The sequence below is a fragment of the Megalops cyprinoides genome, chromosome 13, assembly GCF_013368585.1.
Source record: "Megalops cyprinoides isolate fMegCyp1 chromosome 13, fMegCyp1.pri, whole genome shotgun sequence".
In the NCBI taxonomy this organism is placed as follows: Eukaryota; Metazoa; Chordata; class Actinopteri; order Elopiformes; family Megalopidae; genus Megalops; species Megalops cyprinoides.
The window spans coordinates 17,277,072-17,396,612 of NC_050595.1; the positions used below are offsets into that span (position 1 = coordinate 17,277,072).

Below are 119,541 nucleotides of genomic sequence, written 5' to 3' on the forward strand. Positions count from 1 at the left end.
AATGCGTAAATTAACGCACCCAACTGAGTAACATCACCACAGCATCCGAGTCTGAGGGTGCTTTCACACCTGCAGCCGTTAGTCCGTTTGAATCGAACCGTAGTGCGTCTGACCCCTTGGTTCGGTTCGTTTGCGTAGGTCACAACGCAGTAATCGCACTCAGGTCCACACCAAAATAATCGGCCCGAGACCCCCAGAGAGAGGTGGTCTCGATCCGCATCATGCACGAAATGCATCAACATTATTTTCGAAAGAAAGTCTAGATTCACGTTCAAAGTGAATGTGATACTCGTACTGATAACAGTGGTATAACAGCCAGAGAATCGCGACAACTGCAATGATTAGCTTGTGAGTTTGCTCCATTTTCGATGCGTTGTTCCCGTGTTTTTCTTTTCAGAAGATAGTGATGAAATTCCCGCACGACAATTCTGAACAATGAGGGAACAGTTTTCTCGTGCATGGCGTTTGTTTAACAATTTGGGTCCGTTTTTAAATATTGCCGTGTGAAAACAAACCGAACCAGGGTGCGAGTGCAACACTGCAACAAATTAGTCCCTGATTCGGAACATAGCAAACGAACTATAGAAAACGTCCTGACATCTATGCGATACACTTCTGCACTGTTGAATAAACCTGTAATTTCAAATTAAAATTCCTTGGCTAATTAACACCTCATAATTGTACTGTTGTAAAATTCGGACGATTGTGGCATGTCAGATCAATCCTTTTTAAATAATAGGATCTCCAGTGATCTCCAGTTCAATGTTTGAAAGAGATACAAAACACAAGCCTTAATTGTACCAGCATTCTGTCTATATGAGCAGACATTTCGTTAATGAGGGCACCATCAGCTCAATTATATAATCAGCCAATTAAGTAAGCCCAGCTGTTAATGTTATGGTATACCTTGTGGAGGCATAAAAGACAGGTTGCGAGTTAAAAATTTTCCATAGCCCGGCCCAACACCCAAACGAAGCCAATCAATAGTGCTGTTAAAAAAATCTGTGTTATATGAGAAATTTCGAATTGTAGAAGTAAATGAAAATGCTGTGGCCAATTTAATCATATGTAAATTAAATTGGTACAAATATTTAAAAATAGTAATGCAACTACAAGAAACAAGTCATTTTACCGCCACACACAACCTCACAAGGCTGCTGGTAATCACTTTCAGTACAATATGGTACAGGAAATCTGACACTATGCATAGACACAACCAACAATTATCATTACACTACACTGCAATGCATACTTGGCATCATATCTATACAATTCAACAGAAGTTTAAATAAAATACAATACAAAACAAGACATAACTACAATACAAGATGGGTGGGACTAGCACTCTCCTGCTTGCAGTAGGGAGGAAGCTGTTGAAGCATGCAGTTTTGGTAGACTGAAATAAGTAGTGGGTTGGTTGGGAGTGAGGAGATCAGAGGTGATCTTGTTTGCATACATGCATCCCATTATGCTGGATGTATATGGAATCAACAAGGGAAGATCACAGATTACAGAAATTTTTGAAAAAATCCACTGCAGTTTTGTGTATGTGATTGTCTGTGTTCCTGTACCAGACAGTGATGGATGATGGATTATGGATGTATAGAACTGAACCAGGAGATGCAGTTTAACCCTAGATGCCTTTAGCTGTCTGAGGATGGTCAGTGTTGATGTTCCATGCCGATGGTGAGATATTAGTTTGTTCACCTTGAATGTCTGTAGTCTATTTCTCAGGAGGTCCAGGACCCAGTGGCCCATGGGTGGGTTGATTGATGTTCATGTTTGTTGAATAGTTTGAAAGGGTTGATGGTATTGAAGGCCTCGCCGTTGATGAATGAGATGCTGGCATAGGTGTTACATGACTCCAGATGTAACAATATGTAACGGAGTGCTAGGTTGATGGCATCTTCCACTAACTGGTGGGCTGAGTAGGCAAACCGGACTGAGTCCATCAGTGAGGAAGTGCAGGGTGTGAAAATAGGCACTCACATGTTTTCATGGCTACGGACATGAGGGCAATGAGACTAACACCATTAGACAGGATGTCTTGGAGAACTTAAAAGCAGAGGGCTGACAGATGATTCTTTGAAGCACTGTGGGATTTTGCAGTGGTACGAAACAGGTGTTAAAGATGTCAACGAACACTGAGGCCAGTTGTATGGCACAGTGGCAGAGCACAGCAGGGCTAAGCTACTCTGGCCCTGCTGCTTTCCTTTTATTTTGTTTTTTGAAAACAGTTCTCACTTCACTCTCATAGGGAATTGTGGCAAGGGGGAGGGGGGAGGAATACAGAAGATAAGTGATGCTGTGCTAGAATTTTCAAAAGGTTCAAAAATTATTTTATCTTATCCAGAAGATTAGGGTCATCATCTGATAGAGGGGAGGGGGTGTTTTTTGTAGTTAGTCATCACCTACAGGCTTTTCTCCAGACTGATCTGGAGTCATTAGCTGTGAATTGCTGTTCCAGTTTCTTTGTGTAATTTGTCTTGTCTTTCCTTATTGCTGAGCACAGTTCATATTTGGCTGATTTATACTGTTCCCTACCACCACTGATGTAGGCAGAAATAAGTTTTTTTTTTCACAGTAGCTGTAACTCTCTGAAAAAAAACAGGGTTTGCTGTTGACTTCATTTTTGGTGGGAATCACATTTCCACATTGCACTTTGTTAGTGTATTTGTTTTGGGTATCGCAGGCTTCACTTAAGATGTTTCAATTAGTGTATTCAAAACACATTCACAGTGTTTGTATGACATTTGTGGACCATGATTTAACAGATTTGGATTCTGGCCTCTGTTTACATGTTGTAATGAGGAGTAACATCGCATGGTTGGACTTTACCAGCAGGCCTCTTGAGAAGGCATGGTAAGCACCGATTTTTGAAACATAACAGCGATCCAATGTGTTATTTTCTCTGCAGGGACAGAGAAAACTTCCTGGTGAAGTTAGAGAGTTCATGGGACAGATTTGTATGGTTGACATCACCCACAACTATGATAGAGGAGGCAGGGCAAGACCTTTCCATGTGGTGTGCTAATTCACAGATGGCTACAGTAGCATTCACATGTGATGGGATTAAACACCAATTAGCACGACTGATGCAAACTCTCTGGGAAGATGAAAAGGTCTACAGTTTATACGTAGGAATTTGAGATCAAATGGAGAATTGATGTAATACTATGAAGTTGTTACATCAGCACTGGTTGATCATAAAGCGAAAACCACCAACTTTAGATTTCAAAGAATTTAGCTGACCTGTCTGAGCTATAGATAGCAAAACCTGGAAGGGATACAGCCAGTCCAGAACCTACTGGTTCAGCCAAGTATCAGTCAGACAGATGTCAGAGCATTCCCCTTAATCCTTAATTTGGATCAAAAGCAGGAATTTTATTTTACTCCTGAGTGACTGAACATAATACAGCAACAGCGTCAGTAGTGGAGGCCGGCAGGGCCGTCGGCTGAACTTGGAGAGAGCACCAGCTTGCTGTCTTCTTGGTACAGTTATGCTCTTACCAGTAGGTGGTGGGTTCCCACGTTTGCCATTAGTGGCTAATTCCTAAAATGAAAGGAACTGATAAGAGATTACTAATGGTCATTATAACATTTTAGAATAGTTTATTACAATTAAGTCTTAATGCATACTGTTAACACTAGAACTACCAGGGAGTCACACAAATCTTTATGGTATTGTCTAAATGCACTCTGCAAAATTATTTCTTGAAAAATGGACCTTTTATTGTTTATATGTTTCGGAATTACTTTTAAAACATAGTATAGACGATGGCATTTAAAAATCAGGATGTCAATAGTTTAAATGTACCTACTCTTTCCAGTGTCTCTGGCAGTTTTGTTTCCCCCTCTGAGATCTTTTCATGAAGACCGCTTGCAATACACAATGCAAACCGCTAGATGACACTATTAAGCAAGTCCTGTTTTTTTCCGTGTCTAACGGATAGGCTTTTCTAAAACAATGTAGGTAGCCCATTCCAGATGAATTCAAATGAATGAAATCATGTGATCTCTGAGCAAAGTAAACTTGGCTGCCAGCTTGGCTAACAGAAAACAATAAATAATATAAAATTCACAAACAGTAAGTAAATTCACATTAGGTTTATTGTGTAACATAATCATTATGTTTATCATTAAAATGGAAGCATTCTGCCATCGGTCATGTGTGGATGTGTTCTCAACTTGCCATTCCTGGCAAAATATCCAGTGAGGAAGCCCTGTCTCTGACTTCAACTCAAAACTTTTCCAGCCACACAAATATCAGTGAATTTTTTTTTAAATGACATCTGTACCAAGTGTATCACAGGCTCCAAGTTATGTGTGTGATTCATTGCTCGGGCACACACGAAGTGGACAAAATCTTGAAGGCTTTCATTAACAAATCTTGCAAATTGGAAATACCCCCCACAGCATAAATATGACCAAAACATGAAGCAATTCCACACAGTCTTTCCCAGAGGACTCAGTACAGACAGGTGACAGAATGAATCCCACACTCATGTTCTCACCCATTCAAACTGCTTCACCAGCACAGTCTGACACTATGGGTGAGTATTCAGTCTATTTCCATTTTGAAACAAATGCAATCAAATTCTATATTAAAACAAGTACAAAAAACAAAAAACCAAACACATACTGCTTGCTTAACTTGGTTCTCAAGTTAAATAAAGGACAAAGCATACTGAAGGTTAGTCTGAATTGCCCCTGGCCATGCCAGTCAGTCCTGGTCAGTAGTTTCTTGGATGGAGGGAGGCCATTTTGGTGAACTGCTCATAGTATATGCGTCCATCTGGCCCCACGTTAACCTCACGGAACAGCTCGTCCACTGTCGGGGGGTCAGACATTTATTGATTAGGGATGCAAATTATGGCAAATGATTCCCAATTTCTTCTCAGCTTCTTCAACTTCCTTCAGCTTACTTCCACCACTTTTGTACAACTGTCTGTGCCACAAATTAAAGCCACATGCACATTTCTGTTTGACAGTTGCCCTGTTCTTTCCCAGTGCTCTGTGAGGACCACTAGACTGTGCGTTGTAAGATGATGCAAGAATGCAGCTTCATGAATCCTAAAATGAGTGGCGCTACTGTGTGTTCTCAAGGGTTAATTGGTTTAAATGAATCATAGTGTTTTGCAATGGAAAGGTTCTTGGTTCACAAGAGTCAGGAGTCAGTGATTGACAGCACATGGTGGCTCCACCCATTATGGGGCTCATGAAGCCTCCCTCTCCCATGGCACCAGTAAAGGGCTCCCTTACCTTCCTGATCAGTGAGCTTCTCCCCCAGGCCTGTGAGTTTGGCTCGCAGTTCAGAGGCCATGATGTAACCCTTTTTTTGCTTGTCGGTCATAGCCAGGGCCTCCATGATCTCAACCTTGGGGTCCTCCTGTTGCATCTGTCTGTGCATCATGGTTAGAAATGTGGAGAAGTCCAGCTCCCCATTCTTACCTGCACAGGTTGCAATACCATTTAATCTAAAGGTATAAAGGTATCAAATCAAGCCATCTTCCCTGGTAAGAATAAGTATCCACATACAAGTATAGATGTTTATGTGTAGCAATTGATTTTGACCTGAACGGCACTACAGTTTGACCTGAAATAACAGCACATCTTCGAGGCAGAAGATAGGCAGGGGATACTCGCCGTTAGGTGAGGTGAACCTGGTTTGATCGGGAGCTGTGAACTGGAAAGCACTGTCATCTTACTTAAATCCTTTGAGAACCATTTGGACCAAACAGCATCCAAGGAACAGGAGCAGAACTGTGAGAACCTGTGAGCTTGGGAGGACTGCAGAAAAGGGCCTTTTACTGACTTCCCACCACAGCCCAGGCTAGGTTTAGGTCCATACCTATCTTGTGGATCTGTAGGTGTCGGTCCACTTCACTGAAGGTTGGACTAGTGCCCAAACAGCGCATGACAGTGATCAGGTCTTTCGCCTCAATCTTGCCCTTTCTCTTCTTGTCATACAGAGAGAAGCACTCCTTGAACTCTGCAGCAGGGGGGGACACTTTATATGAGAATCATTACACTCATTTACTTGCTTATTACCATCCTCACATTTAACGTTTCAGGGAGTCCTCTGATAGTATCTGTGGAGGTACCTATAAAGGGTGTCGCTACACTGTTTCTTTTTTTTTTTTGTCTGTCGTTTTCCTCTCTATGGTCCAACTGCATCCACTCTTCTTTAAAAACAATTTCAATTTTGTTTCCTAAAACTTACCTGGAGATAAACACAATGTTGAGATGGAAATAAAGAGATAGCACTGTCAGTGAAGAGTGTTTTCCCTGGGCACTACACCCTCTCCTACCCCTTTACTATTGGCACTACAGAACTCCCTCCTCAGGCCGCTCGCAACACTTCCATGACAATGTCCTGCTTAATATTCATTATATATGAGGCAGTAGCTAGAATGGCTTTTAGATAAACATACAGGCTTTCCCAATAGGTGTTAACTTTTATTCATGCATAGCTAAAGAAGCTAGCACACTGGATGAGAATGGGGCATTAAAGTTAAATGTAGTCAGAGATGGTAGATTATCTTGCCTTCAAACTCACTGGAGGAAAGAACAAATAGGCCTACTTTTAATTAGAGTTACTTTGTCTCTGAAATAGTCGCTGTCGCCTCGCACAGGCACTTCGGATCATAGGAAATGACACCTTAAACGTTGCAGTTTCAACCGACGGTTTTCTTGTTGGAAAAAATTTACACTTGTCGACGTCTGTCGATGTTTCTAATTTATAAAATCGGTGAATTCGTCAATGAAGATTTAATGTAAGCAGACGTTCCTAAAACAGCTACCAAAACTCTCCCGAAACTTGACAAACCTCGAATTAATGAGAATTATGTTCCACACTACAATTCCGTAGCAGGTTAATAACGACGCCTTACCGTTTATTTGAGCTTGGGTCAAGAATTTAGCCTGTGAGAGAATGAGCAGAGAATAAACACTTTGTTATTAAATTACTGCTACTTTACTAAACTACAACTACAGAATTTATTCATATATGAAAGAAAGAACCTCGCTTACCATGTTTATCGTGTCTTTCGCAGCGTATGTCTCCTCTTAGTAATGTCACTCCTCTCTCACCTGTCTCATGTTCCGAAATCTACGATGGTACTGAGGTAATCAATATGCCCGTTGCTAAGGGAACGTACATATATGATTACATGTGTCACTTTATCCTCGCCTGTCTGCTCAGTAGATACAGATGATGCAACGGGATTGTCGCGCTGACAATGTCGCGCCCCGGCGTGATCAGGCCCAATTTAACCACCCCAACTGCATTCGAGTAAGCCAACTAACGTTAACTTGAGTGCAGCCTTTCTAGTCCATATTATTAGAACCTGGAAGACGTGACAAATATATACAAGGATACCAAATGCAAAATGTATTTACTTATGTTGTAATTATCGCTCAGGGATTTTGTGATAACCAACTCCAACATAAATGATTCATCAGTATGCTTGTTAGCTAGAGTCAGATTAAATAGCGTTTTTAAAATGAAACCCTTAGTAGAACATTTTTGGGACTTCATTACGTTACTGAATATTTTAAGCAGATATTTACTACTCGTTAAGTGATGCAAAAATGAAGAATTTAGCTTAAATGCAGAAAATGTACATTATGTTATAGTATACCATTAAATATACACATATTGAACCACAGTTCTTTGAATAATGGATACAAACAATATACATGAAAACAATGAATTTATTATATTTGTAAAGCCATTCCAGCCCTCTTCCAAGTACAGAACACAGAAAAGTCATATTCATATCAAATGGTGATCGCTAATACTCAGAACTTCACTTAGATAAACAGCCACAGCACTGATCTTACTCTTGTGATGATTAACTTTTTTATTGCAAAAAAGTTAAAGGGTAATACATTGGATCTGGAATGAATCCTGCTTCCAAAATGTTTGCAAAGATGAAAAGGAACATATTATTTGACACTATGGGTACAGGGATTCAAAGAGAGAGAACTTACTGTAATAAGGGAGATGACTTTTGAATAAGTTGCGCACTTTGAGAAAGCAGATCTTTTTTGAAAAATAAAAAAGACTCTTCTGTATTTTAGGACAGATCAAAGGAAGGCTTTTGATATTACATCCAAAGAGTCATTACAAGAGACCTCATTGATTTGGTGAAGTTACTGTACATGAAAACCACACTTCAAGTGAATATTTGAGACCCCATTCTGAAATCTGAAGAAGTGACATACACTCATCATCGTACATTACCGCAGGAGTGTACGTTTGCTGATCAACAGACTGAAAGAGGAAAGGCCCAGAGCTGGGCATGCATGCATGGAATGCATGGCTTCTTGAGCAGGAAATGTAACTATTTTTAACACTGTTGTATGTAACACAAAAGGGAATTAGAAATTATTTAGAAGTCATATTTGTGGCCATACAAATAAGGGTTAATCACACAAGGATTACGTTGATGAAAGTCAGATGCACTGGAGTGCTTTTACTGTATACAGTAAGTAGCTCTCAATCAGAGCATCTACTAAAATGTAAACCTAAACAGGAAGAAACACTGCCAATTCAAGTAATACAATTAATACTGTTATCAAAGCCACAAAAATGTAGCTTTAGGGAGTGGTAACAATACTTTATAAGAACTGGATAGAATTTGAAGAAGGGGTAGAAAAGGGAAATGCGATATACTACCTGCAAACCCATAATTAGCACGTATATGTGAAACATGAACATGTAAAATTGTATGTACTTCCCAGATACATCTTCCCTGATTCCTTGCTATGCAAAATAAAAACATCATACTGTAAATTAAAAACACAGGTAAACCGGTGGTAGGTCACAAAGCCAGAAGACTTGAGAGTAGAGAGCATTCTGGAACAACCTGGACTGCACTGCCACTCTGTGTCCCAGTCACTGGCAAAGCCCGCTACTGATGGCAGTGCCCAGTCTGGGTACCACACCCACATGGCAGGATGTGTTCAGGATGCAAGAGGGGCTTAGAATTACAGCAATAACTGCTCAACCAATCAAAATATGAACTGGAAAAGTCACAGTCGGGTTCAAAGGGTCAGAGGTCACTCCAGAATTGGAAAAGCTGCTTGATGTCTGGAACTTCTGTAAAGAGCACAGTTAATTGTCTGTCGTTTGTTGTTGCAGACAATGGCAGCAGCTCCCCCCCCTCTCTCACTCCATATAGCACATGCTGCTGTGTTCAACTGTGATTGGCTGCAGGCTTCCTCTGAAGTGCAGGGTGTCTGTGATTGGCTACAGCCTGTCTCTGAGGTGCAGGGTGTAAAAGGCCCAGGGTTCTGGTACATAGATGATCCCTGGATACTTTCTGCGCAGGACGGGGTCGTCCCACAGCCAGGCCACCCACACAGCCACCAGAGCCAGCGTGATGCCAAAGCTGTAGAGCAGGAAGAGGCCATTGCTGTCGGGGGCAAAGCCCTTCCGCTTCTGCTGCATCACCGTGGCTACCATGACCACCAGCGTGACAAAGAAGAGGATGAAGATCTGGCCCTCTGTCACAAGGTACCTAAACGAGAGAGAGAGGAGACTGAAGTCATGCTGTCTGTCACACTCACACTCACACACACAAACATACATCCACACTAACACATGCCTATATACATACACTCACACATACGTTTACACATACATAAAGATTTGCACACAACCCAGCAGCATCCATACTCATGGAGACACAGAATATGAGAACTGATCTTACTAAAGGCTCAGCTATAACAGCGTCACATACTGACCAGTAGTAGACAGCACTGGGCCCCAGCAGCAGCCAGGCAGAGCGGGGCATCCGCTTCTCCTCATGGGCGTGTGTGAAGCAGCCGGTGAAGAAAAGGAAGAAGATGAGAAAGAAGGGAACATACCTGCAGAAAAGGGAGGAGTGGAGGAGGGGCACACAGTCAGATCCCAGACTGTTACCCGGTTCCCTAAATCCTTTTTATATGACAATGCACGTGTTATGCACCCATTATTTTTGCTTATGGAAGTAACTGTTTGGTTCAGCTCTGTGGTGAAAAATGTCCGCTATTCATCAACTGGGTGAACCTATGGGCAGTGGTTGAGAAGAGTTAGCCCCCTCTCCTTCACTATAAACCACTGTGAGGTCTTAAAAGGGGTTGAAAATAATATAGACAGTTACAGTTATGCAAAGTTATACAGTTCAACGTTAAGGTTAACACTTACCACATTGTATGGCCGAGGTTTTCATCATAGTAGTACAAAAGTTCAAATGAGTCAATCTGTTGAAGAGCAAACTTTCAGTCAATTTACACCATCTATATACACCATGCACTGGAGAACAGCTTTTTGGTGTCTGCCTTTTGTAGTAACACTTCCCCTACACACAAACTTCTCCTAAATTACATCACACCGGGTATGTGCTTCTCAGCCATATCCAGGGCAACTTACAGAGCTCACATTTTACGCAATGTCCCCTTCAAAGAACCACTGCAGAGCACTCTGGTCTACAGTAGGAGAGTGCTGTAGCCCAGGGTTCAAACCTGCTACGTTCTCCCTACAAAATGTGTTTCCTCACTACAATGGCTTTTTGATTTTTGGTTATGCAGTGTGTGCATGACTGGAGGGGTGCCCACAGCATAGTGTAGACAGGTGTGGTGCAGGTGTAGTTGAGGTGTAGTGTTGTTACAGTGCTGGTGCAGTGCTAGTGTAGCACAGGTGTGGTAGTGATGCGCTGTACCAGCGTGGCAGGCTGCAGGTTCTTGATGATGGGGTTCTCTCTGACAGACAGGTGCAGCTGGTAGCCGCTCAGGATGAGACGGTGGTTGATGGAATCTCCCACCAGGTGGATGCTGGCGCCCATGACGAAGGTGATGATGCACAGGTAGACTGCCGAGCGAGACAGCGCCCGGGGGCTTCGCTCGATCAGCTGACCGCAGAGAGACACGCATGTTACACTTATCACAGGAGCAATAACAGCATGCTGATGCTACTGAACAGCCAGAACCACAGTACAAATGCATTCAGCTGATGAATAGCTGAAATAACGCAACCTGTAAGGACACAGTGTCCAATAACTACCCCTTATGAGGGACACGTGTCACTGTGGAGTAGTATGACTCCATTACAGATAAGTGAGAGGATGATGGGGGATGCCTCACCTTGAGCAGCAGAAAGGGGGTGATGACATTGTAGGCCATGTGGAAGTAGTCTCCAGCACTGGGCTTGTTGAGGGGAAACCATTCCAGAGGGAGGGCAATCTGGAGCCGCAGGGAGAAAGATGTCGCAGATGTTTGCCTCTGTTATTTAGGCAATAAAACCAAGAAGCTCAACAGACATTTCCATTCACTTGGGTTCCATCCCAGCTGTGCCATCATTTGATGATGACCTGGAGGCCACAGCAGTGGAAGGGCCAGGGTCCTCTCACATCAATGCTCTCAGGCAACCAGCGATTAGTTTGGCACTTGAAAGTTCCTTGGTTAATATCAACAGAGTAGCACCCATCCTCCAACGAGCACCCACTCTGCTGTACACCAAAAATTTGCAGGGCTGCATGCAAGTATATTGAAAAATGGCATTCATTTATTCTTAGCTCTGCTTAATTTACAAGTACAGCTTCAAGATGCCATCCTCAGAGACTTCACAAAGACACCTCTGAACCCCCCATCACTGCTTGAATGAAACCAGGTCATCAATTAATAAATAGCCAGCAAACTCAATTTTCAACCTGGATAAAAAGTAAACATTTGGGTACAGTTACAGATCAGCCGATCACCTTCCTGTAATTCTGCGTTTCCAGGACAGCCATGTTGCCATCTTGGCTTGTTCAAACAAAAAAGAAAAGAAATCAGCATCACATTTTTTCTTTTCCTTTGCACCAGAGATTTAGGACCATAAATAGACACAGGAAGACAGAGATGGAGAGAAAGAGACAAGGAGAGTGAGAGTGAGAGAGAGAGGCAGAGAGAGAGAGGAGGGTGGGGGATACAGTTAGCCAACAACACGCTTTTAGGCATGCAAGCATGCATACACATACAGACACACAGTTGTGTTTCTTCTATACACAGTCCAATAAACTCTCACCATGACAATGGGTCTCCCAAAGTCCAGCACCCAGTTCTGCACAGTGAAGCAGAACCAGAGGTCCAGGTGAAATGAGGAATTCTTCAATGATGAGTCTTTTTCACTGGAGTCATTTTGGCTAGAGGCACAAACACACAATGCGTTCTTCATTACCTCCACACACTCCTGATCACAAGGGCATGAGACCTCCATGGTTCCACAGTCTCTGCATGCAGTAAAGCCAAGTGTAAAGGTGGCGTAAAGTTCCACAGCAGTGAGGCTTGTGGAACAGTGAAACCCAGCCTCTTTAAGCTTCACACTTGTGTACCACATTCCAGTGTTCACTGTGTGAATGTCCTGTCATTGAAAGCATACATCTGTTAGAATAAAAACAATGGTTGATTAACCATCTGCTCTCCTTTTACGGGTCTTTATTCAATGCAGTGCATAATGACTAAGTACACTAAAGGCTCTTCAATATATAGAGTGAACACCTGAGAATTGAAGTGGCATAGAGTAGTGAAAGAGTCACAGTACCCCCTGCTGGTTGGTATAGTACAATGCATAAATCCAACAACCTTTCTCCTACTTCAATCCCCTTCTTGGCTATGTTGTTGTAGAGCAGCATTTCCCAAACCTCTCCTGGAGGACCCCTTGTCCTGACCTGCATGTTTTAGATCCATTTAATGCATTAGAACACTCTAATCAAACTACAGTGGAGGATGGACAATTCACTGTGATCAGTATGACCATAATTCACTGACCATCTAGTACAATATAATGTAGGGAATGGTGGCATTCCATCACATGGGATACAATCCCTAAGATTAAGACCCGGGACTTTCGCTCTGCCTGCATGAGGTGATAAAACACATTGATGTGGCGTAAAATGCATCGGGTATTTAAACATGCGGTCATGTAAATGAACTTTTCTCTCAGACCTCGTGATGTCAGCGGATGGCTGAATTGAGTTCTGTCGCTTCCGAACTGTTGGCTGCATGACTGCTCCCCTGCACCTCAGCCGCCTGCGTCCTGCATGCAAGCAAAGTTCTCATAAGACAACACATTACTGCCAATGCGATGGTGCTGCTCGTTAACTCAGTTAAATGGTTGCATACCTAACCAAATAATTTAGAGCAAAACTTATTGGCTCGCTTCGTACTCGGCTGTAGCAACACGCGTAGTCTACACCTCAATTTGCTTTTAAGCAGACTCCAACTAGCGGCATCTGGGATAAACCTTATTTGATAGCAGCCTGCAACAATACTGACCTTACACCACTGCTTAACTTCCTCTTCTGATGTCACTTGCTACCAGGAGTTATCCAGGAAGCAGTAACCTGATTTTGTTGGATTTTGAGTTAAGTGATCCTGTAAAAATCTGTATCGCAGCCCGGTCCAACACGATGACACACAAATTCTTCCCCAAAATGTATCGGACTGTCAGCCGAAGGCAGGCAGTGGGTTATGTTGTTTACCGCCAGCACCACAACATATTGAATCCGCGTGGTTTTAGGTTTTAACACTTCTCTTTGTTTATCCACTTTTTGCCAGGGATACTTGTGTGGTAAGGTTATTAGCTAAAGTATCAAACTACTCAAATTCAAACCCAAGAGTGTAAAATGGTGCCAATAAAACTACGCCCGTGAAACAGTACTCTGATGAGTATTGAATAAAAACAGAATAAAACTGGTGTATCCTTTTGGCTACAGACAATCCTTGCTCATACCTATTGCTGAGGAATACTTTGAATTCAGCAGTTTCGTACACGGAGGTGTTCATCAGTGGCGGGATTACTTCCTGTACACACTGACAATTCATTGACATGCACAACTACCCGGTGACAGTTATTGGCTCAGCCGTATTGCATGACAGCCGCCACAGCAAATAGGCGTCTTGGACTCCACAGGCCTCGTCCACAATGTCACACTGCAGGTTTTATGTAAAAAGGAAGAATCGGTAAAATTACAGGTTGACTGTCAAACATTATGGAAATAAGAGGGTTTTTGTTTGTTTGTTTTTAGAAGGAGACAATAATAACGTGAAGGATGTTTGTTAAAACCAACGATGACACAGATGAGTCAGCACGTTAGCCTCTGATTAGCCAAACATACAATATTACAGTCAGATTAGCCAGCGCTTTCGTCTCTGATTGGTCGGCTGCACGACGTGAACACATATTTTAATTCCAAGCCGTTGTAGGGAGTCCCTACAACGGAATTTCAGGAACAAAATGTATCCCTTTAAACCAACGTTTCCCAAACCTTTCCTGGAGGACCCCTTGTCCTGCATGTTTTAGATCTCTCCCTGCTCCAACAGAGCTGATTCGACAAGGGGTCCTCCAGGAGAGGTTTGGGAAATGCTAATGTAGATGATAGATTACAATTGGATTGGAATAGAAAATGTAGATTGAGGTATGTAAAGGTAAACATATATGGAAGGCATATTAGAGATGTATTTTAAGTGACACTGAAAAATAACTACTTAAACTGTGAAAGGCTAAATATAAAAGATGAAAACTGATTCAAAGGGAAGATAAAACTGAAAAATAAACACATGCAAGAATATGACAACACTGAATGTTTCATTTGACTTTTTTTTTTCCTTTTTATGTCTTCACTCTTCTTTAGTGCCATCTTATTTTTTGTCAATCCCATTTTATTGTTCAGTTCTTCCTAGATCAAGTCAAGTTTGGCTTCTTTACAATAATTGTAAAATCAGGCATTCTACAGATTTTTTTTTACTCATATTCTATGGCATTTGGTTCTGTGAATACTTATGGCTAGCCTGACTATTGTAAGATGTATTGGTTTTACAGCAGTGTGCCCCATTATCATTGATATCGAGAGAATACCCACTCATTATAGTGTTACAAAAGTATTGAAAATGGTATAATTTAAAGAAATGTGATTTGCTATTAAGTAATAAAGTCAGTTCTTAATTGCAGAAAATCTTTAGTGAACTTTAAGATTTTTATCTCAGCAATCAAGAAAATGGTTGGGGCCTTTCATTGAAATTCAGTACTTGGTACTAAATATTTATCATAATATCATACAAACTATAACTGATCAAATAAAATACATAACATTATCATTTAACTCTTCCTTTTGTCCTAAAAACTTGCATTCTTCCCAGGACAGCCTGTGGTTGAGACAGCTTCCTGGGCCCAAGACGCCATATTGGAGTGGCCGCAGTGCGGGAGCACCATTGCCGGTCTAAAAATATACACGTCATTGGCTTTACATCCTGGGCACAGTGGCAAAGGTGAAAGGTGTCCTACAGTCGCAAGAGAAAAACATCAATAAAAAGACGGCCACACTGCCATTCTTCTGTGAACACTTATATTGGCTGTTAAACTAGCTTAGACTAAAATATTGTACTTGGCTAGATAGTATGAGCTACGTGAAGTCTGAGCATGCGTTTGCGAACGTTATCTCTGTTTTTCAAATCTTGTTTAGCTAGCTGCTAAACACTCTAGCTACGTTAGCCAACTAGCTAACGTTACTCGATTTAGCTAGCTAGCTGCTAACTAGTTGTGTATCAAGCTAGCGAAACAAACTCCGTGGGTTTCAGCGAAACGAGTATTTCTAGTTTGCTGCCAAACGAAATCGCGAAGCGGACTAAAAAGAAACTAGATATCCCGGCCAGAGTAACAAGCTGTAACAACTTCTCTGGCTTGCTAGGTTCTAGCAAACCCGCAGAGATGTTTTTTGCGTGAAAGCCGGGGTTTCTGTTGGTATTTTAATGGGAGGCGGGCTGCGTTGTGGCGAAGCTCGTCGGCGTTTTTTGCGAAGGAAACGGAGGTGCCGCCGTCCAGGTTGGCCTGAATGGAGACGCTTGCCGACTATGTGTACAAGGCGGCCAGCGAGGGCCGAGTCCTGACATTGGCCGCCCTGCTGCTCAACCATTCGGAGGCCGACACATACCATCTGCTAAGTTATGTGACCCAGCATGCCGGCCAGCGCTCGACTCCTCTCATCATCGCCGCCCGGAACGGGCACGCCAAGGTTGTGAGGCTGCTGCTAGACCACTACCGAGTTGACACCGAGCAGACGGGCACCGTACGATTCGACGGGTTAGTTCATTGTAACACTTTACGTGTCCAGTTTAGACTGTGTTTTCTGTCCTTTATGTAATGTCTTTGTATTGAACTTTATTGATTTTGTATTGATCTTTATTGAACTTTATAGGACCTTTGTTATTTGATAAAAGATTGTCACCTAATTGATCAGACAGGAGTGCGTATAATGTTGTGTAAGACATGCTTTAGCGTCTAGGAAACTTTCTAGGCTTTTCACTCTACTTCCAAGCTTTGTACTACTTTTGAGTATTTTTTAGAAAATACAGCCAGTGTGCACTCTTTTGTCTGGATTAGTACATAATGTGTGACGACTACTTTGAAGTGAATCGGTTGTTTTCCAGTTTCAACAGCCGTATTGTAGCTCTCTTATACCTCGCACTGTGTCATTACATTACATTACATTGAATGAAATGAATGAATGTAGTGTCATGTCCAAAAATTCAATATGGTTAATTAGCATTACCTTAAAATACATTATTGCCCAAGCAAAGGTTTTGGAATGAATGGCTTTTAATAATCACTATAAGTAAAATGAACCTTTGTGAAACTCTCTCTCAGATATGTTATTGACGGTGCCACAGCGTTGTGGTGTGCAGCTGGAGCGGGGCACTTTGAGGTGGTGCGCCTGCTGGTGCTGCACAACGCCAACGTGAACCACACCACGGTCACCAACTCCACCCCGCTGAGGGCGGCCTGCTTCGACGGCCGCCTGGATATCGTGCGCTTCCTGGTGGACCACCAGGCCGACATCAGCATCGCCAACAAGTACGACAACACCTGCCTGATGATCGCCGCCTACAAGGGCCACACGGACGTGGTGCGCTTCCTGATGCAGCGGGGCGCCGACCCGGACGCCCGGGCGCACTGCGGCGCCACCGCCCTGCACTTCGCCGCCGAGGCCGGCCACCTGGACATCGTCAAGGAGCTGGTGCGCTGCCAGGCCGCCATGGCGACCAACGGGCACGGCATGACGCCGCTGAAGGTGGCGGCGGAGAGCTGCAAGGCCGACGTGGTGGAGCTGCTGCTGTCGCACGCCGACTGCGACCCCAAGAGCCGCATCGAGGCCCTGGAGCTGCTGGGCGCCTCCTTTGCCAACGACCGCGAGAACTACGACGTCCTCAAGACCTACCACTACCTGTACCTGGCCATGCTGGAGCGGCACCGGGACCTGGCCAACGTCATCGTCAAGGAGACGCTGCCGCCCATCGAGGCGTACGGCGGGCGGCGGGAGTGCCGCACGCCGCAGGAGCTGGAGGCCATCCGGCAGGACCGCGACGCGCTGCACATGGAGGGCCTGATCGTGCGCGAGCGCATCCTGGGCTCCGACAACATCGACGTCTCGCACCCCATCATCTACCGCGGCGCCGTCTACGCCGACAACATGGAGTTCGACCGCTGCATCCGCCTCTGGCTGCACGCGCTGCTGCTGCGGCAGAAGGGCAACCGCAACACGCACAAGGACCTGCTGCGCTTCGCCCAGGTCTTCTCGCAGATGATCCACCTGAGCGAGCCGGTGCGGGCGCGCGACGTGGAGCGCGTGCTGCGCTGCAGCGTGCTGGAGATCGAGCGCAGCATGTCGCGCGTGGCCGCCGCGCAGGAGCCCGACCTGCACACCGCCATGGACAACTACGAGTCCAACCTCTTCACCTTCCTCTACCTGGTGTGCATCTCCACCAAGACGCAGTGCGGCGAGGAGGAGCGGGCGCTGGTCAACAAGCAGATCTACAACCTGCTGCAGCTGGACCCGCGCTCCCGCGACGGCTCCTCCCTGCTGCACCTAGCCATCAGCTCCAGCACGCCCGTCGACGACTTCCACACCAATGACGTGTGCAGCTTCCCCAACGCACAGGTCACCAAGCTGCTGCTGGACTGCGGCGCCCGCGTCAACGCCGTGGACCACGAGGGCAACAGCCCGCTGCACGTCATCGTGCAGTACAACCGGCCCATCAGCGACTTCCTCACGCTGCACGCCATCATCATCAGCCTGGTGGAGGCGGGCGCGCACACGGACATGACCAACAAGCAGAAGAAGACGCCGCTGGACAAGAGCACCACCGGCGTCTCGGAGATCCTGCTCAAGACGCAGATGAAGATGAGCCTCAAGTGCCTGGCGGCGCGCGCCGTGCGGCTCCACCAGATCTCCTACCGCAACCAGATCCCCCGGACCCTCGAGGAGTTCGTGGAACTTCATTAATGGGGCGAACACTGCTTTTTCTGAAACTTTTTGTTTTCGAATAAATCAAATGGTGCTGGGGATAATAGCTTTTGAAAAAGCCTGGACGGTTCAACACGTTTTATGTTTATAATAGTTCCTTTTATTTTCTGTTCAGAGCGTCCTGTGTGAGTACCTGCAGTCTGTAATGCCATGTTAATCTCAGTGCTGATGCACTAAACCATCTACGTTAGGAGTGAGAGGAATGAGATGGAGCTTTGGAATGGAGCAGCCCTGACGAAAGGGCATGAAAAGCTTTAACACCCGAGTGGTGACAGCCATGCTCTGACACAGCCCACCACCAGGGTGGCGCCCCTCCAGGCTTCCACTTCAGCACAGAATGTTTCCACTGGGGGCCAAATTTTCAAACAAGAAGTTGTAGCTAGTCAACCATATGTTTTTTTTTTTGCCTTCTCGCCTTTTTGTTTGTGCCACTGAACAGCCAATTCCGCTCTCTGTTAGTGCAGAGATGACAGCCAGAGACTGCGCTTGTGCGCATGTGTGTGTGTGTGTGTGTGTGTGTGTGTGTGTGTGTGTGTGTGTGTGTGTGTGTTAGAGGGATTCAACTCAGTAAAGGTGACGAGTGTGTTAGTTTGAGCTCAGTAGAGATGGTGTGTGTGTGTGTATGTGTGCATTAGAGCGGTTGAGCTCAGTAGAGATGAGCTGCATGTGTGTTATAGAGATTGAGATGGTATATATGTGTGTGTGTGTGAGGGACAGAGAGCATGAGCATTCTGGAAAGACACACAGGTGAATGTGTAGGGGGGAGAGTGTACGTCAGTCACAGGGTACCATTTATAACCTCATTAGAACTGTCATTACCCCTCTGTCTTACACATGCTTCTTTCATTTATTTCCAAGGTGACATTAGAGCGAATGATTTTTAAACTTCTTACTATGGATTTTGGTAAGCTCTAATGACATTTTACATATCAAATATTTAAGATTTAATTGGAAAACTACTTTTTGTTTGTGTAAATTGTTTCCCACCTCAACAGAATGACAGGAGAATTCAGCATTGAGCAAAATGTTGGATGTGGGCCATTGGGGAATACAAACAGACCTCTTCAGAATGGGATGAACAATATTACTGGACTGCACTTTCCCCTGGAGTTTTTTTTATTATAGCATTATAACAGATATTTTTTAATGTTTATTTAAAGCAGAGTTGATTGAAAATATATTTTTGAAAACTTTATTCACTCTTGAGATACAGAAAATGTCTCTGTTGCAAGACATTCTTCTTTTATATGAGTGAGATGTGCCTGGTGCCGGGGTTTATGAATTTTCTTTCAAAATGAATCTTTTTAATTTTTTTTTCTCGTTTCCTTTAACCCAAGTCTCTGAACGCATGAGGATTGTGGAATGCAGTGATGTCATAACCTGGTTTCATCTAAGAGTAGCTCTCGAGCATGCGGGATTCCAGCGAGGGCGTGGCCTCACTGCGGACAGTGCTGCGCGGTGCCGGTCTCCTGCCGGGTCTCCGGAGCCGGCGCAGCGTTCGGTACCAAACGCACAACCATTTGCTGCGGTAGCCTCACATGAATGTACACGCTTGGGGATGGTGTCCTGTGTGTCATTCACTGTCATTGAGTGTGTAACCAGCCCTCCCCTCTCCCCCCTCCCCCCGAGTTAATGATGAGATTAAAGGTGAAAGTGAAGTTGTGTTCTGGGTGTTTTGGCTGAAAAAGGTTTCCTGCTGGGTTCTTCACTTTAACTGATGCACCAGACTAGCCAGTAGAGCAGTATTTTCAGTGTTGAATTCATTGAAAGAGTTAAGCTAATCATGACTAACATCAGATTGATCATAATGCACGTCTGTAGTTTTTATGGTACTATCATGACTTCACAGCTCACAAGTCAAAACTTGCGTGTCCTTCATGCAGTCTCAATATTAGTGACAACTCAGACACTGCAGTTTTGTGCTTTCTGAACTGTAAACTTTCTTTGCTCCCAAATTTACAGTAAATGTAGCATTACACATTTTTATTCTAAATCAGTAATATTAATATTTACACACTTTTGGCAAGACATGGAAAAATAGGGTAGCAAGGCTTTGAATGTGTCCCTTCCATGCACTGAAGACTTTTAATAGGGAATGATGTGAAAACAACGGACTATAAGTTGGGCTGTTGCAGCATCCCACAGGTCCTGGGTCAGCCTTTTCCAAAGGCAAAGTTGGGCTGTTCCAGTCTCCCATAGGTCCCAGGTCAGTCTTATCTAAAGGCAGAGGAGGGCTGTTCCAGTCTCCCACAGGTCCTGGGTCAGTGATTCCCAAAAGTAGAATAAGTAGAGCTGGCAGCCAGAGTTGTGCAGTGTGCATACCCCTTAGCCAAGGCTACTGAGGTGCAAAGCATGTCAGAGCACAGACTTGAGTCTATCAGAGGTTAAACTTTCCATGTTGCTGTAGTTACAGGTAATGCCATCATACTGACCAGGGGTATGAATCTTTCTTTAGCTGAATATAAAAGGCACTTGGCTATTTACAACATTCAGGTTGTCTTTATATATAAAAAGTGCATCAAAATTGTGTGATCTACATTTAAACCTGAATCAGGTTGGAGATCTCTGGGAAAATCCACAATAAAAATCGGATGCCTTCACAAAGATGTTAGGCAAACTGGATATGGAAAGCAGGAGGGGATGAGAGTGAGGGAAATTCAGGCCATTTCCTGCGTACTCCAAAGAGAGGCTGTACCTCTTCCTGGCACTGTTGAAGGACCCGAGCTGTCCAGTTCACTGCCTGTCTTCAACCACTGAGATGCAGCTAGCACCTGTTGTGGTCACTTGCCTCCAGACATAAGGAATATTGCACAGCATCTCCGTGAGGCACTTAGGATAACGGAAAGATACTTGTGTGTGACATGGTTTTGTAAAGTTTGTTTTTTTTTTATAGAAGGAGGAAAATGAGTGAAGAGGACAGTTGTAGTGAAGGCCTGTTTTCACAGCAGGAGGCTGTTGGTGGAAGAGCACGTAAAAGTAACTCCTCCGAAGGTGGAAACATTAAACACAAGCCTCCCCCTGCCCTGCACAAAGTGGCAGTATAGCAGGGAGACAGCTGATTGGTCCTGAGGTGATGTGTGGGCGGGCTCGGCAGCACAGGGCTGGTTTTGATTGGCAGTTCTCTCACTGTCTCTGAGCCATCATTGGTCTCCGGGCCAGTCCCTGAGCCTGTGGCCTGCTGTGTTTTCTGCCTGTGTTATCGCTCCTCTGCCACCTTCCCGTTGGCCTCCTGTCCCGCCTCCCTACGCCGCTGTCTCTGGAAGAATCCCAGCTGCAGAAAGTGAGAGGACATGGAGTGAATCCACTGCAGTGACAGTAGTCATCCAGCAGGGGGCAGCATGATTCTCTATGAGACCAGCAGGGGGCATGATAAGAAAGCTGTGAGCAGTGAGAAAGCTGCTCTGTTAGACCAGCAGGGGGCAGGATGTTAAACACAAACAGGACAGCCTGGCAGCGGTAGACTGACAGTGCTTCAGTGTAGCAGGGTGATAATGGCCACTCGTGGACACAGGTAAACTTACCTTCCACAGAGCCAGGATGAGCAGGGCCAGCAGCAGCAGGCCCCCCAGTGTGCTGCCAATGATAATCCAGATGGGAATCCTGTAGTCTTCCTCCTTCCTAATCTCCAGGATTATCTATAGAAATGCAATAAATTAACAGGGAGTGGGGCATGGCGGCAAATTGTCATCTGTCTACAGCATGGGCATGCAACAGAAGAAACACCATATTATCATTGAAATAATATTTTTCATTTCGTGACGCTTTCTTTACTTAAGAGAAGAATGTGTTTCATATTTGATGGAACAGCGCAGTCAGAGCCTTCAAGATGGTAGTTACAAGAAACTAAGAGGTCTGGAAGCAAACTAAGCGGAAAAAAATGTTCTGGAGCGAAAGTCAATTTCTCTGCGTGACATTTAAAGCCTCCTAGTTAAGGATCATTCTCAGATTTGCAGAAATTCCACAAATTATGCCTTTAAATCAGCACTGAGTTCATTTTCCGTGTGAGTCATTTCCCTGCATCTTGGTGCAGAATTCAGTTCTGTAATGTGGCTCCCTGCCAGCAGGTGGCAGTAATGCCCTGTGTATCTGAACACTTAGGGCAACACTCTGCTGGTCCGCTTGGTCCTTAAGCTCAACTGTCTGTGCTGTGCACTCTGGTACCTGAGTACAGGGAGGTTCAGCACAGCCTGGGAGGGTAGCCACCTCTCAGCTGATTCTGCTCAGCCCAGTGCTGACCTGTCAGGTGGCTTTACAGGCTATTTTGTGCTGGACTGGAGGGGGCTCTGTGTGACTCACTCGTCTCACTGGCCGGTCCTCATGCAGGAACATAGGGCTGGAGGGATCCAGCTCGATCCACGCGGTTGTCACCAGCTCCACCGTCTTGAACTTCACCTGGGTTAAAGAAAGTATTGATCTGACTCAATTACAGAGACAGAGAGACTGAAGGAGGAAGGTGTGATGGAGAGAGAAAGAGAGGTATACTGTAAAAGAGAAGGGGAATTGTGATACACTGAGAGAGAAGTATATTATGAGAGAGAGGGAGAGGTGGGATAGACTGAGAGGTATACTAAGAGAGAGAGGGGGAGGTGGGATACACAGAGAGAGGTATACTAAGGGAGATAGGGAGAGGTGGGATAGACAGAGAGGTATACTATGAGAGAGGGGGAGGTGGGATACACAGAGAGAGGTATACTAAGGGAGATAAGGAGAGGTGGGATAGACAGAGAGGTATACTATGAGAGAGGGAGAGATGGGACAGACAGAGAGGTATACTATGAGAGAGGGAGAGGTGGGATACACAGAGAGAGGTATACTAAGAGAGAGGGAGAGATGGGATAGACTGAGAGAGATATACTATGAAAGAGGGGAGCACGCAGAGCACTCACAGCATGCAGGGCCTGCAGCTGCAGGGAGCCGCTGATCCGGACGCTCACGTCCCTGTGGGATGGCAGCACCACACTGCACCGGATCAGAACCGTCAAAGTGTTGGACTGATTCTGCACACAGCCACATACAGCCACACACAGCACAGGAGAGGACACACAGCAGCAAATTACCAGGAATATATAGACAGCAGCTAAACATTAGATCAAATCTATGAAAGTAGAGGGCAACTGATGCAGACAGACAGGTTACCAGGTGGGTGAAAGGAGCAAGGTCCTCAGGAGAAGCCAAGCTCTGTGCAACATGGGGGGGAGGCGCCTCGCAGCGAGAGCCGTCTGTCTGATGAGAACCAGTACTGAGTCAGAACACACACACACACACGTCACATATTGTACACATGCAAACACACACACAGTGTACAAAAACATATACACACATATTTTCACATGCACTGTACACATACACACGTCACACACACAAGTCACACACACTGTACACAAACATATATACACAAACCTTCACATGCACTGTACACACACACATCCCTTACATACATCTTAACACATACTGCATTCACATACACACCTGCACGCACATTCACAGGCATATGCACTTACAAAGAACCCCAGCCACAGCAGTAATAACAATGCTGACTAGCTTACTTACAGTCCAATCAATACATCAGTATAAAGCACACTGCTTCTGCAGCATGTACATCTCTCACCTGATCAATATAGTAGTCTGCAATCTGCAAAAACTGGTTCCCGTTCTTTGTCACTTCTGGAATTTCAATATTCAGTTGCAGGTCCTTGACTGGGAAAAAGCCCAGATTCTGGATCTGCCCGTTACACAGGAAGATATACACAACGCCATTGTTAATCAGTCAATTTAAAATCCCTCGAGGGAAGCAGGCATGGGCCTCACACATCCCCCCTCGACACCACACTGCAGACAGGCATGCGGGAATGCCAGGAGTCCCTGTTACTTTGCAGGACAGGTGTGTCTCACCTGGAAGGTAAAGTTGAAAGGAGGGCCTGTGGTGTCCTGCCCCTCCAGGGAGGGGTCTGCTTTGATCTCACAGCGAGATGGGCTTGATTCCCTGCAGGTGTTGGGGGAGGAGCATGTTCACATAAGCACGCTGGTTCAATCATCTCAATCTGGACTGAAAGTGCATCTTCATGTGACAGCAGGGGTTAACTTTCCCTGCAATCTGCCTTTACAGAGATTATAGGAGTGAGCTCACCTGGTGAACAGAAGGTCAGCCTCATATTTCAGCTGATGATAAATGTCATTGGAGTTGTCTGCTGTATTGACTTCCTCCCCTTCACTGTAGAGAATAATGAGCCATTAAGGGTATTTCAGCAATATGGAGAAAGCATTTCAAAGCTAGATATGGTGACGACATTCGGAAGCGGTTCCCGGCTGGATTAGCGTAAATTAAACAGGTGGAATATCAGACCTTTGGCAACAGAAACATTGGCATTGTCTTTCCAATCTCATTCATTATCTTATCTAACCAATCTTACTCTCCAATCTCATCCATTATTCTCTGATTTACAGTCATATGCATCTATGCTTTCCAACCAGAGACACTGTGCTCTCACCTGCTGGCTTCTAAGATGACCCGCACTTGATCCAGGTACACTGAGCGGATGAACTCAAATTCAAGACGGAAGGACACCTACAAGCAGGAGAAGAGAGGAGCACAGACCTTAACACATCTGCACATGGAGTTCATCAAACACAGATACCGTCAGACACAGCAGCCTGAGGGGGATGCTGGGAAGGTGGAAGAGTCTGACAGAGTGAAGCCACCCTATCCAAAGGCTGCTCCCAGCTCTGAGCTCCCTGGTTCAGGTTCCAGCAGTAATAGCAACTGATTTACTCCTGGCTTACAGGGTAAAGACAGCAATAACCTGCATTAAGCCCCTGGCACTGAATGCAGCCGTGTCCTCCAAACCAAGCAGCCAGGAGCACTGTGGATGGAGTTTTGACCTAGCACTCCTCACTTTGTGGAGAAGAATAAAGACAAACTGAGCTCAACAATATAGCAGCAAGACACATACACACAGATACACATTCCTATCAAAAACACACACACCACCACACAGACAGATCACTCACACACTGCCATAATGATAGACACATCAATGCACTCACTACCATAGAGATAGATACACCAATGCACTCTCACACTACCACAGAGATACATATACTGATGCTCACAGACATTACCATAGAGACAGATACACCTATGCACAGGCATATTACCATAGGGACAGGTATACTGATACACACAAACAATACCATAGAGATGGATACACCAGCGCACTCCCACACTACCAGAGAAAGGGATATATCAATGCAAACACACAGTACCACAGAGACAGATATATAGACACTCACAGAGACTACCATAAATATGGATACATCAATGCACACACACTAACATAGAGATATTTATACCAGTGCATTTATACGTTACCATAGAGATAGATACACCAATGCTCACAGACACACATTCTGCATGGCCACAGGAGGCAGCGAGGGGTCACCCTGTTCTCTCAGGGTGACCCCCATATGTGCCTGCTGGGTGCACAGGAATTTCGATTGAACACGGGTTGCTTATTTCAGACAGAGCCCAGATCCGCTGAGATACAAAGCTACTGCATGTTGAATGCTTTCAGTTTTAAACGAATTGCTGCTCATATAGCTGGCATTACATATTTCAGAGGAATGCTAGCTGTGTGTACGCCTGACCAAAATGGTATGCGTAAGAGCGCTGGGTGGGTTTATGTGAGGTCATTGGGGGAGGGTTAGCGGTAACAGCCTGTTCTGGGTTAAGTGGCAGAGACTTGGAAAACATCGCATCACAAAGAGTGGGGAAGAGCACCGTCTCCTTTAGGGCTGCCAAACACAACATATCTAATGATCAAAACACGCTCCTAATGCGCTCCTCTTTCACACACTCAAACACCCTCCTAATATGCTTCTAACACGCTCCTATCCCATTCTAATACGCTCCTAACTCACTTTCACACACTCCTAACACACTGTAACACACTCCCTAACATGCTCCTACCAACTCTCCTAGTATATTCCTCACCCCTCAGAGCACAACCCTTACAGTACAGAGCATTTCATAGAGCCTGCAGGTAGCTGCCTCTCTTTCTGCGGGTGGTTGCCTCTCTGTCTGCAGGTAGCTGCCTCCCACACTGTTTTCTCTCTGGGGAGAGGGTGTTTGGCGCTCCCCCCGGTTATGTGACAGCTTTAACTCACCTGTGCCTGTGATCTCATGAAGGGTGAGCTGACGTTGCAGGTTCTCAGTCTCTGCCTGTCTTTGCTCCAGCACTCAATCTTGATGTCTGACTTGTCCTGCCGGGGGAAAGAGCGAGGCGTTCACAGTGACTCTGGCTGCCAGCTACAGACTTTGCCTGTGCCACTGCAGCCTGCTGCAGCTGGGGAAACGCGCCTTGCTCTGAGAAATCAATGGTAAGAGGGGGCGATGTGGAAGAGCGGCTATGGAATCTGACTGCAACCAGCAGGGTGCAGGTTTAAATTCCAGGACCAACTTTCAATTACACCTCCGAGTAAAGTAGTTAACACGCTTCAGTAAAAAACTGAGCTCCATAAATGGATTCATCCGTGTATAAAATGTAAGCCCTGTAAATTGTCTTGCAGCGACGATTCCTGGCAAACAAATAAGTTCTGTAATGTAAGAGAGTGTCCCTCCCGCACTGTCCAGATGGAAAAACAATATGGCCTAATGCCATTTGCGAAGTACATTTTGATACATGTGACAGCGCAACATTTTACAGTACATACGTGTCCAGTTTCATATTTGGCTGCGGCACAGAACTGTACAATTCAGAGACCTTGACTGTCGGGCCCTCATGACCCTGTGAGGGTGCCTTACCTTGACTATGAGACTAGAGAAACGTAGGTTGGGGCTGTAGGAGATGTTGAGACGAGCGCTGTAGGCATTCTCTCCGCGGTTCTCCAAGCGTGTGTCCACCACCATCCTCCTCCGTGACCCCTCAATCACTCTCTCTGAGCCCTCTGCTGCCCCCTGCTGTCGGCACAGTGCCCAGCGGGAGCGCGCAGGCTGCCCACAGAACTGCCTGCAGCAAGAAGGTAAAGGCTGCTGATTAAACTGCAAAGGCATTTTATAATCTATAAAGCCGTGTGTGTGTGTGTGTGTGTGTGTGTGTTAGTAGACATACCTGCGGTCCAGGAGGTCAGTGTGACTCTGCAGGACCAGGTTAGGGCGGCAGTGGTCATCTTCATCACAGCCATTCCAGAAAGGCAGCTACCAAGTGAAGGAGAGACAGTGAGAGAGAGAGAGACAGAGAGAGAGAGCTCTGTACAGACACTCACATCACTACAGGAGCACAGGGAAAGCTGGAGCACAGGACCTCTCCTGCTTTTTTATTTTCAGAAACCCTTCAGCTACATCAAAAGAAGTTTAAACATCCTTTAAACAGAGGGTGCCTCACTTTTGAATTAACAGTATAAGTGCATGTTTCCTCTTAGGGCTTGGCTTTGCGAGTGGTGTGTGGGTGGGGCAGGGCGGGGCAGAGAACCGCTCACCTCGGTCCTGAATGTGGTGGGCCAGCTGTCGTCCAGCGTGGGACCGTGATCAGGGTCCTGCAGGCCTGTTTCCACAGCAAACACTATGGGCCGGCTGTAGTCTGTAAAGTCCTGGAGAGAGATGCACAGTTACCAAACATAACGACCACACTTTCCAACACGATGGAATACACAACCGAAACTCAACATAATCATATGACAGCACAAAGCACAACACTGCACTACGCAACACAACAACAATAATAATGTGCGTGACATCACAGGTGAAGTGCAGGCAGAGTTCTGCAGCAGTACACGGTGACGCTCACCAGGACGTGGAAGTACACGTGCTCGCAGGCTGACTCGGAGGGCAGCAGGGTGAGGTTTCGGGGCTGCTGGCGGTCGCCCTCCTCCAGAACAGCTCGCGGGGTGTAGCGGCGCTCCTCAATAAAAGCACTGTACCTCAGGGCTGGGGGATATTACAATGAAACTATTTACGCAATTATTGTGGTCTTTGTGTCTGTCATTGTCAAGTTTGGTGCTGTTGAGTTGATGGGAAAATCACACACGTTCCCCCTGAAGCCCGGGGAAACAACAGAATGAAATCTGACTGATTCTAGTAAATCCAGTGTGGGACACTGCTGTTACACCACGAGCTACACTCCATGAGTGACTCCAGTTAGGATGCATCTGTTTAGGAGACAGTCTATGTGTTGTAAGTTTCCTGGAGAGGTGTCTACAGAGTAAATAATAATGATAGTAAATGTACAGCTGTATCTGGACTGATCATATCTGCATGTCTGTGCTGAGTCTGGTGCAGAGACTCCCTGTGGCGAGCGCTCCTTAAATAACCTCCCCTTATTTATGTCCGACTCTTCACTGCCTGACTGCGTTTGGGAAGGACTAGGCTGAAAGTGGCGAGAGAACAAAAGAGAAACATTTTGGGGACGTTGCATCATGTCTGTGCACTTTCCCTTTAATCTAAAAAAGAAATCTGGGCAGTCAGTACTAATGCCTAAAATTCGACCCTGAGGTCAATGAGAAGAGAGTAATATGAGACGAGAGTTAGGTCTGCTGTGAGCTGATAGGAACCAGACAAGCAGAGGACTTGCACCCTTCAGACAGTATTGTATTCAGCAGCGCCAGATAAAACTGCAGTAAGAGCATCTGAGACTGACACACTATAAAGAGTTCTCCAGGCTCGAGCGTCTGAGCGCTGATCGCTGCGGCTGACCCAGCACATCTGAGGAGAATTACAGACAGACACGACATCGGGAATAGGAAATAAATTTGGTACAGTTGTTTACTGTCAGTTCAGGCTATCCATCACCTGACACCACACACATACACACATACAAACACATACACAAACCCACAGACTCACATACCGCATACATGCGCATGCAGTCTTACTCACACATACACATACAGACGCACACACACACACACTGAAGCTGTAAAGATCCCTGGAACGTACCCACTTGCTGTTTTGGGGGCATGGAGGTCCTGGCGGTGACGTTGAGGCATACGATGGCAGACATGCAGGTGACATCCTTGCCCCCCCGCCGGCAGTCCTTGTTGAAGATGTTGATCTTGCTCGGCTCAAACTCGATGCTGGCGTGAATGCGGACGACACTGCGGGACCTGCACACAGTCAAACAGAGCACACGCTGTCATCTTTGCTAGTAAGACGCAATTATTATTAAAGACAGACAGGCATTCTCAGGCATTTCTCAGCCTGAGCTGTGCAGACTTGTCATGGGTGTAGTTGGGGGGGGGGGGGGGTAAATGTGGGGGTGTGCATGTGTGAGTGTGCGTGTCTATGTGTGTGTATAGGGAAGAGTTGTACCCACCACAGTAATACTGCTGCACCCAGCGAACCGACTGCCAAGTCCACCAGCCCATCTCCATTCATGTCCATCTGCCCATGGATACTGCAGCCAAAATACTGCAAACTTGAGGAGAGATCTATTGCTCCAATCCTCTGAGAGGGAGAGGGAGAGGGAGAGAGGGGGAGAGGGAGAGAGAGGGGGAGATGAAAAGTTGATAAGGCAGAGAGACAGAAAGAGAGAGATAATATAAGAGTTATGCTTTCACTTATTAATGGATAATGTGTTATTTGTAGTCATAACACACTGCGAACCTGTTTGTACTTGCGCAGTATCCTGTTGGGCTGGCTGTAGAAAATGTAGATCGCTCCCCGATGGTCGTCCTCCAGTGGCGCGCCCACTACCACCTCGCTGTAGCTGTCGCCGTTGAGATCTGGGACGGAAGCAATGGACGAGCCGAAACGAGAGTTCTGCCCCCGGTCAGATATCTCTAGCGCCCCCTCCAGGACAAAGCGATTCTGAACGGAGAGAAAAAGGTGAATAAACACCAGAACAGGTCAGTGGAGAATGATCAGTGTAAGTGTGAAGTGTGAAGATTATAGAGGCACTCCAGTGCGCATTTAAAATGAATGCAAATCTGAGTACCTGTAACCTCCTCTTCTGGCTGATGATGCAAACTGGCCCTAATACCAGCCAGGGCTGTTGAAAAAGTTGCTCTTTTTCTGACCACACAGTAAACACACTAAAAATCGCATTGATATCACTGGGCTGCAAATACACAAACACATACACACATACACAAGCACAAGCACTCACCTCCCCCAAAAATGGTGTCATTAACTTTTCCAGTTGTTTGTCCAGTATATGAATTATTTAAAACGTATTTAGTCTGTTAAAATAAAAACGTTCAAAACTAAATATTAAATGAAGAAGGATGGAGTACCCTGAAATAAGGCTACAGTCCTCATCTGCTTCCCAGCTCAGACCAAACCTTCCATTATCCAATTTATTTTCCTCTGGCCCCACACCCCTGGGGATGTGGGATTCAGAAACTTTGTCAACATGAAGAATGTCTGTTTCATGGCAGAGTAAAATGATCAAAAGGAAAAGTTCTGAACGTCTCAGGAGAGATTTGCCATCAAATATCTAGTTAGGTGAAGTCACTAGGAAAACATTTATATCCTCAAATACAATAACTCTCCATTTCTGGAAAGTTTGAAAGAAATGTATAATTCTTCGGAATTATGCAACAAGGCAAAGGTGCCAGCCAAGTATTTTAAAATGGAACTAGTCATACTCATCTCTTTTTCTCTGATCCCATCTATCTCTCCCTCTCTCTCCCTCTTGATTTAATTAAATTAAATTTAAAATCCTTTGTTTGGACAATACACAATTGGTCCACATTTTCAAAGCCTGAACAGCAATCCCTAAATAACAAGATTTCAAAAGAGTCATACCACGAAATAATACAAAGGCCTATTACACCACCTCGTACCCCTCTCAGTTCAAATCATATTGCAGTGCATTATTGTTGCTGAAGAAAAGGAGACTTTCCCTCTATCTCTGTTTGTCTCTCTCTCCCACCTTCCTCCCTTTATCTCCGGCTGTATGTCATACTGGAAGTAGGTGAGATCATATGTTTTCCCAGAGCGCCTGAGGGATTAGTCCATACTGTGCCCCATGCACGGCGCCCAACCCCAGGATTCAAAGCCTGCATAAATTCATTAGAGAAATGGAAATAAAGTATAAAAAGGAACTTCATGTGAAACACATGGCGGGGCTTTGAGCCACCCCATCATCCTACATTCAGCACCCGTTTCCCCTCCACTGTCCTGCTCAGACACCCCCAAAACTCGGCACTCCTGACAGGGTGAGACTTGCCATCATCTACACATACACACAGAAAACTGTGCAGTGCTGGTGTACTGGTTTATAAAACTAACACACAGACACAGAGGTAGCTGTGCAGTGAGTTACAAAATTACTGAAGGGATTCATAAAAGATATTCATAAAAACTGCCACACAGACACACAGAGAGCTGAGCAGTGCTGGTTAAGAGATTTATAAACTTGCCACACAGACACACAGAGAGCTGTGCAGTGCTGGTGAAGGGATTAATAAAACCAGCCAGTGGAGATTTTCCAAGACCAGGCCGCTCTGCCTCATAACCTCCAGGAATTTGGGGAGGGGGGACATTTCTACAGCAATTTCCAGCTATTAGGAGCTTTAATCCAGGACCTGCTGGTAATGATGTTTGAAGGAGTGAATGTTTTCCTTCTGAGTTCACCCTGAAATAGTATTCTCACCCTGAGCAGGTTCTAATGAGGCTGAGCTGCTCAGGGAAGTGAGATTACCCTTTTCACTGCATGCTGTTACAGGGCCATGTGTGTGTGTGTGTGTGTGTGTGTGTGTGTGCTCTTACCTGCTCTGTTACTCTGTAGATGTACACCTTCCCCTTCTCCCAGCCCCCACTGAAGAGCATGGGTGCTGCGACCAGGAGGTTGTCTGTCACTCCATCTCCATCGATGTCCACTGGCGCAATCACACTGCCATAGTACGAGCCAATCTGCAGACCACACGCAGGGTGTGAGGACTACACCCTTTCCAGGAGCTCTAGGTTCCAGTTCAAATCACTAAACTTTACTTTGGCTCTCTGATGTCACCACACCTCCCAGACACTCAAGCTCACTGCTACACTGCTATTGCTACAGTGCTACTGCTATACTGTAACACTGCTATACTGCTATTGCTATACTGCTACTGCTACACCGCTATACTATTACACTGCTACTGCTATACTGTTACACTGTTATACTGCTATACCGCTACTGCTACACTGCTATACTATTACACTGCTACTGCTATACTGTTATACTGCTACACCGCTACTGCTACATTGCGATACTATTACACTGCTACTGCTATGCTGCTGCTGCTACACTGCTATTGCTACACTGTTAATGCTGTACTGCTATACTGCCACAGCTACACTGCTACTGCTACATTGTGTAAGTGCTACTGCCATTGTTATACTGCTATGCTGCTATACTGCTTCAGCCACATTGCTGCTATGGAGCCTTCCAGAAGGCGTGCTAACGTGCTAACATGCTAACATCCCTAAAAGAATGTTCTGATTCAGTTTCAGAGTGTTGTTATTGTGTTTGACACAGCTGAGTGTGGGGCCCGGCTCTGATTGTGGGATGCAGATGAGGAGCACATGGGCTCAGTGTTGGAAACAGAGTTGTGGGGGCAGGGGGAAAGGGGGTGGGAGTGTGGAGTCTAGACTGGAGCCTGCTCTCATACCATCTCTCATGTGTCATGCATATGTGAACTTACACCCGTTCATCTCACAACAACCCCCAGCGGAGAGGGGCGAAACTCTGCGGCTCTGAATGCTGCCGCTGTACCACTTATTCACATTCGGCACGGCAATGTGTGTCAGTTGGTATGTGTGTTAGTGTGTTAATTTGTGCGCGTATGTGTCTGTGTGTGTAATTGGGTATATTTGTGAGTGTATTAGCATTTATGATTGTGTGTGTGCGTGTGTAAATGTGTGTGTTCATGAGCATGTTAGCATATTTGATTATACGTGTTTATGTGTGTGTGTTAGTGTATTTGTGTGTGAGTACATTAGTAAGTTAGTATGAGTTAGTGGGTGTGTGTGTAGCAGTAGTACCTGCTGTCCCCTCAGTGAGTGTAGGACGGTCAGGTTGCCGCTGTTGGTCAGAGTGAAGATGATGACCTTTCCCGTGTGGTTGAATCGCGGAGCCCCGGCCACATACAACCGGCCGTTTTTCGCAGAAACCACTGATGTCACCGTGTAACCTGTGAGCACAGACACAGAGTCACAGACAGAGTCACTGACACAGAGTCACAGACACAGATTCAAAGATTCACACAGTCACAGAAAAAGACACGGTTCCTAGGCCTAGGAATTTCAGAGATGATCATTGTAAACAGAAAAGTAGTTTAGCTTGCAAATGCACACACACACACACACACACACACAAACACACAAATGCAGCCGCACCATTCCCAAGTGAATAGAACTCTCTGAACTTGTGTCATTAACTTGCGGAAAGTCAATTCTAGGATTTTCTGCGGAATCCTTGGCCACCTACTGTCAAACAGTCCCCAGGGGTCCATGGACCACAGCTGAGAACCACTGCATTATACAACCACTGGGAAGACAGTCAGCTCGGCTTTACTGCAGGTGCTGAAATCACCTTTTCAATGTACCGGAAAGTCAAATCATTACATGCCGAAGGTAAAGAACAGCCATTTGTTCCATAAAGAAGACCACAGCAGTTAGCGTGACTCCCTCCGTGACTCCACACTATAGCCCAGAGTCACTCCAGACCTCAGAGCTGAGATATGTTTGTCATCATTGAGCTGGGATCAGTCAGTCACCCTCCCACTGAAGGCTGGCATGACCTTCTGATACTTATTAAACAGCTCTCATTTTACACATTTTCCATTTACACAGCTGAAAAAAGTTAATGAATTAATGCAAGTTAAGTTCCATGCACAATGCTACCACAGCACTGACCCTGCTAGAGATTTAAACCTCTCTCTCTGTTTCTCCCTAACCCTCTCTCCGTCTTTTCCTCTCTCTCCCTCCCCCTCCCTCTCTCCCACTCAGAGCATTTTCTGCAGGCTGTAATGAGGCTGGGATGGCTTCCATCCGCCGCTCTGATGGGAAAAGCAGGGCTCAGGAGAGAGATGTGGTGGGAACCAGTGGAGCAGTTTACAGAGGGGGCCCGCAGTGGTGATGGCGTTAAAACCACACAGCCCCATCACCCCAGCTGCGCACTTCCAGAGACAGAGGGGGGAAAGAGAGGCAGAGAGGGGGAGAGAGAGAGAGAGAGGGGAGGAAAGAGATGGGGGGGAAGGGAAGAGAAGAATGAGGAAAGAGAGGGGGAGAGAGGGAAGGAATAATGAGGAGAGGGGAAGTGGTAGAAGAGAAAAAGAAAGAGAAAAGAGTAGGGAAAAAGAGGGGAGGGGGAAGAGAGGGAGAACAGGAAGGAGAGTAGGGGAGGCATGAAGGGACAGAGAGGAGGGAAAGGGGGGGTGAGTGAGACCCCCTGTAGATCTCCCTACATATGATATATGAATATACGTGTTTATTTTAGTCTACATAGGTCTACTTACATTTAATATAGTCTATTACAGCTTTGGCAACACTATTTTGTTTGTCCTGCCAAAAAATTCCACTGAATTGAATTGAGACAGACAAATACAGAGAGAGAGAGACACAGAGAGAGCCCCAATACCAGCCCAACATGTGGCCTCATGTCAGTGACAGTGAGCACCGACTGCTGCAGGAATGGGGTATGGGATGTGCTGAACAATTCAACTGTATCACTATTATTGCATCATATTGGTAGCTAATATTAATCAATATCAATCTATAGTTTTAGAATTTTATTAAACGTATACTATTAGTTTGGGTTTTTTCTTGATGTTACCATGCTGTGATATGTTTGCGTGACGTTTTGTGTTCATTCATCATCACTGTGCAACTGTCAGATCAGCTAAGACAGAGTGGGATGGGTGTGTCTGGAGAGTGAGGGGGACAAGTAGGGAGGTGTAGGGAGGGTGAGGGGTGTGTGGGGAGGGTCAGGGGCTCTTTACCCAGGTACGCGCCGTGATTCTTCAGCTCCTCCGGGAACTCCTGCAGGTAGGAGGATTTTGGCGGGACGACTTTTCCCATGCGAGTCTCTTTCAGCACCGCCCCATTCCAGTCATACGCTCCAACCGCACCTACCAGGATACCGTCCTGAAGAGAGGGAGACAGACTCGGTAAGAGGGCTGTGTGTGTGTGTGTGTGTGTGTGTGTGTGTGCATGCGCGTTTGCACATGAGCGAGCATGAATGCTGAGGGACACATCTGGCGAATGTGGCACATGGTTTAGAGTGTGGGTGCTGAAACAGGAGTGTGGAACACCTCTGCCCTGACATCACCCTAAAACTCCGCTCAGTCAGGAAACAGGCATCTCTCACATCACTCTTAAAAAGACATTTCTGCTCATACACTCTGCCAACACCGCTTCATAAAAGAAACAAAAATAAATAGAGAGAAGCTCTAATCTTTTCAACATGCTTCTCTCTCCAAATGCCGTTTGAAGCCTCAGGGACATTGATGGATAATGAAAAGGGCATTCGTGGACTTTCCTAATTGCCTCAGAATGTGGAATACAGGCATACAGAGACACACACAATTACATACATAGTTACATGCACACATAGACAGGCACACACACAGACACATATGCATAAAATGCACAGACACACATGCACAAACACAGACATACACACACACATGCGTGCGCACACAGGCAGATATGCACATGGCTGTAAGTCCTCCTAACTGAAGCCCTCTCTCCTTGCCTCCCGCACCACAGATGAGTGATGTGCTGCCTTCAGAGACCATGGAGAGACTGTAGTGCTATAGCTGAGCCCCGCTGTGTGCAGCTCCATCCTCAGTGTTCAGCACAGACAGGATCTTTCCAAACAACACGCTGCTTTAAGGCCTGGACCTGTTTCAAACAGTACAGCACCGGACCATGCTGATCTGAGCTTTCATTCAAAGACAGAACCAACTGCAGGAGGCTGTCCTGTTTGTTTGGATCTGCTTCCATGCAGGGATATGCTGAACAAGCCGGGTAAGATATGCAGCTACTCTTTATGAGCAGCAAAGAGGGTTAATCAATCTGTACCATCTTCAGCACATTCTAGTTTTTCTCAGTTGTTTACAAACTGCATGCACATAAATGTCAAAAGTTCAAGCCCATGTGTCAAAACTCTGAACCACGGCAAATTTTACTTGTATTCACTCATATTTCGATTCCAGTTCACGCTATTACAGAACGACTCACACGCAGCTCTGTCTCACAGCACGGCTCATAGTGAAATCCCCTGCGTTCATGTGGGAAACATGACTGCAGAAATATGAAAATACTTCACCTGTACAAACCCAAATTGCATATTTCTGTTCAATTATCTGTCAGAGATTTAGACTGAATAGAAGAAGTTGCAGGTGAACGCTTCATAGTTGAAGAACAACATAACCAAATGGGGCAAAAAGGTGAGAGGAAGAGCGAGGGAAGGAGGCAGAGTTCACAAAGTTATCAAGATGATGGTAAAGCTTTTTCCAATGATGTCTGTTCAAAGCTAGTTGATCATTTCACCAACCATGGGTTGAGTATGAGGGAGGCTGAACAGTAGGCACAGCCCAATTTGAGTCATTTCACTGTTGCCTTTTATAATTTGGACATTTAGAAATGAGAATAGGTAAGGGGACATTATGTTCTGCTGTGTTAATATTTATTTGAAACTCAGACTCAGAAGGAGAATTTACAAACAATCCCTATGTGATAAAACAAACCTTGACAACCCGGCTCATCCGTGACTATAGACATCTCTCCTATCTCCTTTCTGTGTCTGCTGTTCACAGCACCCTTTCTCCACCCCATCTCCCCCTCTCATTTCCTTGGTTATGATGTCCACACGGGGGGTTTAACAACTTTGGCCCACAGCCAGGTGCAATCCCTTTGTCAGACTCCAAACCAAATAAACCACAGCTATAACCACATCAAAGGCAACATTCACGCTTTGATTGCATGGAAATTCATATCTACTGAATTTACTCTTACGTGCAGTGTCATACAATCTGCAATACAGCATGTGAGTTACTACAGAAAAGTGAATACCTGAAATGAAGCAAGGATATATATTTTATATACTGATATATAGATGTGTATAAAATGGAACGAGGATGAAATGGTCTGCTCTGTTTTTTGTTTTGAAAATGTATCATTTCATACATAGTTCACACAAGTTCATACATAATGAGGTACGATCAAGCCAGAAACACATATAAATCCTGATGGCAGTGTGTATGATATGTGTGTATTATTTTGATGCAAATATTTGATTTTGAGAGGTGTTAACATATTTTTGAGGGCAGTATTTCACTTTGCACAGGATTTATGAAGTTTTGCTGAGTCAATAAACTGTTTTAAGCACTGTGCCGATAGTTTTGAGAGCATGAGATACTACTTCAAGAAATGTGTGTAAACAATTAAGAAAAACTCAAACAAACAAGAGGCTTGACAGGCTTGTGACTGCTTAGCTACATCAGTAAAACACTGTTTAATTAGACGTATTGGGATGGGGGGTCTCTATACTGGCCCGATATGCCTTGCAGAATATGCAGCACTCAGATATTAAAATACTGACATCATACACCACACTATAAAGGGTTTTTAAAGCAGTAACTGATCTACCACAAATTTAAAGACTTTAAAACAGCCACTTAAAAGAAGCCTGAAATTCCATTCAAAAGGCACAGAAAACCTTCCCTGGAATTCTGAACCACCACCAGTAAAACAGCTTGAGATTGAAGTGCAGTCAACACTACACACACATGTGAGTGGTGTGAGAAAGAGTGTGTGTGCGTGTGTGTGTGTACATGTGTGAGTGCTTGAATGTGTGTGTTTATGTATGTGTGTGTGTGTGATATACACAGTCTTTGAAGCTGAAAAATCTTGCATTCAACAAAACCATCTGCTCTTTCATGACTGCTTTTCCCCTTAAAGTCCTGAAATACTTTCCAGAACACTATCCTCCTCTCCGCACCCGCCTTGCCTTTGTGCTGGCCCTGGAATTCACCGTCTGGGCTATGAAATTTCCAGTCACGCCAGTCACCATCAGCATTATATTTATTTTCAATTAGGAGGTGGGGGTTGGGGGGCACATATACAGATAGATATTCTTCCCTGGGCAGGTTGCACTTGGATTGTTTGGTGGAACTGCAGTATCAGCTGCCACGAATGGGAGACAGACAGGAAGAGGCTGCACCGAGGAGCACAGCTGGAGACGGTGCTGCTGGTGACCTTCAGATCTGTCAGCTCAGCTGTCTGTGCCTCCCACAGCCAAAAGCTGTGATTACTCATCAGCTGAAACTGGAGGGACACAGTACATTCACCTCAATATTGGAGAGGAGAGAGGATGCATCCTACATACAGACGTAGTCAGCTTCCAGAACTACTCTCACGATGCACGATGATGTCATCACAGGCAAAAGAGAAAACTCACAGTGCACCACATCACAATCAAACAGGGGAAAGAAACCTCACAGCGCAGCACTTGACAACCATGGGCGAGAGAGGGTAAACCCACAGTGAGACTGACCTCCACAATGTGAGAGGAGAAGCCTGCCTGAGACATCTGCAGGCCGAATGCTGTCCCGTTCTTACTGGTGCCTGTGGAGACAGAGGAGAGGAGTTTAGGAGAGGGCCTTACTGTGCAGTGCAATGCATCGGCGGTGTGATTCTATATCCAGAGCGCAGAGCCTTGCAGCTAGACCCACTACCTTCCAGGCTGAAGATCCTGTCTCCCAGAGCGTCCACAATGTCTTTCAGCGCCGATTCATCCGTCACGTTGAAGAAATGCTTGTCGTCAGGGTCACTGGCAATATACCTAATCTCATTTAGGAAGGCCTCAGGGTTGATCCCACGCCGGTTGTAGTAGCCCAGGACCTAAGGACACCAAAGCTCTGTCGGTCCTCAGGGATGCTGCACATCGCCCCCTACTGGCCACCCTACACAGAGCGCTCCAGTTCTATCACTCACAGTCAAATATTCCAGAGACCTCACCGCTGCTCTAGATGGAGACTAAACTGGTCATTAAAAGCTGTAAAGAACCAATGACAGATGGGCTCCACTCAGGCAACCACCTCTTGGCACGCCTGGTGACCAGGTCAACAGGCACGGAGCGGCAGAGCCAGACACACCCCAGCCACACTGCCACACTGACACACAGTGACTCAGTCTTACCACAGCAAAGCAGCAGCACAGCACCGTGCCAGCACCCGGGGATTAGAGACAGAGACAGAGAGAGAGCCGGAGAGCAAGGGAGGGAGCACGCCAGGGAGAGAGGGAGGGAGACAGATAGAGAGAAAGACTGAAGGGGGAGACAGAGGAAGACAGAGAGTGAGGGAGGGAGAGGGAGGGAGACAGAGTGAGAGAAGGAAGGATACAGGCAGCCAGGGAGAGAGGGAGAGAGACAGAGACAGAGAGCAATGGAGAGAAAGAGACGGAGAGGGAGGAAGAAGGACTCACTGCAATGGCGTAGCGGGTGATGCCATCTTTCTCGCTGTCCTCGATGACCTGCTGCAGGTCTTGGTTGTCATGTGACTCCCCGTCTGTGATGACGATCATCACCTTCTTGGCTCCGCGCCGACCCCCCCTCTTAAAGGCCTGAGACCTGAGTGAATGCACACAGCCAATGGCATCTCCAGCACTCCCCAAGGGCACACCCTCTGAGTCTGCCTCCAGATTCCACACATCAAACCGCCAGGAAACTGCAGGCCAGCTCAGGCCATGTCCTGGAGGAACACAGTGTCTGCAAGGTTTCGGTAACGTCCTGACTGATCTGACGTAGCTTCTCCCCCCAGTTCTGTGGTTGTTCGTGCTTTAGAAAGCTGGAATCCAGCTGAGCTACAAGCTGAGGGGAGTGGACTTTAGCAGCACTGGTGAATCTGATTTTTCAAGGCTTTTGAGGAGAGAGACTGGCAGTAGAGAAGGTGCAGTGAGTATGCACTGAGTATGCACTGTAGCACGGTGGGCGGAGCTGTCTGAGTGTACGCTATGGCGTGGTGGGCGGAGCTGACGTACCGCGCCACATTAATGCCGAGCGCTGTGTTTGTCTCCTCCCCGCCACGCTGCTCGATCTTCCGCGCGGCCTTCACCACCTCCTCCACAGAGCGGAAGTCATTCAGGTGAAATTCATGGACCACCTTCTCCCCATACTGCAACACGCCAACCTGAGCAACAAACCCCACAACATGAGAACAAATTCTGCAACATGAGCAACAATTACTGCAACACAAGCAAGAAATACATTAACAACAGCATCTACAATACAAGCAGCAAACACTGTAACATGAGCAACAAATACTGCCACATGGGCAACAAATCCAACAATTTGAGGAACAATCATGACACTACTGCATCACTCAGACCTGAGAACTGAAGTAGCTTAACCTTGGGCATATGGAGGCACACGCCTAGAGTCCTGCACATACAGCCCTCGACCTGTACGGCATCCATACAGAAGCACAGAGCACAGAAAGGTATACAGAGAGGCCTACATTTATGTAAGAGTGTGCTTAGAATCCTCCCAGCTGCCCCAAAATGGACCCAGAGCCCACACACCTGGATCTGGCCTGGCCCAATGTAGAACTTCTGCAGGATGTTAATGAGGAAGTCCTGAACCTCGTACCACGGGTAGATGGAGTTGGATCCATCCAGAACAATCACAATGTCCATGTAGGTCTCACATCCTGTCAGAAACAAAAACACATCTGTATCTTTCGCAACATGGCTGCTCTCCATGAGGAACTCATAAGGGACAGGAAAGCTCTCCCAGTATAAACTCATTCATCCTGCCATGCTAACCACAGAGACAGTTAGAGGACATGTGAAGCTTGGGATGTTGCCGAGGATAGAGGAGTGTGTCTTTACTCTGAAAGGCTGGGGCGATGGTGCGCGAGAACTTGAAGCTGGCGTTCACTCTGGAGCAGATGCCTGTGCTGTAGTACGAGCTGCCACATTCGTAGGACCATAAAGGCCCGCAGGCCTGAAACACAGCAGAGACAGCACTCAACATGGTAACACACACACACACACACACACACACACACACACACACTCAACATGGTCACATACACACCCAGCCTGATGACACACAAACACAGACACACCATGGTCCCACACACATCCAACATGGTGACATACAAGAACACACACACACCATGGCACACTCACACCATGATCACACGTACACAGCATAGTCCCACACACAGACATACACAGACACACGCATGCAATCAGTATAATGTAGGGGACATCTGTTCTTGTGACCTGCTCTTGTGTTGCTCGGAATTCTAAAGCTTTTACAGCTGGCAAAACAATCCTAATGACCGTGAGTCTTACAGCAATCCAAATGACTATAACTCATATTACAGTCTTAATGAGCGTGACTCGTATGACATTGCTAATGATTTGATTGATTGGCCTTGCATGCCATACATTATGTCACTTCGGAGCACACGTGTCACGTCCGGGAAGCGGCAGGTGAGCGAGGGCAGCGAGGAGTAGGACTAGAGCGCTTGCGGGTAATGCAGCACATCTGCAGCTCTAGGAGACGTTGTTAGAGCGTTAACAGGACGTTCCCATTGCAACTCTGTACTCACCACAAAGCTGTTATCCTTGGGGTTGGAGGCCAGGGTCATTCCCAGCCGCATCTTATCCTTGCGCTCAGACACATTGGTCAACGATATCCTGCCTTAAGGACAAAGCAGCAAAGCAAGAACACATCTTTATTAGCCTCTGAATTCAATCAGAATAACCCTGACCGAATCATCAAATGGACTGACTCCTGCATTCAATCAGAGCTGACAAGTCAGTCAAAACAGCCCTCACCAAATAATTCAATACACTGACCCCTGGTTTCAATCACAACTGCCAAGTCACAGCTGCTGTTCAACGAAAACAGCTCTCACCAAGTCCTCCAATACACCGATCCCTGGATTCAATCAGAACAGCCGAGTCATCATGAAGGAAAAACCTCATTTGTGTAAATACGGAACAGACCAATCTGTCTGAAATCCTCTTCTTTTTACGATGACTCAGCTGTTTTGACTGAATATAAGAGTCAGTGCTGTGTAAGGGGAAAAAAGAGTTAAGACAGTCGGAGCAGCACACGGGGCCCCATCCTGGCCCCTCTGCTCTGCTGAACGGGGATCCCCGATGCAGCAGCCCTGGAGAGTGGCAGGAATGTAGCCGGAGTTTGGGGGCTCCCTCAGGAATGTGGGTTTCTGTTTTACAGACAGCATTCAGAGCTTCTCCGCCACGCACTCCTCCCAAAGCTCCAGGCTGACGTGCTCGAATCTAACTCGCTCTTTTCTCCAAAATGTCAAACTGTTTACTTCTAAAACAACCACAAACATCACGCCACCGATGTTGAGACAAGCATGTCATGTTCAGCGCCGAGCCGTGACGTCAGGCTGGAGGCATTCGCCGCCAGCTTCGCCCACGTGTTGCGTCTACCCGATGCAGATGTCTCCCATCTGAGAGGGGGGATGGGGGGAGGGTAGGGGGATGCGCACGACCTGGAGACGGCAGGATTCATGGGTTTGGCACAAACTCAACCCCACACTCACGAGCTGAGCACTGAGCAGAGAATGAAAGAGCTTTTACGATTCACAGGTGACTGCACACGTGGTGCCCGGAGTGAGAGAGCGCTGAGAGAGGCCGAGTCACACGCATTGAGAGAGGATGAGACTGAATCGCAGGAAGGTACCTAAGTTGAGCTTTGCACAGTTGCCGTTGGCTCTCCGGTTCATTGGGCACTTGTAGATGTCCCCGGTCTGGTATGGGCCATTAGTCTCAAAGGGGGCTCCCACCAGTAACCTAGAAAGAGAAAGTTCAAGAGTCAGGATTCATAATTCTGTGGATTTATGCACTAAGAAAGAGAGGAATTCTTTTGTTTGCAGTCCACTGCTTTCCTGGAGTTCAGGGGATGTTTTTCCACAGTTTCCCCAATGGACTTGACTTTGCTGCCTCTTTGGTTCCCCCTGGAAAACACATTCTGTCTAGCTCTTTGTGACAAAGGGATCATAAAAATGGTCTGATTAAAAGAAAGAAGGGAAGAGAAGGAAAAGAGAGGGACTCAAACCCTGAGAAAGATTCAAAATGTGCAGCTCAGCTGCACTGTGTGACAGTGTTTATGGGCTATATGTCGGCAAACTGACCCCAGCCTGTCCAACACATACACACACACACACACACACACATCAAAACGCACACATACACACAGCACAGTTATACACAAACAAACTATCGCATAGACGTGGCAGTGTGAATCATGCTGAGTCTAGTTGTTTGGGCCGGAGGATAGAACAGAGAGAATGAGACAATTACACATGCAGACATTCACACACACTTACACACACACACAAATACACACACCAGCAGATGTGCTCCAGCCGTATCGGCCACACGGAGCCGCGAGGTGGCAGGGGGATTGGGTCAGCACCACGGGCCCGGTGCCTGAAACACAAGACTAACGGGAGCTGCTCCTTTCTCATGTATTTATCGTGAGGGAAAATTCTTGCAGCATAACAGAATCCTCAGAGGAGGCAGGGTCAGGTCAGGGCGATCGCTTAAAGGCCTGTAAAAATTTAAATAAGTTTATAATGTTGTACAAAATGCGAGGGCTTCCTATTCTCTTGCGACAGGCTTTAGCGCAGAGCCCTATAAAAAGAGATATGTAAACCTGTAGCTTAGAGTCACAGGTGATGACATTTTGGGTAATATACTGAAACAGAAACCTTTGCTGTGCATAAGACATATTTGCTGAAATGTTAATATGAAAAGATTAATTTGAATGAAACAGACAGTATTACATAATAAGTTGCATTTGACCTTTCATTGTTTTCTGAAACATTAAGTTTAAGAACTACAACCACATGGTTTGGATTATCACATTACTAAGGTATTTTAATGATCAACACCTATCAGAGAACCACCTTTATAGAGAACCTCCTATATGGAGAACCTGCCTTTATGCAGTGCACACATTTCTACATTAATAGATGACAATTCAGCGCTACTAAAAGACAACTTCAGTTATGACCTCCACATTACAGACATTCGAACCCTACACTGTATTAGCCGCCTCCATAACCACAGCCCTGCATCTGGACACTCATTATTAAAGACAGTCACAAGCATGCATCCACTGTCTGTGGAGCAGGACCTAAACCGGGGGTCATAGGAGTCAACAGAGTGCATGCACATGCAGGACTTGAATTTGCGTGTATATAAAGCATACCATTCCCATTCCTCATTATCCTGATAGATATGCCATGTAATCAGAAAGTTGTGCATATTTATGCACAAATGAATGGCTGCCATTGGGGGACATCAGAGCATTTTGAGGACTCTATTCATTTTTAGTCATTGATGTCTGAACCAGACACTGCACACATGGTTCCAAATATATCCAGTGCGAATAAGCTTCAGCAGACAGGAGCGCCAGAACCAGAGAGCTGCCTAAGTCTTGGAGCAGCACCTACTGCCGCACACAAGACTTGTCAGGTTCAGATCCAGAGGACAGCGCCGAACCTGAATTACCTCAGCAACACAACCAACTGTATAAACATGTGTAATGGGAAAAAGGACTCACTCTGGATGAGAACACCTGCTCAGCAAATTAATAATGCAACGCGGCTGGATTCTGAGACATTACCGCACAAATTACTTCACACCGTCCAGATATGATAACTAACACCTTCTAGTCAATTAACACCCTTAAACATCTACAGTATTAATATGATAACATTGTTACACTACATCGCATCCAGAACCAATTTCTTTCTTCTGTGTGTCGCCAGCAAATGACAGTGGACTCCACCGAAGGATCAGGCTGCAGGAAAATGGAAACAGGAAGTGCTGGATCAGTATTCTCCGGGCTGGTGTACAAGTCTGACTGTCACCGGGAGTCATTCTCAGTGAGACAGCTCCAGCAGGGTGTATATTTCCACTACTATTAATATCAGCATTATTGCTGCTTTTATGAGTGTCTGTGACACGGTGAGAGCAGGCGGGGGCTCGGTTCAGGCCGGGACACTGCTACCTGGGAGAAAGGCGGCCATTGTTCGCTCGCAGCAGAGGTCACCTCCCCGTTCCAGGCCATTTCAGGAGGAGCTGCAAAAACAATCAGGGTCCAGCTCATTAAAGCGGAGCCCCGGTCGCTGGCCCTCGTTGCGGATGCGGGAATGGCGTTAAATGAAAGAACCGAAGCAACATGAGTCCCCGGCACGTTTTCCCACAGAACGGGAGCATGCTGGGACCGCGGCAGAGGGAAAACCAAACACAATCACAGCTCACAATGCGCTGATCTATTTCACACTCCCAGCTCAGCAAAGAGACCTGCGCTGTCAAACCACAGCCCAAGCCCACGCCTGACACATCAGAGGGTGTGAGAGTGTGTGTGTGTGTGGGTGTGAGAGTGTGTGTGTGTGTGTGTGTGTGTGGGTGGGGGTGTGTGTGTGCGTGCGTGTGTGTGTGTGTGTGTGTGGGAGTGAGAGTGTGTGTGTGTGTGTGTGTGGGTGGGGGTGTGTGTGTGTGTGCGTGTTTGTGTGAACGTGTGCATGGGTGTGTGTGACCCTCAGAATGTCAATTACCTCCTAACACCCTAGACACTATGTAGCTTTCTTGTACACACTCACTAAGCCCACAAGCCCCTTATATGATTTGAATGTCCTCAGAATAGTAATGTACCATCAGAGGGCAATTGGCATGGACCTAACAGGTGTCTCTGAGTGCTGAAACAGCTTTGGCTGGAAGTATGTGGATGGGTCTGCTTGTTTTGTTAACATTGGTCGTCCTTTCAGCTTAGATACTGGTTCTGGTTTCATCAGAGAGTGAGCTGTATTTAAGGGCTTTTTAATTAGGGGCTGCCATTTTCCAGCACTGCTGTATTAAAGGGCCACTATGTGTAAGGACTGCTGTATCTAAGGGCTGCTGTGTTTAAGGGCTACTGTGTGTAAGGGCTGCTGTATCTAAGGGCCACTGTGTGTAAGGGCTGTTGTTTTTAAAAGCTGTGTTTAAAAGTTGCTGTGTTTAAAGCTGCGTTCTATTTTGGCGCTTCTTGGCTGCTGCTGCTGCTGCTGCTGCTGCTATCATGGCATTCCATGACTCATGTGCAGGTCAAGGGTCAGATGCGAAGGAAAGAGAAGAGAAGCAGCAGTGAAAATAAACAGGCCGTGGGACGAGAGCGAGGGATGCGTGAGGGACGGGTGGAGATGTGTCCCAGCTGGAGCACGTCCTCAGCTGCCTCTCACCCAGACAGGACCCTGTAACCTGCCTGTAATGACAGGTCGAACTGAATGTTCTAATGCTGGTCCTCATACTGCATTACTTGCCTCATTACTTGCCTGCAAGTAAGCCCTGACAGCGCGTCTGATGGAAACCTCAAAGAAGAAAATGTCTGCATAAAAGCTAGGCCGTCAAGTCCAGTGGATTTTCACCTGCCTTTTCAGTATGCAGTAGACATTTCAAATTATATACAGGACAAGAGGGCAAAAAGTGATGGTCCTCCCTGCAAGACATGCATATTTATCTCAGTTAAGCACGCAGATGTCAGCAGTCACATGCGAGGATGAACGAGACTCTGACTCATAAAGCACGCAAATTCTCCTCCTGTGTTCACACTCTCAGAGACTGCAGCTTCAGGCTGTCAGCCGGCCTCTCTGCCTCTCCGCACTTCGTATCCACTCCTGGTCTTTGTGCTTTTCACAGTCCCGGCACACACAGAGGGAGCTTGTGAACTGGCACGGTGCAGCGCAGGCCTGGGACAGCTCTACAGAGCACCGATATTTGGCACAAGCACAAGACTGTCAGCCAGCTGTCTGCTCTTGCTGCCAGTGTCAGTAATTACTCACATTTAAATGCTTCACTTCAAATTCCCCCAAGTACATTTCCTTGGAGATACTGATTTACTGCAATTCCCATTTATATTTTAAATTATTGTGACATAAGATGGGTTATACAGGCTGTAATATACATTCTTGAAATTAGAGTACCATTTCAACCCTAGCCCAATTAAGTGTGTGATGAACCAATATACAGAGAAATAGTGCTCCTGGGGATTTTGTTTTGCAAATTCTGACTGCATTTATCTAACAGCGTTTTCAATTGAGCATTTGAGTTAAAAATTAAAACGAGAGAAACAATCAGTAGAATGCATACTTCTACCACCCTCAGAAGTTCTCAGCAGCCCTAAAATACAAAAATTACTTTCACTGAGTTTCATACAAATCTGTCCCTAACTTATTCAGGTATACTTCTGGCAGAGAGACAGACACACAGTGGTGATCACACTGATGCATTTGCCAGTGGCTGTGATCAGATAAGATGGAAGGGGTGGGAGGGGTGTGGCCCACCTCGCACTGTCTCCCAGGTGACCACAGCGATGCCCTGACCCTTGGGTGCAGGATGCTGACCAGAGGAGACCACTTTCCTGTGGCATCAGAGGACAAACCCACTCACAATCCTCTCTGTGGCCTGATTTCACTGATAATCTCTTCTGTGTACAGCCCCTTCCCCTCACTGCAAGCATACCTAGGTCTGTAAAGAAATCTGTACTTAGGACAAATGTGTGACATGGAGATGCAGGGGAATTATCTCTTTTCCTTGGCATTGACATTATACTAAACTGGAGTTTCTTATGCCCATGTTTCTGAAAGGGAGGACTGTTCCCCCTCATTTGTCTGGAATAAACTTGACTTTGTGCGCAGGTAGGGATAGAAGTGATCGAGAGAGAGAAGAATAGAGAAGAAAATAGAGTTTGACTTTGAACCTCACTTTATTGGGATATCACATCACTCCACATTGCATTCATTATCAAAGGTGACACAATTCATTCAGATTTTTTTCAAAAATGTCCAGCTCATGCCGAACAATGAAAAATCCTGTCAGGGGAAGGACCAACAGCCCCACTAACTGCTTAGTACCTTTCAGCCTGCCATGGCCTGTGGGACAGATGACTGTAGCCATTAATCAATTTATAACCAAACTATTTAATGATTACATACTTTCATTTGATTAGATTTATAGGCATTTTATTTGTTATTTGTTCCCTGTTTTCATGTATTACATCACATGCCTTGGCAACACTTACACAATGTCTTCCATTCCAATAAAGCAAATGTGATTTGGATGTGAGGAAGAGAGAGGGAGGGTGTGATAAAGACAGGGAGGGTGAGAGCCTGCACACTCCCCTCCGGTCCTGGGACTCCCTGACTTCCAAAACCGCAGCTGCCTGCTCAGCCTATCCCCCTCCTCCCCCGTTACACACTGTGAGCTCAGGCTTGCCTCACCGACAGGCTGAGCACTGCTCATTAACACGATCTGATAAAGAGGCTATGACTGCATCATACTCTTCTCTGCCTATAACCTCTCCCACACAGGCACACACACACACACACACACAAACGGAAACATAATGTAAAATCAAAATTCAAACTGACTAATTATAATCACGTTTCAGATGAAAGCTAAGAGCTTTATGGTTTACGAGCAAAAAGTACACTTTTTCTGCATTTGATAGCGATTTTTGGAATAAATAGTTCGGGAAACCATTGCATAAATTAGGCTCACGGGTAAAAATGACCTCAGTGAAAAGAATGAAGAAAAAATACAAAACAAATAAACCACAAACCAAATTTTTCAGACATGAGAATCCATTTGGCTGGAACAGCAGAAATCCCAGCACTGCTCATTAATCTGTCTGTGAGACAACGTCCCACTCCTCACCAGCATCCCCGGTCCTCCTGGCAGGAGTGACTGAGGATGCGACCCCACTGCACCAGGACACTAATCCGGTATGCAAATCATTCCTACTATGGCAGTGCAGGTCTGTACACTGACAGAGGAGACAGTCACTTTCACTAGAACATTCCAGGCCTGTCAGCAGATAGTGTACTGCTTTTTTACTCAGAAAGTCAGAAAGAGTGAGACACTGAGGCAGCATGAGGAAGGACAGTGATGCACTGAGACACAGGGACACTGAGACCCTGAGATACAGGGACACTGAGACACTGAGACACTGGGACACTGAGATACAGGGACACTGGGACACTGAGACACTGAGACACGGGGACACTGAGACACTGAGACACTGAGACACGGGGACACTGAGACACTGAGACACTGACACACAGGGACACTGAGACACTGGGACACTGAGACACTGGGACACAGGGACACTGAGACACTGGGACACTGAGACACATGGACACTGAGACACTGAGATACAGGGACACTGGGACACTGAGACACTTGAACACTGAGACACTGAGACACTGGGACACTGAGATACGGAGACCCAGGGACACTGAGACCCTGAGATACAGGGACACTGAGACACTGAGACACTGGGACACTGAGATACGGAGACCCAGGGACACTGAGACCCTGAGATACAGGGACACTGAGACACTGAGACACTGGGACACTGAGATACAGGGACACTGAGACACGGGGACAGTGAGACACTGACACACAGGGACACTGAGACACTGGGACACAGGGACACTGAGACACTGAGATACAGGGACACTGAGACACTGAGATACAGGGACACTGGGACACTGAGACACTGGGACACTGAGACACACGGACACTGAGACACTGAGATACAGGGACACTGAGACACAGGGACACTGAGACACTGGGACACTGAGACACTGGGACACAGGGACACTGAGACACTGGGACACTGAGACACACGGACACTGAGACACTGAGATACAGGGACACTGAGACACTGAGATACAGGGACACTGGGACACTGAGATACAGGGACACTGGGACACTGAGACACTTGAACACTGAGACACTGAGATACAGGGACACTGAGACACTGAGACACTGGGACACTGAGATACAGGGACACTGGGACACTGAGACACTGAGACACGGGGACACTGAGACACTGAGACACTGAGACACGGGGACACTGAGACACTGAGACACTGACACACAGGGACACTGAGACACTGGGACACTGAGACACTGGGACACAGGGACACTGAGACACTGGGACACTGAGACACTGAGATACAGGGACACTGAGACACAGGGACACTGAGACACTGGGACACTGAGACACTGGGACACAGGGACACTGAGACACTGGGACACTGAGACACACGGACACTGAGACACTGAGATACAGGGACACTGAGACACTGAGATACAGGGACACTGGGACACTGAGATACAGGGACACTGGGACACTGAGACACTTGAACACTGAGACACTGGCACACTGAGATACGGAGACCCGGGGACACTGAGACACTGAGATACTGGCACACTGAGGTATGGAGACCCGGGGACACTGAGATACTGAGACACTGGGACAGCATGTGCTGCAGGGAGGAGCAGCGGTGAGGTAAGATGATGTATGGCTCCTTTCACAGCTCACTGCTGGAAAGCCCTGTTACTGAGCACGGATCATAAAACATTACCCTCCCGCCTGTGGGATAAATAGAGGAATCCTGGAGATGAAATGGGAAAATCCCTCCCTCTTCTGAGACACCCGAGCCGCCATGGAGGAGTGCTTTCACTGCTGTGCCTTGGTGACAGGTAGGCATGGGGAATCCATCACCTTAATTAGCAAGAGGACACTATGGAGCCAGTCAACCATTCATCCTGTCAAATTGCAAAAACTCAGTCCACTTAAAATCTATAGTCTCACTTCTATTCTGTGAGCATCAGTACAACTATGCAGCGGAAACAATCCACAACTTATTCCTCCAATATAAATCAGTGATGGGATGAAAACAGGGTCCCAGCTCAACATCTGCACACTCCACTGGAGGTGTCACTGGCCCTGGGCTGAGTGCAGTCTTACAGTGGGCTGGCGTGGTGTCATCTCAAACAGAGAAAACACACACCATTCCCTCTGCCCTTACGCCTCGTTTAAAGTCTTTCCTAAAAGACTTTCCTTCGCAATTATCTGTCAGACTTTTATGAGTAAAAGGAGCCACAGGTGAACTCTTCATTATTTAAGAACAACGAAACCAAATGGAGCAGAGAGTTGGGAGAGGTAGGGAAAGAGTTCAGCCAAGGAGACAGTAGAACGTTTCCAATGATATTCAAGCAACACTGGTTGATCATTTCACCAACCATGGACTGAGCATGAGGGAGGCTGGACACTGGGTACAGTCCAATGTGAGACATTTCAGTGGGGCCTTCACACATTTATAAATGAGAATAGGCAAATGAACATTATTCAGTGCACTGCTGTGCTACGTATTGTTCTCTAATGTGCAGTATCATACAATATGAAATACAACGTATCAGTGAACACAAAAAAGTGAAGCATAGATTTATTTTATATGTGTATAAAACTGGAAATTGCAGAGCTGAAAGAAGACCCTCTGCTGGTGGGTCTCTTCACTGTACAGGAAACGACCACAATAGCAAACATTGTGTTTGCAAATGCCATTAGACTGATATTAAAAAACTAATCAAGAGGACAACGATATGGTCCTCAGAATAAACACTGTTAGAATCTTTTCCATTGATTTCATCAGAAGAGGAACAGAATGAGGACGAAATGAGGATTTTTTGTTGTTGTTGTGTTTTTTAAAATGCTATGGTTGTATTTGTGTGCATTTTGCAATTGAAAATCTATGAAGATCCCCCATACTAAGGTGTGACTAGGTCAAAAACACATATACAAACCAAAAATCTATCGAGCAGTGTGAAATTGATGTTCAGTGACAGCTGTTCATATGAGCATATGTATTGCTTTGATGCAAAGGTTTGATTTTGAGGGGGAGTTTTTCTCCATCTTAAATGCATTTCCTGAAACACTACCTACATTCTCGAAACAGTGATGCAAAACTCTCAGCACCAAAGCATTTCCCAGAACACAATACAAGTCCTGATTGCTTTCACACAAAATGCAAATGTAAGCAAACTTTTTGCAAAACAGTACACACAAATCTCTGCAATAGACAGAGAAACCAAAGAAAAACTGTATTATAATTAACACCTGTAGCATTAGTATAGAGGACAGGTGCAGCACAGAGCGAGGGTCGGGGGGGGTCTCTCACCACTTCTGTCCTGCTGCTGCATGCTGCTGCACTGTGTAGCCAAAATGCGCCTCTTTGGACCCCCGCATGATCCGCGGCCTCCTGGTGTCCACATTGAAGCTGTGACAGAGCCCTGGGAACACACACAAACAGTCAGACACAGATCAGCTACAGAGGCAGGCTGTGACATTGAACACACATCAACAACAGAGGCAGGCCTTGAAATCAAACACAGAACAAACACAACAGCAGGCTGTGCAGTCAAACACAGATAAACAACAGACAGGCTGGGAAAGCTGCTTCTGAAAGCAAACCCTGCTGGCAGCTCAGGACAAGGTGAAAACACAGAGTTCTGATCATCAGTGATTCACACTTTAGTCAATTGCGAGGGAAAGTCACACAAACCCTAGTGCTAAAGTCTGACTTCAAACATAGGTAACAAAGATATAAAATAGGGGTGTGCAAAAATATCGTTTTTTCGATTAATCGTTTTTTAAAATTCGTCCGATTCGATATCAATCTGTAAAATTTTTGGATCGATTTTTTAGGCTAATATGCATTTTTTCCCGTTTTCTAGGCTCATTTCCGCAGTGGTTAAACATAGCCAGAGAATTAAATAGACGGACTCTGACATAGCCTAACTGTCATATTAAAGGCAATTACTAGTCCCCCCCATTAGATGTCACTCTCTCATTTAACCTTTAACATTTAACAACCTGCAAACACATAGAGGAAAACTTGTTTCATCCATTTTTTTACTGTGATGCGACCTCTCAGTGTTCACCATGGCTAACCCGGATGACAAGTGGCCGTTGCAAAGCCAACTAGGTGGGGCTAAAATAGACTAGACTCACGGTCTTTTTTATGTGATGCGACACGGTGACTACCAACGGGAGTGAAGGCAGCGTGACGGACGTTGCTGAAACCATTGATTAAACATTTTTGTTCAAGTCAAACATGGAGGAGAAGCTTATTGTGGCAGTGTCGGTTTTCCCCATACTCTACAATTTGTCTCTTGATACGTAGATATAAATTTTAAAAAATGATGCATGGAGAAGGGTGTCCACCGTGTCCGAAATCGTGGAGATGCCTGGTATACATATTCATATATATGTGCACTGCAGTCACAGCCCAGCTAACACAGTCACGTGGAAAGTGAAAGGTGCCATTTCGTTTTTCAGAACGGAGCTACCACTGCTACGGACACAGCCCTGTCCAAACTGCTGTCCCCAGAGAGCCACAGGTACTAAAGCCCAGAGTTTCACACGCAAAAGCCAAGCATTGTACACACTAAAGCTCAGTGTTGCACACACTAAAGCCCAGCATCGCACACTCACTAAAGCCTGGCACTGCACACACACTAGCTCCCAGTGTTTCACACATGGTAAAGACCAGCCTGTGATACACACTGAGGGAGGTATTCCAACAGCCAGAGCTCACCCCCGCATTCCCACAAAATAACATTAACGCTGTAAACCTACCACAGGTGTGGAAAGCACACACATGCGTATGCGTGACCCAGATGTATTTGTTTCTGATAGGAAATGCTGCTAATGAGTGTGGAATCCAGATTGAAAGCATGTGGCTCTGTTAAAAGCAAAATGCACTTTTGCATGAAATAGAGAGGAAGAATGCAAAACAATCCCTGTGGAAATGCACACGGCGTCAGACAGCAGCTCTTGGGTGGCTTAGTCATGAGCAGGCAATGTACTGTAGCTGGGAGCAGTGTCTCACTGACTGAGAAGTCTCAGCAGCGCCTGAGCAATGAGGGAACAGTGAATGAGCTGAGCATTCATTGAGAATTACATACAGAGTGGTGTGTGATCAGTGAGGAAGCAGTGACCATACAGTAGCTACTGATGGGAGCTGGCTGCTTCCCCCAGCTGTCTCCTTCCATGAGCTCATGTCAGGGAAACGGACCAAATCGTCAGTGACACGCCTTGTCAGGAAGCGCAACTTTAAAAGTAGCCGCACTTACTTAGATTAAGAGTCAAACTGGTCTGTCAGCAGTAGTGTAGTACTAAATACACACAGACACACACATACACACACAAACACATATATACATCCTCTCATCCAGGAGTCCTTAAGAAGGACAATCGATCCTGTTCAGGGGAGCAGACCCAGCCAAACGCCCCCCTCCCTCACCTAAACCCAGTCCCACAGAGTAGGGTTTATTCCTGCCCCCTGACACCCCCCTCCCCCATGCTCTCTCTCAAAGGCAGTCTGTGAGTCTGGGGTCCTGCACCCCATCTCTCGTTTGATGTAAGCACAGCACTCAGACAGAAAGAGCCGTGGTTCAAACAGAGGAATGCTTGTGTGCAGCCTGGAGAGGCTGAGCTTTGATACAGCTGTCAGATCCTCAGCAATGACACGTGTCAACGCTGCCAGCACTCTCATCAGGCCAGCTGATTTGCAGCGGGTGAGGGTGGAAGTGCTACAGTACTACAGCGCTGTTGTCTGAAGCATTTGGCTCAATGGAGACACCTCAGCAGAAGCCAAGCACTGTACCTGGAACAGACTGGAGGCCATGGCTTCAGTCCCGCTTACAGAAAGAACATGAAGAGCAGCTGGTCTGAGTTCAGCTTTTTAGGAACAGCTGGCGTTTATTCTGGTGAATTTATTACACAGTAATAAATCCTTTTACGCTATCCTCAGATATCACTCCAGCTTCCATTTTCTTTACAAACTGACTTCATATTCTGTACACAGTGTGTGTGCATGTGTGTGTGTGTGTGTGTGTGTGTGTGTTTGTGTGTGCGTGTAAATATGTGTGAACGTACCTTGCAACAACTGTGTTGTCCTTTTATTTTAACATACTGGTCCCTATTAACATACAGTTGCCTCTCAAGTTGTTTTAACTCATTACAATGATAAAAACATTGATGCTGTTGTATAACATGGTGATCTGTCTCTGAATTCATGCACTCAGGAGAGAATGACACTTACATTTAGTCACTGTGGCTTACATATAAATACAGTCAGTGTGACCTGCACTACTTTGAACCAGAATCCAGTCTGAACCAGATTAAAATACATGTACAGAGTGCTCATTTTGGCCATCAGCTATTTTTAAGTGTTTCTAACTACCTCCTGGGGGAAATCTGTATCCTTCTGCAAATCATTTCCAAACTCACAAATCCATTCCTGTAGCATGAGACAAATACCAGCACTTGTTTAGGGATAAACATTTGCATATTCCCAAAATTGTTAATTTCCTGTGGCGTGAATGGTTCACATTTTCAGACACTCTTTCAACTTTTTTTCTAAATATTGTCTTGAAGACAAGGCTGTCTGCTCTTCCAAGGGAAACGCAGAAAGAGTTTACTGCTGATAGATGTTGCCTCACACTGAGATAATCCAACAGTCGCTTTAACTGATATCAAATGCTCTCAATGTGTTTCTGTCTTTTTCTCGAGTGCTGACATCAGCACGCAAGGGACTCTCCGGACAACCCACTGAAGGTTCAGATCTCTAAATGCCACATGCGGATGGAGAAAAGCTCAGATTTTACCCTAAAAATGAAAGCATAAATAAAGGAGGGAAAAAGAAACTAAGGCAAGAGTCGAGTGTGGAGATGATTGAGTTTCCATTTAAAAGCCGAACGTGGCAGAGAGATTTAATACTCCCAGCAATATCAGCAGCTCCTGAAGCCGGTGGAGTCTTGCCGGGTTTCCTGTATAAGGATCCGTCTGCCCAGATAAATAAACCTCAGCCTGGCTGCTGCTGCTGAGGAGCTGTGGTCAGAACCGGGCCAAGATGCTCTTGGCCCAGCTTTAAGCTGCGGGAGCTTCGCTATGGCAACGCTGACAGAGCACAGTCTTCTGCTGAGCCAGGGAAAAGGGTAGTGCCAGCTACCACCCATTGCGTACCTGCATCACTAACCTGTCCATTAAGTACCTGGGCATTACCAATCTGGTCATTACCTATACCCCTAATACATACACACACACACACACACACACACACGCACATATATACATATATACATATACATATATATATATATATATATATATATATATATATAACATATATTACACTATTATGCTATAAGTATCTGAATCACACTTCTTGTCTAACCTCTTCACCAGATGCTCACACATAAATTTTCTATACATACAGTAAATCCTATGCAGACTTCTTATGGCACCATGACCTAATAAATAGCAAATTAATGGCGCCATGGGGAGACAGTCATATTCCCCAAGAGGGGTTTTGCTATAATTCTCCAAGGCCATGAGGGCCTGGAGCCATCGTTGGGTCAACATAAGACAAGTTGGGTGTGTGTGGGGGGGGGATATCTGAGAATTAAGGGCCTCTGCAGTCAGTGAGGTAGACTTGTGGTCCACACCTCAGAAAATATGTTCTATGTTCTAATAAACCTTGGTTGCTGATTGCAGCTCTGTCTCTGGCTGGTTCCTGACTCTCCTATCACTCAACTATCCTTTACAAACCTGTACCTCACAAACGATCATAAATTGTTCATCGCCATCCCATCCATTTGTTTGCTTCCATTCTGAGCCCTACCCATCCAGGACCAGCCTGTAACTTACCTGCCCATATGTGACCTGCCCATCACTAACCTGTCCATCAGGCACCTTTCTGTCACCAAGCTGCCCATGAGTTATTTGTTTATCAGGTACCCATCCAGGTGAAGTGGCAGCAAAGCACGTCTTCTACCTACTTGTCCATTGCAGCCTCATTTCTACATCCTTTGGAAGTCTTTCCATGTGAGAGTGCACACATTAGCAAGAAATCTCCACCGAGGAGGAGTTTGCACAAAGAGGATGACTTGTAATAACCACCACAAACGCCTTAAGACAAATGAGACACATGTCACTGTAAACAGCTACCAAGCTACAGTGCTGAAAATCAGCTAGACTGTATACCTACACATGTACTGAGAAGTAATAGACTTTGCAGCGCCCGCACCTGAGAAGAGACTCAGTGATTGAGCATCGCTCAGACCACGCACTCCTTCTCCGTCCTCTCACCTCACACGCACCCTGAGCCAAAGCTGCCGAACAGCATGGTCCATGCCATGTCAGCCTGCATATGAAGCTCTCACCACTGCACTGAGTCTTCCTTGCCAAAACTACCTCTGTGACATCACAAAGAACCAGTATACACTGCTGCAGCAGACATGTGAGGGAGACAGAGCCTGCCTCTGACTAATCCAGGCACTGTATACAGACCCAAGGATTTGGTGCTGATTCATCCATCCATTCAAGCCCAAACAAACATTTACTGCATTGATTGTTGGGGGAAAACTCCTGCACCTGGAGGAAGTTCACACGGACAGTGGCAGGACTTACAAAATTCACCACACGCAGGGCTACAGGCCCCACAATGTCACCCTATATGATGCTTCTTTCTGTCACAAATACTGCAACCACTGCAAGGGCTGCCTCCCAGACTGCTGTCCTGATCCTCCTAGACCTCTTGATGGCCTTTGATACAGTAAACCATCATGTGTATCTTGGCAGTGATGGACATCTCAAGCACTGTTCTGCACTTGATATTGATCAGGGTGCATCTGTCAGGTGTCCTGGAGAGGTGCCATTTCAAACACTTGGAGCCTCTCTACAGGAGCCCCTAAGAGTTTGGTCTTGTTCTGTTTTCATTGTACACAAGGTCACTTTACTCCAGAGTTTCTGAGGTCAATGTTATGCTTACTGTTATGCTCCCTCTGAACTCATTAACTGAGACTCAATTTGGTCAATTTGGACTGAGCTTCTGCTTATCTCCCCCTTCCAGGACGTGACCTTCACTGTGGAAGATACTGTCATTTCAGCCTCCCAGACTGTCAAGAACCTCGGGATGACACTTGACAGTGGACTGATACATGGATCACACAGCAGTGGTCCATAGGGCCTACAGGCACAGCATCAGGGGAATTCCTTCCTCACTACCAACTCAGCCCAAGTCTTGGTTCAAGCCCTGGTTCTCTCCCACCTGGGCCATCGTAACTCCCTGCTCTCTGTCCTCCCTGCATGTGCAATCACATGGCTGCTGCTGCTGCTCAGCTGGTTCACAACGTCTCAAAATTCTGTCAGGTAGCACCCATCCTGATCTCCCTCCACTGGCTACCAGTGATAACTCGTCTTCTATCTGCCTCGGCCGATATGTGGTGGAACCAGCTTCCTGTATCATTCAGAACAGTAAAGTCCCTGGATACCTTCTGTCACAGACTGAAGACTCATTGCCTCAGACTGATACCTCAGTCCCCTTACTGTGGGACTTCATAATTTTCCATTCCACTTACATGTAATTTTATATATGGTAATTTTACTAAAGTGTATGTGGTAGCTTGTTGTTTGGAATGGTGTAGTTATGTCATAAAACATAATAATGTAGATATTTCCTTGTACTTTCACATTGAACCAAGTACATACTTGTGAACACTGTGTTTGGCACTGACAGATGTGCGAATATGTTCTGTTTGTACAACCTGACACATTATTAGATGTACTTTGTATTCACACTTTCTAAGTTGGTCTGGATAACAGCAACTGGTAAATAATGAAGATGCAAATATAAACATTCTGAAGCCACATGTGTCCATATTCTTTCAGGACAAGCACTCTCTGCTCCGCCTGTCCCAGATTGGGGCTTTAATCTCAGCCACAGCACTGACACAGCACATGAAGAACAGGGCCTGCCTCTCTCTCTCTCGCGCACACACACACAAACACACACACACAGCGCACCCTCTGCTCTTCTTGATTAATGGAGCTTTTTCTCCCATCTGAGCCGACAGTGTTCCATCTGTAGTCAGCCCCTCCTCTCTTCCATATAAAAACATCTTTCCTAGGAACTCTGCTCTGGCACTGAATTCCACTCACAAAGTAAATATTTAAATATGTATATTTCCTATGCTTGACCTTCTGGCTGTGCAACTCCCACTGAAGCCCAGAAGTTCAGACTCTCAGACCAAAATCTAGGTTAAACTGCACTCTTAAACATGCATCAGATAGCAGATTTCTGATTTCCTGTTCTGTCTCCTGACTCATGATTCCATTCCACTGCCACAGCAAGTAAAGTTTATATCTAAGGTGGTTTGCGTGTTGTACAGGTACTGTACCGTGTCTCAAAGGGAGGCAGTGTCTACACTGTGCCCATGCAGTCAAGAACACAATGATGATACAGACATGCAGGTCTTTACCTGACCAAAATGGCAAAAGCTTCTCCCTTATTGTGCTTGAATTTTCAGCTATGTTTCATACTCTAGCATCCTGTTGCCATGACATGACCAATGTGCGCTGCTTCCTTCCCTTACAGTCATTCTGACCCATCATGCATTTCTGTAGCGTGATTCTGATCTCAGCATATCTCTGCTGCGCTGTGTCCCAGCTGGAATGGGGCTGATAGCTGACACCTGATGATAACTTTGAGCATTTCATTCGAGGGTGGTAATGTCATCTCCAGTGCACTTAAGAGCTCCAAATCAGTGATATCCACTGAGTAAGAAGGAGGGGAGGCAGAGAACTCACCCGTTTTTTCATGATGAACATGACTGAGCATGGCAGTTTCAGTAAGTATCAGCCAGTAATAGCCGATTCCTTTGTACTTAATCGCATCTAAATTGAGCAATCTGCCTTTCTGTACTCCACATGACATTCCAGTTATAACAAAAAAATTCTCATTAGTCAGAACTGAATGTGGTGACAGAATCTCTTTGTTTGGACTGAAGTAATTTAATGGGAGATGCACATGGCAATACTCCTTGGCAAACAGTAAAAGTGAGAAGGAATCTGCTGGCGAACCTTGGTAATGCTGACAGGTTTGCAACTAAAGAGCAGTTTCAGCATCATGAAAAGTTTAAAGGTAAGGTCTCTCCCTCCCTTTTTTGCAGCTAAGCAGCATTCACAGCTTTAAATGAGAGACAATATTTTGTCCATCTGTGTGAAGGAGCACAGCCAACCTTTCAGTCTCATCCCTCAGCTCAGCATCCCCATCATCACAATCTCAGCACACAAGACCCAGAGAGAGTTACAATGACAAGCCTGAGTGCTGCCACACTTTCCCCTACATTAGAAGACAGTGTATATCTAAGGCTGTATGCCGGACATATGTACACTGTCAGATATATCTTCTTTCCACAGTAACACTTCCTCTCAGAGTTTAATCTGTCATTTCTGTTTGCCAGAGACAAGCTTTGTTTCAACACAGCCAGCAGAATAATCAGAAACTGATGGTCACTGGCCTCACAGCCTGTCTGAAGGCACCGTTCAGACTGCCACCCATCTCAGCATACACACACACACACAGTGAGACAGATACACACATGCAGACAAAAAGACGGACACACACACAGGCTCTCACCGAGCAGCAGGCTGCAGCTCCACAGTAGCAGGGTGCAGTAGTACTCCATGTGTTACAGACTGGAGCAGCTCTCACAGTGCTGAGTATATCAGAGAGAAGTAGGAGGAGACTCGAGAAGTTAGAGAGGAGAGAGGAGGGCCCAGCGCACTCTCTTCAGTTTAACTCAGACACGCAAACACACACACACGCAGTCACACTGTCACAAACTCACACATATATAGATGTACACACACATAGACATAACACAAACCACATACACGCGTACACGCACACACACTGGTATGTGCTCACACATACATGGATACACATACACACAGCACAAATGTATATACGCTAACACAGACTCACACACACATAAACGCAAACACACACACATGCACAGACACACACTGCATACCCACATAAAAACACACACAGGCATGCATACACAATGTCACTCACTCATGCATACATACACACAACACATACACACTACACATATGCAAGCACACTAACAGGTACTCATACACACATAGATGCACTGACCCACACAGCATAAGTGCACAGACACACACCCAGCACACACACTGACACACACACACACACACACCGTACACAGCACTTTCTCCCTGATGTACAGACTTTCTCAAACTTCCTTTTAAACAGCTCCTCCATTCTGCTCTGCTGAGGTTTCCATATGAGGCAACCAGAGTGTGAGCAGAGCATTCGAGCATCAGAGCATTTAATGCTCTCTCTTTAATGTCATCAGAGTGCAGTTCTGACTCTTCACAGTCATGGAGAGCAGTTCTGACTCTTCACAGCCATCAGAGTGCAGTTCTGACTCTTCACAGTCATGGAGTGCAGTTCTGACTCTTCACAGTCATGGAGAGCAGTTCTGACTCTTCACAGTCATCGGAGTGCAGTTCTGACTCTTCACAGTCATCAGAGTGCAGTTCTGACTCTTCACAGTCATCGGAGTGCAGTTCTGACTCTTCACAGTCATGGAGAGCAGTTCTGACTCTTCACAGTCATTGGAGTATAATTCTGACTCTTCATCGGACTGCAATTCTCACTCAGTCAGCTTTCCTAGTGCCAACAGTGTGGTACCCTAACAGTGCATATTACTGTTCTATTGCTCTTCAGCAGCAAAGAGAGCATCGATCTGTCGATTTCAGTCACAGAAAAGCACTGCACGACTGCAGTCATTCTTTCTGCAAGCATGCCACTCTTCATGAAGAAAATTACAATGATTGTTAAAATTTGAGAAATTCAGGTGTGATACACTTTTGGAGTAAACTGAAACAAACAAAAAACACAGACAGGTCAAAAGGCAAATAACATTCAATGGCCCCCGCCTGCAGTGCATTAAAGACAGCAGCAGGCACCAAAGTTGACAGATATTAATCATTATAATAATATATGATCACTTATTAATAGCTAACAATTAGCTAACAATAAGCAGTTTTTAACAATTTTAAAAATTAACAATTTTATTGGAATTTTTAAAAAAATTGATTAGAAAATGAAGGTGCTAGCATGTGCCTTATTGCTGGAATGTGAGGCTGATGTTTTTCTCGGGGGTTAGATAAAGCACACCGGAATAAGGGACTCTCAGTAGCAGCACATCTGAAACACATACTGCCCACAGCAGCCCGCTGCACTGACCTGCCCTGCAAAAGGCTAACGTAGAATAATATTGTCACAGCAAGACTCTGTTTGAAGAGATATCTGCCAGGAGACACAGGCGCTCTCTGTTCAATGAATCAAAGCAAGAAGTGAAATATGATATCGGGAACTGTGTTGTCTTTTACACGAAAACAATCCTCTAAAATATGTGTCTTTAACGTGTTAAGAGCATGACTATTTTCTCCAATGTCTCTATTTTTCTTTTGAGTATTTAATATGGGCAAATAGCAGATGAATGAGAGGAAAATGCACTGTGTACAAGCTTCTCTCTCAAGAGCCCAACAAAAACACCGTAATGACTAAAGCATGTGAATGAATTTCCCCCAGACGGGACTAACCAACCCACCTCAAGACTACTGGCTAATCAGTATAGCCTGCTGGCCCCACAAATGGAGTTTCTCCCAACAAAAGGATACAAATTGCCAGGAAGACAGGGAAGGGGGTTTGGTAACTACTACCAGACTACATACAGTGGTTTAAACCAATATTCTGGGGTCCTAGCTCATAGCCTAAGAATCTTGCAGTGTTGGTTTTAGAGAGGACAAGACTGAGACAGAATGAAAAATTTCAGAGAAACCTACAATTAGCATTAAGGTCTTTTTCTGTGAATAGAGGCAGAGGGCCAGGGCAGTGCAGTGCAGCGCCTCCGTCAGTCTTTCCAGCAAGAGGGGGGCTGTTCCCCGAGACGCTGTTCTGCTGACCAAAATTGGCACGCTGATATTTCACTCGCTGTAGGATGCGGAACGGAGGAAGGGGCAAGCCTCTGGGGTGTGGGGGTGTGCTCCCTCGCCTTCCAGCAGCACCGAGGCTTAAAGCACTCCGAAAGGCTGACATCCAGACCAAGCCTCCCAACAGCACTCTTTCATATGGTTCATCCAGGCCTGCATCATCAAACCACCAGTGGGCAGAGTTGTGGAGATGCTCCATCTGTTGGGGAGGTTTGGAGATTATCTAGGTGCAGTCTGTTCTGACATAGGATTCTGTCCATCCTCCTACCCTTCCCATCTAAACCACACCAGAGGGAAAAGCTCATGGTCCACTATCCACCTCACTATCCATCTAATCTCTCTCCATCTCCCTCTCTCTTTTTCTCCTCCCCTTCTTTCTCTCATGCTTCCTCTCATTTCCTCCTCTCTCCCCTATTGCCTCTGGGAGTGTAATGCTCCTTTTGGCTGTAGACAGATCCTGGCAATTTGAAGTCAAAGCGATTTCAGCGACAGCTTCCTTTCCTCTATGTCAGAGAGTGGAACACTGATTAAAAACCACCGGTGTGCACACAGAGCCAGGAAACTGGAGGACCACACATATCCCATCATTCCACAGAGCAGACAGCTAAATTCATAAGCAACTGAGATATGTAAACTACTGTTCAAAAAACTATTTGGAAGGAAGGAAAACAGAGAATAACTCAAAGCACTAACTTGAAAATGTTCTTTCAGGCCAAGTTCTATCAAACAATTGTATACAATATGAATGCAATAAACTATTGAATTTTCTCCTACAAATAACTGTCAGGAACCACATGGTTGGAATACACAGAAAATGGTTTATGAAGCGTTGCGTAAATAAGGCTTTCCAAGACAACACAAGAATTCACTCAGATAACGTAACTCACTTTTTTTTCACTTAAGCTGCCCGTGGACTCAGACCATTGATTTTCATTAAACCACACAGAGGCCCATTCAGCCCTTGGCTCATGTTTCATTATTAATTATTACCAATTAAATTGATGGAAGTCTTTAATTTCGCTCTCAGCATGCGCCTGCAAAATCTCTTTGAGGTTGCTGAAGGCAAACACAGTACACAAACACCAGATTACAATGCATTCCAGACCCTGTGTCTCTCACAGATGTTGCACACTGTGTGTCCGTGGCTCAGCACACAAACCCCAGGGATCTCCGCTCCAGCAGGGACCATACATAACCTTCATCCACTGCAATGCATCATGGGACCGGTTCTCTCCAACATCTGCACAACACAGGTCTGTTATTGCTGTCATGATCATCTCTATTTTTAATGACACACAATACACAATGAACACACAACACCTCTCATAACTGCAGCCTATGTGTCTTGCAATAAAGCTCATTAATGCGGTTGTGAAATGGAATCTCCCTGTTCCTTCATGAAAGAGCAAACGCCTGACTCCAATGACCCAGAGTCACACTCACTTGGGGTCATTACAAATGCTGCACTCAGCCCCTGAACAAACATCTCCACTAATGAACACCTGCTTTTCCATTGAGAAACGGAGTACCAACAGGAGGCGAATGGCAGTAAAAACCTCAAAGGTCCTCCTTCTAGGAGTCTCTTCTGCACTCTCAGGCAGTCCTGGCTGCTGCACGGTGCTTCACTGCTTACAGGTGACATGGACGCTGCTGCATGGCATCCTCCTGCTTACAGATGAGAATTTGCCTTGTTTTACATGTGTAACAAACACCACGGATTCTCTGAAGTTCTGAAAATCCAGACAGTTTGTGGGCATGCCGGTTTCATTCCCCATGTAACCACCATACATTCTTGGGTACCAAACATTCCTGGAGCTGCTGTAGAGTAAATCACAGTGTAGTCTATGATAAAGCCACTGCAGTGTAAATCTCAGTGTAGTGTATATTAGCACTACTGTAGTGTCAATCCTTGCGGTTTTTCAGGGCTGTACATTTGCTTAGAGACAGACTCATATGAGGCACTTGTTGGTCCACGGTAAATAGTAACACCGGCACTGTGATGATTATCTTAACAAGACTTGCCCATCTTGTAGGTCCTGTATCAGGGTCCTGGTCAGCAGGGCTATGGTAGTTCTCTTAAGTTCTGTCATTCATGGTTACTATGGACACACCCTGTTGCCCCAGGCGGGGCTAGCGACTGCGTTTAAACAATTCCCGTCCGCTCTGACCACACTCTGTGTCTGCAGTCCCTTCAGTGGCTGCAGGTCACCCGGTGTTTATAAGAGGCTGCAGACTCCACTGCAGCTGCCCAGAGCTGGACAGCAGCCATCGTAACACGAGGAATGAAAAGATATCCTTTGAAGATAGAGGGAGAGATTGTGTAACAACTTTGGGGTTAGCAGAGGACAAGCTTACATTTCTGTTGCGAAAGTGGGTCTTAATAATAACCGAGGTTGAGAATTGAAGAACGTTAAAGAGCCTTGAATTGAATGAGCGGGTCAGAAGTTCAATGCGAGAGTAGGAACTGACGAGCAGGAGTCAGCTGTGTTTTCCTGAATGCAGACTAGTGGTATTCCAGCAATTTCCCCTCCGAGACTATGCAGGACTGGATGGACCACAGTGTGAGAGTCTCCATGTGCTGTTACCTTACAGTGAAGAAGTCTTTCTGACATCACACCGACACCAAACTCAGTATAACTGAACTGAAATATCCACTAAAATAAACACAAATCCATTGATTGACAGCTGGATATTTGCTGAAGCTATTCAGTTTCAGTGATCAACATAGGATTCAGATCTACAGCCCTCTGGTCAAATCCTCTCTCAACAACCACGCAGTCATACAGCAGAGGCTCAGATACTCAGGATCCTGCAGGAGGGATTTCACAAAAAGCCATTAACCTGCCCATCTTCAAGAGCACTCACAAAAGAGCCTCAGTCACTTCATGTGTCTATTTAATGCAGTAGCTTGCACAAAGAGTGGTGGTAATCATGCTTTTTGTTTCTCTTCTTGCAAGAGCACCAGGGGAAAACTTCACTGCTATGTAGAAAGAGTGGAGGAGTGAAAGATAAATTGGAGTAGACAGTGCACCCTAACAACAGCACACCATGTATCAACAACAGCACGCACTGACACCACACCCTAACAACAGCAAACACCATACATACACTAACAACAGCAAACATTACAAACTAACAACAGCAAATACCACACAGGCATGACAGTGCACAGCACACACTAAACGTGAGTGCACATTAACCACACTGGACACCACATATTAACAAGAGCTCGCACTAATAAGATCAAACACCACACGCGAAAGAGATTGCACTAAACATTAACAGTTTTTCTTATAAGTCTATGTATTGCAGCTGGCTGGAGCTGAGGAGCTCTCATTCCTGGACTGATTCCACCAGCTCTGCGGCTGTAGGTCATAGGTTCTGTGCTGCCTACTTCGGTCCAGATGTGGTTTTGAGTCGAGCCGAGTTCCTGCGTCATGTCCTAAAGAAGGGAACATGCTCTTGTTTCATTGAGCTTGCAGTTATGCGCTTTTGGAGACATGTGGAAAAAATGTAAGAGCAAAAAAATATATATATATTTTAAACGCAAGTTTTTCCTCCAAGATCTTTATGGAAAACTTAGAGCCGCTGTGATTTTCTGCATGTAATTGTTAGGTTTGGAGAGACTTAAGCATAATTATTTATTTCAGGTTGACCACGGAAACACCAAGACAGGCCCCACTAGAGGGGCTCTGAAATGCGTTCCATATGACGGCATATCAGGAGATAATGCATCATATCGTGTGGTGGAGCCTTCTGGGAAGCCGAGCAACACGGCGTGATTTTGTGGCGTTCCGTCTAGGACGGCTACCGTTTGGAGCTCAGGGTGGCTCTCTGTTTGTTTTTACACCAGTCCTGGCGCTGTCTGCAGGACATTGATCCTCATCTTTGTCTGGGATCAATCTGAGCTTGTTTGGTTTAAGCCATGACCAGAACTGGGCCCAGGAGGCGCAGCACGGTGTTGCAATTTGCCATTTCACATCGGATTCCGATTGCAAGTTATTTGCTTATATGATATTCAGGCCTCCCACAGCCAATCAGGGACGTTGCGGCCATGTGAGGTACCAACTGCATGTATATATGGGGTTATTTTCTATATTAAGTACTGGCAGTCTTCCATGAAGGGATGTGTTTTGAGTCTGCCTTTTAATTCTGCGAAAAAAGACAAATGTTTGGACAGCTGTTTTTCGAAGAGAATCGCCAAGTCTAATGCTTGGCAAGAGACTGAACATCATTTTGGAATTAGTGCTAATTGAATTTGTCCCTCTACTAGTTAGAAATAAAAGGATTCAGCCCTGGACTAATTCTGAAAATCAGTGATACTGTTCAGGACTCCAAGTGTGCTCAGACTGTGTGGGAGGACCACCGAGACTGTACAGGTAGATAAAATATGTCCGCCATGAATGATGCTACAATGCTAATGTGCTCTAGAAAACACATCCACTGAGTTTCCTCTCAATGGCTTGACGTTCTACAGCTCTTAGGCTAAATATACCCCTCGCTGTGTCCCGCTGTCCCTTCACCAACAGGAAACCACGTTTTCCAAACCCTGTTTTTACAAACGTTATTTAAAACAAGCCATGGCCTCTACACACATGCCACTCAATGAGCTTACAGGAGCCATAAGTCCATCCAAGTCTATGCAGCTCTACGGTCCGCAGTGAAAAATGAGCCAGTAGCATCACAGACTCCCAGAGCGTGTTAGTCATCAGCGCAAACAGAGATGAGAGGCTTGTCACAATGCCATACTGCAGTACATTATTCTGACTTTTACACATGCTAAAAGTACAGCGTTCATACAGAGATCAGTTTATCATATTCAAGGACTTTCGAGCACTTTTTCAAGCACTAATTTTTATTTTCAAGGACCTCATACAACCATTTTTGTGAGGGCATGTGCCGTAACTGCCTTGTCATTGACGCTCTAGACATGCTTGTTTCATGGAAGAAAAGAAATGAAATTGCACAGAATGCTGGAATAGATTTATTCAAATTTATAGATAATCCTTAATTCTAATTCTTCAGGTACTTCTAAAGGGGCGTGATTCATATATCGCCCAATTTTCCAGGTATTCCAGTACTTGAATTTTTAGTCACCAGATTCAAGTACTTTAAGGACCTTGTATGAACCCTCAGTATTCAAAGGTATGGATAACGCCTAAACATGCAAGAAACCAGCGGAATAACATTGAAACTCCTGAGTAATTAATGGGTAACGATGATGTTTTGATGTATAAACAAAGGAATATGAAACCATGACTTTGCCATTTTACAGGTTATCTGAAGAACCCTTAAATGCCAAGAATATGCCACACCCAAACCTCAGTTTTACCCTCTCTCCAAATCAAAGCATAACCTGACCACAACCATAAACCTGACCATGAAACCAGCCTTAATCTTTTATGCCAGTACACCAGTTTTGGATTTGCGTATGTAAACAACACTTACATGCAGTTATGTGGAACTTGCTGAACTGTAATTGCACTGCGTTGGTGATTCATTCAAGTCACATGAAGCTTAACCCAAAGTGAGCAGCAGTGCGACAGCAGTCAGTATCACTGAAACGCAGTGACATCAGCTGGAGCCCCTCATAGGTGAGCGAGGGCCTGCGGAGTCCAGGAATGCGGGAAACGTTGACTATGACAGAGTACTGGACACAAGCCACAGGTACTACTGCAACGGCAAATATGGGACATTAAATCACACTAAAAATAACCCCAATAAAGGTCACCCGGGTTTCCTCTTCTAAAAACAGTACTTGGAGCAAAATGACAGGCACATTTACAAAGGGCCGTGAAACGCTCTGCTCTTATAGAGCCGCTGCTATCCCAGCCTGCTCTGCCAAACAGCTGCTGGGCTGGAATGGGATTGTTTAGCTGGAAATACCAATTCAGATGCTAAAACTCCCAGACCGACCCTGCTGTACTGTGATTTAGGAGAAGGAGAGCACCAGGGGCCAGGTCTGGAAGTGCCCTCCCCAATGAGTGCACACACACACACACACACATACACACACACACTCACACACTCACACACACACACACACACACACACACACACACACACACAGACAGATACCCACCCGCGCACACACACACACACACACACACACACACACACACACACAGACAGATACCCACTCGCACACACACACACACACACACACACACAAACACACACACACGCACACACACACACACACAGATACACATACACACACACTCGCACACACACACACACACACACACACACACACACACACACACACACAGATACACATACACACACACATATACGCACACATGCATATCTGCACACATTCATAAAGAATAAATCATAGCATTTGTTGCTTTATTGTTGCTGAATTGTTAGGAACACGAAAGGAGATGCTATGAAAGGAGAAGCTTCTTTAAAGGCCTTTTAAAGCACTGGGTGCAGTTATCGCTGCATGTCTATATCTTCTAAACTTGACACCTTATATTTTATTTATTGTAACTCCCTGTTCTGTCACTTTCTCTTGTTGCCCTGGTGACTGCACTATGTATTTTGCCATTATGGCTATGAAAATGGCTCTGTATCAGAGTGTCTGCCAGGTAAATGAAGCATAAATTCATCTGTATTTATCATGTGTCAGCTGTCCACTGCAAATGCAGAGGGTGCTACAGGTGAGATGAACTGAAAAGTACAATTGGTAATTGTGCAATTGGTAATTTCGAAGACAGACTGAAAAAGAGAGGAAAAAAAATGTAAAAAATTAAATAAACAACTGCAAGGATGCTGCGTTCCTCAGCCCCCAGGTCTGAATTGCCCTCTTTGTGAGTGATGTGTAAATACAGGTCTTTCTGCTGGAGGCACATCGGCTCATGTGTAGGTGTGAGCACAGAGTGGAGGAGGATGTAGAGACGCACAAAGACCTGCCTGACGGTCTGTCCCCACTCAAACGCCTCTGCACACAGCACTGTGAGAGCAGTTCACATTTCAGCAGCTCGCTAGCAGACAGCTCTGAGCTCAGCTGAATCCAGGTGAAGGAATTCACGAGTTTAGAACCTCGGCAGTTCCCATGGTAATGGGATCCCAGCCAGGGCCCACAGATTTCACAGGGAGGCCAAGACCTAGACAGACTTAAGTGGTCATCAGTCTTCGCAAGTTTAGTCTTGGGCTGAACCCCAAGCATCCCACTCCAGCAGATTTTCTAAGTGCTTTGCCCTCAGCTTCAGGCCACTGTTGTTGACTGCAGTCTCAGTGCTGGCTCTCGGGCTCTAAGGCCTGATCCTGCATGGTCCCGCTCAGTGCCTCCACCCCAGCCCTGCTCCATACGCACTGACAGTCCGACTCACAATCAACAGCGTGAGAGGTGTGAGAGAGGGACAGCGAGAGAGAAATGAGCGGGACCATGCTGGTGTGAGAGGGAGTCTACCTGTGTCACAGGAGTACCTGTCAAATTAAGAACCCATGATGCTGAAGTGTTCAGCTGCACTAGTAAATAAGTGAAATAAGACCAGAATGGGAGTGAACAATCCTGCTCCGTGAGGATCAAGGGATTGGAAGAAGATTCACAAGGGCCATGGCTGCTGATTGGTGTCTCTCACACGCACATGCACAAACACACACTCACTCTCTCATACACACAACCACACATTCACTTCCTCACACACACACTCACATTCTCACCACACACCACTCTACTGCTGTGTTAGCCTTTTGAGCAAGAGCTGCAGTGTTCATTTGGTGGAGCATAGAACAAGACTCCTTCCCAACAAAGCACATGTGCATCATGTTTTGCAGTAAGTATTATTTCACAGATCTTCAGGTAAATCAATCTACTGTGCAAGATCTAGTCCTGCATCACCTCTGGTGAAATGTGCAGTATCTCAGTCTGTCAAAAAGGCCTGCTCAGAGTGAGATAGAGCTAGTGCTGGACTTTGTGCTGAAAGTTAGAGGCTCAGTTAACCCACATTCATGTGCTTTTTTTCCCCTTAATTTTTGCAACAGGAAGAAATGTTTCATAACTGCTTGCACATGTGCATCTTTGTGTTACGATTTGTTAAAATGATTGCGTTTCCAGATTAGCGTGTGTGTGTGTGTGTTTGAGTGTGTGTGTGTTTGTGTGCATGTCAGCTCTTTTTGGCAGCTCTACTGCAACAGAAAATGTAATATTTTGATGATAACATGAATAAAATTCACCATTTCACAAATGGTCATTTGCTAAATCAAAAGGTAAAACAATGGAATGCACAGCTGTGACATCAAATGAAACTTGTGGCCATTACCTGCTATGAAGAGGTGAAAGATCTAATTGGTTATTCTAGCTGAGAAAACCTTCACACAGGCGCAGTGGAAGGAGGTCAGAATGTAGCTACCTTTTCATTGTGATGTATATCGTTAAAACTGGCTTTACGGGCCTACCCTGGGTCAGGCTCACAACCCCAGAGCAGGGGTCACAGTCAATCATACCCCATCCCCACTCGAAACACCGCCATCCTGATGCTGGCCTCCCATGGGGGTCACTGTGGCACGGAGGGTTTCACTTCTAGAGGGGGGTCTGCGACACAGTTCCAGCAGTAAAGGGTTTATGAGAGGAAAATGCCACATGTGGAATGCAACACTGCCTGTTTCACAGTGAGGGCCCCCCTCCCCATTCGATAGTGGAGATAGAGTCACAGAGGGGCTCTTATGGCAGCCACCCACATAAATCTGCCACTATATCACAGGCAGGTGAAATAACAGAGCAGCGAATGAGAGAGCTCTGGGGTAGGAAGGGGGTTTAACAGGAGCTGAAGTGAGAGTGCAATAGGGGAGAGAAGTGGAAAAAGTGTAAGAGGGGAAGAGGAGTGGAAAAGCAGCAGTCAGAGCATTTGGGATGACTTTCTCCCAGCACTGCCCTGAACAGGGGCAGCTCTCACACTGAAGCACACATACACTCCATTCAATTCTGTTTAGTCAGTTTCAGTTTCAACACAGTTATCGCACATGGGGTGTCTCAAATCTGCGAAATTCACAGGGAAAATTGTTGAGGTTCACCACTGAATACTTCCCTTATGTGTTCAGCAGTGGGGAGGGGAGAGCTGATTTAGGGGCCTAGCAGTAAAGCGCTCTTCACTCCGAATCTGCTCCTCTCTGTCATTCCTTCTGTGGTCTCTTTCTCTCTCTCCATCTCACGCTGTTTATCTGTCCCGTATTTCTCTCTCCATCTCACATTGTCTGTCTCTCCAGGCCTCTCTCTGTCCGTCTCGCATTGTCTGTCTCTCTAGGCTTCTCCCTGGTTGGGGCAGGGGTCTGGGCCAGACTGTGGCGAGCTGGAACACTGCGTCGTGTGCTAGGGAAGTCGTAACCGGAGACCAGCGCATTAAATGTTCCACCAGAGTAACGGTTTCTGTGAGGAGGGATTTTGTGGTAAAGCAGGGTTAGGGTAGGGGGGACTGGATGGGGAGAGCCATGTGCGTGTGTTTATACAGGAAACCCCAGATGGAGAGAATGCGAAAGAGCCTTGAGAGCACCCCCTGCTGCTGGAATCCGGGTACAGCAAAAGCACTTTCCACCCCTAACCAAGCGAGTGAAAAGGTGAATTTTTATAGCGGTTCATTTAAACCCCGTAATCTCTTTTTTCTGCTTGAAAGCATACTGTGCTTTTGCTGTGGTATGTGGATGACGGCCATGTGCGTTTATACTTTCAAAATACTCATTCCACACTTGAACTCACTAAGGACACATCTTTAAGAGCTTACCTGCAAAGCATGATGATATCCTTAAATACGAGGCATGTAAATAAAACATAGATAATTGCATGGGGTGCAATGGTAAAAGGAGCCCAGATGGCTCTGCTGTAATCTGAGATAAATTCCCCAGTGCAGCAGGACTTCAAAGGGTAGCTCTCTGAGACCTCTCAGTCATCCCTGCCATTCCAGTGAATGGGGCCTAAATTAAATTGTGAGCCTGGATGTAAACCAGCTCTGTATCTCCTAAATGATGTTGTGGCTCTGAGTGTACTGCAGTGAGGGTCTGTACACAGCAGAGAAAGTACAAAAGCAGAGAAAAATATTTAGCTCCTAGTCTTACACACAATGGTAGGTGATCCAAAGCAGAAAATGTTCAACTTCCCTACCACACAAACAACAAACACTGAATTTAAAAACCAGTCAAGACGCAAAAATCCCACACACATGTATGCCCTATATACTGATGCTGACAGTGTACCTGTGCCCTCATGACTGTGCCAGCCCTCAGCCCTACAGGCAGATGGGTTCCCCCATTGAGGTGGGCTCTGCTCAATTTTTTCCTTGCAGTTTTTCCTCGCCACTGTCATGGCAAGCTTACTCTTGAGGCTTTAGATCTGGGATACTTGTAAAGCTGCTCTGTGACAAATTTCCTACACAAATTAAATGTAATTTAATTAAATTGAATTCTGTTACCAACATCGCACATTAGGGAAAACAGAGGGAAAGCCATGAGTGCAATTCAACAAGCAGCCACATGATGGCGGTAAATCACAAGGTAGATATAAGACTGGAGCATCCTGGGGAAGAGCTCAGGTTAAAGATCAAATAGACTCACCCAGACCCAGACTGACAGCAATCTCCCAGCTCTACTAATGCATTTGAGCAGAACATTTTTAGATTCATATGATATATCATATGTTTTTACAAAGTCTACAGGCAGGAAAATGTCATATCAGAAGCTCACTGTTTTGACTGAAGTCTGAATGCACCATCCCAAGGTCTGCTCAGAATGAACAAAAGCAACAGAATGAATACACAGGGGAATATTACATTACACCTGTTCACCTGTTATAGCACACAAAGGTGTTCCAGTCATTACAACCTGTAAAAATAAATGTGGAGCAAAGCGCAAACAACGAGTTTCAAATCTTCATAATATATAACAAAACATCCTCTTCCGCTTCCAGCAGTAAAAACCCAGCTACACCTTCAGCAGTACAGATCCTGTTTTACCATTAGCTGTAAAGATACTGTTCCAGGATTAGCAGTAAATATCCTGTTCTACCTTCAGCAGCAAAGATCCTGTTCCACATTTAGCTGTATAGATTCTGTTCCAGCTTTTCAGGAGATTACATTCGAGGCCCCATACAGGACATCTGAACGACACAAAGGTGGACTGCTATTCCACCCCAGGCAGTGCTCAGACACATTCCAAACGTTTACAAAGGAATGCTTTTTCCCTTCAATGCCCTCAGCCAATTAACAGCTCAATCAAACCCAATTAACTGTTAAACGAGTGGAAAACACCACAACATACACTTTACCCCCAGAACCAGGGCTGGGAAATGCAGAGGATCCCATACTTCACTGCCCCAGGTGTCGTTCTACAGAAGTCTCCTGATCTTATCTCCTGAATTTATAGCAAACACCACATTAATGCCATCCCAAACAGTGATGCAAAAACTGATGCAAACAGCATAAACCTCCAATATATGCATACACACACAACATACAGTATGGCTAGGCAGGCTGAAGAAGTATTCCCTGACCATACATATCATTTTAAATGGCTGAGTAACAAAATACAAGAATTATACTAATATTAAACAGCTTCTCTTGAGTTAACTAAGACATTTAACACCGGGTGCAGGACTAATGTTCAGCCACTAGGTGGAGCCGTCAAATCATCACACATAATGACAACGCAGCACCCTGAGCTCATCCTCTCAAAATTCTTCCTCAATATAATGATCCTTTTTTGTTCAAACAATGGCATGTGTTACTGTAACATAGTTTTTGGATCATCTCTACAGTGTTTACGGTGGCAGTGCTTCACAGCACCACTGAGCTGCTGCTAGAACTCTTGGTTTAAAATATCCACAAGAGAGTTAATTTCATATCTTCACGCTCCTTAGCCGTTCTACCATAAGGCAAAGCTTGATGCACAACCACAGATTTAAACTTGCATTTATATATTCATATATTAATAAGTTTGATACAGCTATGTAATTTGATATACACTATGTAAGTGTCAAAGTCTTCCTACATCAGAGGGAAGTGGCCAAAAAGAGCAGTACCACTGACTAAGTTTAAGGATTCTAAATGTGAGACATTCCCCAGAATGCACCAGGCTTCCCTTTATGCTGGACACAGCCAGTAAACAGGCAGGAAGCACTTCACATCTCTCTGGACTGAACGCATGCCACACTGGCCATCACATCGGCTCTTCACTGTGCATCAGAGGCAGAATGCATGAGAAAGGAGTTCAGATGAAACAGTGATTGAAAATAGAATACACAGGCAAAATTGTTTCTATTTCTGTACAGCCTTACATGATCTCCATGTGCCTTATACAGTATGTGCTTCTGAACTGCATGTCATACAGGAAAATGGGGAGTGAAGTTTGACGTTTGATCAGCAATACAGCAGTCCAGGTGCTGAAAAGGGATGTGCATTGTGGGGACTATAGTGTGAATAAAAGTGCATAGTGGGAGCTGTGGTGTGAATAGACCTAGGGACTACAATGAGAATAGATGTGCAAAATGGTAAATGTAGTGCGAATAGATAATGGGACTATAATGAGAATAGAAGCGCACAGCATGCACTACAGTGTGAATAGAAGTGCATAGAGGAGACTATAGTGTGAACAGAGGTGTAAAGTGGGGACTACAGTGTGAATAATGTGCATAGTGAGGTACACTGTGAGGACTGTTGCTGTAGTGGTGTACAGTAGGGACTATGCTGTGAATAAAGGTGCACAGCAGGCTCGATCCAAAGGGAAGCTCCTGATTTTATTTGAGGGGAGGATCTGACTGCGCACCATCTAGTACCATTTCAGAGGCTGGAAGCTGACAGTGAGACAGGATAGTGACCACTGCTTTATTCTTTCTGCCACATATGCATGCACACAAAATTACACACACAGACAAAACAGGCCCACACACACACACAGTTGAGCACTCTCTCTCCTGTCATTCTCTCTATATCCGTCTCCGAGCTCTGTCAGTGGCGGTAGTGATGAGCCCGGGGAACTGGGGGGAGGAGTCCACACCACCGCTCTGTAACACCACGCGCCGGTGACTCTTACTGTAGCACACGCCCACAGCAGCAGCTGCTGATGCCTCCTTCCACTCAGCAAGAAGCTAAACCCTCCCTCTCTCTTCCTCTCCCTCAGCGGCCGAGCCACATTCGATTTGCACTGCAACTTCCAGGCTCTGCGCTGAGGAGACACCAGCTGGCTCCTCATACATGGCGTCTGCATGACTGTCACAAAGGTGAGGAGGCTGGGCTTTTCATGGCTGGTTTTAGCTGGGCTGCTGTAGGCTGGGTTGGTTGGGGCTGCAGCGGGCTGGTTGGGGTTATGGTGTGGGCTGCTTTGGGCTATGTTCTGGTGCAGGACCGTTGATGGGTGGTGTTGTGGTGTGGTGCAGTACCAGCGGGGCTTATAGATGGAGAGGTTGCATTACAGGGCTAAACCCCTAAGTTTGCTTGCCACTGAGGACTCTTTCAGAATTACAGGCTGCATTACAGATGGCCTGTCCTATGGCCAACTTCTGCTTCTGCGGCAGAGCCACAGGTGTGTGTGTCGGTGATGAGTAAGAGACGAAGGGTTTTAGTCTACTAATGCAAGTGTGTGTATGTGTGTGTGTGTGTGTGTGTGTGGGTGGGTGGTTGGGGGGACATATCTCTGTGGGACATGGATGGCTAAGTTACTCAGGTGTGGAGGGGGCTCCCTATGTGCAGCAGAGAAATTCAGCTATATAGCTGTTATTTACATTGTGTGTGTTTGCATTTTTGTTTAGCATATGCGTCTGAATACATGTATATGGAGTACATATATGTTTGTGCCTGTGTGAATGCGTGTGTGAGAGACAAGCAGACTATGAAAGCATTCTCACTCACATTTCAATCACAGGCAGGTGGGTCATATTTAACTCCTGCAGGGACAGGCCATGGAGCAGGAGTGAACCCTCTGTCAGTCCTCTGAAGCACTCACACGTGTGTCTGTGTGGACGTGACAGTGCGACTCCAGGGAAGTATAGACAGACACACGAAACAGACAGACAGGACATCCTGTGTTACAATGGGACAATGGGAGGAAAAGCGGGGTTGAGAGGGTGGTCTCACCCCTCAGAAAGCCAGGCTCAGGATCTCCACCTGCATCACAAGCCTAGTAACAAGAAAGACCCCTCAAACAAATCAGAATATTTACACAGCAGAGCCAGGCTCAGACTAATGACAGATTAAAAGAAGAGGCAGGAAAGCAACAATGAGACCTGACAAAACAAGAGCTAAACTCACTGTCTGCCTGAGCCCTGGATAACAGTGCTCTGCGTGTGTATGCACACGTATGCTTATAAAGTACACGTGTATATCCATGCCTGTCCAAATGTGTGTGTGTCCACAAATATTTTATATACCGTTTATATTTTCATACACTTATGGTACCCGAAGTGCCACTTGTTAGAAAATTGCAGATGGGATGCACTTTACCATGGACAGCTTATCCCATTAAATAATCTGAAAAAATATTGAAGTTTTGTTGTAATGGAATTTGCAGCGTATTGACCCTGTGCAGTAAAAGAGGTTTACGAAAGGCCCTCTAGTACATAATGCATTCAGTTCCTCTGTACCAGCGTTTGCAGGGCTTCATGGGTCCAGCACACAGAAAAGAGAGGAGATCTATACTGCTCATGGGAATGCTACATTCACGTCTGAGCGTTGCAACACAGCGTGTCACAGTTCCCGACAACAACTCAGTATAGAGAGCAATAACACAGCGTAGATGCCTGTTTCTCCAGCACAATGAGAGCAGTGTTTCTCTGGACCTTTGGGAGCTGGTCATTAACATGTCGCTGGCCCAGGGTGAGAAAGCAGAAACATCCCGTTTGTTAACGATCATGAATATTTATCTGGAGAGAAAATGAATCATTGTGTGCAGGATGACACTGAAATGGATATGTATGTTATGATACCAAAATGACTGCCCCACAAAATGCATCGAAAATAAATCAAAACATCCACGTCTCCATAGACATTACTATTGAGTCAAGCTGAAAACATTAATGTTAACAATAACTACAACAATAAAAGATCACTCATGTTCAAATCCTATTGGCCATATACACAATGATATGGTAAAAATTACTGAAACAATAGCTATAGTTGGGATCACTTTCAAAGAGATTGTTCACACAGTATACCAATAATAAAATGTGTATAAAAAAAGGATGCCGGTGATGTAACAGACACAGAGTACATGATAGGAATTGATTGACAGGAGTTTTTAAGGAAAAGACATACTGTTATGGTTTATAGTTTATAGTTACGATTACACTGTATAATCATTATGGTTTGTAGTTATGAGTATGAATTATGGCTATGATTACAGCTATGCATTATGGTTATGATTATAGCTCATAATCACTGCTATCACTCCCAGTGTGACTCAAATACTGTCTGGTCCTCTCCTCCCTGCCTGTCTAAATATGATTACATCACTTAAACATGTTATTATTTAATAGTAGCTTTATCCAATGATGAATTATGATATACACATTGGGATCATACCTGCAGACAGATGATATGAACCTGAGCTTGGTGGAGCCTCGTCAGCTCTCTGATTAGAAACACATTTTCATCCGGTTTTTCCTAATCCTGAACAGGCTCTAAATTTGGCAGAGCAGCCACCACAAAGCCTGAGTAATCTGTGAGGTTGTTTGATATAAAGATTAAGAGACTTTGCAGAAAGTGACTTCACAGAAAGGAAGAAAGAGGCCACATCTGGGCTGCAATGCTGCATCCCGACTGCCGTGTGAGGCTTTTGCCCTTTCCTAGTTCTCCTGTTTCTGATCCAAAGGGAAGAATAACAATGTCTGGGCTGAAACCTGCAGAGAGCTGCCACATGAGACCCCAGTGGGTTTAGATAATATTTCAGAATTCCCTGGATCATTACTGCTGCTGGTGTGGGCATGTCTGCAGGAGGTAGCTCAGTTATTTGTTAATGAATGAAAGTGAAGGGGACAGATCAGTCAGGGGAGAAAGCCTAATGCCCTTCTAATAAAGGGGTATAATAAGCCAGCCTAGTTCCAGCTCTTCAGTGGAAAAGGAGTGTAATGAGCTACCTTCATTCCAGCTCTTCAGTGGAAAAGGAGTATAATGAGCTACATTCATTCCAGCTCTACAGTGGAAAAGGGGTATAATAAGCCAGCCTAGTTCCAGCTCTTCAGTGGAAAAGGGGTATAATGAGCCAGCCTGGTTCCAGCTCTACAGTGGAAAAGGGGTATAATGAGCCAGCCTGGTTCCAGCTCTACAGTGGAAAAGGGGTATAATGAGCCAGCCTGGTTACACATGTTAAGAGCAGCTCTGAACACAAACTTTTACGTGTCAGTGGTCTGTTTCTCTGTTTAGTCGTGGGTTCACGCTTCATAGTGCGCAACACACCATTACATACAGAGACCTTTTTCAGAACACTTAAACATCAGGCTCTTTTTGACCCAAGAGGGAAAAAAACCATGGTACAACAAATTAAAAGTAGGTCAGACTCAAAGTGTAATCAGCTTTGTTACGCGGTAGGAATATAGCCTTAGGAAATGCACCCAAATTACAACAATGTGTGGGTGACGAACAGCTTCTTCTTGACAGTGAGAACAGAGCTGCCCTTGTGGTGGTCCACTCATGTGAGATACTAGAACTTTGGTTACTTTACCGACACACGTCATGCTACCGTCATCCTTTCGTCCTCAAATATGTTAGGTCCTTTTACTACCACTGTAGTCACATTGCAGTCAGACAGTGCTAGGGAGCCTGTGCTTTCTGTGCTGTAACAGCAGCATGTGGAGCTCAAGGACTGATCTCATTAAAGAGCACAGGGCCTTTCGGCCTCCAGCCTGCGTGTGTGAAGTGGGAAAGGGTTACAGCTCATTACCAGCCAGCAGAGTTTTAGAGCAGATAGGGCAGAACTATTGGGTCTCCTCCCATTCAGTACCCTCACAAACTCTTCTGTGATTTCGCCTGGACAAACAGGAATACATACACTGCTTAGGTCTCAACGCTGCACCTTTAAGGGAAAGTGTTCACAAACAATCTACTCTATAGTTAACTGAAAAGGGCCATTTTTGGCAGTTGATTTCCATGCTCTGAAATGCCACCTCCTCAGGCTGGCTGTCCTCCCAGCACACTGTCTGTGTGGAAAGGGTGAGGAGGCTGGCCACGCCAGAACCCACAGCGCTCTCTCCTCTTCATGGTATTCTCTCTTTCTCCCTTCCTCTTGGTATTTTCCTTCTCTCTTCCTTCTCCACATGACATTCTCTGTCTCTCTCTTTCCTCTTGGCCTCGCCTGCTCCTTTACAGCAAAGTACCCAGCTGCTCTAGCCACACCCAGTGAGCATTACTAATTCATACGAGCAGCTGCAGTCTGGTCACCCCCTCCTGCTGACCCCTCCTTCCCCATCACTGCAGAACTCAGGGGAGCAGTGTGAGAACTGCCTCTCCTTAGATCCCTGAGTCATGCCAGGGAACACCGCAAAGGCTACCCTCTGTCCACATCTTTTGTCCCTCATGCATGCGCAGCTTCATTCCCGCTTAGACACAATGTGTGCCTGGTTCGCTCCACTTCAGACACAGTGTGTGCCTGCACAATGAAATTAGAAAAGTACAGCCTAAAGCTCCACAGGTTTGCTCTTTATTGCTAATGTTTTGACTGTCCTCATTTCTGCTTCATGCAGCCATTTGTAAAAAAAAAAAAAACAGCCATAGTCACAAAACTACTTTTTCCCAAGATGCACCAGCACCCATCTATCAGCGGTGTGCCTTTGACCCAAATTTCAGAGGCTGCAGAGCTGGTTAAAGAAGGTTCTGGGTAAAACTGCAGCTCCAGTCATAATGTACTATATTATGCAGGCAGTACATTTAGGAAAGATATCTGGCTGAGTTCAAGGCTGCTATCATCTATATTTAGCAGCTGGCAACCTTGGAGAAAGGCTGTGAAAAGCTGAGGCTGTGTGAATCTGGTGGGTGCTGTGTCTGCACAGCTTGGCCATTTGCAAGGAGTGGAGTCAGTCTCAGGTCTGCGGCGCTCCCCAGGGCTGCAGTGGTGCAGTGCTGCCTTCCCAAATCAACACACAGATAAGGGCCACTCACAAGCAACAATAAGCGTCCCTCTGCAATCACAGACTTCAGCAAGTTCAGATGGGGCATTTGGGTTTGAGAAGGATGGAGAGCAGGAGAGCCTTTAACATTAGAATAAGAGAGGGAGGGAGAGAGGGAGAGAGGGATGGAGTCTGCCAGAAAAACCCCTTGTAATTCAAAAGAACATGCTGTGCAACCAGTGTAACCACTGGCAGACGTTGAGCTGTTGGATCAATTCCTTCTCTCCTGTCCCTAATACTTCCCCGTTAGGAAGATCCTTTTCCTCAAATTCAACAAATGTCTTAACCAATTCTCACTCCTGCATAGTGCATACCATAAAAATGGTGAAAATCCATTACAAAATGCAGAAACTGGAGAAGGCAGCTCATTCTGTCATTGTGTGACAGGAGAAAATAATCAGAGCAACTAATTAATTCACAGAGTACTTTGGGGATAGGGAGCAGGGATAATTTTCAGTTTAAGTCTTCTTCATGTTCTATTGTTGTCCTTTGTATACCGTCTGTGTCCACAGCCTTCGCAACACAAGCTAACTCCCCACGCAAATAAGGCATTATTGAATTTGAATTGGAGAGAGAGAGGGAGAGAGGGAGAGGGAGTCAGAGAGAGCGAGAGAGCGAATGAGAGAGACGGCGTGAGACACACAGTGAGGGAGAAGGTGCTGGTGCAGTCCACAGCTGCAGGAGGTCTGACAGACAGAGGGATAAGGAGGAGGAGGAAAGCACGAGCACAGAGGAAGAGAGACACAGACCAGAGGAGTTAGCTCACGTCAGAGTGCTGAATCCGAGGGAAAGAAAAACTCAACGCCACAGCAGTAAGGTAAGATACTGCTCTCAGTGGGGGAATGGGAGGGATACTGACCAGACATCGCTTTCACGGCACCGGTATGGTCACTGAGAGAGCAGGCCCAGCCTTTAGATCCAGTGGACCATACAAGATGTGGAGTTCGGGGCAAACCTGCAGCATGCTCTGGGACACAAGGCCATGCTTTTCTTACAAACAGAGCACAATCGGTCCTGTTGTGCTGGACACAGAAAACAAACAAATCCAATGTCCTTGTGAAAGGAAGCCAAAGCCAGCGTTGTCTGTTGCCCAAGGCTACCCTGTGTAGACTAGCGGGGACCGTGCACCTTACAGAGGGACCACACGATAGGAGGGAGTGAGACAGAGCTGAATGAGATATTATGACACAGGAGCAATCACTATGCCACCGAATATGCAAAGACAGGCTTTGAGAGTTACAGCTCAGTGGGCAATGACCCCATGCTGCTCTTCTCTGCTTACAGAAACAGAGCGACCTGCCTGCCCTGAGGCCGGGCACAAAGCAGCCATTCAGGCTCCACCGCCTGGCTGATGAACACATCAGGCGTGCATTTGCATGTCCAAAAACATCCCTAACAAGGCCTAAAAGTCCTGAGTGATGTCACCCCTCAAGTGCGCCCAAACAGATTACTCTGAGTGATGTTATCCCTCAAGTGCAGCCCGTCTGACTGCTTGAATGTTCCTTCCTCCCACTTCCTCTTTTTCTATCTGCTCTCTCTCGCTTTCTCTCTCTTTCCTTTCTGATCCTGATCAGCCAGTTCGACTGTTTGAAGCATTGCCTTATTCCCACTTTACAGTGTACATTTCTGGGTGAGAGATCTAAGACAGAATAAAGCAGAGAGTGGTGTTTTGGAGTTTCACTGAATCATGCTCTCTATCAAATCAATTACAGGATGAAGTGTTTATTGACAGGACTATAACTAAGCCCCTCCCCCTCATTCAGAGGACCCAGTCAGGAAACTGGGCTCCTATAACGCCATCCATCTCTTATGTTTCTTCAAAACATGATTTGAACAATCAAATTCACTGTGGATGATGGGGTATAGGTTGTGGAGACATTATTAAACAGGACAACTGACTTTAGATCAGTGCAGAACATTGCTCAGGGTTTTTCCACTCAAAACACCTTTTCCAGCCCTCTTGGGTTAAGACGTCCTAGCAGGTCTGAGGCTGTTCTCACAGAGCCATTTCCTCCAGCTGTGGAGCAGCCCACAGTGTCCAGTGCTCATAAACTACACATGTTCCTGCTCTTTGGAGAAAAACTATGGTGAATCAATGGAGCACAAAGGCTATTAAACTATTCAGCCTCAGAGGCATATTAATTCCCCCATGTTCTGAACCAGAGAGAAAGACAACCAGCTCCCAAAGATCTCATCCAGTGCCCTGTGCTCTGTAAACACAACAGCTCAGCAACCACATGGCCATTTCAGCACCACACCACTCTTAACCCAGAGCTTTCTGATGCTGTGTCCTGTCCCCAGATGTCATGGCGCCCAACATACAGAGGCTCCAAGTTTCGAAACGTCTACGGCAAGGCGGGCAGCAGGGAGCAATGCTTCGACGGCATTCCCATCACCAAGAACGTCCATGACAACCACTTCTGCGCTGTCAATGCCAAGTTCCTGGCCATCGTCACTGAGAGTGCAGGAGGAGGGTCTTTCCTTGTCATCCCTGTCACCAAGGTAATGCCTACAGCAGTCTGCTCACAGCATGCCACCCACAAACTCTCTGGCAGTTCTCTGACACACACACACACACACACACACACACGCACACTCTACATAGCTCTACAACACAATGTACACACACACACACAAGTACACACGGACACTCACACATTCTCTGAGCAGCAGTCATCTCCAACACAGTGCACATATACACATGCGTATACAAGACAGGGAGATCAAAATCTCTGATACAGAATAACTCTCATCTAATTACAGCTCTCACCTACTATTATAAAGCAGACTACATAAATGAGCTGTTCCAAAAACAATTTTGCTATGATTCCACAATCACAAAAAAGCTGAAAACATGGTGTAGCCTCATGGCCATGAACTCATTCAGGAATAATTTGCATCACATTTTGAATGTGATTCTGAAGCGGTCATGTGACTCATTCTGGAGTTTGCATGTGTTGTTCAGTGTGTGAGAAGGAACGGAAGAGAGATCCCTGGCCTCTGTCTCCTACTGCATCTGGGAGAAATCCCAGAATTCAGTGGAACACCCCCTGTGATTTAAACTGGTTTAACTCCATGTCTCAAAGACAAAGTTATACCTGAAGGTGGCAGAGTGTGACTAGTCATCATTACACAGATACCATGGGACAAAGGGGAACATGAAATGTGTGAGAAACTGAGAAACAGAGTGTGACACACACAGCCACACTGCTTCTCAAAGGCGGACGTGTCCATGTTGGTATCTGTGGCAGGACTAAAAGTGACAAATTCTTCCCACAGCTGACTTGTTAAAAATGCAGAATGCATTATGCATGATACCACCTGGGGAAATTCCCTCTGCCCCCTTTTTTTTCTTTGTTTTTGTGGGTTTTTCTTTATTTGGAAATTTCAAGGTCATCCCTACCTGTGCAGGGGTTTTGCTTGCTCTCTTCGCGGTCATCTCGAGGCTGGAGTTCAGCAGTTAGCAGAGTCCCTGTAGCAGTCCCCTGCTGAGAACGCTGCTGTTGGTCCACGTGTAGGTATACACACAGTATATGGGTGTATGGGTCTACGGGATTACAAGCAGCTACATGTTAGGAAAAGGTGCTTCCCTCAAATTGAGATTAGAATTTTAAGGGTAGCTGTCATGCCAAATCCTGGTGTTGTCAAGACTAGCCAGACTCAGGAGGTGCATCCCCCATAGCTGTGGAGGAATAAGCCGTACTGCGGTTGCATAGTGAAACACAGGCCCTGTTAAGAGATACACTGGTAAATGTCACTGTCAGAATTTTATTTCAATTCCTCGTGTAATTCACAAAATACCACAGCGGTACGTTTTTCAGGTGTACTCATCTTGGAGACAGATGTTAAGAAAGTAAGATTAAGCGATTAAAATTTTAGTCGTGCTAAGCACCCAGCGCACGTTAGTTACAGTTAACCAGATGTGAGTTTACTGTAAAAAAAAATAGTGTATATGGTTAGCGCTTCATTTGGCGACATGTTGTTTTAACTGACAGAATTAACATTTAGATTATTTTCTATTATTTTCTTAATGTGTCGAAATTTCTTCAAGTATAAGAATAATTGCGCACCTGTCCAGTGCTGTTATTTGGAGTCGCAGTTTGCCGCCAGTCTTCTACTAAACTTGCCTCTTCGGTAGAAACCACTGACTGCGACGAGAACCCAACTCATTCTAATGACCACAGTTTGACCGAGCTATAAAAAATGGAAGGTGAAACAGTTTTTCCAACCGAACTTTATAGCAACAGAGTGTGCTCTGCTAGCGTTTGTGTACGTGAATGTGTGAACAGAGAAACGAACGGAAGACAAACACCACAAAACAAACGCTACACTACTGCACACACGCGCAGTAGGTTTGAAAAGTAACGTTAGTATGGAGAGATACCTTTACACATATTTAGACACAACTTTCTATTTGCTTGGAATTTTTTTTTTTTTTTTGCAGTTTCATATATTTACCTTCCGAGGCCGACCGAGGTGGTGAGAACCAACCGGTATGCCAGCGCGTTCAGAGGAAGGCGGTTAATGAACTGAAGTGAACAACATTAACAGTTTTGAAATAGAGTCTGCATATCACTTTCGTTCTAAATACATGACGGAAGAAAAATTTTTAGTTGTCAGTTAAGGATTTTACAGATTATCTCCATTGTTTACTTGTTGAAATAGTGTAATGTAATGTAATGAAATGGTTTATGTCGGGAAAGTTACAAGTATTGACACGATGGCACGGTGACTGCTGGACTGAGCTGGGTATTGGATCATTACAGTCTTATTGGGACTTTTTAGTCACATGAAAAATTAGTCACTGTATCAACAGCCCTTTACAGATGGGATGGTAAGTGATTCTGGAGTTTTGACAGTTGAATGTTCTACTCCTTTGGAGCCAGTGAGAATAAAAAGTGAGTTCATTATGCCCCACTGGGAAGCAAGACCCCCGCTGACCCAGGTTGTTGAGTGCATGGTTCATGCAGGCATCTAAGGCCTAACAATGGAATTAAGTCAGGGAGGTCACGACAGCCTTGTAGGCTGGCGCCAGGGTCTTGTACCACCAGTGGTTCTTTATAATTCTTGACAACTTGAGGTGCTCTAATCTCCAGCCACATGGTCTGGACGGGAGCAGAGATGCAAGGAGACAGTGTCCTGTTCAGAGGGCATCTCTCTCCGCCGACCCCCAGTTTCAGACAGTCAGGAAAGCACCCTCCCCTTCAACACCCCTGCATGCCAGACATGACGTCACGGTATTCCAGGGAGGAAATGACAGACAGAAGAGTGGATTCCCACTGAAACCCTTGTATTGGAGCCACATCCTGTCTCCCACAGTCACTGTGCCGTGTCCTGTTTACACAGATGCAGGGGCGACTCCTCTGCTGTTGCATTGTGGGCAGGAACACTGGTGGTAACAACAGGAGGAGAAACAAAGAGTGACTATGACCATATAGGATGTGAAGTAATGCAAGCTGTAATAATAGAATAATAGTAATTATTTATTTTATTTATGTAACGCATTCATTTCAGATCAAAATCTCAAAATTCTTCATAGGCAAGGAAATAAGAAAAGGAAGACGCACATTTATAAAGAAACAGAAAGATGTGCACACGTGTACAATGTTGTTACTTTGCTGAAGGCAAGACCCTAGGGGTGCCCTGGTTCCCTAGGATGTAAGGAAATAGGATGAAATGGACAGTGAAACTGGACAGTGGAACATTCACACAGGACTACACTAGTGCATGTGGGTCAGCACATACAGTAGCGACCACAAGAAAGGCCTGTGTGAACTGGGCTGTGGAATCCAATGCACAGGAGTGAGAAAGCTCCTCTGGTTCTAGCCTGGAGTTGTCTGGAGATGTACATTGTCAGGTAGGAGGTGTTCGTGGAAATGAGGGTTTGTTTGCTGAGGTGTTAGCTGTAAGGGGTTCTGCTAGATGGAAGACCTCTATATTGGGAAGGGCTTATTTTACCATTACTAGATGAGACCACAAGACTCAGTTTTTGTGTTGAATGCTTGAGGTGAGTGAACATGCAGGGGAGAATTCAGAGCCGAGTGGTGCAGTCAGGTTTTATTTGCTTCTTTGTAAAGTGCTTTTTGACTAAGAGAAAATACAGAATAAGACTAAGGTGGTTGAGAAAAATAGGGACTTAGAAGGAGCCAGTGGTCAGTGCAGGCCTGAACCAATGCTCCAGTGAGATATTCCACAGATCCTTGGTAGCATTTGGAGGAGTTTGTGTTGCTACCTGATAGTTTGTTGTATTGCCATACAGATCAGAGCTCAGTCACTTCATTTACATTGTGATGAACAGAACTCAATATTGTCTCAGTGCCTCAGCACACTCCAGCTGGGCACAGCGTTGTCTCAGTGTGTTGACACACTCTGGTAGAATTCAGCACTGTGCACTGTTCAAGTGTAACCAGTGTCCCCTGGCTCGTACATCCAGGAAGGAGGTCATTAGAGGAAGGCGGCAGCAAATGTTCATGACATCATGGCCAACACCCTAAGAGCTCACATCCTTGCCTGTGCCTGTATGCAGTGATCCAGTGCCACACAGTGGACAAAGTGTCTCAACACAGCAACATATTTCTAAACATTCAGTTTGTCTGCTGACACAAACACAATTTTTAACTTTCATTTTTATTTACATTTATATCAATTGCTTTGTTTCTTTTGAATATTCATTTTTGTTCTATTAGTGCCTTTTCACTCTTAAGGAAATTTGGTTCATTTCAGTCCATCATAGTGGTCATCATAGTCCATCTGTGGATAAGCTGTGTCATGCGCCATGGAGTCCCTGAGATACTACTGACTGCCTGTTTATGTTTATGCATGTGTGTATGTGTTTTTCTGCATCATTTATTCTTATCTGCATATTTTTTACTGTGTGTTCAAATGTTCTCATATTGAGTATGTGTGTCAATATATGTCACTAGCTGAGACTGTGCATGTTTGCATAGATGTGCAATCTTGTGTTCTGGTGTATGTATGCCAGAGAACAATTGCACTGAAAGTGAAACTGCATCAACAGTTACTTTTCTCCCTTTTGACCTCTTGCCCTGCACCCGTCTCTCCTTCAGTCCGGCCGAATTGACCCCCATCATCCCAAGGTGTGTGGTCACCAGGGCAACGTGCTGGACATCAAATGGAACCCCTTTATGGATGACATCATTGCTTCGTGTTCAGAGGACTGTTCTGTGAGTGGCTGACAGTCACATTGCATTGCCTGAAATATGAACACACAACCCCTCTGGATCCAGGATCCAGAAAGTGAACCACTACAACTTATAGTCTCCAGCTGAACTACAGTCCACACCTTAATTTTAAAACTATTCTAATACCTTATATAGCCTAACAAATGCTTCCAAACACTATCACTCCAGGTGTTGTTGGTGATTCTTCTGTGTTGCCATAGCATCACCCTTTACAAGTCATATCTGTTTTAACTCAGTCTTTATATTAAATACACTCTGTAAAGTGTTCTGTGATGATTCTCTAGGTAAGAACACTTAATCAGATAAAATGTGATTGATTTGTTGGTTAACTTATTGACTGACTTCCCAGCTGTTCACTCTGTTCTTATTACTGAATAATTATGATACATCATTTTGGCATGGGGAATTACACTCTTACACACACACACACGTTTACAAACACTTACACACATACACAGATGATGCCTGTCATGGAAAATACTCTTGTTAATGTACTTTAAGTTTAAATTTGGTTTCATTTCACTGCAGCAACCTAATAATCCATCTTCCTTTCATCCTCAGTAAATCCTGTCACACTTCAAACAGGAATAACTGGGTGGGGGTGGGGGGTATCATTTCAACAGTTTTTCATTTAAAAAATGCCAAAAATGATAAATGTTTAGATGATTTTGAGGATGTGTGCATCCATGGCGTGCTGTAACGTAGCACTCGGTGAGGTGAGTGACCCGCGGGGGCGCTGTGTGTTCCAGGTGCGGATATGGCAGATCCCGGAGGGCGGGCTGAGGCGTCACATGAAGGAGGCAGTGCTGGAGCTGTATGGACACAGCCGGCGCGTGGGCCTCATCGAGTGGCACCCCACCTGCAGCGGAATCCTCTTCAGCGCCGGATACGACTACAGGGTGATGAGACTCGCAACTTCCCCTTTCGGTACTGCCACTGCTTCACTGAATGGGGTTAATGTCTCTCTCTCTCTTCTCTGCCATTCTCACAGATCCTAATCTGGAACCTGGAGATGGGTGAGGCAGTAAAGATGATTGACTGTCACCCAGATGTTGTCCTCTGCATGTCCTTCAATATGGATGGCAGCCTGTTGGCCACCAGCTGCAAGGACAAGAAGCTACGTATTATTGAGCCGAGATCTGGTAGAGTGCTGCAGGTGTGTATCATACACACATCCACTAGGCGGCGCTCTCGCACCACAGGTCCACATTCACATTCTGTAAAACACACAGATGTATTTCCTGCTTGGTAATGCCCTGCCATCCATGTAAGTCTGAGTATTGAATGTATGGAGTAAAATCACTTCATATCCTCAATCCCCAAACACTACAAGTAAAACACAGAGACACCAGAAAACAGAAAGGCTTCACTGAACTGTAAAATGAACCTTAGTTCACTGTGCACTGAAAGATGTATGTTTAATCCTAATAGGAAGCAAACTGTAAGAAGCACAAGGTGAACAAAGTTGTGTTCCTGGGAAACACAAAGCGTCTGTTGACAACAGGTGTATCACAATGGAACACCAGACAGATTGCATTATGGGATCAGGTGAGCACTGTGTGTGAGTGCGTGTGTCAGTGTGAGTGTGCATGTGTGAATGTGTGTGTGTATAAGTGTGAGCATGTGAGTTCAGTTCAGTCTGTTTCTCTTTACAGGAGGATCTTTCCTTGCCCATCATGGAGGAAGAGATTGATGGCTTGTCTGGGTTGCTCTTCCCTTTCTATGATGCAGACACACACATGCTCTACCTGGCTGGGAAGGTAAGGATCAACAGTCCACTGAGGTACACTGCCCTGAGCCCAATTCATTCGGTCAGGTGATGGTTGAAGTTTCAAATAACTGAATTTGTTTCTTGTACTCACCGAGTCTGTTAGAGTGTGGGAACAGAGACAGTCCACCTGGCCATGTGTCCCAGCATCCACGCTGTCCATGTGTGTCAGAGTCAAACTGTGTTACTGTAGGAGTTTTGCATTTTGTGTGTGTTACTGTAGAAGTGTGTCACTGTGGGGGGACTGAGGTGTGCTGGTTTTCTCACAGGGTGATGGGAATATCAGGTATTATGAGGTCATCCCAGAGAAGCCCTACCTGCAGTATCTGATGGAGTTCAGGTCCCCCGACCCACAGAAGGGACTCGGTGAGGAGTTGCTCTTCCTACTATCCTGCCACTCTCACTTTCTCTCTCAGCTTTACTGTCTCATCACTCTCAGCTGCTTCATCTTTTCTGGTAAAAAAGCTCCAGTGATAGTGGGTCTAATCAGCACCCTGTCCACCACCGATATGTAATGAAACTCCATCAGTGAAGTCATATGAAATGTTGTGCTGGTCTGCTGTGTGCACAGAGTCTCCCTCCTCTGTTGTGTAGACACTTCAATAAACCCCCAGCAAGGCAACAGGAGTGTACTCCCTGTATGGGGAATTATTGAGGAGAAGGGGATTGAGCAGGTGGAAGTTAACTTGGGTCATTGCTTGGGAGAAAAACTCACCCACTTTCCAGCTAGAAACCCTGACACTGAATGATGCCCCCCCCCCCCCCCCAGGTGTGATGCCGAAGCGGGGGCTTGATGTGGGTGCCTGCGAGGTCTTTCGCTTCTACAAGTTGGTGACTCAGCGGAGCCTGGTCGAGCCCATCTCCATGATCGTGCCAAGGAGGGTGAGTAAACCATGCTCAGACCGCATCTTAGGATGGGGCTTCACCTGAGACTTACCAAGAGGTGGGGTTTCACCCCTGAATGGCACACTGAACTAAAGCCACCCACAGCGAAGGTGTGCTTTACAACAGCATCCAGCCTTTCTGAGTCAGATACCAAACTCACCCATCCACTCCCTAGAAAGTCACCGGTGCAAACAGAAACCAGGCTATTTACATAAACAATGGCTACGTTTGGGAGAGCAAACAGGTATGGATCAGAAGCAGTCACAGCTGAATGAGCTAGATGCTAATGCAAGAATCCCTTTCTTTTTTTGTGTCCTCATTCTGATACTGTGAGGAAATTGTTCAGTCTTCTGAAACCTCTGCATTGCTGCTCTTCACCTCATAGATATGACACATTTAGAAGGTCCACTGACAGTGTAATGCTGCTCGATCTAGTTCAGCAGAGGACATCACAAGGAACACAGAAATGATGACAGCAACCTTCCATGCTCTAATCAATGAATATTCAACAATGCAGAATGTCTCCATCTTCAGGGAACTAGTTTATGTCTAAATCTAGCTCCTTCAAAACCAGATGATTTCAGAGATCAAAAATGAACATTCTGCATTGCTGTCTCCAGGGTGGGCTGTTTTCCTGTGTGAAGGAAAAATGAATCCTCACTAACAGGTTTCTGCCCTGATATCCCACCTCACTGTCTGCATTTTGAAATTCTGGGATTTTCGAACACTCATTTGTCATTCTGCACGATCACAAAACACACTCTGTGGTATAAGCATGTAGTCTGCACATAAATACACATGTCAAGTACAAATGTTGGGGGCATAAAGGAAAAGTAAGTAAAACATTTTTATGTTTTTATCTTTTCATGAATACAAAACATTCCAAGGGCACGATTCTACAGGAATCCAGTGCTACAGGAATCCATCCTACACAATTCAAATAACCCTCCAGATATGTCAGATCTAAACAGGTAGTCAGTTCACACCATAATTGATCCTCATTTATTGCCTCTGAGAGGAAAAAAATCAACACAAAAAGTTGGTCTCCAAAAAGCAGCATACATAGTGGCTCCCCAAAGTTTGGCCACATTGCTCAAAATATACACATCATCATTATCAGCATCATAAATTTATACAGTGAGGCTCTGAGGCTGTGGAGTTGCATTGATTAGTGCGGTGATAGCTCACTGTGAGTTTGCATTGATTAGTGTGGTGATAGCTCACTGTGAGTTTGCATTGATTAGTGTGGTGATAGTTCACTGTGAGTTTGCATTGATTAGTGTGGTGATAGTTCACTGTGAGTTTGCATTGATTAGTGCAGTGATAGTTCACTGTGAGTTTGCATTGATTAGTGCAGTGATAGTTCACTGTGAGTTTGCATTGATTAGTGTGGTGATAGTTCACTGTGAGTTTGCATTGATTAGTGCAGTGATGGTTCACTGTGAGTTTGCATTGATTAGTGCAGTGATGGTTCACTGTGAGTTTGCATTGATTAGTGCAGTGCTTCACGCTGCTGTTTTGCAGTCAGAGACGTACCAGGAGGACATCTACCCCCTGACCCCTGGGACACAGCCTGCTGTCACTGCAGAGGAGTGGCTCAGTGGAATAAACAGAGGTACAGAGTACTCCATCCTTACTCTGTACCAGTACTCATCATGTTACAGTGTTTTTATTAACTTGCATGAATGAATGTGTTTGTGTGTAGATCCTGTTCTCATGTCCCTGAAGGAGGGCTACCAGCGGCGGACTCCACTGGTGTTCAAGGCCCCGGTGAAAGAGAGGAAGAGTGTGATGGTGAAGGGTATTGACCTCCTGGAGAATGTGCCTCCCAGGACAGAGAACGAGGTGCATCCCCTGAGTAATGCACATCACAACAGCAGCAGCATTATTAGCAAAGCTACCTACAGAGATCAGCAGAAAAGAATTGTGAATTTATCAATGGTTTCGCAGGACTGTGTGAGCGTGATGCTGTGTGCAATTCTGTGCGACATCATGTTGTGTTGTTGCCGTGGCAGCTGCTGCGGATGTTCTTTCGACAGCAGGACGAGCTGAGGAGGCTGAGGGAGGAGCTCACGCAGAAGGACATCAGAATCCGGCAGCTGGAGCTGCAGCTCAACAACCTGAGGAACAGCCCCAACAACATCATCTGACCTTTAACCCACGAGGAACACCCCTAACACATCTTACCCCTGACCCCCAACACTCTAACCCCACCGTGCCTCTCCCACTCCACACACCTGAGCAGTGTCCTGCCACCCAGCCCTGTGGGAAACACAAGCAGTGACAGGACTGAACCACAGAGCTGAGCAGCTAGATGGTGTTTAGATTACTTTCATAAACTATACAGTTTCTGCTCTCAGCATTATGGTGCATCATAAGAGCTTTTCCCATTGACTAAATGAGGAGATTAGGGCTGCTTATTATTATTATGAATTATTAAACTGTCATTGGATCCTGAAGGTAACAGCAGGGTGTTAATTTCTACCTCTTAATATTCATGAGTACAAACAAAACCCAATAAATTTGATGCGGTCATCGCAATGGACACTTCCCAGAACATCACCAGCGTGTCGCTGCTAAGGGAGAAGGGAAGCATTTCCAGGCAGAGCCACCTACCTGTTGAAATGAAACACCTCTTTCCCCATCCCTCTGCTCAGATGTGTGGTGTAATATTCACATTCTCTGGAATTTTAAGACACTACAATAACCGCCACTGTTTTCTAATTCTGCTCCCTTCGGTGAGGGTGAAATGGGTGGGTGTGGCCTGATGGACAGCTGTGGTCTGGTAGGGGGCGTGGTCTGGCAGAGGGAGGCAGCAAGTGCTGGAGGGTGAGAGAATGTGTGAATCCCACAAAGGCACAGCGTCAGTAATTTCACAGGTCAATGATCTCAGTCCCATTTAACCGTTTAACAATGTTGTTTCCAAGATTGCTGACTTATTCACAGAAGCTTTCTGCATTAATATACCACATACATACATGTGCCTCTTTCTGATGGATGACGCTGTGCTTCCAGATTAAGGAAATTTGAGGAAGTTAGAAATATGTTCTAACATTAGTGAAGGTAAATGTACCCAGCTAACATGGAGGACATTATGTGAAGAGTTTAAATGCTGTTATTCTTCTTGACGTTTTCAGAGATGTCCTGCACAACAGTGGACTGTTTCTCTCCCAGCAGGCCCACAGGGAGGCCCAGAGCTTGCAGGGTAGGGGTTTGAGAAGGCCCTGGTGTTTGGGGTTTGGCGTTACATTCAGTGGGAGTGGGGATCTACTCCAGTGCTTTCCCTTCATAAGCTCTGAAGAACATTAAGCTTCCCTGTTGTATCCCAGCAGCCACTGCACTGTCTGGCAACAGACTGACTGTAAGGGGAAGGAGGGGTGCCCCTCCTGATGCCACACCAGGACTGACCACCAGTGGGTGCTGTGGGACTCATTCACTCCAGCAACCAATCACCACAGTGACATCATCTTAAAAGAAAGAAAACCACCGAAGTAATAAGAAACTGTCTACTACAGTGTACTAAGCTGGACGTGGACAGCAGGGTGAGAGTATTGCATGACAGCACAGGGGCTGGACAGGAGTGTACTTCTCTAGAGGGGGGCAAGTGGGCCTCTGACACCAGAGGGCACAGCTTTGGTCAAGTCAATTCGAGACTATTGTGACCAAAACAGAATGGAAGGAACTGAATAAGAAAACCAATTTTAAGAAGTAGGTGCCATTATGTGTCAAGAAAACGAAGGCACTCTTTACATGATTTCATGTTTGGAGGCATACATAGCACCTCTATGAGCATGGCCACTTCCCCACTATATAGAGCTATAAGCAACGCTGTACGCTGTACTCCATGAAGGCCCGCACAGTGACATACCGTGTTCTCACGTGCACATTATGTGTTTTTCCACAGAACACGCTGTATCAGTTGTTTCTGAAGGCTGTGTAAAGCAGCAGCTCCGTGCTCATGAAGGTATTATGCTTGCTTTATGAAGGCCTTATGAAGTCACGCTTTTAACGAATAAAAAACGATATACAAACAAGACTGAGACCAGACACAATGAGACAAATACCAAACCTATTTTGCAAAAACAGGACTGACACCAGAACTCGGCTCCTCACAGGGTGTTAGTACTGCAACGACCCAGCTGCCTGCGTTATTTAACCTTTGACTCAATAAAACCAGGTTTTTAAGTAAAATGTACAATTGAAATAATTCAAGCCAACATAAGTTGGTGAACAGTAGTTTGGATTTTCCTCCTTAGTTCCATTTTCTGCTTGGTTAAGTCAAGAACCGCATCCTACAGACAGTTGCACATTTGCTCTCTGTCAATCCAGCATGCAATACAAGGGGCTGCTGAATCAAAACCATCTTTACTGTCCCTCCAATCAAGTTCCAAATTTGCCAGAGCAAGCTGAAACCAATCAAATTAGGCCAATTTCAATGATGACGATTTGAACCAAGGGCAATCAAGCTAGGAAGAGACTATTTTGGAACCCAGTTAATGCCTTGTTTTTGTGTTAAACTTTCTGTACATCTGGGGGGTTTAATATCCCCATTATGAGCATGAAAACATGCCAAATTTGCCACTGTCCAATTTTTCTGATATAGAACACAAACAATACACAGGAAGCCCTGCATCCCTTACACAATGACTTTACTGATGACGATTCAACTTGTTAAAATCATGAATTTAAAATCATGTTGTCAGCCAGAATCTTGAAAATGTGTTCAGTAGATAGGTTGTCAGCAACCAAACTGTAGAATCCAAGTAGCTGTGTTGATAAGTGTCTAGCGCACTGCATATACCCTGGGCACACATGAACCAAAATCTCAACATCTCTTATGATGCATCTCCATCATTCCAAACAAAGCATTCTCACTCACATAAGGCACAGACACATTTTAAAAAATGAAAATTTATTGAAATTGTTGAATGAGAAAAGAGGAAGAAGTCTGGCTCTTAAGGGAAAGTTCTGCCAGTGTTAGCCTGTATGGTTGATGTGGACTTGGGAAAAACTGGTGACCCCAGTGTTCAGATGGGAAAAGGAAACTATGCAATTATGACCTTTATAGCCATTGGCTGACTGCAAGGGTATGAAAATACCATTCTGAATTAGGAATATAGCATTGAATGTAGGAAAGCCAAGCCTAAATATCAGGCCCTGCTCTATAAGCATTTGTATTCTGAAAATAAACCAAGAGATTCACAGATTCCGAATACTGTAGATTACTGCAGTTACAGGTCAAGCTCATACACGGACATTCTCAGCTACATTTCATTCATTATTACAGTTACTCAACACAACTGAAAATAATCAAGAAAATGTCTGCCATTACCAAAAAGGTATAGAAAAATTATTTGGTCACTATTTACAAAGACATGTAATATCCAAACTAGCCTGGTAAAGGGGAAAGCATCAATTTTGTGATAATGGCAGACACTCCTCACAGAATACACACAAAACAAACCAAGATCTGATTTCTGCATGTTCCTCCTGATCGCATTAAAGGTGATATAATTTCCATGCCTAAAGGCATATTCAACATAGAGATGACATCAGAGGGATATTCTACAGTCAAAATGGAAGAAAACCAATTAAGTTATATATGCACAGTGGACTTAATCTACTAGTCAACCAGACACATGCACACTCCAGGTGTCTCAGTCTCCTTGAACTGTGCCATGACATGAAAAATGTTAAAAGTGAACACACATAGCACCAGGTACACCTGGAGTACACACCTGTGCTAGACTTGGATAAGCAGCACAGTTGTGACTGACAGCCTAGAATGTGTTTTAGTAGCTGCATTTCTGTTTAAAAGTGGTGCTATTGAACTGTTGCCTTGGAATCTGTTCTCTGCAGACGCTCTGCAGTTACTTTCCAAACCGGTGAGAGATGCGAGATACGTTATAAGTCAGCAACTAGATTTCTTTAAAAACTGATCTGCCATTCATGGCATGTCTCTCACTACCTCATGGGGCTGTGTAAGATACAAGTGCTGAAATCTAATGTCAAACAAGTGTCTGGGAGAAAAAAAGCAACAAAAACAATGCACCATTTCCAAGTCCCAACACAAATTCATATTATCTAAAAAGACCCTCCGAGGCTTTTTTTTGGTGGGCTGTTTTGTCTGTCTTTGAATGCACCGGTCATCTGCACACTGAATGCGCATTTAGGCATGACTACCTGTACAAGGGGGAAAAACCTTTACAATGGGTGTACATTTTAACATGTTGAAATTACTATTGTCACTCCTGCAGTTTAAAACAATTACTGACAGACAAATGGAAATAATAATAATAAAAATAAAACTAAGTAAGCTTCCAATCCCCCTTCCCTCCCTCCCGCACCATCCCACTCCCACGGCACCATGACAAACACAGGAAAATGAAGGGTTGCAACATTTTGGGAGCAGGGTCTAATCCTCTTCATCTTCGCCATCCTCTTCCAAGTCTCGCTTCCGCTTCTGACCCCGTTCTTCCTCTTCAGGGAAAAAATAAATTACCACCTTTTAGTTTTCAGTTTAAGTTTTTACTAGGTGGAACACTAACCTATTCTACACAAATGCAAACCATCACTTCTTGTCTAAGCACAACCACTATAAAGCTGGAACCAGGCAAAGGAGTATAACGAGGCACCTTGGCTCCTGGGCTATAGAGGAAAAGGGGTATAATGACCCAGTCGGGTTCCAGCTCTACAGTGAGAGGTATGACACAGCCCCATCATAGTCTCCTCCAGGCCAAAAGCTAACTCAAATCCTCCTTTGTAGTCATCTGACCATCTGCAAATTTCTTCATACAACCACTAAAGGATGCTTTACATGTCTCACTTACCATAGTCTTCCTCATCGTCATCACCCTCTTCGTCATTAAAGTCCTCCTCCTCCTCCTCTTCCTCCTAAAGCATCAATTACTTAGTCAGATATAACACCCTTTGACCCCACCTTTCAACGCCAAACAAGTCCAACTCCTATTGTCCAGAACTGTAACGCTCTGGCTAGTTTCTATGGTTCAGCGTAGGTTAGTCTGCAGCCTGGCCCTGCTCCATCACGTTTGGGGGAAGAGGTGTGGGTGGCTATAGGGCAAAGTGCCAAATGCAGCCAGGTGCTTAGGTTATCCCAAATGTGGACAAAGTTCCCCTGGTGGTCCTGCGGCAGACAGGACTCTCATCTTTTGATGGAGCCTGCATGCATGCATCACCCCTATCCTCAAAACACTACCACAGATTTGACAGCTGTGTCTGGAATCAACACACTGTCACCACACTGTGTATGGACAAAAGTGAATAACTTGCATTATAATGACCTTTATGAATAACAGTACAGCTTTATCCCCACGTTTCCAGATGTTTATCACAACAGTCTTTTGCAAGAGGTCTGTGAGTAATTTTTTTTTCCAGGTTTTAGCCATTCAGTCCTACCTGGGGTTTTTCAGTTTTTCTGCCTCCCTCTGTAAGTAGTATGCTGTAACTATCTGATAATTTGATTGCGAAGAGTGCGATACCAAACGAAAGTTAATTACCTGATGTGCAATTAAATGTCATTCAGGGCAATGCACAATCTCTGCTGTAATCATAAGGCAGCGAGAATGTGCAAGCTCATTTCCCTTTTTCCCTGTGTTTGTTATCATTACATGCATTAACCTGGGTTTGAACAGAAGCATCTTTATTACTGAGAGGATAATACAGAGCTTCAATTAATGACATTTGGCAGCTGGATAACATCTCAGTTCCAGTGCTGTCTTCAATCATTTTGATCAGCAGAGAAGTGCATTACAGGCACTGTGACAGGACTGTACAGTCAGCACCCATTTCCAGCGTCCCACATCACCTATCCCAGACTCACCTCTCCACTCAATTCCTCCTCCTCTTCTCCTTCCTCATCATCGTCACCAGGAGCTGGCTCTTCGTCATCATCCTCCTCTTCCTCATCTAACTCTGCAGAGGAGAAAAAAAAAAACACTAAGACTAAAATCAATTAAAACCTAAACCTGTAATCACTGTACCCTGTAAGGATGTGCACTCTGATCTGAATATTCAAATAAAACGAGGCCTTTCCTGTCCCCAGACAGTTTGAAAGTCCCCCATTTCTGAGTGAATACTGACTCACAGCAAGGACATCTGCATTCACTCGAACATTCAGGGAGAAAAGACATTAATGAATTATTTTACTGTATGCAGGGCTCTGAAGGCTGTATTCATGAATATTGATGAGAAAGATTTAAACTGGATTTTTATTCACTTCAGTGAATTAACAACCACTTGAATACTGATCCCAGATGGACTGGTGACCTCCTGGTCCAGCATTTGATTAGTCATCCCTAGTACCCAGTCCCACCTCCGATTCACATTTATACGCACAATTCAAGCCTAAATGCAGGGATCTTGTTTTATCTTCCAAAACACAACTACTTAGATGGCTTTAAAGTGATTTACGCAGAAATCGACTATTATCAATCATATCCCTACATCACAAATGCGCGGGTATTCTCTGTGGAGCCATCAAGCCTAACGCACCTTCCTCGTCTTCGCCATCATCATCGTCCAGGCCCTCCGCGTACCCCTCAGCGTCGGAGTCTGGCGCCTCCTTGTCCTCTTTGTCATAGCCATCCAGGTAAGTCAGCTGAGGGAGCTGCTTGAACACGTTCTCTCTGTAGTCATTCAGATTTGTCACCTCACAGTTGAACAAGTCTAAACTTTTTAGACCTTCCAACTTTTTCTGCAAACAAAACAACCAAAATCATCAGTCAATTATTCTCACAGACACACACCAATAGTAATGGTTGGTGAGCTACAAATACAGGAGTCCAAAGCTGTTATCACAACATTACATGTACATTTAATCATTTAGTAAACACTCCTATCCAGATTGACTTGCAAAGACAACAATCAAAGTGCTTCTAATAATGCAGCATGAAAGTCAGTAAATACAGGACAAATGAGTCCATACCCTAACATGCATCATCATTTACAGTGCTGTGACAACTAGCTCATACTTCCATCTCAAATCTACCACAATTATATTACTTACAGGAAGCCAGCTGTTTTAATATTTTATGACAAGCACACAATGGCAAAGCTACCACATTAAACTCAATGAAATAACAAACCAGTTGCTGTTGCACGATTGTAAGCATAACTGGAAAGCTGGCTCAGAGGCATTTAAGTTCTGTGACCCTCTTGTTTGCAACACTAACACAGAGTAAATGCTCACCAGAGGCTCCACTGTGCTGAGGTCTTTGATCTTGTTGCCGCTCAGGTTGAGGTGTGTGAGGTTTGGGCATTTTTCCGACAGAATTTCTAGCCCCCCTGAGATTCGGTTATCACTCAGCTCCAGCTGCAGAGCGAAAGGACAAAACTCAAACTCACAATCTGTAACATCAGACATTAAAGAAAAACGATTACAACCAAGTGTGTGGTTTTTGGCCAAAGAAAAACCAACCTTCTTGAGCTTGTTTAACTTTGGCAAATCCGCAACTGTTGTGAGGCCTACATTGATTGTGCTCAAAAATTCCAGTTCTTCAAATTCATCTGTGAGGCCCTCGATCTTGCCCTCATTGGAGCGACAGTTGTCCAGAACAAGCTCCTTAACCTGAAATAGAAGGTGCGTGTCAGCGAACATCTGTACATACAAATACATACACACATCCACATTAAATATAAAATACAGAATAAGTGTAACAGTCTGACTCAGAGCTTGCCCCTAAGTGCAGAGGCTGCTGGTGTAAGTCAGACTGTAGTTCACTGTAGCAAGCTCAAATTGAGTCAAATCACTGCCGTTTCCAGCTTTAGACACAGAGTGTAGCTTGCACTGTATGGCACAGATTCACATGGTACCTGAGCAAGAGGCCTCTGGAAAGAGCAAACAGTGCTAGCACAAACAAAGTGAACACTGTGCTCTCACTGCCTTCGGACTGAGAAAAGGCCCAATATTTCAGCTGCAGCTTATGTCCTGCATCATTTCATAAGAAAGCCAAATCTAATTAGACAGCTGATTAAACTTTACACCGGCAATGGCCTACATGCAGCGCTGAAGTGCAAACAGACTCAGAAACACTGAATAACGTGTTAAAATTAAGTTCATCTTGGGGTTTCCTTATAAATTTGGTTTGTCGGAACACAGTTGAGAGGTTAACATGCCTTTATGAACACATTATAAGTCATTTGCAAGTGACTTCAAACCCCTAAATTACTCTGAGAAAAAAAGGCACGCAGTTCCTTCAGCAGCCAGTCTTGTTTCTATGGAGACAAACTCAAACCTTCAACTCCGGACACAGACGAGTCTCATTACTGCGGACCTCAAGCGCCCAAAATCTCTTTCATAACCTGCGGCCTGCTCCTAACTTCAGCAGCGACTGAAATGCACTGTAACTGAACAAGTGTAATAATACTTTATTTTTGCGACTGCCCCTTGCCATCTAAACAAAACTCAACTCCGTTTCCCGTGTAGCTAGAATATTTATTTGCAAACAGGTACAATGCTGAAACAAAACATGTATTTAGCATTAGACATTACATTCGCCACAACCCGCAAACATTTTCGTGCATCTCATACAGGTCTTACTTGCATTACACCAGTCATAAAGTGAAGATTAGTTTAAATGTATTAGCTTTAAGACCCACGGTAGGTCCCTGGTTCCGTACAGTAACTGCACAATATTGGCTCGCATTTGCTTCTGAGAAGCTCAGCTGCGTTTCAGATGTCGCTGTTGTCACGAGAATGCACCAAAGCACGGCACTGCAACATAGACACTATACTTCGATGGCTGTATCATATATAATTATATGACTTGTCTGGAGATAAGCTGTACGAGTTAAAATTATTTTAGTGCATTTTAACATGCGTTAGATTTCAAAGACACGCAACGAATTGCATTCCTTCACGACGCCTAACTCACATGGCAGAGTAAAAAAGTAGTTTCAGTGCGATTCTGACGGATGGAACACATTCAGTTCAGTTTACGTCTTCATTACATTATATTTACAATTTCATTTACATTACATAAGACCACATTCATTTGGCAGATGCCCTTATACAGAGCGACTTCCAGCACTAGAAAAGTACCTATCCAAGTTAAATGAGCATTAAGTAAGGTCTTCAGTAGTGAGGGTTAAAAAATGACTGAAATAAGAGGTGGCCAACAGCAACAGCTCGTAAATATTACCCTGCCTTCGGCATAAGGGTTTAAAAACCGAGCACTGCAGTTCCAAACATCATTCAACTATACGTCCAATAGCGTCTACAAACACCGCTCAGTCGCGACACAAAACAGCCACATAAACCTCCAGCTGTCCCTAAGAGTACACTCCGTACTGTTACATTAGTCCACCCCAAAAGGCATAAATCCACCACAAAGAAACGGTAGGTTAGGTTTGTTCAAACACCGCTAAATATTGCTGTGAAGACAAAGGAGCGGACAGTAACCATATCCTCATCTACGTTTTGCTTCTTCAGTAGCTTACCTAAGTAACGTTACCAAACGCTTGGTTGAGATACTTGTGTTCAGGCGTTTGCATACAGGCTTGCATTGCGGTCAAATGTTAGCTACCACTCGAGGGCTTTTGAAAGAAATGGCTTAATATCAAAGTAAATATGCTAATATTATTCCAAACTACGCGGCGGCTCACGGGCTAACTCGAGACTCGTGTTGCCACTTCACGTCACGTTATGCAGCTATCGTATCCCCGACTGCATTCGAAAACACGAAAAACAACGCGGTAGACAAAATGGCTGACTACACCGCGACGGTTTTTCTCGGACATTTTTCGCCGTAGCCAACGGCAAAAAGAGCTGTGAGAGTCGTATGGGACGCCTCTTTATCATACTTCATGAAGCCTTGAACAAGAACACGCATGACTCGTGCGCTAGCTAGGAGGGGGCGGTGTAATGTGGAGCTAGTTGACTAGATAGCTAGCATCATATCGTCGTCCAAACTGCCAGAATTTGATAAAATAATATCACTACCTAGCAGGCAGTCGTGCTTGGACTCGTAGTGAGAGGTTGTCACTAACCTTTAAAACCGAATAACTGCTCGGTAAACGTTACACCACATTTATATGGAACCAGACGCCTTTATTGCTTCGCTAGCTAACGCTAACTGGTAAAATGGCGCCTCGTCCTAGATCTGTGAGCATAAGATAGCATTTCGAAGTTAGCTAGCCAAGACAGAGAAGCACATAACGTAACATGTCTAGTTGTGACCAATAGATCGTCATGTCTATTAATGCGGAACATTGCGTCATATCTAGTTTGCTACGCCGGCCAGTCCAAATAGTAAACATTTGATAGTTAGCAAGGTGCTCTAACAGTTTGTATAGTAAACAGACATGGACAGTTGGGAAAAGATCCAACTTCGCTCTCAAGCTTCGGGCTCCGTTGTTCGCAAACAGTAGCTAGCAGGAGACAAGCACTTAACGCAGCAATCCGATCACTTGGCCAAAGTGTGTCAATCGCTGCCTTGCGGAAAACATTTGGCGAGCTGAATATCTTATTTCACTTTAACATGTCGATCATATAAAAATGGTAACTTAACAGCTTGCTGGTTGTTTGCAATTCCAACCTCTAGGTCACTTGCTGTCTTTTTCAATGAATTGCGTCAACATATATATAACCACTAACACATCTAACTATATATTCGGCTAATGCTGTAATTTAGCAGAAATCCTGCCTTGAAAATAAAAAATATGCACAAAAACATTACAACAAATACATTTAAAGTTCGTAATACATCGTTACAAATGGCTATCTACCCTTTCTCCGTATTAGTAACGCGTCATTTAAGAACGAATCACTAAATCGAATGCTTTAATCAATCGATGGAAACGAGGCTTACAGCAACAAACCTGTTATACAGGTAGCCAATATGTACCTAACATAGGTACAACCGTCGACAAGTTAAACTGATCCGAAGTTATTTTGTAGCACATCAATAGTCAGTTTAGCGCTGACACATGCAGCGAGGTAGCGTGCACGGTGCAAACCTGCAGGCATGAGTGAAATGTCTGTGGAGCCCCGTAAAGGGCCACAATCTGTCAGTGCATATTGTTCAAGAGAGAAAAGGGCGCGTTCGAGACTACAAAGTTACAAATATGGCTCCTCTCACAAATTGCCTTGTTTATACAGCACGTATGGAGCGCCTTGCTGCCTTGGACACTAACGCTATACGCCACATGCCAATCTGCAAACCATTTAGCTTTCCGAAGTTATCAAACCCCCAGCAATCGAACCCAAGTCTCCTGAATAAAGCAGTAGCGGGTTTTAAACTTTTCCTCCAAGTCCATTCAATGCATCGGCGTCAATTTAATGGCACACGCGTGCGCTTTCAATATTAGTTACCCCCTCCCAAAGCAAGGGCATCGCAGAGAAATCAGTCTTGAGGAAAACAACCAGATAAAATTAAAATTAAAGGCGATCATACGTCTGACGGCGTTCGATTCCTCAGCTCTAGGTGAATTCTTTTCTTCATATCCATCTTGAGGGAGCAACACAGTATATTAATTTAGACACCCAGGATCAGACTTGCAGGGCTCTCTACAAACGCCGAGCGCCTCTCCACCACTGCCGCGGCTCATGCTAACATGATCTCTTAGGGGGCGGGAAATGGCTGTTGGATTGTCGTCACTACACACCAATCACAAACGTCAAATAATGTATCAAAACATTTCACACGCCCAGTCCCCTCTGCATGAACAAACTACTTAATTAGGTGGGGTTACATTCATTTAGATCGCCAGATATATGAGGTGTCTGCTTTTCATCGGCATTCCTTCGATCTTGTGCGATCTGACAGTAAAAGGGGGAACAGAGTCAGTATATTTACACAGCCCGCGAAACACTACTTTCTGTTTTTTCAAAGTCAAGATGGCAGAGTATATATCATTTTGCCATTCCTAAATTGGGCAAAAGTAAAATTAGGGGCTTTGTGCGAATAATGAATGAAGAAGGATGTCAGTATTAACTTAGCTAGAAGGTTCATAATAGGACGAACATTTTAATTAAACCGCTTTAAATGTGACACGACGGTTGCAAGTTAAGATAACCCACATTAGTATGGCGGCTAAAGTTACAGTAACTTTGTGTAGCCTACTCAGTACCCTTACAAGTTTGGGCAACAACACTGCGGATATGAGAAATGACAGGTGGCTAATTAATAAAGGGAACAAACGAAATGCAGTTTTCTCCCGGTTTTAATTCTGCATGCTGCCCTACTTTGACAGGTACAGTTAACACCACGTGGCAAGCGGAGGAAAGCAAACAAACTGGTAAGGTTCTGAGAAGTTAACCAACAAAGCCAGTCACTTGCTTAATATTTTCACAAGATAAGGTTAGATTATCACAGAAGTTAGCAGTATTTTGCAAGAGAAATTATTTCGCATTAATATCGGTGCTCAACAAGGGTAAAAGTTTTGCAGAGTAACTGGCAATGACTCAACACGCACGATTCACAGAAACAGCAGTGACTACAACGAACTCTGTAACCTTACCCTAACAACTGCCTAACAATTAAGTGTGTCCCACTGCAGTATCAGTGTAGCTGGTGTTAGGATGATGTCGACACCAACAGAATGCGGTCAAAGTTGTGCAACAGATGGATTTAAGTTTTTCCTCTACTAAAATTATTTTGATTGTGTACCCTGTTGTTGCATAATGTTCAGTTGGACTTAACTAAGTCCAAACAGTTAAAAGAATGAAAAGGAAACACCATATCATTCTTTTATGAATGACCAGTTTCAATGAGACTACTGCAAAATATCTGCATGAAGAACTATCAGTCCATAAAGACGCAGATGGATGGCAAAATATCGCTCACTGGGGGCAAGGAACATATTTTGTTAGCCAGGTCACTTGTGCATTTTACGGAACTTGTTTATTTTACTTAACTCTAGGTGGCATCTGTTTTAATATTGCAAATGCAACCCCCATCAATACCAAAATTCCACACACCTGGATATTGTTGTCAGACACAAATACCACGTCACACTGGATGTTTTGGAGCTGCACAAATAACTTAAATGGTAAATACGTCGGTCATCATTTATGGCCCAACTTTTGGCTCATGTGTAGTCGTGTTCCCCCCGAATAGTTGCTACTGCAGTTGGCGCATTATCGTGCACGGACGACATTCATCCAGGCATTTCATCCGCATCCTTTCACGTTCCAGGAAACTCGCCTCATGCCAATTTGATGGTCGGAGCAACGCCCAATGGTAGTTGCATATGCCCTTTCCCGCACCGCCTTATATTCAAACAACCCAATAAAAACCCAGCAAACACCGATCGCTTCCGTTCCCCTTTGAGTTCGCGTTCTATGCCTTGTTTAGAAAGAGCAAGACAAAAAAAAAAAAAAAAACAGGGTCATCTGACTTGCTCTAGCAGCGCCATCTTGTCCACAATACAACACGCATTTAAAACATCAAAACAGCATTTAATGATAATTAAATGTACAAAATAAATGAGTAAACATTACCTATTATTGAGGTCATTTCTGTTTGGAGTTGCGTTGCCGGTTTTAAAGGCACGGAGAGTGAGAAGAGTCACTGCGTGTCACTATAGTTTTCTCAAATGCACCGGCTTGATTCGCTGACTTGAAGCAACGCATTGCACGGCGCCTCTCCCCATTTAATAATTGTCACCAAAAATCTGAATTAATTTCGAAACATATCAGCAGTTTCTCCGTAATGGTGTCTTCTTCTGCCGCTGTGGACAGTTTCCAGCCCGCGTCTGCAGGTTTATCTGGAGCCATTTTGGGGTCTCCTTGCGTAGCGAGGACTATTTCTCCGCTGGGTGTGTCAGACTGAACGTCCCGCACTGCTGTTTCTGCAGCGAGCTGCAGCGTGCGTGCTTAGTAGGCGCAGCATTAAATCAAGTACACACCACGACCCAAGGCGCGCCACCACCGCTCGCTCTCTCTCTCTTTTTCCCTCTCCCTCTGCCCCTGCTTCTCCAGCACGTACCTCAGCTTGGCTTGCTGTTAAAACTACAGGCAAATGCTGATGGCCACTTTGCTGTATAACTAAACATAGTGAAGCGTAGAGAACATTTTATTTATTTGGCCGTTTACCCACAACAGTGACATTAGTGTGTGGTAGGTAACGATACTTCATGATATGAAAACTTATTTTCCATAAAATGTATTTCCGTTTCATTTTCTATAAGGGATAAGAGAAGCACAGCTTGCAGTGCATTATTATTTCCCTCCACAAGCAATGCTTGCTAGCAATATTGAAGCATCGTTGTACGTTTACATGACTTGTAATTCTGTATAAAGTAATGGATGGTTGATAGGTCGCCCATCAGATGCAACTTTACCAAGATCTGTTAATTTGTACCACTTCGTTTGTGTGTTGAGTAGATTAAAGAATTTAGCTAACTTGCATGCCTATCACAGCCCACCACCGCCCTCTTGTGGCACACTCCATTTCCTCCTCTTCTTTTCAGGTTTAACGGCAGGCAAAGAAGCCTGCTGGCGCATTGCTGCCACCCACAGGTCAAATGCTCCCAAAATCAAAAACAAAATGTTTACCCACTGCCTCGCACTTATTTATTTTTTAGTGTCCATAGTAATAAAATTTTCTCTCTGGAAACCAAGTTTAAACTCCAAGTCTAAATTGTGACTGTAGACTTAAAATTTGTATAATGATTAGGCAATATTTAAACATTTTCAGTATAGCTTTTTATCAGAAAAAAAAGTTAAAAATAACGAAGAGATTTAAAAGTGTACATTTCCAAACAGATTCAGGATGCATTCATTTTGTTATTTTATTGTCAACCTTGATATAATACATAGATCAGCTATATTTTTGATGGAACTGATCGTCTAACAGCATGGCTGTAGTTCACCTTTTCAGATGGCCAAAGAACTCACTTTGACTCAATTTAACTCCCAGCCTTCAGAAGTATATCAGTCAACACAAATGCATTTTATTAGCACAAAATGCTTATTAATAGCTTATTAAGTGTCTAATGAACACCCCTGGAAGCACATCAGCATAAACAGGATGACAAATACAAGCCCTGACTCTAAGAGCAGGTACAGGGAGGAACACATGGGTGGAGAAGAACACATATCTGCAGGTAAATCTTACTCATATGTAAGGATGCATATTCTAGGGCTCTGAATGAAAGATGATTATAAAGCTATATGATTTGCACTCCTCGCACAGTATCTGTGCTGCAAAGATAAGTTGAGTGGAGAAAAGAAATAATTTCTTTTACAAAAAATTAATGTTGCCCTTTGTTGCTCTCTATGCAAATTTCCCATAAATGATTTTCAGGTGAATGACTTCCATTTTTCATTTAATTATAGAGCCCTCTTCTTGTAGCCCAGGTTTAAAAAGTAGATCATGAACGGATAATTTAGAGAGTGATGAATTTGTTTCCGTGCTAACTTTTCTGTAACCTATGCTTTAATTATGAGTGATTTATTTGAATACAGTGAAACAGATGTGAGTGTGTAGTGAGAGGTATCTGTGTGCCTGTGTTTGTCTTAAACCTTGAAATATTAAGTCACTCCGTTTCATTGGACGTACTACAGTTTCAACTGATAATTTCAGCCTAATGTGCATGCTTTACAAATGGACAGCAAGTACATTACCTTCTGTGATGTCACTTCCAGGAAACAGTTCATCATCATCATCCTCACTTTCTCTTTATCTACTTTCATATTAGTTTTTCTGTTTATCACAATGGATTGAAAAATAACACAATACATACTCAACAATATATACATGGACTTGTGGAGCAGCAGTAATGAGTAGACTTTATGATAAAATTCTGTATATTTTGACATGTATTGGTAATGTAATGATATATATTCGGAACTTTATATCTGTAGATTTCAATAATGTTGTTGTGGACAGTACTGGTAATGACAGGAGGCCTACTTGATTGTAATAACATCCATTTGTCAGAAGAGGGCGATCTAATATGGGAAATAAAATTCACAAGGGTAAAATTTCCAGAGAAACAAGACTTTCACTTTAGTTAAAATCCAGAGCAGGACTAGACAAAAGAGACAGAAAATTCACTGTTCCAGGTAGAGTGCTCTATTGTGCATGCCCATCTAAATAACTGCCACAGTGATATGTGTGACTGGCAGTGTGTGTAGTCACCCAATATCAATACAGGTATGTAATTGCCTGACTTAGAGAGGCCTCATATTAGCAGCACATGGTACTCATGCAGGTGACTCTCACCGTGGGACCCTCTGTGAAGACAGGCACAGTCCTGCACAAGTCTCTCTCTCTCTCTCTCTCTCTCTCTCTCTCTCTCACACACACACACACACACAACCACATACATAGTCAGAACTCACTGATGCTACCAGCACCCATTTTGAAGGAGTTGTCTGGAAGTATTTGTTCCATCTGTTTTGACAGTGACTAACCCCAGCGTAAATTACTCAGCAAAAGAAGCACTGCTGCTGGATCTCTGTTGCTCTGTCAGAGCCCTTTATACATGCTTCAGTGACTCTTTCATTGGGACAGATGTCATTCTTTCTGACAGATGCTGCCATCGTAAACCACTCAGCACAGACATGAAGACAATACACTCCGCTGTGTAGGCTACTCAAACCCCTGTCTAACCGCATCTGATCTGGGATGGTGACATCATCAGTTTCCACAAAACACTGTCACAGCAGACCTTTGGCGTGATTGGTGATATCACTATCCCAGTTGTGTGTGCATGCATGTGTATGGGTGCATACATATGAACATGTGCGTGTGTGTAGATGCACATGTGCATGCACATGTATAGGTGCATTTGTGTGGGTGCATGTGTGAGTATGTATGTAAGTGAATTCATGCATTTGTATGTGTGAGGTAGACGGTGTACGTGTAGTGCTGAATTACACGCTTGTGTGCAGACTTACATGTGTGTCTGCAGAATCCAACATACATGTTCATGAATCTGCAGAATGAGAGAAGCATATGATCCTTCTCCTCTGATTGGGGGGGCTGAAGGGGGGGGGGTATGCTGGATCCATTATTCATGCTAATTGATTCTGGCAGTTTCAGAGTAGTGGCTGAGTAATGTGACCCCCATGGAGAGCACCAGAGCGCCGGACCCACATACACAGAGACTGTACGCCAGCATCTCGACCTCACTTTCCCCCAAGTTGACTTTAACAGATACAGGCTATAGCATGACACCAAGCACAGAGCGCACCAGCACTAACGCTGTGTTCACCTGCCAGAAAGGGCACCCATAAGCCCGGTAGAGTTAAACTCAGCAGAAAGTGGGACAGTATCTGAAATGATTTCAGTTCCAGTTATATCAAAGAAAGGGGAATGTAGGCCAGTGGCAGGGGCCCGGTTGGAATGAAACTGCAGTAGTTGCTTGTTTTGCAGCAGAATGTATTCCTATTCATTTAGGGGGAGGATCCTGTCTCCACTCAACGTGCTGCAGTCAGCTTTGATCTGTTGGGTCTAGGAGATTACCACAGAGAACAAAGATATCACCCATCTGAATACTAGTAGGAGCAGGTTTCTCTCTCACTCACTCTCCTCTTCCACAGAAGCTGCTGCAGAGTACAGATGCAAGTTCTTTTGATCTTTTTAATGTGTTTTTAGCCCGTTTTTAATTCATGCTGTATATTAAAGTAGACGTGATGCATCTAGGCCTATGCCCTCACCTCCACACAGGTCAGCTACGTAAGGTTCATCATTCACCGCCAACATCACAACCACACCCTGCCAGGCCCCACATTGCAATGGTCATGCTGTTGCCCGCCATGTTGGGCATCTCAGCTGTAACAGAAGAATTACTGTATCAAAATAAAATACATTTACTGCTATGAAAAATGTATCAAAATAAAAAACCATTTTGTTTTTTGAAAATACAAAAGTACATTTTCCAGGAAGCAACAAATGTACAGAGTAGACCAAGCGGTGCTCTACAGCAGCAAAAGCTATTTAAAGCTTGCTAGAAACAATGGCAGCATAGCCTATTTCAAGTGATTACATTATGTAGCTATCAGATAACAGATGTGTGGGACTAGAAGTACAGAGTTTATGAAATGCTCAATGTCATATGTTACCAATGTGCAGCAGTTATTAAAATTACTTTATTTCTATAACTAACGTAATAGAACATCAACATTATCTTGCTAGCTAGCTAAACCTCCACCTTGATAGATTCATGTCTTTGCTTGCAGCCACTGAACTAGCTCAAAACATGGAGTGCTGACCTTCTGTTAGAAGTACAGTATTTCTGGTTCAAAAAATGACAAGCAAATGAATGAATCACATTACCGGATGACGAAACACAAGTGGTTGACCCTATGGGGTGAACAAAGATAAAGCAGAGGGAGGGGAGATAAATATGTGGGTGTATCCAACCTCATGTGGGTCTTTCCTGTGTGTAATTGAACATCAACGACACTTCAGAGAAAAATTATAGCTCTTTTTTGGGGGGAATGAGCAGGAGTCCAGGTAATCTGAATATTTTGAAAATGCAAACATACCTCTCTCTGAAATATCATGATACAAATTACATCATTTTTCCAAGCCTGTCAAGTACAAATGACAAAATACACAACAGTATTTCAAATACATGTAATAGAAACACTGCCCATCTCTGACTTTGATCTGAAGTTGGATAAGTTTATATCAAGCGTTTCTCATGTCTCCAGAAGGATAAGTAATGGTGATAATCAGATGTCCCTCTGCTGGCAGAGACGCCACCCTGCACCTTCCTGGGGAGACAGGCTTAGTGCAGGTGGATGAGAAACAGGGTACAGATGAGAGCCTGAGGCCTTGTGAGAGACAGAGGAGCTGTAAAGTTACAGTTAACACAGGGAATACAGAGCCGCTCTCCACCCTGTTTTGTAACATGGCAAATATGGAGCTGCTCTCCGCCCCGACCTCTGCTGTCAAAAATTAATGAACTCCCTTTTTCCTTTAAATAGGGCATCCAGCCATGGCATCTTTCCTCCTACTTTTTTCTCTCTCCTCTCTCTCTCAGCAGTTCCCCTCTTTCCATCTCTCTTGCTGTTTCCTGTTTTCATCTCCTATGCCTTATTTCTTTTTCTTTCTCATAAGTTCAAGTCAAATAGGCTTTATTAACATGGAGTAAAATATGTTGCCAATGCATTTTAATAAATGCACACAGATATTATTCAGCACAGCAAATAAAACACTGCCCCCCCCCTATCCTTTCTCTTGAGTTCTCTCTTGTTCTGTTTGAGTAGATATATTTATTCATCATGTTGGAATTATGGATTGTGGAGTTTCTGATCAGTGGCATTCGCCTGGCTGGTGTACTAGAGAACACAGACCACACACTGGAATACACAGTCCTGCTGCCATCTCCACAAGTGCTGGCTTGCAGCAGATATTCAATGTTATTATCTTCAGTTTTATTACCAGTGGTGCTTGTAATAGTTTGTTTACTAGTAATAGTTATAGCAATGTAATTTTTTTATTGACATTTGACAGATGTTCTTATCCTGTATGAATTATCTAGTTCTGGGCTCGCAGGTATTGGAATAGAAAGACATTCTGTGCACCTGCATTTAACACTAGTGAGTTGTGGGGTGCAGAAGTGACCAGGAGGAATTAGGACATAATGCACCTCAAAATCAGCACACACCTATCGGCAATTCTGCAACATAAATAGGGATGACTGAGAAAACCCCAACACACGGTTACATGTTAACCCCTGACATGCTGAGCTGAACACAGTTCCCTCTGTGCAAAGCAGAAGTTCAGGGACACCCATACCCCATGTTCCAGAGGTGGAGAGCATGCACTGATTTTCTGATCCTGCGCCTTAACAGAGATACATGTAAGCAGTGCAGGCTCATAGAAAGTGTGTGTATGTGTGTGTGTGTGGATTAGCAACCTTTTGTAAACCATATCCTTTTTTCAGTGAGAAAAAAAAAGAATAAAAATAGAACAAAACTGTGTCCAACTTAAAATATTCTTGAAAATACTAAATATTTCAAGTGCACTACTGCTTGTGCTGGAAGTCCGCCTCAGACGGGTTCCTTAGACTGGCAGGGCCATCATGGCAGGATACAAAGCGCATAAGAGCTGCAAGAAGAAGGCCACAGGTACAGACAAAACAGCGTGTTTATTATTAAAACAGTTGCATTTTTAATTTTTTTACCAAGTTTAAGGTCACGCAAATCTGGGCTGGAGACTCACAGTGTCCCCATGCAGTGTTACAATGGAGGTGCTTTAGTGCTTTAGGGTGAAAGAGGGGTTGTATGGAGGTGAATGTGATTACTCTTCCGAGGTATTCAGAGGCCTTCTCCATTTGCACAGCTTCCTGTGTTATACTTTCACAGCCAATCTTGATTTACATAATTTCCATCTTCTTTTCAGAGGAGACTGGGGGATGGGCTAGGGGATGGCACAATCCTGAAATTTACTTCTGCTCCTCCTCCCTGGGCTCCACACCACAGCCAGAAATATTCCTCTAAAGTCAATCACATTTACCACAGGTTTACCTGCAGAAGATTCTCATTCTGAAGTCCTTTTTCCTGAATTTGTTTGAACCTCTTGGTGATGGTTAAACCAATGTGCATAAACAATGCTCAGCTCAGCCTGGCATTCCTCATAATCCTCCACAACACATACAGAGACAATTCCAAGCATGGTTGCCACTAATCTCTTTCATGGGAAAGTGCATTTATTACAACTATGATAGGCTGAAAGAGAAGCAACCCCGCAGATCTCTCAGTGTTGCAAGTGACGGTTAAATATTCAACATTGTATTGTGTGTATGTGCAGTTGTTTGAGACACTGGTAATGCTCCACTTAGTAGCACATAATGGGACACCTGAAAGTCCTGAAGTCCGTTTCATACTGCAGAAGCAACTGCTGAACAGATCTGTGGCTGTAATTCAGGCAAGCAAAGGAGCCACATGTGAGTCTCAGGCAGTGAGCAGCAACAGAGCGGAGAGTGAGTATTTCATTGTCAGCACGGAAGGAAGCCTGTTCTGTTCCGGGGCACTTATATCCCGGCTAACACAGTCACATTGCCCTTACGTTGCTGCAACGTAATTTAATGACCAAACATACGTTGCTACAACATCAAGTCGGAAGTCGCGGCAACATGGAAATGAAAGGTGCCATTTCGTAACGGCAACATAATTTTGTGAAGTTGTCAGCCCGTAACCTCGATGTCCTGGTGACCTTACATTACATCCACTTTTATTGCTTTATATGCTCTGCAGATCTGCTTTTGCCCAAAAGGCTACCTGCTACCTTAGGAGGACTAATATTTTTGTCTGATGCGTAACCTATGGTAATCATAAAAGAGGCATTATTTCCACCATGTCACAGTCAGCTATTTTATTTTTAGTAAACTTCAATATTGGCCATAGGCATTTTCGATTTTCAGGCATCTCAGTCTGTCCCTGCTACAGCTCCTGTCTCTTGCTTCTGTCAATGAAGCACAAAAAAAAAAAATAGGTGAGTGTCATGTCCTCTCAACATCAGTGGGCTTATCCAGTAGGCTATGGTAGTTTCAGTCTGAGAAAACAACTGGACATCTTTAGTGGGTAAGGTAACAAGGTAAGCACAATAACACTGCAACATTGTGTGTTAGCTGGGATGGATTCATCAAGACTGGTTGGCTCCTGTGTAATGTGTATCTGTGGGGGGGGGGGGGGGGGGGTATTATTCACATGTTACAGCAGCTCTGAGCTGAACTCAGGAGAATTCCTGTTTAAATGCTGAAAATCCTGTTCGACACACCCATCACCCACCCTTATTCCTACTGCTGAGAGAGACAAAGAGAGCCATTCTGTCCCAGGGGATTAGAGAACTTCACAGCGGGTGATGCGAAGGAGGCGGAGATACCAATGTTCCTTTGAGAGGTTCCTCTCCTCCTTAGAGCTTCCTCTCATTGGTGAATTGGCAAAATAGAAAGGATGATTGATTGGTGGGGGGATTTGGGGATAGATAACAGATGAGCAGTGATATGAAGGAATGGAACCTCACTGAACATGGGTCTTTCTCTAGTATGAATTCATGGGTACTATGAAACAACACTTCAGTCTGGAAAGACTCCTGTGCTGGTGCTGGTTCTGGCTCCACCCACATCACTTCTTCTCTGTGTCCCTGTACACCCAGGTGGAGATCACAGGAGGATCCCTGAGCCAGGAGAGAGGTTATTTAGCAGGGCGGCAGTGTGGCGTTGTGGTAACGAGTAGGGCTTGTAATCGAAAGGTTGCCAGATCGATTCCCCACTAGGGCACTGCACTTGTACCCTTGGGCAAGGTACATCAGTTGTTTCAGTAAATACCCAACTGTATAAACGGATAACATGTAAAACTGTAACCTATGTAAGTCACTCTGGATAAGGGAGTCTGCTAAATGACAATAATGTAATGTAATGTATGATGATAGGATATGTTGCTGTAGCATCTGGCTGCGATGGTACTTCTCAAGGATTCAAAAACAAGAAAGGTAACACAGCACCCAGGTGGAGTACAGCCCATTGTGCTACTGTCATCCTTTAATGTTACTCTTCCTCTCTCCGGGTCTCTGTGTCTCCCTGTCTGTGACTCAGTGCAAACCGGTGTCCTGCATTTCAGTGTCAGTGTTTTCAGGACGGTGAAGGTGAACAGGGTGTGTGAGGTGGAGCTGCAGGGGATGTGCTGTAAATATTCATATCGGCCGTGTTGCTGCACTCGGGGCTCCTGCCATGCATTGCTGCCCTGCTTAATGTACATGAACAAACAGGATGAGCACGGCGCATGAATCTTTAATAACCACAGCGCCCCAAGGAAATGAAAGGACAACAGTCAACAAAGAGAGGCAGAGGAGGGCTGTAGCAGGCATGCGCGCACACACACACACACACACACATATATACACACATACCTCCTGTACATCCCTGACACAAACACACACACACACATCCCACCCCCGCCTTACATCCTCAACACACACACACACACACACACACATCCCACCCCCACCTTACATCCTCAACACACACACACACACACACACACACACACATCCCACCCCCACCTTACATCCTCAACACACACACACACACACATACACACAGACATTCCACTTCCATCTTCCATCCACCATACACACACCACCCCCATCTTACATCCCTAACACACAAACACACACATATGCACCAAGGTTTCCGCTAGGATTTTTTCTTGCCAGTCCGCTGTCCGGAAAGAATTTATTTTACCAGACAAATTTGAAACTTGCCGGTCATGTTTCAATAACAGTCTTTGTTACAAATGCAAATATAATGTACACCTAGGGTGACGAAAGAATGACGACTTCAAATCAGCTTGACTATTTAATGAACAGTAACAATTAAACAAAACGAACAGTAACAATTGAGCAAAACCTCAACATTAGCTGCTAAAATTTCGGCTATTACAAAATATCTGTAACCTGTAACATCTGTAGCCTGTTTAAAAAAAAGCTAGGCCTACATGGCATCAAATGTAACCTATAGGCCACCAGGTAACATTTTATTTTCTCCTTTTTTTCATTGCAGAAAACTCCTCTGCTGCCGACTTGAAATCAAACGTGTCCAATGAGTCTTTGTAGCTTGCAACATGCATAAGCCGCATCACTCTCTCCTCCTCCAGACGACTTTGCAGTGCCGTCTTAATTCCATTCTGCAGAGAGAAGCCCCTCTCTAGCAGCAAGTATTGCGCAATAAAAGAATGCACCCTTTTGGGGACAAATGTCCTGTTTAGGGATAGCCTTTGTATGAGCATTATTACCGGACATTTTGACCGGTAAGTTTTTAATTCATCGGTTTTTTATAAATTTTACCAGGCAAAAACCGGTAATTACCGGATAACTGAAACCCTGACATGCACATGTATGTGCACACATACACCCCACACATAAACAAAACTTCTACCTTACATGTCCAGCATGCACACTATCACACACAGGCACACACTCTCACAGAGCATTTGCCACCGACCACAGACACCCAGGGGATGTGTTGGAGGCTGTTAACCAGAGTAAGCACATAACAGGAGCAAATAAAATCTCAGACTGAAAAGGGACCAGCTGCATAACATGCAATAAAACAGAGTATGAAATTATCCAATATGTAATTACAAGGTGACAGCTGTGATAACAAATACTGAATGAAGCAAAGGCAAGATGAGAGGTGTATTGTTTTGTTTTGGTTTTGCTATGTTAAATTATATCTGCAGAAATTGATATTATTGCATTTTCCCCCTTTTCAACAACATTTAATAGTGACCAGTGCAACAGCAACCAGCAAACCCACCCAGGGGCGGGGCAAGGCATGTGTAATCCACACAAACATGCCTGTTTTCCACACTACAAGACCCACAGTGCACCAGTAGGCAAACAGCATGGAGGATAGGCACTTCCTCCAGATGCTATCTGAGAAATTCATAGGCGAATCCCAGGATGTTGAGAGTGAAGTGATGACGGGACCTTGGCCAATCTCCCCACCCATGTGCCTGGCAGAACTAAGCCAATTTGTTTTGCTGATGTGGGCTCCTGGTCATTGTTGGCAAATGACACAGATGGTTTTCGAACATATGCCTGGTTATGCTGTGCTTGAAATTTTCACTGAGTCCAGTTTTGTTTTGGTTCAATGGAAGGTTTTCAACGGTAGAAGGCAATTGTCAGCGTGACCTAAAATGTTACATTATCGTAATTTAGTAGAGGCTCTTATCCAGAGCGACTTACATATGTTACAATCCTTACATGTTATTCATTTCTACAGCTGGGTATTTATTGAGGCAGTTGTGTGCCCAAGAGTACAGCAGAAGTGCCCCGGTGGGAAATTGTACCAGCTACCTTTGGGTTGCAAGCCCTGCTCCTTACCACTGTGCCACATTGCAAATGTATGACAATACACAGAAAGTTTCCACTTGGAGTCCCCATCTACAGTGTATGCCTCCATGTGTATGCCTCCATCAAAACCGCAATGTTACCCCACCCCCTCTTCCCCTTCTCTTCAGTCATAATGCTGTCAGTTTTGCTCAAAGGTTAATAACAGATATGGAGAGGAACACATTAAAGCCCTGCGCCTCTTCCTTTTTCACAAAGTGAAAATGAGAAACTGCAGCTGAATACAAATAGCCTGGATCAAACAGACTCAGGGCTGGCACCTAGTCTCTCACAGTCAGTCATCGTCGCTACAGACAAGCTACAAAGATCTAGAGAAGAGAAAACCTCTACTTTTACTCTGCCAGCTCAGCTGGGCACAAACTCCACTGAGGCTACTATCTGCAGCCTCACAACTAACAATATGGAAATAGTTTCTCCTTTCTCATAATTAATTCATAATGGAGGTAAAGGAGTAAAGACAATGGAGTCTACTTCTTTCCATGACGAATACAAGAGAGAAAAGATAAATTTGTCATCATCAACCAGTTCCTTCAATAACTCAAGACACTGGTGTACACACAACATTGGGTTATAAAGACGACAAAGTCAACCAGAAGTCAGAGTCACAGAGACCTTGGCTGGGCGCCTCAGTCTGCACACCCTGTAATGTGGTTATGAAAAGAATGAAACGGGCCTTGAATCAGGCATGGCAGGTGCTAAATGAGCAGAGGGAGATGAATAATATGGCTGCTCTGCTAGGCTTTGCTGAGACCGACACACGCTAGAGCCATGCAGGGACAGCATGCTGTGGTCTCTCACATTCTCACACCTGGGCTTGATTACAGGCCTGTCTGTCTAAGGGCAGAGAATACATTTAGAAAAACTCCACTTAATGTTGCTTTCATTAGTGGTATGGTGTTACTGGTTATTTTGGTGTTATTAAATTGGAGTGAGGTGATCTCATTCTGCTGACAGTCTTTATAAGACCAATTCTAACATGTCACCACAGGTATTTAAGTTAATTAGAAAGGGCCAGCCTTTGGCCAGTCAGTGTCTGTATTTCAGTGGACTCCCTAATATATTAGTTTGGGAGTCCATGTTAAAGTGAATAAACAGATAGTTATGCAAAGAGGTAATTTGATGCTCACTTTGATATTTCGTAGACCGCTTCTGGCAGGCTGCAATTAAATTCTACTTGAAATAGAGTGTGACCAATGAAATGTTCCAGAAATAAAAAAGCCATTGTCTCATTACTTATTTAAGGCATCCTGATGCTGGGTTAATGAGGTGTTAGAGGTCAGAGGTCATTCCTTAACCTGGCTGGAAACAGATGTCTGTGTTGGCTGTGCAGTCCTGTGTGCCGCAGCATAGACCTGGCCAATTAAATCCTGCACCACATATATATCAAGGCTGAATCGCTGTGTTTTAGGTGATCAGTTAATTAGGGGACTGGAGCTCCTCAGTGCTATGACATTAAAGGCCATCTTCACTGCTGCTTTCAGAAACACTGCTATGTTTTCACATTTTCACTCCCACTCAAACATGGTGCCATGGTGCATCATTCTATAATGATATGGTTTATCAGAGATATGGAACAGGGAATTTGGGATAGAGGCACTTAACATAGCAAAGCTGAGTCTGTGTCCTCAGACCCCCTTGCTTGTGATTCTCTCCGGGTTTAAAAACCCAGTCACATAATTCCATTATCAGAGGTATCGTCTACCCATGAGCACCACATAAACTTCTTCTTTCTCCATCACCCCGCAAGGTTATTAATC

The 119,541-nt window shown here is 44.9% G+C and overlaps 6 protein-coding genes across 9 annotated transcripts; 2 read left to right on the top strand and 4 right to left on the bottom strand.

Annotated features, from left to right (window-relative positions):
- Window positions 1–4,733: 4,733 nt before the first annotated feature.
- LOC118788311 (calmodulin-like protein 4) lies at window positions 4,734–7,101 on the bottom strand. The gene is made up of 5 exons (XM_036544270.1): window positions 7,093–7,101; window positions 6,894–6,924; window positions 5,852–5,992; window positions 5,263–5,451; window positions 4,734–4,831 (listed from the first exon to the last, which is right to left on the bottom strand). Exons 1-5 carry the CDS (start codon window positions 7,099–7,101, stop codon window positions 4,734–4,736), a joined length of 468 nt encoding a protein of 155 aa, XP_036400163.1.
- A 2,101-nt stretch (window positions 7,102–9,202) lies between these two features.
- LOC118788108 (ceroid-lipofuscinosis neuronal protein 6 homolog) lies at window positions 9,203–13,834 on the bottom strand. Of its 3 annotated transcripts, none has more exons than XM_036543981.1 (8): window positions 13,760–13,834; window positions 12,973–13,063; window positions 12,053–12,170; window positions 11,131–11,229; window positions 10,710–10,898; window positions 10,196–10,251; window positions 9,754–9,876; window positions 9,203–9,527 (listed from the first exon to the last, which is right to left on the bottom strand). In XM_036543981.1, the coding sequence occupies exons 2-8, from the start codon at window positions 13,029–13,031 to the stop codon at window positions 9,257–9,259; spliced, it is 915 nt and encodes a 304-aa protein (XP_036399874.1). In that variant the 5' UTR covers window positions 13,032–13,063; window positions 13,760–13,834; the 3' UTR covers window positions 9,203–9,256. The 3 variants fall into 3 exon arrangements, with proteins under 3 accessions (XP_036399874.1, XP_036399872.1, XP_036399871.1); XM_036543979.1 differs by having other exon boundaries at window positions 13,303–13,826; XM_036543978.1 differs by lacking the exons at window positions 12,973–13,063; window positions 13,760–13,834 and having other exon boundaries at window positions 12,053–12,394.
- A 1,570-nt stretch (window positions 13,835–15,404) lies between these two features.
- LOC118788046 (protein fem-1 homolog B) lies at window positions 15,405–18,834 on the top strand. Its single transcript, XM_036543880.1, has 2 exons — window positions 15,405–16,105; window positions 16,670–18,834. The coding sequence occupies exons 1-2, from the start codon at window positions 15,858–15,860 to the stop codon at window positions 18,303–18,305; spliced, it is 1,884 nt and encodes a 627-aa protein (XP_036399773.1). The 5' UTR covers window positions 15,405–15,857; the 3' UTR covers window positions 18,306–18,834.
- Window positions 18,835–20,968: 2,134 nt separating this feature from the next.
- itga11a (integrin, alpha 11a) lies at window positions 20,969–60,666 on the bottom strand. The gene is made up of 30 exons (XM_036543814.1): window positions 60,618–60,666; window positions 52,311–52,422; window positions 42,977–43,086; window positions 41,868–41,959; window positions 41,137–41,251; window positions 40,828–40,955; window positions 40,288–40,436; window positions 39,733–39,877; window positions 38,985–39,150; window positions 38,804–38,874; window positions 35,244–35,388; window positions 33,286–33,434; window positions 32,032–32,175; window positions 29,923–30,126; window positions 29,633–29,763; window positions 29,257–29,423; window positions 28,109–28,248; window positions 27,801–27,911; window positions 27,434–27,519; window positions 27,127–27,331; window positions 26,490–26,585; window positions 24,815–24,891; window positions 24,454–24,537; window positions 24,219–24,309; window positions 23,935–24,048; window positions 23,463–23,549; window positions 23,213–23,323; window positions 22,623–22,718; window positions 21,848–21,961; window positions 20,969–21,597 (listed from the first exon to the last, which is right to left on the bottom strand). Exons 1-30 carry the CDS (start codon window positions 60,664–60,666, stop codon window positions 21,523–21,525), a joined length of 3,564 nt encoding a protein of 1,187 aa, XP_036399707.1. The 3' UTR covers window positions 20,969–21,522.
- A 15,424-nt stretch (window positions 60,667–76,090) lies between these two features.
- LOC118787696 (coronin-2B-like) lies at window positions 76,091–93,498 on the top strand. Of its 2 annotated transcripts, none has more exons than XM_036543307.1 (12): window positions 76,091–76,220; window positions 83,397–83,597; window positions 88,163–88,279; window positions 89,047–89,196; window positions 89,289–89,453; window positions 89,729–89,845; window positions 89,953–90,057; window positions 90,335–90,431; window positions 90,835–90,947; window positions 92,475–92,565; window positions 92,656–92,795; window positions 92,966–93,498. In XM_036543307.1, the coding sequence occupies exons 1-12, from the start codon at window positions 76,206–76,208 to the stop codon at window positions 93,098–93,100; spliced, it is 1,446 nt and encodes a 481-aa protein (XP_036399200.1). In that variant the 5' UTR covers window positions 76,091–76,205; the 3' UTR covers window positions 93,101–93,498. The 2 variants fall into 2 exon arrangements, with proteins under 2 accessions (XP_036399200.1, XP_036399201.1); XM_036543308.1 differs by lacking the exon at window positions 76,091–76,220 and adding an exon at window positions 81,726–81,912.
- Window positions 93,499–97,346: 3,848 nt separating this feature from the next.
- Window positions 97,347–104,493, bottom strand: LOC118787698 (acidic leucine-rich nuclear phosphoprotein 32 family member A-like). The gene is made up of 7 exons (XM_036543309.1): window positions 104,363–104,493; window positions 100,387–100,536; window positions 100,159–100,281; window positions 99,462–99,663; window positions 98,791–98,882; window positions 97,781–97,844; window positions 97,347–97,430 (listed from the first exon to the last, which is right to left on the bottom strand). The coding sequence occupies exons 1-7, from the start codon at window positions 104,414–104,416 to the stop codon at window positions 97,366–97,368; spliced, it is 750 nt and encodes a 249-aa protein (XP_036399202.1). The 5' UTR covers window positions 104,417–104,493; the 3' UTR covers window positions 97,347–97,365.
- Window positions 104,494–119,541: the final 15,048 nt, after the last annotated feature.

Bases quoted from the DNA above. Each gene is read 5' to 3' on its own strand.
- LOC118788108 (XM_036543978.1), bottom strand. From the start codon at position 12,364: ATGTGGTACACAAGTGTGAAGCTTAAAGAGGCTGGGTTTCACTGTTCC. The intron at 9,877-10,195 runs GTAAGTGTTAAC...CCTTTTCTGCAG, and splicing joins AACCTCGGCCATACAATGTG to GTATGTTCCCTTCTTTCTCA. The intron at 9,528-9,753 runs GTCAGTATGTGA...TCTCTCGTTTAG, and splicing joins CCCAGTGCTGTCTACTACTG to GTACCTTGTGACAGAGGGCC.
- itga11a (XM_036543814.1), bottom strand. From the start codon at position 60,666: ATGGAGTACTACTGCACCCTGCTACTGTGGAGCTGCAGCCTGCTGCTC. The intron at 41,252-41,867 runs GTGAGTACAGAG...GCTGTGTTTCAG, and splicing joins CCAAGGATAACAGCTTTGTG to GCCTGCGGGCCTTTATGGTC. The intron at 29,764-29,922 runs GTTCGCAGTGTG...TCTCCCTCTCAG, and splicing joins TACTGCGCAAGTACAAACAG to AGGATTGGAGCAATAGATCT.
- LOC118788046 (XM_036543880.1), top strand. From the start codon at position 15,858: ATGGAGACGCTTGCCGACTATGTGTACAAGGCGGCCAGCGAGGGCCGA. The intron at 16,106-16,669 runs GTTAGTTCATTG...ACTCTCTCTCAG, and splicing joins GGCACCGTACGATTCGACGG to ATATGTTATTGACGGTGCCA.
- LOC118787696 (XM_036543307.1), top strand. The intron at 89,197-89,288 runs GTGATGAGACTC...CCATTCTCACAG, and splicing joins GCGCCGGATACGACTACAGG to ATCCTAATCTGGAACCTGGA. The intron at 92,796-92,965 runs GTGCATCCCCTG...TTGCCGTGGCAG, and splicing joins CTCCCAGGACAGAGAACGAG to CTGCTGCGGATGTTCTTTCG.
- LOC118787698 (XM_036543309.1), bottom strand. From the start codon at position 104,416: ATGGATATGAAGAAAAGAATTCACCTAGAGCTGAGGAATCGAACGCCG. The intron at 100,282-100,386 runs GTTGGTTTTTCT...TTCGCTCTGCAG, and splicing joins AGTTAAACAAGCTCAAGAAG to CTGGAGCTGAGTGATAACCG. The intron at 97,845-98,790 runs GTGAGTCTGGGA...TTGATGCTTTAG, and splicing joins AGGAGGAATTGAGTGGAGAG to GAGGAAGAGGAGGAGGAGGA.
- LOC118788311 (XM_036544270.1), bottom strand. The intron at 5,993-6,893 runs GTAAGGCGTCGT...CCCCTGCTGCAG, and splicing joins GACCCAAGCTCAAATAAACG to AGTTCAAGGAGTGCTTCTCT. The intron at 5,452-5,851 runs GTATGGACCTAA...CAACCTGTGCAG, and splicing joins CCTACAGATCCACAAGATAG to GTAAGAATGGGGAGCTGGAC.